The sequence below is a fragment of the Hypanus sabinus genome, unplaced genomic scaffold (assembly GCF_030144855.1).
Source record: "Hypanus sabinus isolate sHypSab1 unplaced genomic scaffold, sHypSab1.hap1 scaffold_406, whole genome shotgun sequence".
NCBI classification, from domain to species: Eukaryota; Metazoa; Chordata; class Chondrichthyes; order Myliobatiformes; family Dasyatidae; genus Hypanus; species Hypanus sabinus.
The window spans coordinates 204,781-348,959 of NW_026781288.1; the positions used below are offsets into that span (position 1 = coordinate 204,781).

Below are 144,179 nucleotides of genomic sequence, written 5' to 3' on the forward strand. Positions count from 1 at the left end.
TTTCGTAGCTTTGCAATCAGTACATAGTGCACTGTGGGGCTGCAGTGGCAGGTTCCAATCTGCGAATTAAATTTGCTGACTACACTACACTGACTGGCCTAATCTCAGATAATAACGAGGCAACCGACAGAGAAGAAGTCATCACCCCGACACAGTGGTGTCAAGAAAACAACCTCGCCCTCATTGTGACAAAAACACAGGAGCTGGTTGTGGATTACAGGAGGAATGCAGACAGGGACCAAATTCAACATTTCCAAGACTGTTATTGACACAAAATGCACATTTTAATATTGATAATGACACAATGTATTTTATATATCGATAATGACATAAAACATATCTATAGATTGTTATTGATAGAGAATTGTATAATTTGTGTTCAGTGTGTTATCTGAACGTACTTGCCTGTGATGCTGCCACAAGTCAGTGTTTCTCTGACCCTGTACCTTCCCGTACTTGTGCACTTGGCAATAAATTCAACAGGACCTGAGAAATCTCAGTGAGATTTGATTAGTGATGATCATCTTGGCAGCTCGGTAGGTCGAATGTATGAAACATTACACTGTTAAGTGCAAAACCGTGAACAGTGTTGATGATCAGAGGGATCTTAGATTCCAAGTTCATCGCTCCCTGAAAGAGACTGCACAGATTGACCGGGAGGTTAAGATGGCAAATGACGTGGTTGTCTTTATTAGTTGAAGCACTGAGTTCAAAAGTCGGGAAGTTGTGTTGCGCCTGTTCCGAGCCTGCGGTCGTACTGTGACTGTTTCTTTAAGAGCGCCGGCGTGAGGAGGCGGGACTATGACGTCAGTCACAGGCTGACAGCGCTGACTGAACCATAAGAGAGAGAGAGAGAGAGAGATCTGCAGACAGGCAGTCGACCAGTCTAAAGAGAGAGAGAGAGAGAGACTGGAAAAGCTGATCGCTTCAGTTAGTCGCAGCAGATGCTTGGAACTCTCCTATGCCCACAAGAGTGGGTTGATCATCGGTACACGGAACCACAACGAATGTGTGTGGCTGTCACTTCGTATAATCCATAGGAGTGGATTTTAGAATATATTGTGTTAACCCTTGCCTGGGTATGTTGTGTGGTAACCCCTGGAAGACGGTATTCCTGTGACAGGTCACGTTCGCTGATAACTCGTCTGTGGACGGATTCAGCGGATAAGAACCTCGTCGATGGTTATTTTGAAGTAACGGCCTTTTCTCTACGTTTCACCCTGGATCACAAATATCTCTCTCCCATCATTTATTCCGTAGATTACTGAACTCTCCTACTTTACCATCTCAAGATTCTAAGCTTTGTTCCCTCAGGCTCGATAGTCTGGGAGTTATATTTACACATATTATTTACATAACTTTATTTCGTTAAGTTACTATATTATGAGTAGATGCTAATAAACAGAGTGCTATTAACATCAAAACCAGACTCCAGTGTGAACTCTATTGCTGTTGGTTCGTTTCTAAAACGTTACAGTTCGTAACACAGTTTTATAAAACTAGTTAGACCACATCTGGAGTGTTCCATACAGTTCTGGTCGCCCCCATTCTCGGAAGGATGTCGGGGCTTTGGTTAATTACGTGATATTTATCTTATATTAAATCACAATCGTTAAAATCTATTGTTATGAATTAGGTTCTACTGCTACCGCAGAGACAACGAATTTCATGACATATGCCGGTGCTATTAAACCTGATTCTGATATTGATATGGGAGACCCACCACCGGTCACCTGATCCCAGTTACCGCAGATCATAATGTGAGATTGAAGCCTTTTCCATATATTTCCATTCCACAGAAATGACAACAGTTTTCTGGATGGAATCCACTTACTTTTTCTTTAATAGGTCGTATTCATGCTGTGAAAATGAGGATTTACCTAGATTTTTATATATTTTCCAAAATATACCTATCTTTTTAACTAAAAGAAAATTCGATCAAATTGACTCACTTATTTCTTCCTTTATTTGGAACAATAAGAGTCCAAGAATTAATAAGTATCATTTACAAAAATCTGAAAAAGATGGTGGACTTGCACTTCCTAATGTAAGAGTATTATTGGGCTGTGAATATTAGACAATTATGTTTTTGGTTATATTGTCTTGATAAGAACCAAAATCCATTGTGGGTTTATTTGGAATTAAAAACAGTTAAACAATTTCATTTAATTTCAATATTAGGAACTCCATTACTTTTACAGCTCTCTAAAATTCGAAATTTAAATCTTTGCCCGGTTATTAAACAATCCCTACGGATTTGGGTTCAGTTTCGTTTTTTAAAAAAATTAAAACAATTTAAGATGACTAGTTTTTTACATCGAAACTTCTCATTTATACCTTGAACAACTGACCCCATTTTTCTCCTATGGAAAAATAAAGGGATCCATTCTTTTACAGATTTATTTTGTGATGGTCCATTATGATCTTTGAAGAGTTAATTAACAAATTTTCTCTCGCTCATACACATTTTTTGCAATATGTTCAGTTTAGACATTTTTACAACAATATTTACCTAAGATTCCTTGTTTCCAAGAATCTGATATGTTGGATACCATTTTGAAATTGAATCCCTTTGTGAAAGGTTCAATTGGCAGAATTTATAATTTATTTTTCTTACGAAACGAGAACCTATCACTCAAGATTAAACAAGATTGGGAGAGAGAACGTAATATGACCTTTGTTAATGAAGATTGGCTTCGAGTTTTGAAAAAATGTAAATTCCTCTTCTGAATGTGCCAACTATTGTTTAATTGAATTTAAAACTGTTCACCGTTATTATTTAACAAAGGGGAGACGATCTAAAATATTTCCTAGTGTAGACAAATGCTGAGATAGATGTAAAACTGAAGTAGCTACTTTGTCACATATGTCCTGGTCATGTTCTTCATTAAAATCGTTTTGGAAATCTTTTTTTTCTACAAGTTCTAAAGCTCTGAAAATTAATTTACAACCAAATAGATTGACTGTTCTATTTGGAATAGTTCCGCATCATATTCAGGGTATTTCATCTTCAGATCAACATGTAATTGCATTTGTTACACTACTGACAAGAAGGGCTGTTTTATTAAAATGGAAAGATATTTCTTCCCCTACATTAATTGAATCGTTTTCTCAAGGAATGTTATGTCTTAGTTAGGAAAAAATAGTAGAACATTTGATCCTCGATTCGGTTTAGAGAGAAGATGGGGCTCTTTTGCCAAATATTGTCATTTAATTTGAATTATGCTATATGGTTTCCGTCCGATTTTATTTTTTATATAAATGTGATATGACGGTTGATGATTCTTTTTAAAAAAAAATTAGATGATGGTCAAACGTATTGCTCCGGTGGGTTCATTCCTAATGGATTTTCCCCCTTTTTTTGCGGTTACTGGGTTTTTCCCGAGTTAGATGGGATACTTTTTTCCTTTATTTTTCTATATATATATATTTCCACTCTTATATTTTACGATCAGTTTTTTTCAGCTTTGTTAATTGTATGCATATTAATCTATTGACGTTTTATATCATTTTATAGCTGTAGAAGATTATGTATCAATAAAAAAGATTCTAAAAATGAAAAATGAAATCGACAAAACAATCACTAGACATATGGTGCAGAGTCACGTCGAGTTACATTGTGAGTTCGAGTCCATTTTATCATTCATTTGGCTTGTAACTGTAGACAGGAAACCGTCCTTGAGCCGGGTGTTACCCGCTTTAAGGCTTTTGTATCTCTTCCCCGATGTGGGAGCTGGTTTGCAGCAAGAATGTCCAGGTAATGAGGTTCTTTGACTACATGGCCTGCTTTTCCGAGGCAGGGGAAGTGTAGGAAGAGTCCATGGAGGGGAGGCTTGTTTCTCTGATGTTCTCTGCAGTTCCTTGCAGTCATGGGCAGAGCAGTAGCCATACGAAGGCGTGAAGTATCGACAAGAAGCTCAGAGACCTTGGCCTTCACCCTGCCTTGTGTAGCTGGATCCTGGACTTCCTGTCAGATCGCCGGCAGGTGGTAAGAGTGGGCTCCCTCACCTCTGTCTCTCTGACCCTCAGCACACTTACCCCACACGGGTGCCTCTTTGCCCCCTCGTTTACTCTCTGTATTCTCCTGACGTGTCGCCACCCACAGCTCCAATCTGTTAATTAAATTTGCTGACTACACTACACTGGCTGGCCTAAACTCAAATAATAACGAGGCAGCCTACAGAGAAGAAGTCATCACACCGACACAGTGTTGTCAAGAAAACAACCTCTCCCTCATTGTGACAAAAACAAAGGAGCTGGTTGTGGATTACAGGATGAATGGAGACAGGAACCAAATTCAACATTTCCATGTCTGTTATTGAGACAAAATGCACATTTTAATATTGATCATGACACAAAGTATTTTATACATTGCTAATGACATAAATCATATTTACAGATTGTTACTGACAGAGAATCGTATAATTTGTGTTCCGTGTGTTAACTGAATGTACTTGCCTATGATGCCACAAGTTAGTGTTTCTCTATCCCTGTACCTTCCCGTAATGGTCCAATTGGCAATAAATTCAACAGGACCTGAGAAATCTCAGTGAGATTTGATTAGTGATGATCATCTTGGCAGCTCGGTAGGTCGAATGTGGAGAGACAGTACACTGTTAAATGCAAATCCCTGAACAATGTCGATGATCAGAGGGTTTTTAGACTCGAAGTTCATCGCTCCCTGAAAGAGACTGCACAGATTGATCGGGTGGTTAAGAAGGCAAAAGACATGGTTGTCATTATTAGTTGGAACATTGAGTTCAAAGGTCGGACTGTGACTGTTTCTTTAAGAGCGTCGGTGTGAGGAGGCGGGACTATGACGTCAGTCACAGGCTGACAGCGCTGACTGTGGACTGAACAAGAGAGCTGAGGCTTGGAACTCTCCTATGCCCACAAGAGTGGGTTAATCATCGGTACACGGAACCACAACGAATGTGTGTGGCTGTCACTTCGTATAATCCATAGGAGTGGGTTTTGGAATATCTTGTGTTAACCCTTGCCTGGGTATGTTGTGTGGTAACCCCTGGAAGACGGTATTCCTCTGACAGGTCACTTTCGCTGATAACTCGTCTGTGGACGGATTCAACGGATAAGAACTTCGTCGACGGTTATTTTGAAGTAACGGCCTTTTCTCTACGTTTCACCCTGGATTACAAATATCTCTCTCCCATCATTTATTCCGTGTATTACTGAACTTTCCTACTTTACCATCTCAAGACTCAATGCTTTGTTCCCTCACGTTCGATAGTCTGGGAATTATATTTACACATATTTACACATTACACTGGTAACTTTCCTTTATTTCGTTGTTACTATATTATAAGTCGATACTACTAAAGACAATGGCTTTAACATCAAAACCAGACTCCAGTGTGAACTCTATTGCTGCTGGTTCGTTTCTAAAACGTTACAGCTCGTAACACAGTTTTATAGAACTAGTTAGACCACATCTGGAGTGTTTCATACAGTTCTGGTCGCTCCCATTCTCGGAAGGATGTCGGGGCTTTGGACAGGGCGCAGAAGAGGTTTACCAGGACACTGCCTGGATTAGAGGGCATGAGCTATAACGAGAGTTTGGACAGACTTGTGTTGTTTTCTCCAGAGCGGCGCAGGCTGGGGTGAGAGTGGATGGACGTTTATAAGATTACGAGAGGAATAGATAGAGTGGACAGACGATATATTTTTCCTGGGGGTTGAAATGTCTAATACATTTAAGGTGAGAGGTGATGTGAGCGGCAAGTTTGCTTCTTTCCACAGACGAATGAGTAGCTGGATGGGGGCCTGGGTGGGGGCGGTGTCACCAATCCCGACACGTGATTCCGTTTGCCCCTCCCATTTAACCGCAGATGGGCAACATCTGCGCGTCTGTTACTCAGGCCCCGCCTCCCGATGATGTAACAATCTGTTCGCGCATGTTCACAGTCTCCGGGTGGACGGTGTTATCCTCTCCGCTCAGAGCTGAAGTGGGTCGGTGGTGTGTTCGGGAAAGACTTTCGTCTCTTCCGTCGGGATCACTGTCTGCGGGCCGAAGATATCACTTTCCCATCGGTGTGTATTGAGACCGATCCCGAGCGGGGAGATCCGATGTTGGCCGTGAGCCCCGAACTGAGGGCCAGTTAATCATCTATTTTCCAGCTATCTAGGCTCGTCAGAAATGTGTCGACTCCACTTAATCTGCATTGAACGATCCAAACCAGGAGCCCAGGCTGTCTGTTTCCTCAGAATTGAAATGGAAGTCCGGCCGACAGGTCACGTGAGGCTGTGTGCCGCAGATTCGCCCCGCCCTCCGCTTTGTGATGCCAGATCACGTGGTGTGATTTTGGCCACTGAGCTCCATTAACTTCCCCGAACTCGTCTCGCTTCCTGAGGCTCCTCGCGTTTGTCCTGGAGCTTTATGGCTGTTTTGTCTTCTCCCGGACTGGGGTGGGTGAGAAAGGAGAACGTCCCAGGTTCTGGGGATCTTTGATTTCACTGCCTGCTTTACTGAGGGACTGGGAAGTCTCGGGGGGAGAATGGTTTCTGTGATGTGCTGATCTGTATCCAAAGGTCGCTGCCGTTTCTCACAGTCACAGGCGGAGCAGTTACCATGCAGAGCGTGAGGTGTCCGGATGGGAATCTTTCTATGGTGTGTTGATAAAAATTTGGTGAGGGTCAAAGTATATATGACAAAGTTCTTGTTGTTTCTTCTAACTTTGTGATTTTTGAATTTTTTATACAGTAGTATGTATCATTAATTCAGTAGCTCTGGTGTGTTCTGACGTCTCCGGAACGGCTTTTTCGTGTTTACAGTAGGATTAGACCCGTGAGTCTGGCGTTCAAACTGTCTTTGGAAATTCCCCCACCCCTCACTGTCACCAGTCTGTCATTCGGTGAAAATCAAGCAGAATCTCAAGTTGCTGGAGATCTGCACTAAAAACTAAATGTTTGAAATCATTCTGACAAAACGTCATTAACCTGAATTGTAAAGTTTGTTCCTCTCCCCGCAGCTGTTCCTTATTTGTTGAGCGTTTCTGGTAATTCCAGCTTCTATTTATTACGTTCTTTTATTCTTTTATTACATTCACCCTGGACTGGTTTATATTTCCTGAAATGGACCTGATTTAACCTGGAAATGGAAATCACTCATCTGTGATAGTAGATCAGTAAAGGAAGCACAACTTTTCCCTGTCAATTATCCTGGTACCATTTTGTCTGTTATTCCTGGAAATGTGTTCAGTACAGTTGTTGCTAACGAGGTTCACATGAATAATCTCAGGAGTGATCGGCTTTATGTATGCGGAGCATTTGATGTTTCTGGACCTGGAGTTCAGAGGGATGGTGGGGGTGGAGTTCAGAGGGACGGTGGCGATGGTGGGGGATGTATGGTTAAGTAAACCTACCGAATGCTGAAAAGTCTGGAAACAGTGGACACGGAGAGGATGTTTCCATTAGACAGAGAATCTGTGATCTGACAGCACAGTCTCAGAATAAAGATGCTTCCCGTTAAAATTCATTTGAGTAACTTTTTTTGCCAAAAGGTGTCTGAAGTGTAGAATTTGTTGCCACAGAGTTTGCCTGAGGCTGCCATTTGGGTATATTTATGACGGAGATTAATATATTCAAGATTGCTAAGTAGCTACAGGGTTACAGGAGGAAGGCAAGAATATGGTGTTGGAATAAAAATCAACCATGGTTGAGTGGTGGAGCAGATGGGATGGATCAAATCACCTAATTCTGTTCCTTATGTCTTACCATAACTGAATGATGCCTCCTTCTGATCCCATATCGTTTTGTGTCATGTGAGGGACAATAACCGATTGTTCACTGAGATCATTACTGTATTGCCTTCAATGTTTAAATTTCAGTGAGATTTGTTCTTAGTAACATTAAGCAGACATGTTTGGATCTACTTTTTATTGTTAATGTGCTTCATTCTCTCTCTGGTTAAAGTTAGACCTGCGGTGCGAGGTTTATTGGAAGAAAAACCGCAACTGGAAGCAAACCACGACTGAAGATGAGGGAACAGCAACAAATGAACCAGCCCGAGGACTGAGAGCATCAACTGGAGAGGACCCATCTGACTCAGTGATTCAGTCAGGAGAAAGTTTGGTGAGTCTCATTCACTCAAACACTGGTCCTTTAGACATCACATACCTGTACAAGGGAAGGTAGGAGATGGCGGGAGTGAAACTGAATGTGCCCAGAAGAACCAGTTATGCCTCTGTCAATTGCAATCACTGCAGGTCTGGTACAGTGCTTCCAGCAGCCCAGCCCTTTAAAACCACTCCCAATCTGTGGAAATCGAATCCGGAGAAAGTCACTTAGAGACTATATAAGTACAAACCGTTTATTCCAAGTAACCGGGGCTTACTCAGTTACTCGCTCAAACAGGAACAGTCGATGTCTGTTCCCACTCAATTCACTAACTGACCAACAATTCCCCTTACACCCCAGATATATCCATCCAGATACTCCCCACCCAAGACAGGCTGGAGCCAAAGCTACTTACTGCATGACAGCCCCTAAAGACAAATTACAAAACAGTCATAATGGCTTACACACACAAAACAAACTGACGCTGTCCTATCTCCACACATGATTGCACAAGGAGATATTCATCCTGAAGCCCTAGCTAGCTACCCTCAAGAAGAAATATGGCTCAGCATGGCTTAGTACATCTGTTGATCATCAGCAGTTTCTGTCAGAAAAACAGGCTGCTATTGTTTAACAAAGTGTTAACCCTTTTACCTTCTTTGATGTTAAAACCACTGTCTTTATTTGTATCTACTTATTATATAACAAATTAAGCACAATAACCAAAACTTAAAGGTGTTACGAGTACACATAAGTGTAAATATAACTCCCAAACCAATGAGCTCAGGGAATACCAAGCTTTAAGTCTTGAGATGGTGAAGTATGAAAGTTCAGTTCATACACAGAATTAATGACGAGAGAGAGATATTGGTAATCGAAGGTGAATGTCGGGAGAAGGCAATTACGTTGAATTCCATAAATTCCGCAGTGGTAAAACAGGAAAACAGTCGCCGTAGGTCTTATCCGTCGTCGTTCTAAATCCACATACGAATTATCACTAAAAGTAGCTTATCACAGGAGTACTGTCTGCAAAGGGAATGACCACCCAGGTAGGGGTTGACACACAGGTAGATTCTGCAAGGTACTCCCAATCCAGATCCAACACACAAAGTATTACCGACAGTGATTTCCACAGAGTATCCCTTCTCACAAGTGTTTACCACATAACACACATTGACATTACATACCTGTACAAAGGAAGGTAGGAAATAGTTGGAGTTGGAGAATGTGCCCTGAAGAACCAGTTATGCCTCTGACAGACCCAGTTACAATCACTCCAGGTCTGGTAATGTGCTTCCAGCAGGCCAGCCCTTTGAAACCACTCCCATTCCCTCACAGTGGTTACTCTTGCATCTTCTGAAGTCGCTATTGGTCAGTTCTGAGTGGGGAGAGGGAAAGAGAGGGGAGTGTTTATACTGACTGTCTTTCAAAAAAAGTAATTGTTTGAACTTGCTGCAAACTCTGTACCCATACCCTGTACTTTCTCAACTAAATTATTGACGTAGATGACCAGTAGCAATGGGTGTAACCCCAGGAATCATCACTAAGCACGGGACTCGAGTCCAAGAGACTCTCAGGGTCGGTGAGTGGCAGATTCAGCTGTGTGACTCTGTGAGGTTGGGTCCTGGGATATCAGTTTTTGATCCAAGTAAAATTGGTGGAAATCAAGCAGAATTTCAAGTTGCTGGAGATCTGCACTAAAATCTGAAAATGTTTGAAGTCATTCTGATGAAACGCTATTAACCTGAATTGTAGATCCCACAGCTGTTCCTTACCCGCTGAGTGTTTCTGGTAATTCCAGTTTCTTTTTATTACATTTACCCAGGACTGATTTGTACTTCCTGAAATGGACCTGATTTAACCTGGAAATGAAAATGACTCGTCCTGTGATAGTACATCAGTAAAGAAAGCACAGCTTTTCCCTGTCAATTATCTGGTACCATTTTGTCTGTTATTGCTGGAAATGTGTTCAGTACAGTTGTTGCTAATGAGGTTTACATGAACAATCTCAGGAATGATCAGCTTTATGTATGAGGAGCATTTGATGGGTCTGGGCCTGTGCGCAATGGAGTTCAGAGGGACGGTGGTGGTAGTGGAAGGATGTATGGTTAAGTAAACGTACCAAATGCTGAAAAGCCTGTATACACTGGAAAGGGAGGGGAGGTTTCCATTAGACAGAGTCTGTGATCTGACAGCACAGTCTCAGAATAAAGATACTTCTCTTTAAAACTGAGATAAGAAAAAAATTTTGGCTAAAAGATGTCTGATCTGTGGAATTTTTTGCCGTAGAGGTTGGTTGAGGATGCCATTTGGGTATATTTATGACAGAGATTAATATATTCATGATTGCTAAGTAGCTTCAGTGTTACTGGAGGAAGACAGGAATATGTTGGAATAAAAATCAGCCCTGGTTGAATGGTGGGCAGACCAGATGGATTGAATCACCTAATTCTGTTCCTGTGTCATATATCTTACCATGATTGAATGATGGCTCCTTCTTATCCCATATCATTCTGTAACATGTGAGGGAAAATAAAAGATGGTTCACAGAGATCATTAAATCTGCCTTCAGTGTTTAACTGTCAGTGAGTGCTGTTCAGAGTAACATTAAGCAGAAATGTTTGGTTCTCCTTTTTATTGTTAATGTGCTTCATTATCTCTGTGGTTAAAGTTAGACCTGTGGTGAGAGATTTATTGGAAGAAAAACCGCAACTGGAAGCAAACCACGACTGAGGACGTGGGAACAGCAACAAGTGAACCAGCCCGAGGACTGAGAGCATCAACTGGAGAGAACCCATTTGACTCGAAGATTCCAGTGATTCAGTCAGGAGAAAGTTTGGTGAGTCTCATTTACTCAAACACTGGTCCTTTAGACATTACATACCTGTACAAAGGAAGGTAGGAAATGGTTGGGAGTGAGACTGAATGTGCCCAGAAGAACCAGTTATACCTCTGTCAGAACCAGTTGTGAAGAAGCCCTCCCAATGTTCCCTTTAAACTTTTCGCCCTTCACCCTTAACCCCTGTCCTCTGGTTTTTTTCTCCCCTAGCCTCAGTGGATAAAGCCTGCTTGCATTCACTCTATCTATACCCATCATAATTTTATATACCTCTATGAAGTCTCCGCTCATTCTTCTATGCTCCAAGGAATAAAGTCTTAACCTGTTCAACCTTTCTCTGTAACTCAGTTCTCAAGTCCTGTCAACATCCTCATAAACCTTCTCTGCACTCTTTTAACCTTATTACTATCCTTCCTGTAATTCGGTGACTAAAACTGCATACAATACTCCAAATTCGGCCTCACCAATGCCTTATACAATCTCACCATAACATTCCAACTCCTATTCTCAATACTTTGATTCATAAAGGCCAATGTACTAAAAGCTCTCTTTACTACCCTATCTAGCTGTGACACCACTTTTAGGGAATTTTGTATCAGTATTCCTAGATCCTTCTGTTCTTGTGCACTCCTCAGTGCCCTACCATTTACCCTGTATGTTCTACTTTGTTTTTTCCTTCCAAAGTGCAATACCTCACACATGTCTGTATTAAACTGCATCTGCCATTTTTCAGCCCATTTTTCTAGCTGGTCCAGATCCCTCTGCAAGCATTGAAAACGTTCTTCACTGTCCACTACTCCTCCAATCCTTATATCATCAGCAAATTTGCTGATCAAATTTACCAAATTATCATCCAGATCATTGATATAGATGGTAAATAACAATGGACCCAGCACTGATCCCTGTGGCACACCACTAGTCACAGGCCACCACTCAGAGAAGCAATCCTCCACTACCACTCTCTGACTTCTCCCATTGAACCAATGTCTAATCAAATTTACTACCTTACCATGTATACCTAGTGACTGAATCTTCGTAACTAACCTCCAATGCGGGACTTTGTCAAAGTCCTTACTGAAGTCCATACAGACAACATCCACTGCCCTGCCTTCATCCACTTTCCTTGTAACCTCCTCAAAAACCTCTAATAGATTTGTTAAACATGACCTACCACACATAAAGCCATGTTGACTCACCCTAATAGGTTCCTGTCTATCTAAATGCTTGTAGATCCTATCTCTTGGTACTCCTTCCAATAATTTACCCACTACCAATGTGAAACTTACTGGCCAATAATTTCCTGAATTACTTTTAGAGCCTTTTTTATAAAACAGAACAACATGAGCTATCCTCAAATCCTCTGGCACCTCTCCCGTAGGTAACGAAATTTAAAATATATCTGCCAGGGCCCCTGCAATTTCAACACTGGTCTCCTTCAAAGTCCAAGAAAATACCTTGTCAGGTCCTGGAGATTTATCTACTCTGACTTGCCTCAAGATAGCAAGCTCCTCTTCTATCTGAAAAGGTTCCATGACCTCACGAATTGTTTGCCTTATTTCCATTGACTCCATGCAAGTTTCCTTTGTAAATACAGGTGCAAAAAAAAACATTTAAGATCTCCCCCATTTCTTTTGGTTCCATAAATAGCCGACAACTCTGATCTTCAATAGGACCAATTTTATCCCTTACTATCCTTTTGCACTTAACATACTTGTAGAAGCTCTTGATTATCCTTCATCCCGACTGCCAAAGCAACCTCATGTCTTCTTTTAGCCCTCCTGATTTCTTTCTTAAGTATTTTCTTACTTTTTGTATACTCCTCAAGTACCGATCCCTGTTTCTTATACATGTCATACATCTCTCTCCTTCTTCATCAGTTCCAATATCCATCGAGAACCAAGGTTCCTTATTCTTATTCACTTTGCTTTTAATCCTGAGACTTTGTTCCCAGGGTGTCCTCATGGGCCGTCCAGAAATGATTTCAGCTGGTGACAACCCTGTTTTCCCCTGTGGGGTAATTATGTTGTGGTTTTTTGTGCCTTACAAATGACCAGGAAACGCAGAAGATTCTTCAAGAAGGGTTAAACTTTAATTTGCAAATCAAAGCTGAGACAGTCATTGAGCTAGTCGCTGATTGCCCACCGATCTCTGGACACAGCATTTTTTATAGTATTTGTCCAGTTGTATTAGCATATGTAATCGATCTATAGTTGCATATTACACGTACTACACATGCATCATGTCCCTATTGTTCTTATCAATTGGCTTAATCATGTTCTAATCTACATCTCTTAGCTACCTCTCATTAACACACCATTGTCTTCTACATTCCTGAGACTTCATTCTACTAAATTGACATGCATAGCAAACTGACTAGTTACACAGCAAATGATACAAGTTTTATACTCCATAATATTTTTATACTCCAATACTCCAATATATCCCCCCTTTCTCGCACAGAGAAAGAAGACTAAGAGTCCGCGCACAAAAGCCTCAATAAACTCAAGCATTTATTCCCAAATCTCGGGTAAACTATAATTTTCTGCGCCAAGACCTCAAAGTATTCTCTCCCTGCTACCCTGGGCCGCTGAGCCAAAAACCTGTCCCCTTGTACCTGAGACAGGGAAAAAGACTCTGAAGCCCTTACAATCTACTCCCACACTGTCGTTTTGCTCTTGTTCATCCTGCAGGTGTTGCAGGCTGTAACGATACATTTTCGGTGTTTCTTTCTCCACTAAGCTTGCTTCAGTAATTGCCACGAGCATCGGAAATTGTTTGGTTGCAGCACACACTACAAGAGATTTGAGACAAGGAAGAAAACAGCACAGCACAAGCGCACAGCTCAACAATTAATACTGACAGTTATTGCAATTTTAGTCAGCCATGCTCCCCATGCTCCGAGTCTACTTTTCAACCAACCAAAGAACTGATGTTCAAATCCTGCATTCTGTTTGACCTCCAACCGCAGATACTTTAGTTTATTCATTGCCCTGGTGAAAGACCCTTCTGGGCTAGTATTGTTCGGTATGAAAGTGCAGCATTGTTCTCCAAACATTACACACACACCCCCTTTTTCTGCCAAAAGCCAATCCAGTACCTGTCTGTTTTGCCACGCCATCCTGGTAGTTGCATCTAGCTGTTGCCCTAAGGCTGCCAGTGTATCATCGGTGTAGTTGATGAATCTCTGCTGATTATAGTATATATAGTTTATCCATTCAACATTTTTGCTGACCCCTATCACAGGTATGATAGCTTCCCAGCCTGCAGCAATCTCATGCAGTATCAGGCATGTCATTCGATTAGTTTGCATGCGGTAACTCATCAATGCTAACGGTAAAGCATCAACCCAATTAAGTTTAGTGTCTGCACAAATTTTATTTAGTTTGGCTTTCAGGGTTCCATTAATTCTCTCTACCATGCCCTGTGACTGAGGGTGGTATACATATCCAAATCTTTGCTTTATCCTCAGTGCCTGTAGTACCAATTTGACCACTTTCTGGATAAAAGCTGAACCATTGTCAAAGCTAAATTCTGTAGGTATTTCAAACCTTGGGATCACTTCATTTGTCAGAAGTTTTACCCACTGTCTTTGCCCCTTGAGCTCTTGAAGGTACTGCCTCCACCCATCTGCTAAATTGATCGATTACTACCAGCATGTATCTTTTCCCTCTCGCTGTCTTTATCATATCTATGTAATCAATCACTAGATGTTTAAATGGTCCCTCAGGTACAGGAATGTGACCTATTGGGGTTGTAATTCCCTTCCGAACATTATCCTGTGCGCATACCTCGCACTGTGACAAGACAACGTCCACTGAAGCCTGTAAATGAGGTGACCAAAAACCATCCTTTATTTTCTTTATCACTTCCCCCAATGCACAATGGTCAATCCCATGCGCTTCTGAAATCAGAATCGTCAGTAGAGGGGTGGGCACTACCAACAAACCGTCTTCTGTGCTCCACAAGCCTTCTGGGTTCTGCTTGGCTCCCCTTCCGTCTCCACATTGTCTGTTCTGCCAAAGTTGCCTTACCTTGTATTTCAATTAGGTCCTCTACCTCGGGTTCTGGAGTTAGGCTTACCTGGGAGGCAATGACAGCAGATGTTCACCCAGATGCTTTTCTGGCTGCCTCGTCCACAGCTTGATTTCCCTTTGTTATTACATCATTTTCCTTTTTATGTGCCTGATGTTTTACTATAGCCAATGCTTTAGGTTTCATTATAGCTTTTATTAAGTCGAGAATTTGCTGACAATGTTGTATGGGATCTCCGCTACTTTTTTTAAAACCTCTCTGCTTCCGCACTGCCTCGAGCAAATGGCAAACGCCATGAGCATATGCAGAATCAGTATAGATGTCTACTTTCTCACCTTCCATCATTTCTCACGCAGCTGTCAGGGCTTTGATTTCCGCTAGTTGGACGGAACACGGTTGGAGACAGGACTCCATCCTAATAATCTTATACCTCCACTGATCCTGCTGTACTACCGAGAACCCTGCATGATTTCCATCATAATCCCTATAACAAGAGCCATCTACGAACAGAACCTTTTTATCTGCATCCTCTAGAGGTTCTGACCGTCAATCTGCACTCAATTTGGCAAATGCCATTGTCTTCCCTACACAATCATGGGGTTCTCCTTCATAGTCCAAAGGGCCAAAATCGACTATATTACTGGTAGTGCATCTCTGTATTGATATGTCAGGAAATGTCAATAGCATCTGATCCACTGCTATCCTGGCTGGCGTTAGCACAAATTTCCCTCTTTCCAACAATTATGCTACTTTGTGGTGTGTGGACAGAGTCACAGGATAGCCCAGGGTGACAAGTGACGCCTTTTCATATGCATAGTACAGCGCCGCCAATCCCTGATAACAGGGTGGATACCCCTGAGCCACCTCATCTAGTCTCGTACTGTAGTCTGCTATCGGCTGTTTTGCTTTTCCTGTGCCTGTCTCTTGTGTTAAAACCGCTGTGACATAACCCTCCTGTCGGTTGGATACATACAAATGAAAGACCTTCTCGTAGTCAGGCAAAGCTAATGCTGGTGCTGACTGCAATTCCTGCTTAATAGTATTGAAAGCTATCTCCGCCTCTCCATTCCACTGTAAGCCGTTCTTCAAATTTGTATGCCCTGCTTCTTTCATTATCTTTCTCAAAGGTGCCACAATCTCAGCGTATTCTCCTGTCCAATCTGAGCTGTACCCTGCCATTCCCAAAAACGTCATCATCTGCCCTACAGTCTGGGGTTTGGGGGCCTTAGTTATTGCCTCAATCTGATCTGGTGCTCTCGCCTTCACTCCCTTGGATATTACCCTGCCTAGGTACTCCACTTGCTGCGTGCAAAATTGCAGTTTCTTTTTGGATACTTTATGTCCTCCGTATGCCAGCTTCTCTAACAGAGTTATAGTGTCCTGCTCACACTGTTCCTTACTGTGGGAGCAAATCAACAGGTCATCCACATACCGTAACAATGTACTTTCCAATGGCATGCCCTCTAAGTCTGCCTTCAACACCTGATTAAAAATGTGTGGTGAATGTTTAAATCCTTGCGGCATTCTGGTATAGGTGTACTGAGCACCTCTGTAAGTAAATGCAAACAGATACTGACACTGGTCGGCCAGAGGAATGCTGAAGAAAGCCGAACACAAATCAATCACTGAAAAGTAACTTGCTTCTGGTAGGACATTAGTCAAAAGCGTGTGTGGGTTGGGGACTACCGCTGGCCAGTCCTCTACCACATCATTTACCGCTCGCAAATCATGCACCAATCTCCACTTAGATTTATCTGCTTTTAAGACCGGCAGCAACGGGGTATTACATGGACTCTTTGTTCTTTTAAGCACCCCTAATTCAAGCAATCCCTGCACTGTCGATGCTATTTCCTCTTCTGCTTCTGGTCTTAGTGGGTATTGTGGTCTCCTGTGTGGAATTGCTCCTTTTTTCAGCCTTATTTCCACCGGACGAGCTGTTCCCTACGTCCTTGTCAGGCTGTGACCACAGAATAGACGGCAACTCATCTAACCTTTTATCTTTCTGCTGGCCTCTTTCCTTTCCCAGCAAGGGCAGGTGTGGTTGGGGAGTTATTTCGACCTCTCTTACTGTCCCTACCATATCTACACTTACCATTATTTTACTGCAATTGTTGTCTTCTGATACCCACACCTCGGGCATGATTTTCCTCCACACTGTTACGGATTCATACTCTTAACTAAGGGTCCTAAGTCTTTAGACTGATATCCCTTGTTTACCAACACCGTTATGTGGGGCACAGCCTCCGGTATCCTGTACCATTTTTCTTAAAAGGTGTTCCACTTAACTTGTAAAGCTGCCCCTTGCTTTCCAATGATCACAGCTTCCCCTTCCAGGTGCTGTTGGGTACTTGCCTCCAGGTGCCATCTCTCCTCTAACTCCCTGTTCTGAGTCTCGTCAAAAATCACTGTACAATGTAGCTCAGATTTGGACGTGACAGCCCTGGGTAATATAGCCTGCACGCCCTTTTTCCATTTTTCCCAGATTTCCTGAATCTGATCTGCGATGTCTCCTATCCAAAAGACATTAGCCTTCTTGTCTTCTTGCACTATCAATTGAGCCACTGCTCTTTCCACATTCAGCCCATTTCTGGTACATTCTAATTTTAATTCCAATTTCAATAAGGCATCTCTGCCTAACAAATTAATCGGAGTTCCTTTAAATACTAGCACCGGCAAAACAATTTCTTTATTTCCTATTCTGAACTGCACTGGAGCCGTGCACTGTGTCAACTGTGTTTTCCCGGAGAATCCTACCATCTTAATAAAAACTAATTTCCTTTCCCTGCCCGTTCAGCCCTTCGTTTCGTACGAAGCGGTACCCACAGTGATTTACCAACACCACGTGGACTTTTTCTTAACGTCTTTTTAAATTATTTGTACTTACCCTCACTGCAGTGTTCTTGATCAATTCCTTGAGCCTCCTCTGTTAAATCCCAATTCTGGCAGATTCCTGCAGCAGTGGTTCCACACTTCAGAGACTCCAAGACCTCCCCAAAACCGACAGAATTCTTAGTCTAAATTGTCGCAGAAAGCGCTTACCATTTGTTTGGGTGCACCCTTAATTCTGTTAGCCTTGTGGCGTCCCGGAGGACTGGGAAGCATCCCCAATCTGCCGTTTCCTTTCCGCGGGTCTCTTTCCGGTCCTGTTCATGACGCCAATTGTGTTGTGGTTTTTCGTGCCTCACAAATGACCAAGAGACGCAGAAGATTCTTCAAGAAGAAACTTTAATTTGCAAATCAAAGCTGAGACAGTCATTGAGCTAGTCGCTGATTGCACCCAGCCACCCCCCCCCCCCCCCCCCCCGATCCTCGGACACAGCATTTTTTATAGTACTTGTCCAGTTGTATTAGCATATGTAATCGATCTATAGTTGCCTATCACACGTACTACACTTACATCTTGCCACCATTGTTTCTACCAATTGATTTAATCATGTTCTAATCTTCATCTCTCAGCTACCCCTCATTAACACACCTTTGTCTTCTACATTCCTAAGGTTTCATTCTACTAAATTGGGTCCATGCATAGCAAAATAGCAAGCTTCAAAGCTTGACCAAACTAATCTACATCTCTCAGCTACCCCTCATTAAGACACCTTTGTCTTCTACATTCCTAAGATTTCATGCATAGCAAATAGCAAGTCAAAGCTGACTGCATAGTTTTGGTCCAGCAAAATTTATACTCCAATATTTAATACTCCAATACACGTCAAGAAAGACTATTTGTGTGAGAGTGTTTCAGTTACTGGGGGGTGAAGAACCCATGCTGCTCAGCAGGAAGAGGGAATAATACCAATGGAGAGAGTAAACTGAGCCAAGGCACAGATTGGAGACGGCAGAAATGCCCCATTCTTATAGAGACAGGAAGAGCATCAGAGAATTGATGGTCATTCCAGATACCAGCACTCTGCCCAGTCAGGAAATAATTTCTCTGTCCAGCTTGGGTAGAACCTCACTGTAACAGTGTGATACCAGATCAAACCTTGACAACTCAAGTAATCTCAACTGAAATGTTGTCCTAAACCCACTGATGGATTTTGTAAATCTTTTTACAGGTTAAAAATGAGAAGGTATTAGTCTCCAGGAAGCTCAAGCACGGCACAACAGTTTTGATGTCTCTGTCTAGATGTTTAAAAAGTGGAGCAAGGGAACCAATTGACTATCCTTCCTGTTCAGACTGTGGGGAGGGATTCACTTGGGCATTAGACCAACTGGCACACCTGTAATTTACACAGGAGAAAGACCGTTCACCTGCTCAGACAGTGGGAATGGATTCACTCAGTTATCACAATTGAATGTACATCAGCAAGTTCACACTGGGCAAGGCCATTCATCTGTTCTGTGTGTGAGAAGGGGTTCAGACAGTCTTCTCACCTGTGAACATACCAATCAGTTCACACCACACCGGGCAGAGGCCGTTCACCTGCTCACTCTGTGGGAAGGGATTCACTCAGTCATCTGACCTAATGGCTCACCAGCGAGTTCACACTGGGGAGAAGCCATTCACCTGTTCAGTCTGTGGGAAGGGATTCACTCAGTCATCCAACCTACGGAGACATCAGCGAGTTCATACTGGGGAGAAGCCGTTCACCTGCTCAGTCTGTGGGAAAGGATTCACTCAGTCATCCCACCTACTGGAACATCAGCAAGTTCACACTGGGGAGAAGCCATTCACCTGCTCAGTCTGTGGGAAGAGATTCACTAATTTATCCAGCCTACAGAGACATCAGCGAGTTCACACTGGGGAGAAACTGTTAACATGCTCAGTCTGTGGGCAGAGATTCACTAATTTATTCAGCCTACAGACACATCAGCGAGTTCACACCGGGGAGAAGCCATTCACCTGCTCAGAATGTGGGAAGGGATTCACTCGGTTATCTACCCTACTGGTACATCAGCGAATTCACACTGGGGAGAAGCCATTCACCTGCTCAGTCTGTGGGAAGGGATTCACTCAGTCATCTCACCTACGGAGACATCAGCGAGATCACTCTGGAGAGAAGCCATTCAACTGCTCAGTCTGTGGGAAAGGATTCACTCAGTCATCTACCCTACTGGTACATCAGCGAGTTCACACTGGGGAGAAGCCGTTCACCTGCTCAGAATGTGGGAAGAGCTTCACTCATTTATCCAACTTATGGAACCATCAGCAAGTTCACACTGGGGAGAGGCCGTTCAACTGCTCAGTCTGTGGGCAGAGATTCACTAATTTATTCAGCCTACAGAGACATCAGCGAGTTCACACCGGGGAGAAGCCATTCACCTGCTCAGAATGTGGGAAAGGATTCACTCGGTCATCCACCCTACAGGGACACCAGCGAGTTCACACTGGGGAGAGGCCGTTCACCTGCTCAGAATGTGGGGAGAGATTCACTCGGTCATCTGACTTACGGAGTCACCAGCGAGTTCACACTGGGGAGAAGCCGTTCACCTGCTCAGTCTGTGAGAAGGGATTCAACCAGTTAGGTAACCTACAGAGACACCAGCGAGTTCACACTGGGCAGAAGCCATTCACCTGCTTAGTCTGTGGGAAGAGCTTCACTCATTTATCCAACCTATGGAATCATCAGCGAGTTCACATTGGGGAGAGGCTGTTCACCTGCTCAGTCTGTGGGAAAGGATTCACTCAGTCATCTACCCTACTGGTACATCAGCGAGTTCACACTGGGGAGAGGCCGTTCACCTGCTCAGTCTGTGGGAAGGGATTCACTCAGTCATCTACCCTACTGGCACATCAGCGAGTTCACACTGGGGAGAGGCCTTTCACCTGCTCAGTCTGTGGGAAGGGATTCACTCGTTCATTCACCCTACAGAGTCATCAGCGAGTTCACACTGGGGAGAAGCCGTTCACCTGCTCAGTCTGTGGGAAAGGATTCACTCAGTCATCTACCCTACTGGCACATCAGCGAGTTCACACTGGGGAGAGACCGTTCACCTGCTCAGTCTGTGGGAGGGGATTCACTCAGTCATCTACCCTGCTGGCACACCAGCGAGTTCACACTAGAGAGAGGCGGTTCACCTGCTGAGAATGTGGGAAAGGATTCACTCAGTCATCCCACCTACTGGCACACCTGTCAGCTCACAATGGGCAGTGGCCATTGTTATGAATCCCTAGGTTTTGTTTGCTGTGGACTGTCATTTTAAGAGAGAGAGAGAGATTAAGAAGGCAAATGTGTCTGACGCAGCTTGTTTACGTCGCTCGCAGCTTGTTTAGTTTTAACCGAGGACACAAACACAGAGTCAGACGGAGACGAAGGAGGAAAAATGGAAGAATCGAAACCAGGGAACTAGTGGCCAAGGGTCACTGTTCGGAACTTTACTTTGCCCACAAGGGTGGGCTAATTATCGATTCACCGTACTCAAATGTGTGGTTGTCACCTCATTTGATCCATGGCAGTGGATCTGATTTGTGATATCCTGTGGAGACCACTGATGTGTTAACCCTTGCCTGGCTGTGGTTTGGTAATTCATTTGAAGATGATACCCCTTATGATAAGTCACTTCGGGTGATAATTAGTATGTGGATTTGGAAAGATGACAGATAAAATCTACAGCGACTGTTGGTCTCATTTTACCACCATGGAACCTGTGGAATACGACATAATTGCCTTCTCTCAACATTTATCCTGGATTACAAATATCTCTCTCATCACCTATTCTGTGGTTGAACTGAACTTTCATACTTTCCCATCTCAAGACTCAATGCCTTGTTTCCCCCGAGCTCAATAGTTTGGGAGTTGTATTTATACACGTTTATACACATAACACTCACGAGGAAATCTGCAGATGCTGGAAATTCAAACAACGCACACAAAATGCTGGTGGAACACAGCAGGCCAGGCAGTATCTATAAGGAGAAGAAATGTCGATGTTTCAGGCTGAGACCCTTCGTCAGGACTAACTGAAAGGAAAGATACAAAGAGATTTGAAAGTAGTGGGGGGAGGGTGAAATGCGAAATGATAGGAGACCAGAGGTGGTGGGATGAAGCTAAGAGCTGGAAAGGTGATGGGCGAACGTGTTACAGAGCTGGAGATGGGAAAGGATCATCGGACAGGAGGCCTCGGGAGAAAGAAAGGTGGGGGGAAGCACCAGAGAGACATGGAAAACAGGCAAACAATTAAATATGTCAGTGATGGGGTAAGAAGGGGAAGAGGGGCATTAATGGAAGTTAGAAGTCAGTATTCATCCCATCAGGTTGGAGGCTACCCAGCCGGTATATAAAGTGTTGTTCCTCCAACCTGAGTTTGGATTAATTTTGACAGTAGAGGAGGCCATGGATAGACATATCAGAATGGGAATGGGACATGGAATTAATATGTGTGGCCACTGGGAGTAGTCTGTTGCTGCTAGTTCGTTTCTAAAGTGTTACGGTTTGTAACAAAATGGGGCCTGCATCTGGGATATGAACAAATTTAAGGATTAATTTAATATGGATTTCATTGGGGAAATCCCTTTTGATTAATTTGTGTGTGGAAAATCAGCAGCAATGGATGTTCATAGATATCTGGAAGTGTGAACCTCTCAGGCATTAGAGAACACCAGAAGGATTGAGTTGTTGAGTATTGCTAAAACGTTAATGCTTGCTAAGGTGAAATTCACAATCAGGAGGGCACAGATGCAGAGGATAATAGCTGAACATGATGTATCTGAGGGTGTGTTTAAAGTGGAGGAGTTGGAGGTGTTTCCTGAAAGTAAACCGAGTGAGCTTGAGCTCCAGTACAAGTGAGAAAAATTAAAAGTGGAGGCTCTGGAAAGGCGGAAGCAGTTTCAGGCTGGAGAGGCAGAAAATCAGAAAGAAAATTCTCTTACAATGTGTAATTAAGAGGAAGGCTTAGCAAGCCTATTCTGCTTTGACAGTTGCTGAAGCAGCTTATTATTTATTTATTTATGCTGCCCCAATCATCGCCACTGGGCTATAAATGTGCAGGAGCTGTGTGTGGTTCAGTGCTTTGCTCAAGGACACACAAACTGCCTCAGCTGAGGCTCGAACTCATGACTTTCAGATCGCTAGTTCAACACCTTAACCACATGGTCACGCAGCACACATTATGACCTAGTGAAACAGGCTGTGCTCAAACCTTACAAGTTGGTCCCAGAAGCAGACAGGCAAAAGTTTAGAAATTTGAAGAAATCTATGAACCAGACATACGGAATTTGCTTATGAGAAATTTGTGTGTTTTGACCGCTGGTGCACATCTGAACATGTAAATGATGATTTTAACAGCTTCAAAGAGTTGGTTTTAATTGAAGAATTCAGAAGGTGCGTCTATGATGACATAAAGACGTATTTCGATGGAAATGATGAAACATTTTCATATGAGTTGAATTGTCTTTTCCTAAATCTTACTTATATTATCCTTAATTATTTGGATGGAGGTTCGGAGTTATTCGCACTACTGTATATGTACTTAACATTATTCAACGGCCCATGTTGGTTAGTGTTTTTTTTCTCTTTTTTTTTCTGGGGTCTTTTTTTTTTCTTTTTATTTCTTTGTTCATCAACGTTATGAGTTTGGGAGGTTATCTATTTTTATTATTATATATCTGAATGTCTATTTAAACTATTAATTATGTACTCTCAAACACTTTGTATTCATCTTTCATTTATGTTTGTTTAAAATTAATAAAAAGATTTTAAAAGAGAGCAAGAGAGAAGAATTGGTCAAAATTGATTTGAAAAGAACACAGGCAGAGATGAAAACAGAACAGCAATGGCTGGAATTTCTGGAAGCAATTCGGGAGGCACAGGGTATATACACATCACAAAGAGCAAGTAGTATTCTAAAGGTAAAGTGTCAAAACCGTGGCTGATAAAGAGAACGTAAAAACCAAGGAGAGGGCTCACAGCAAAAATTATTAGGAAGTTAGAGAATTGGGAAGCTTTTAAAAACAAACAGAATGCAACTAAAATAATTAAGAAGGAAAAGATGGAATACATAGATGTGCTAGCCTGCAATATTAAAGAGGATACCAAATTTTTCTTCAGGCACATATATTGTAAAAGAGAGGCTGAAGTGGATATCGGACCACTGTAAAATGATGCTGTAGAGGTAGAAATGGGGTGGGGCTGCAAGGTGATGGCAGATGAACTGAATAAGTCTTGTACGTCACTCTTATCTCTCGAAGACACTGGCAGGAATATGGAAGTCCCAGATGTCAGTGGTCAGCATGTGTAAAGTTACGTTACACGGGAGAAGGTTCTTTGGGAAACAGAGATGGTCTGAAGGTAAATAGGTCACCTGGACCAGATGGTGTACACCCCTGAGATCCGAAAGAGGTGGCTGAAGTGATGTGGAGGCATTAGCAATGATCTTTCGAGAATCGTTAAGGAAATAAAATCCAAAGAAGATTTTTCCTTCACTGCTCCCCGTCTCCCAGTTTCACCCATCACCTACCACATCTTCCACCCCTCCAACCCCCACACTGCTTCCTCTGACGTCTCATCTTTTTTGTTCCCAGTCCTGATGAAGGGTCTCGGCCCGAAACGTCGACTGTTTACTATTTCCCATATGTGCTGCCTGGCCTCCCAGGTTCCTCCAGCATTTTGTGTATGTGTTGCTTGGATTTCCAGCATCCACAGATTTTCTCCTGTTTTTGATAAAAACAAAAGCAGGGTTATGTAATATAGCAAGAAAACAGTGGGAAGTGAGAGGATTGGAAATCTTTTACATAACCAACAGGAGACAACAAAAAAAAAACACACACACACACTCACACACACAGGAGATACATGATGAAAAATTACGGTAAGTGATCCAATAATATCAGGTATCAAAAGTTGTTCAGATATATAAAGAGTAAAAGAGAGGGAAGAGTTGATATTGTACCACTGGAAGATGATGCTGGCGTGTTAGTAATAGAGCAAAGAAATCGCGGCCGAATGTAACAAGTATTTTGTGTCAATCTTCACTGTGTAAGACACATGCAGAATAATACTATAAGACATAGGAGCAAAATTAGGCCATTCAGCCCTATTGAGTCTGCTCCGCCGTTCTATCATGGCTGATCCCGGTTCTCACTCAACCCCATGCACTTGTCTCCTCGGCATATCCTGAAATGCCTCGACTGATACATAAACTATTAGCTTTTGCCTGAAATGTACACACAGAGTTGGCCCCCACCGCCAACTGTGTCAGAGAATTCCACAGATTCACTGCTCTCTGACTAAATAAAATCCTCCTTAACTGCTCTAAAGGGTTGCTCCACCGCTTTCAGGCTGTGCCCTCTGTTATGGCTACCCCCACCATAGGAAAAGTCCTCTCCTCATCCACCCTATCTGGACCTTTCCACATTCGGTGGGTTTCAGTGAGATTCAAGATTCAGGATGAGGTTTATTATCACCGGCATTTGGCGTGAAATTTATTGACAGCAGCAGCAGCAGTTCAATGCAATGCATATTCTGACATAGATAATAATAATAATAAATTAATTAAAACAATAATCAACAAGTAAATCAATTATGTGTGATGAATAGATTATTAAAATGTGTAAAAACAGAAATACTGTATATTGAAGAGTGTCCAAAGCTTTCAAAGTCCATTCAGGAATCAGATGGCAGAGGGGAAGAAGCTTTTCCTGAATCACTGAGTGTGCGCCTTCAGGCTTCTGTATCTCCTACCTGATGGTAACAGTGAGGAAAGGGCCTGTCCTGGGTGCTGAAGGTCCTTTATAATGGACGCTGCCTTTCTGTGATACCGCTTCCTGAAGATGTCCTGGATACTTTGTAGTCTCGTACCCAAGATGGAGGTGACGAGATTTACAGCCTTCTGCAGCTTCTGAACACCCTCCACCCACATTTACTAAACATAAGTCAGTGCAGGAATACAGGCCCAAAGCTGGCAAACGCTTCTCATGCTTAACACCTTCATTCCCGGAATCGTCTTCGTGAAGATCCTCTGGACTCTCTCCAATAACAACGCACATTTTCTAAGATAGAAGTCCCGCATACTCTAACTAACGGAATGTTAGCCTTCATTGGTAGAGGGATTGAATTCAAGAGCAGGGAGGTAATGCTGCCACTATACGGGGTACAGGTGAGGCCACACCTGGAGTACTGTGTCCAGTTCTGGTCTCCGTACTCGAGGAAGGATATACAGTACTGGCTTTGGAGGCAATGCAGAGAAGGTGAACCAATTTGATTCCAGGGATGAGGGGGTTAACCTATGAGGAGAGATTGAGTCGCCTGAGGCTTTTCTCTCTGGGGTTCAGAAGAATGAGAGGGTATCTTATAGAAATACCCAGAATTTTGAAAGGGATAGATAAGATAGAAGTAGGAAAGTTGTTTCCATTGGTAGATGAGACTAGAACTCGGGGACATTGCCTCAAGAATCAGGAGAGAAGAGTTAGGACGGAGATGAGGAGAAACTATTTTTCCCAGAGAGTGGTGAATCTGTGGAATTCTCTGTCCAGGGATGCAGTTGAGGCTTCCTCACGAAGTATATTTAAGATACAGTTAGATAGGTTTTTGCAGAGTAAGGGAATTAAAGGCCATAGGGAAAAGGCAGGTAGATGGAGCTGAGTTCAGCCATGATTTTATTGAATGGCGGGGCAGGCTCAATGGGCCAATGGCCGACTCCTGCTCCCATTTCTTATGTTCTGACGTGTGGCCTGAGTAGTGTCTTATAAAGCAACAGCGTTATCTCCTTGCTAATATATTCCACTTCCCTTTAAATAAATGCCAGCATTGCAGTTGTCTTCTTTACCACAGACTCAACCCGTAAATTAATCTTCTGGGAGTCTTGCCCAAGGTCCTGGTGGCGTAGTGACGTCAGCGCCGGACTCCGTAACGGAGGTCCCCGGGTTCGAATACAGTCGGGCCTCTCCCGAGTACGCTTTCCATCCGTGCCGGATTGAGTGTTGAGCTCGCAATTCGACCTCACAAAATAAAGAAAGATACTATGAAATGTCTGTGTGAGCAGCAGCGCCCCACACAACCTTCCGATCCGCGCCTTGTAAGGCATGGAAATGCCCGACGCTGCCCTGAGTCAGTCCTGAGTCGACGACCTCATCATCATCATCAGGTTTCCTTCTGTACATCTGTGGCTTGAACCTTCTCCCCAATCAGATAACAGTTCACTATTGTTCCTTTTGCCGAAATGCACTATCGTACTTTTCCCAATATTGTATTCCATCTGCCACTTTCTTGCTCATTCTTCAAATTTCTCTGAGTCCTGCTGCAATCGTATTGCTTCCTCAGCACTACCATCACCTCCACCTATCTTTGTATCATCCGCAAACCTTGTCACAAAGCCATCAGTTCCATTATCCAAGTCACTGACAAACTATGTGAAAAGTAGCGGTCCGAATACTGACCCCTGAAGACCACAAGTCACTGCTGGCCAACCAGAAAAGGCCCCTTTTATTCCCACTCGCTGCCCCTTGGCTGTCAGCCAGTCCTCTATCCTTTCCTGTATTACTTCTGACTTTTATCCTGTTAAGCAGTTTCATGTGTGACACCTTATCAGATGCTTTCTGAAAATCCAAGTAAGTGATATCCACTGCCTCTCGTTTGTCCATCCTGCTTATGACTTCCTCGAAGATCTGTAACAGACTTGTCAGGCAAGATTTCCCTGTATAGAACCTATGCTGGGTTTGACATTATATCATTAGTCTCCTAGTACCCCAAAACCTCATCTGTTATCATGACTCCACACTTTCTCAGCCACTGAGGTTAGGCTAATTGGACTATAATTTACTTTAATTCGCCTTACTCCCTTCTCAAAGAGTGGATTGGCATTTGCAATCTTCCTGTCCTCTGGGACCATGCCAGAATCAAGTGATTCTTGACGGGTCATGACCAATGCATCTGTTATCTCTCCAGCAACCTCTCTCAGGACTCTGGGATGTAGTCCATCTGGTCCAGGTGACTTATCCACTTTAAGAACCACTTTAAGTTGGCCGAGCACGTTTTCCTTTGTAATAGCAATGGCACTCACTCCTGTTCCCTGACACTCTTGGATCTCTGGCACACTGGTGGTGTCTTCCACGGACAAGACGGATGCAAAGTACCTATCAAGTTCATCTACCATCTCTTCCCCATTTGTACCCCATGAGCATCATTTTCCAGTGGTCCAATATCAACTCTCGCCTCCCTTTCGTATATTTTATAACTGGTTTATATTATTGTCTTATTTCACCTTTCCCCTTATAGCTTTTATTTTAAATTTGCCTGTTGTTGGATATTAAAAGCTACCCAGTTATCCAACCAACTACTCACTTTTGCTACCTTATATGCTTTTATACTGTCCTCAACTTCCTTTGTCAGCCACGATAGCCTAGTCCCGCTGTTTGAGAACTACGTCTGTGGGACATATCTATCCTGCACATTATGAACTATTCCCAGAAACGTCAGCCATTTCTGCTCTGGCGTCATCTCCACCAGCATCCTCCAATCCACCTGGGGAATCACCTCTCTCATGCCTCTGTAATTCACTTTCATTCCATTGCGATACTACACATGTGACCTGTGCTTCTGCCTCACAAATTGCAGTAGGACTTCAATCATATTATGATCACTGCCTTCTAATGGTTCCTTTACATTAACCTGCCTAATAAGATCTGGGTTATTACACAACACCCAATGTAAGATAGCAGTTCCCCAAGTAGGCTCAACCATCAGCTGCTCTAAAAAGCCATTTCGTTAGCATTCAATACATCCCCTCTTTTGCGATCTCACGCCAATCTGACTTTCCCGATCCTCCTGCAGATTGAAGTCACCCACTACAGTTGTGTCATTAAATTTATTACATAAAAGCCAAACATTCAGCAGTACCTGGGGCAGAAGTGAGGATACATGCTTTTACCAAGGAGAGGAGGTGTTTTTGAAGCTGAAAGGCCTGAAGGTAGATAAGACACCGCAGAGTTCAGAAAGAGGTAGCTGAAGAGATTGTGAAGGCATTAGAGTCATAAAACACTACAACACAGGAAAATGCCATTCGGCCAGTCTAGTCCGTGCTAAAGCATTAATCTTCCGAGTTCCAATAACTTCCACCTGGACCATCGCCCTCCATATGCTTCTCATCCAGTGACCTAAGCAAACTTCTCTTAAAGATTACAATCGTCCCTGCACTTGCTCAGCAGCTCGGTGCACACTCTCCCCGCCTCTGAATGAAGAAGTTCCCCCTTAGTTTTCTCTTCAAGTGATGAGTAATGATCTATCACAAATCACTAGATTTTGGAACGGTTCTGGTGGACCAGAAATTTGCAAATGTCACTACACAATTTAAGAGGAAAATTATTGGACAGTTATTATTGTTGGACAGTTATTATTATTGGACAGTCTGACCTTAGTGGTCAGGAAGATGTTAGAGTGTGCTAAGAGTGTGTTTTTTGGGTACTGTAATTGGGGAAACATGATGAAGTAGGCCAAAGTCAGCCGGATTCATTCGAGGAAATCTTGACTGACAAATCTCTTGGAATACTTTGCGGAAATAACAGGCAAGGTAGATAAAGCAGAGGCAGTGTATGTTGTTTGCTTGGATTTTCAGATGATCTTCAACAAGGTACCCCATGCAAGGCTTATTGAGAAAGTAAGGAGGCATGGGATCCAAGGGCACATTGCTTTGTGCATCCAGAACTGGCTTGCTCACAGAAGACAAAGAGTGGTTGTATACTGGTCATATTCTGCATGGAGGTCGGTGACCAGTGGTCTGCCTCAGGGATCGGTTCTGGGACCCCTACCCTTCGTGACTTTAATAAATGACCTGGATGAGGAAGTGGAGGTACGGGTTAGTAAATTTGCTGATGACACAAAGGTTGGGTTAGGTTGCAGGGGGATATTGATAGTCTGCAAACCTGGGCTGAGAAGCGGCAAATGGAGTTCAACCCAAAGAAGTGTGATGTGTTTCATTTGCTTCGGTCAAATATGATAGCATATAGTATTAATGGTAAGCCTCTTGGCAGTGTGGAGGAACAGAGGGATCTTGGGGACGGAGTCCACAGGACACTCAAAGCTACTATGTAGGTTGACTCTGTGGTTAAGAAGCCATACTGTGCGTTGGCCTTAATCATCCGCAGGCTTGAGTTTAAAAGCCGAGATGTAATGTTGCAGCTATATAGGACTTTGGTCAGACCCCACTTGGAGTACTGTGCTCAGTCCTGGTCGCCAAACTACAGGAAGGATGTGGAAGCCATAGAAAGGGTGCTGAGGAGATTTACGAGGATGTTGTTTGGATAGGGATAGGTTGAGTGAACTCAGTCTTTTCTCCTTGGAGTGATGGAGGATAAGAGATGTCCTGATAAAGGTGTCCATGAAAATGAGAGACATTGATCGTGTGGACAGTTAGAGGCTTTTTCCCAGGGCTGAAAGTGCTAGCACGAGAGGGCATAGTTTGAAGATGCTTGGAAGTAGGTACGGAGGAGATGTCAGGGGTATGTTTTTTTTACATAGAGAGTGGTGAGTGGTTGGAATGGTGGTGGAGGCGGACACGATAGGGTCTTTTAAGAGACTCCTGGATAGGTACACAGAGCTTAGAAAAATAGAGAACTGTAGGTAACCCTTGGCATTTCTAGAGCAAGGACATGTTCGGCATCGCTTTGTGAGCCAAAGGGCCTGTAACGTGCCGCAGGTTTTCTATGTTTCTAAGGTGCTGCACGTGAGGCTGCTTAACAGGATCACAGCTCATGGAATTACAGGGAAGAACCTTGTACTGACAAGGGAGAAAGAGTCAGAATAATGTGGGCAATTCTGTTTTGCTGTCGGTAACAAATGCTGTTCTGTAGGGGTCAGTATTGAGACCGCATCGTTTCATGTTAAATCTGAATGATATGGATGACGGCATTGATACCTTGGCGACGAACATTGCAGTTGATACAAAGATAGGTACGGGACAGGTAGTTTAGAGCAAAGCGGGAGTCTGCAGAAGGACTTCGATAGGTCTGGAGAATGCCAGCAAAGTAGCAGTTGAAATACAGTGTATGCAAGTCATGTACATTTGGTAGAAGTAATTGGGCGTAGAAAAAAAATAAATGGGAGAAGCTTGAAAAAATTAGAGGTGCATAAGTGCTTGTAAGTCCTTGAGCAAGAGGCCCTAAAGATTTGCTTGTAGATTGAGTTGATTAAGGATGACAACTGCAATGTTAGCAATATAAGAGCAAGGATGCGATACTATAGCTTTATAATGCATTGGGCAGATCACTGTTGGTGTATTGTGAGCAGATTCCGACCTGTACTTCCGACTTATTATCTGAGCAAAAGATGTGTTCGTATTGGAGTGGGTCTGGAGAAGTGTCAAAGAATGATTCCAGGAAGACCAAGAGTGGATGACCTGGATGAGGAAGTACGTGGGAAGGGATTCACTCAGTCATCCAACCTACAGAAATTTATCAATATTCACTGCTGCTGATTTCCACACACAAATAAATCAAAAGGGATATGCCCAATCAAATAGATAATTAATCGATCAATAGCCCCCAAAACAACACGTCCCAGCCGGACACATAACAGGTGACTTTATATCTCACAACAGTGGATTCAGTAATGAAACCCGTGATTAATGTTGTTGTCCCTCTGAAATCATAAGAAACGCACTAAGGTGCATTTAAATGAGAGCGCATCCCCACAGGTGATGTCGCACAGACCCCCCTCGCGCCTGACGTCACGCATGGGCTTCCCACACCGGGATCTGCCCTTACGTGCACAGCGTCTTACGTCATCCATGCGCTGGAGTGCTCAGTCTTTATCAGTTTAATAGCTTGGCTAATAATCACGTGACCATCCCTCCCCTCCCCCGCCCCACCGCTGTCAACATAGGATTCAGGGGCTGCGCTATTCCCATTGGTGCAAAGCGATGTCAATCCCTTGTTACCACCAGTCGCAGAGGTGGACAAGTCGATGGGGCGTTACCCCCGCTAAGTTCGCCGCCCGCTCCGGCCACATCACAGCGGAGTAAATGTCCGTTTTTTGATTTATTTCCATTTCCCTCCAAGGGAAGTTGGGGCGTTTGTGAAGCGCCTCCTGCGGCCGGAGTCTGATGTGTCGCCGAGAGGTGGAGACCGCTCGGCCCGTCGGTCTGATGCCAGCTCCCTGGGGAGGGAGAGGAGGGATTTTATTGAAAGGAAAAAGATGGTGTGACAGGGAGCGGACAGAATGTTTGTCCCGGTGGATGTCTGTGGAAATGTTTGAGCCCACGGTGGTGGTGAGCAGAGGGATTCACATGGTGGGTGGGGGGGGAACACCGACAGACGGTTCACCTGCAAGTGGGGCCAAAGACAGGGGTAGGAGGTGAGTGGTTGGGGCAACACGGGGCTGCGGAAGATGGACATTTTTTGTACAGAGGATTAAAAAAGTGATTGGAGTGTATTTGTATTAGAGAGTGCAATGAAGTTTCAACAGACTGATCCCTGAAATGGTTGTGTAATCATATAAAGAAAGATCAAATGTGATAACCCTTTCATTTAGAGAATCGAGGACTGAGAGGTGAACACATTGCAATGCACATCATTACTGGTTGAAACAGGGATCTCAGTCTCCGAGAAAGGGGGTGGATGCCTATATTTTATAATAAAACCCCTAATGGTTTACCTTTACCTCCTTTCCCAGTTTTATGCTTGCCCTGGTCCGTCACACCCCCTTACCTGCTTAAGATTCAGCCCATTAGCAACAGTCAGCAATTCATTCTTTTTGGCTTTTCCTAATGCCTTAGGGGTTGGCACTTCCAGAAATTTATAAATGTCCATTGTTGCTGATTCCCACACACAAATAAATCAAGAGGGATTTACCCAATTCAATCGATAATTCATCGATGAATAGCCCCCAAATTTGTTCATAACCCAGACGCAGGCCCCAAATTTGTTACGAACCATAATGCTTTAGAAACAAGCCAGCAGCAATAGACTACACCTCGAGTATGGTTTTGATGTTAAATCTGTCTTTATTAGAATCTACTTGTAAAATTGCAACTTAAACAAGATAAACAGAAGTTAACAGTGTTAAGTTTATAAATGTGTGTAAATATAACTCCCAAACTATTGAGCTCGGGGGAAACAAGGCTTACAGTATTGAGATGGTAAAGTATTAAAGTTCAGTTCAACTACAGAATAGACGATGAGAGAGAGAGACTTATAATCCAGGGTAAATGGTGAGAGAAGGCAAATATGTAGAATTGCACAGGTTCCACGGTGGTAAAACGAGAGAACAGTTGCTGGAGATTTTATCCGTCATCGTTCCAAATCCACATACAAATAATCATCGAAAGTGACTTGTCACAAGCGGTATCATCTTCGTGAACTACCACACCACAGCCAGGCAAGGGTTAACACATAAGTGGTCTCCACAGGATGCGCCAAATCCGATCCACTCTTAAGGATCAAACGAGATGACAACCACACATTTGATGTACAGTGAATCGATAATTAACCCGTCCTTGTGGGCATAGGAAAGTTCCAAACAGTGACCCTTGGCCACTAGTTCCCTGGTTTCGATCCTTCCATTTTTCCTCCTTTGTCTCCGTCTGACTCTGAGTGTCTGTGTCCTCGGTTAAAATGAAACAAGCTGCGAGCAATGAAAACAAGCTGCAAGTCAGACTGAGTCAGCATCCTAATCTCTGTCTCTCTCTCTTAAAATGACAGTCCACAGCAAACGAAACCCAGGGATTCATAACAACGACCAGTCCCCACTGTGAACTGACTGGTGTGCCAGTTGATGTGATGACCGAGTGATTCCTATCCCACAGTCTGAGCAGGTGAATGCCTTTTCCCCAGTGTGAACTCGTTGATGACTCTGTAGGTGGGATGACTGAGTGAATCCTATCCCACAGACTGAGCAGGTGAATGGCATCTCCCCAGCGTGAACTCGCTGGTGACTCAGTAGGGTGGATGACTGAGTGAATCCCTTCCCACAGACTGAGCAGATGAATGGCTTCTCCCCAGTGTGAACTCGCTGATGATTCTGTAGATTGGATGACTGAGTGAATCCCTTCCCACAGTCTGAGCAGGTGAATGGCTTCTCCCCAGTATGAACTCGCTGATGACTCAGTAATCTGGATGACTCAGAGAATCACTTCCCACAGACTGAGCAGGTGTATGGCTTCTCCCCAGTATGAACTGACTGGTGTGCCAGTAGTTGGGATGACCGAGTGCAACTCTTCCCACAGTCTGAGCAGGTGAATGGCCTCTCCCCAGTGTGAACTCGCTGATGACGCTGTAGGATGGATGACTGAGTGAATCCCTTCCCACAGACTGAGCAGGTGAATGGTCACTCCCCAGTGTGAACTCGCTGGTGTCTCTGTAGGATGGATGAGTGAGAGAATCCCTTCCCACAGACTGAGCAAGTGAATGGCCTCTCCCCGGTGTGAACACGCTGATGACTCAATAGGGTGGATGACCGAGTGAATCTTTTCCCACATTCTGAGCAGGTGAACGGCCACCCCCCAGTGTGAACTCGCTGATGATTCTGTAGTTGGGATGACTGAATGAATCCCTTCCCACAGACTGAGCAGGTGAACGGCTTCTCCCCTGTGTGAACTCGCTGATGACTCTGTAGGTGGGATGACTGAGTGAATCCCTTCCCACAGACTGAGCAGGTGAATGGCCACTCCCCATTATGAACTGACTGATGTGCCAGTAGTTGGGATGACTGAGTGAATCCTATCCCACATTCTGAACAGGTGAACGGCTTCTCCCCAGTGTGAACTCGCTGATGATTCTGTAGGTTGGATGACTGAGAGAATCCCTTCCCACATTCTGAGCAGGTGAACGGCTTCTCCCCAGTATGAACTCGCTGATGATTCTGTAGGTGGGATGACCGAGTGAATCCCTTCCCACAGACTGAGCAGGTGAACGGCTTCTCCCCAGTGTGAACTCGCTGATGTCTCTGTAGGTTGGATGATGCAGTGAATCCCTTCCCACAGACTGTGCAGGTGAATGCCTGCCCCCTGGTGTGAACACGCTGGTGTGCCATTAGGTCAGATGACTGAAAGAATCCCTTCCCCGAAATTGAGCAGATGACCAGCCTCTGCCCAGTGTCATCTGACTCGTGTGTCCACAGGTGGGATGCCCGACAGAATCCTTTCTCACACACAGAACAGGTGAATGGCCTTGCCCAGTGTGAACTTGCTGATGTACCTTCAGTTGAAATGACCGAGCGAATCCATTCCCACTGTCTGTGCAGGTAAATGGCCTCTCTCCTGTGTAAAATGCCGGGCTTGCTAGTTGGTCAGATGACCGAGTGAATCCCTTCCCACAGTCTGAGCAGGCAGGATGGTCGATTGAATCCCTCGCTCCACTTCTTAAATATCTAGACCAGGGGTCAGCAACCTTTAACACTGAAAGAGCCACTTGGACCCGTTTCCCACAGAAAAGAAAAAACTGGGAGCCGCAAAACCCGTTTGACATTTAAAATGAAATAACACTGCATACAACGTTTTGTTTTGCCTTTATGCTATGTATAAACAAACTATAATGTGTTGCATTTATGAAATTGATGAACTCCTGCAGAGAAAACGAAATTACATTTCTGCATGCAACAAAAACATTTTGACCTCCGAAAAAAAGACGTTGGGTTGAAGGTTACTTTTAAGTAAAATACTCAACGTCTATTTGAGTCCTTCTTGTATTTATGAAAAACGCCGAACTTAAATTTGCCGCCAGCAGCAAACCAAAAATAACGTCAGCCAGCTGTCAACCTGAAAAATAAAAGGACTATTTCACTGAACAATGAAAACATATGAATATACGTAAAATAATAGGCAATTAAAATATTTATCATCCTTGTTCAGGTTGACTCACACCTGACAATGCAGTCGTATTCAGTAGGGATGGATCGATGCTCAGGGGAGTGACCGGGAAGGATAATGTGTTTTTTTCCTCTCTGAACTCACAGAAGCGTTTCCCAAACGATGTTTGCATTGCGATGATTGCAGAATGTAAATACTCCGAATTTATCATGTCGTGACCTTGTTTGAACTCTCTCAAATTGGGGAAGTGAGACAATGTGCCTTTCTGTAAATCTCTGGCAAGCAACGTCAACTTGCGCTCAAATGCCAAAACATCCTCCAACATGTGCAGGGCGGTACGTCCTTACCCCGTTGAAGAGCTGTGTTCAGCGTGTTCAGGTGTGCTGTCATGTCTACCATGAAGTGTAGCTTTTCCAGCCACTCTGGCTGTTCCAGCTCAGGAAAGGTGAGCCCTTTGCTGCCCAGGAAAGTTTTCACTTCTTCCAGACACGCGACAAAGCGTTTCAGAACCTCCCCTCTGGACAGCCAGCGATAAAAACACGTTGTAGCGATGTGCTACACGCAGTCAGTAAACTGCAGTCAAAGATAGCTTTATTCGAACTAAACAGCCTTGCTTTTAAGCCTCCCTCAACCCGCCCCCCATGGGCGCGGATGCTGCAAAAGACACGTACTCACAAACCCCCGTAGGCTATCTCCCTTAGCCTGAACGCTGGCTAATTGTGAGCCGGTTCGGATGTGTCAGGAAATGGGTCGCCACAACGTCTTATTTAGATTGTACAAGATCACCAGAATATTCAAATTTAGATTTACATTTCAAAAACTAACAAACTAACATAAAATACATTTTAATTAAATACTGACCATGTAGTGGTGTGCTACACGCAGCGCTAAAATTACAACACGGAGTCGGTAACTGCAGTCGAAGGAAAAAACTTTATTCGAAATCTTCAGCCTCACTTTTAAGCCTCCCTCAACCTGCCCCCCATGGCGCAGAGGCTCCAAAGCTCTGTGCTCGCAAACCCCCGTAGGCTATCTAATTGTGAGTCGGTTCGGATGTGCCAGGAAAAGGGTCGCCACAACCAATTATTTCCCAAAGCAACAGGGAGCCGCAGCACAGACGTAAAAGAGCCACATGTGGCTCCGGAGCCGCGGGTTGCTGACCCCCGATCTAGACAGAGACAAAAAAACTGTTGTGCCGTGTTTGAGATTCCTGGAGACATATTCCTTCCCATTTTTAACCTGTAAAAGATTTACAAAATCCATCAATGAGCGTAGGACAACAGTTTAGATGAGATTACTTGAGTTGCCAAGATTTGATTTGGTATCACACTGTTACAGTGAGGTTAAACCCAAGTTGGAAGATAAATCATCTCCTGACTGGGCAGAGTGCTAGTATCGGAATGACCATCAATTCCCATATGCTTTTCAAGTTCCAGCTCCTTAAAGTGCAGGGTTACAAGCTGCAGCTGGATGCACTTCTTGTAAGTGAGGGCATCAGGGACACTACAGGTCTCCCCATCTTCCCTCCAATACCCCCTCTAATTTGTAATAACCAGTGTGTACATAAATCTTGCACTGTGCATTTTTTTTACCCAGTGACAAGATGTGCACGGTGAATTTTATATAGAGAGGTATTCATTTTCACAGCTAGAAAATCACAGTCAATAGGAACTTTGATCTCCTCTGGGTTCAATCCAGTTCATCTACACTCTCACACAACCTATGTAGCAGGCCTGTAATGGGTAATGAAGGATTTTCTCACCAAAGTTTTTGCATGTTGTCCCTATGTTGTTTGCTTGCTAAGTTATGCTTTAACAAGTCAGATATCCAAATATCATTCCACTTCTTCCCACTTGCAAATTCTCCAGCAACTTTTGCAACACCAGAATACACACAAGTATCACCAGTTTCTGTATTCTACATAAATAGTTCCCCTGAACCCTCCCGTCACCCCACCCCCCAATGAATGACAGTGGTGAACTCAGTTTTTATATTCCCCTGAAGCCTCCCCCAATTCTCCCGCAACATTTGCATCACCACAATACACACATCAGACAAAGACTGACAGTGGTGAACTCAGTGATTGCAATGCCAATGAATACGAAGGGAAGGGCAGTAGTCTTTCTGTCTCACTGGAGTCTGGCACATTTGTGATGTGAAAACTACTTGCTGCCCAGGGCAAAGGAGCTTGATATCATTATGTACCCAGAGAGAATGGGACAAAACATGTTCTCACCAGTAGAAAAGTCCAGAACAATAGGAGGTAGAACAAGCAACAGACACAAAATGCTGGAGGAACTCAGCAGGCCAGGCAGCATCTATGGAAAAGAGTACTAATGCTGAATTCCTCCAGCATTTTGTGCATGTTGCTTGGATTTCCAGCATCTTCAGATTTTCTCTTATTAGTGATTGGAGGTAGAACAAAGGTGATTTTCTCAACTGGTGATGTAAAAGATTTTGTTCCCTTTCTCTGAGTTCCTATTCCTTGCCTTTATTATAGCTGGAGCTCAGCTCTGACTGAAAGATCCATCGGTTCCCATTCACTCAGCAGCCGGAAGCTCCCCGGGGCCCGTGTACGGATCGTGGAGCTGAGAGCCAGGGACAAGAGCAGGACTGTCCCGGGATTGTTGGCCATGGTGTCCAGATTTCACAGGAATTGTCACAAAGTCGGTGTTTAAGATAAAAACACGGAGAATCGCTATTACCTGCACCCAACATTTTTAAACCCTTCTGTGTACTGCGCATTTCATCAGCGCTTCAGTACCGGCGAAATTCTTAACGCATGGCCCTATGGGTAATCACGGTGCCATTAAACATTTCTGCCAGCACCGGTTCAATGCCCATGCCTCATTTTTTTTTATATAGTGTGTATAGAAAAATCTGCAGCTGTCTTAATGCAGAAAGCGGCTCCCATAAACAATATACTCAATATCAACGTGTATCTAACGCCAAAGTAAAATGCAGTTATAAAACACAGGAGATTCTGCAGTTGCTGGAAATACAGAGACGCACACACACAAAACGCTGGAGGAACTCTGCAATTTAGAGAACAACGAAACAGCGGAGTACACAGGCTAGGCATGCGGAAGGGGCTCTGCCTAAACATTGTCTTTTTAGTTCTTCTCCACATTTGCTGCCCGAAATTAACCACCTTTTTTTCCGGTCAACCAGTTTCCAAATGTTTCTGACCTTTCTTTTGTAGCCATATCCTGCTGGTCTGATTCCTCCTCCTCCTCCTGGTAAACTCTAGACCCCATCTCTCTCTGGAACCCCAAAGCCCTGACTCAGGCTGGCAACTTTTTAGTTTTTGACTCTGCACCATCGAAGATTCACTTGCTAGTCTGCTGTCAGACTTTAGAGGTGCATTGTGTTATGAGACCGCAGGTTCGCTTACTGTGAGTGTCACTTTAGGTGCCTGAGGGAGGCGGGACTGTGACATTAGACACAAGGAGAGAGAGAGAGAGAGAGAGAGAGAGAGAGAGAACGTCAAAACCACAGTGAGCTCATCCTCTTATTCAGCCCGGAGAAAATCATGCAAGAAATTCATGCAGGTGTATAAGATGATGAGAGGCATTGGTCGTGTGGAAAGCCAGAGGCTTTTTCCCCAGGGCTGAAACAGCTAACACGAGGGGGAATAGGTTTAAGCTGAAAAACTTAAAACGTGTTGTAGTTCATCCATGCAATCTTTAAATGCTTGCCATTGCATATGAATGTTGTGGAACCAACTAGAGAGCAGGCCATTCTACATTGGGTATTGAGCAAAAAGGAAGGGTTAGTTAGCAATCTTGTCGTGCGAGGCCCCTTGGGTAAGAGTGACCATTATGTGGTGGAATTCGTCATTAAGATGGAGAGTGACATAGTTAATTCAGAAACAAAGGTTCTGAACTTAAAGAAAGGCAACTTTGAAGGTATAAGATGTGAATTAGCTCAGATAGACTGGCAAATGATACTTAAAGGGTTGACGGTGAATATGCAATGGCAAGCATTTAAAGATCGCATTGATGAACTACAACAATTGTTCATCCCAGTTTGGCAAAAGAGTAAACCAGGGAAGGTAGTGCACTGGTGGCTGACAAGGGAAATTAAGAATAGTATCAAGTCCAAAGAAGAAACATATAAATTAGCAACAAAAAGCGGCACACCTGAGGACCGGGAGAAATTCAGACACCAGCAGAGGAGGACAAAGTGCTTAATTAGGAAAGGGAAAAAAGATTATGCGAGAAAACTGGCAGGGAACATAAAAACTGACTACAACAGCTTTTACAGATATGTGAAAAGAAAAAGATTGGTCAAGACAAATGTAAGGACCTTTCCAGTCAGAAACAGGTGAATTGATCATAGGGAACAAGGACATGGCAGACCAATTGAATAACTACTTTGGTTCTGTCTTCACTAAGGAGGACATAAATAACCCTCTGGAAATAGTAAGGGACCGAGGGTCTAGTGAGATGGAGAAACTGAGGGCAATACATGTTAGTAGGGAAGTGGTGTTAAGTAAATTGAAGGGATTAAAGGCAGATAAATCCCCAGGGCCAGATGGTCTGCATCCCAGAGTAGCCCAAGAAATAGTGGATGCATTAGTGATAATTTTTCAAAACTCCTTAGATTCTGGATTAGTTCCTGAGGATTGGAGGGTGGCTAATGTAACCCCACTTTTTAAAAAAGGAGGGAGAGAAAAACCGGGGAATTATAGACCGGTTAGTCTGATGTCGGTGGTGGGAAGAATGCTAGAGTCGGTTATCAAAGATGTGATAATGTGGCGGCTCTTTTCCTAGCGTATGCGAACCGACTCACAATTAGATAGCCTACGGGGGTTTGCGAGCACAGAGCTTTGGAGCCTCTTCGCCATGGGGGGCCGGTTGACAGAGGCTTAAAAGTGAGGCTGAAGTTTTCGAATAAAGTTTTTCCTTCGACTGCAGTTACCGACTCCGTGTCGTAATTTTAGCGCTGTTTGTAGCACACCGCTACAATTGGTGACCCCGACGGTCCAAACGATTTTTGGACCAGAAATGACCGACGCCGCCTCTGTTCATGCGGTTTCGTTGAAACTGCCGGGTTTCTGGACACAGCGCCCGGACCTATGGTTCCAGCAAGCCGAAGCCCAATTCCACGTTCGCCGGATCACCTCAGAAGACACCCGCTACTACTACGTGGTGGGCTCCCTCGACCAGGACACAGCTGCCCAGGTCGCGGAGTTCGTACAGTCGCCCCCGACAGACGGCAAGTACACGGAATTCAAAGCCCTGCTCCTCAGGATTTTCGGACTCTCACGGCGCGAGCGGGCTGCCCGTTTACTGCACCTGGATGGCTTGGGCGACAGACCTCCATCGGCTTTAATGAATGAGATGTTGTCTCTGGCCGAGGGACACACAGGCCTCATGTTTGAGCAGGCATTCCTGGAGCAGCTGCCCGAGGACATACGCCTGCTGCTGTCCGACGCGGATTTCAGTGACCCCCGGAAGGTGGCAGCCCGGGCGGACTTGCTGTGGAACGCCAAAAAGGTGAGCGGGGCGTCCATCGCACAGATCACCCAGCCACGCTCCCGGCAGCAAACTAGTCCAGGCCCGGCCGCAGAGCCCACTAACCCCCGGCCCAATGACCACTGGTGCTTCTACCACCAGCGGTGGGGCGCAGAAGCCCGCCGTTGCCGCCCGCCCTGCAAGTTCCCGGGAAACGCCAGGGCCAGCCGCCGCTGATGGCTACGGCGGCTGGCCATCGGGATAGCCTCCTGTATGTGTGGGATAGCAGGTCGGGACGCCGCTTTTTGGTCGATACTGGGGCTGAGGTCAGCGTTTTACCTCCGACAAGTTACGACACTCGCAGCAGGGCACCGGGTCCCCCCCTGAGGGCCGTGAATGGCAGCACAGTAAGGACCTATGGCACCCGTCAGGTGCAGCTACAGTTCGGCCCCAGCCAGTTCACGTGGGACTTCACACTGGCCGCCGTAGCCCGACCGCTTCTGGGTGCGGATTTTTTGCGAGCTCACAGCCTGCTGGTTGACCTGCCCAGGAAGAGACTGGTACACGCCGAGACCTTTCAGACGTTCTCCCTGGGCGCGGCCCAGTTGCCAGCCCCTCACCTCGGCTCCATCACGCTGTCCGACAACGACTTCACCAGGGTCCTGGCGGAGTTCCCATCGGTTCTGGCACCGCAGTTCACAGCAGCCATGCCCAGGCACGGCGTACAGCACCACATCCCGACACAGGGACCACCCCTCCATGCCCGTGCTCGGCGGCTTCCCCCGGACAAGCTCCGACTGGCGAAGGAGGAGTTCCAGAGAATGGAGGAATTGGGGATCATCCGGCGGTCCGACAGCCCCTGGGCTTCCCCCCTGCACATGGTGCCCAAAGCGACGGGGGGCTGGAGACCGTGCGGCGACTACCGCAGGCTGAACGAGGCTACCACACCGGACCGCTACCCTGTGCCGCACATTCAGGACTTTGCGGCAAACCTGCACGGCGCCCGGATCTTCTCCAAGGTCGACCTTGTCCGAGGGTACCATCAAATCCCGATGCATCCTGACGACGTCCCCAAGACGGCTCTCATCACCCCGTTTGGCCTCTTCGAGTTCCTCCGCATGCCGTTCGGCCTGAAGAATGCCGCACAGACGTTCCAGCGGTTAATGGACGCGGTGGGACGGGACCTGGACTTCGCGTTCATCTATTTGGATGGCATCCTCATAGCCAGCAGCAGTCGTCAGGAGCATCTGTCCCACCTCCGTCAACTCTGCGCCCGACTGAGTGAGTACGGTCTTACAATCAACCCTGCCAAATGCCAGTTCGGACTTGATACCATTGACTTCCTGGGCCACAGGATTACTAAAGACGGGGCAACCCCTCTGCCCGCTAAGGTAGACGCGGTCCGCCACTTCCCCCGACCCACCACGGTCAAAGGCCTTCAGGAATTCGTAGGTATGGTCAATTTCTACCGCCGCTTCCTCCCTTCAGCTGCCCGGATCATGCGCCCCCTGTTCGCCCTGATGTCGGGTCCGAGCAAGGACATTACCTGGGACGAGGAGTCCGCCGCCGCTTTCGTTCAAACGAAGGAAGCTTTGGCTGACGCCGCAATGCTAGTACATCCCAGAATGGACACCCCTACCGCCCTCACAGTGGACGCATCAAACACGGCAGTCGGTGGGGTGCTGGAGCAGCTCATCGCAGGTCGCTGGCAACCCCTGGCATTTTTCAGCAAACACCTGCGGCCACCCGAGCTCAAGTACAGTGCTTTTGACCGGGAACTGTTGGCGCTCTACCTGGCAATCCGGCATTTCAGGTACTTCCTAGAAGGTCGGCCCTTCACCGCGTTCACGGACCACAAACCGCTTACCTTTGCGTTTACGAAGGCATCCGACCCCTGGTCATCCCGCCAGCAACGCCACCTGTCCTACATCTCTGAATACACAACGGATGTCCGGCACGTCTCGGGTAAGGACAATGTCGTGGCGGATGCGCTCTCTCGCCCTACCGTTCATGCCCTTTCCCAAGGGGTAGACTTTGAGGCACTGGCAGAGGCACAGCAGGTAGATGAGGAGATTCCGAGTTACAGGACTGCAGTCTCTGGTTTGCAGCTCCAGGACTTCCCCGTGGGCCCAGGTGAGAGGACCCTACTCTGTGACGTCGCCACCAACCAGCCCCGTCCGGTCGTCCCCGCAGCCTGGCGGCGACGTGTTTTCGACTCCATTCATAACTTGGCGCATCCCTCCATCCGGACAACTGTCCGGATGGTTTCCAGCAGGTTCGTTTGGCACGGACTCCGCAAACAGGTCAGTGAATGGGCCAGGACGTGCATGCACTGCCAGACGGCCAAGGTTCAGCGGCACACCAAAGCCCCACCGCAGCAGTTCCATCCCGCCCACCGGCGTTTCGACCACATTCATGTGGATATCGTGGGCCCCCTGCCAGTGTCGCGCGGAGCGCGTTACCTCCTGACTATCGTGGACCGGTTCACAAGATGGCCAGAGGCGGTCCCGCTCACCGACACCACCTCCGAATCTTGCGCCCGAGCCCTGATCGCCACCTGGATATCCCGCTTTGGTGTACCAGCCCACATTACCTCCGACAGAGGCGCCCAGTTCACCTCCAGCCTGTGGTCAGCTATGGCCAGCCTTTTGGGGACTCAGCTGCACCACACCACTGCCTACCACCCACAGTCGAACGGGCTAGTGGAGCGTTTCCACCGTCACCTGAAGTCGGCCCTCATGGCCCGCCTGCGAGGAGCCAACTGGGCGGACGAGCTTCCCTGGGTCCTTCTCGGCATCCGCACAGCGCCCAAGGACGACCTGCACGCCTCGTCGGCCGAGTTGGTATACGGCGTGCCCCTGGCCGTCCCCGGGGAGTTCCTACCAGCCCCGAGGGGGCAAGAGGAAGAACCCGCTGCAGTCCTGGGCAGACTTCGCGAGAAGCTCGGTAACCTGGCCCCCATACCCACTTCACAGCATGGGCGGCACCCGACCTGCGTACCCAAAGACCTACGGAACTGTAAGTTTGTGTTTGTACGAAGGGGCGGGCATCGGCCACCGCTGCAGCGGCCATACGAGGGGCCGTTTACGGTGCTCCGGAACAACGGGTCCACGTTCGTGCTGGACGTTGGGGGGAAGGAGGAGGTTTTCACGGTGGACCGCCTCAAGCCGGCCCATGTGGACCTGGCGCAACCGGCCGAGTTTCCGGCGCCTCGGCGCAGAGGCCGACCTCCCAAGCAGGTTCTGGCCCTGGCTGTGGACATTGGGGGGTGTATCGCCGGTTCTGGGGGGGGGTTATGTGGCGGCTCTTTTCCTAGCGTATGCGAACCGACTCACAATTAGATAGCCTACGGGGGTTTGCGAGCACAGAGCTTTGGAGCCTCTTCGCCATGGGGGGCCGGTTGACAGAGGCTTAAAAGTGAGGCTGAAGTTTTCGAATAAAGTTTTTCCTTCGACTGCAGTTACCGACTCCGTGTCGTAATTTTAGCGCTGTTTGTAGCACACCGCTACAATAACAACACATTTGGAAAGAGGTGAAATCATCGGACAAATTCAGCATGGATTTGTGAAAGGAAAGTCATGTCTGACGAACTTTATAGAATTTTTTGAAGATGTAACTAATAAGAGTCGATAGGGGAAAGCCAGTAGATGTGGTATATTTAGATTTTCAAAAGGCTTTTTACAAGGTCCCACACAGGAGATTAGTGTGTACACTTAAAGCACACGGTATTGGGGGTATGGTATTGATGTGGATAGAGAATTGTCTGGCAGACAGGAAGCAAAGAGTGGGAGTAAACTGGACCTTTTCAGAATGGCAGGCAGTGACTAGTGGCGTGCCGCAAGGCTCAGTGCTGGGACTCCAGTTGTTTACAATATATATTAATTATTTAGATGAGGGAATTAAATGCAGCATCTCCAAGTTTGCGGATGACACGAAGCTGGGCGGCGGTGTTAGCTGTGAGGAGGATGCTAAGAGGATGCAGGGTGACTTTAATAAGTTAGGTGAGTGGGCAAATTCTTGGCAGATGCAATTTAATGTGGATAAATATGAGGTAATCCATTTTGGTTGCAAGAACAGGAAAACAGATTATTATCTGAACGGTGGCCGTTTAGGAAAAGGGGAGGTGCAACGAGACCTGGGTGTCATTGTACACCAGCCATTGAAGGGAGGCATGCAGGTACAGCAGGCGGTGAAAAAGGCGAAAGGTATGCTGGCATTCATTGCAAAAGGATTTGAGTACAGGAGCAGGGAGGTTCTACTGCAGTTGTACAAGGCCTTGGTGAGACCGCACCTAGAGTATTGTGTGCAGTTTTAGTCCCCTAATCAAAAGGTTCACCAGATTGATTCCTGGGATGACAGGACTTTCATATGAAGGAAGACTGGTTCAAACTAGGCTTATATTCACTGGAATTTAGAAGATTGATGGGGAATCTTATTGAAACATATAAAATTCTAAAGGGATTGGACAGGCTAGATGCAGGAAGATTGTTTCCGATGTTGGGGGAGTCCAGAACGAGGGGTCACAGTTTAAGGATAAAGGGGAAGACTTTTAGGACCCAGATGAGGAAAAACGTCTTCACACAAAGAGTGGAGAATCTGTGGAATTCTCTGCCACAGGAAACAGTTGAGGCCAGTTCATTGGCTATATTTAAGAGGGAGTTAGATATGGCTCTTGTGACTAAAGGGATCGAGGTTATGGAGAGAAAGCAGGTACAGGGTTCTGAGTTGGATGATCAGCCATGATCATACTGAATGGCGGTGCAGGCTCGAACAGCTGAATGGCCTACTCCTGCACCTATTTTCTATGTTTCTATCCACCGTGAACCCTTTAAATATCATTTGCCAGTCTGTCTTAGCTACCTCAAGTCTCACATCTTCAAAGTTGCCCGTCGTTAATTTCAGAACATTTGGTTCTGAGTTAACTATGTCACTCTCCATCTTAATGAAGAATTCCACCATATTATGGTCACTCTTACACAAGGAGCATCGCATGACAAGATTGCTAATTAACCCTTCCTCATTGCTCAATACCCAGTCTAGAATGACCTGCTCCCTAGTTGGTTCCTCGACGTGTTGGTTCAGAAAACCATCCGGCACACATTCTAAGAAATCCTCTTCCTCAGCACCCTTACCAATTTGGTTCACCCAATCTATATGTAGATTGAAGTCACCCATTATAACTGCTGTTCCTTTTTTGCACGCATTTCTAATTTCCTGTTTAATGCCATCCCCAACTTCACTAGTACTGTTAGGTGGCCTGTACACAAATCCCACCAGCGTTTTATGCCCCTTAGTGTTACGCAGCTCTACCCATATCGATTCCACATCCTCCAGGCTAATTTCCTTCTTTTCTATTGTGTTAATCTCTTCTCTAACCAGCAACGCTACCCCACCTCCTTTTCTTTCCTGTCTATCCCTCCTGAATATTGAATATCCCTGGATGTTGAGCTCCTATCCTTGGTCACCCTGGAGCCATGTCTCTGTGATTCCAACTATATCATATTCATTAATAACTATCTGCACATTCAATTCATTCACCTTATTACAAATGCTCCTTGCATTGACACACAAAGCCTTCAGGCTTGTTTCTACCACACTCTTAGCCCTTATACAATTATGTTGAAAAGTGGCCCTTTTTGATTTTTGCCCTGGATTTGACTGCCTGCCACGTTTACTTTTCACCTTCCTACTTTTTGCTTCTACTGTCATTCTTCACCCCTCTGTCTCTCTGCACTTGTTCCCATCCCTCTGCCACATTAGTTTAAATCCTCCTGAACAGCAGTAGTAAACGCTCCCCCTCGGAATAGGAAGATGGACAGCCCTCTGTGATTCCTGTGTATGCTCCCTGGAAGCCTCAAGAAAAGATAATGATCATGAATCAGGCCACAGATAGAAAAGAAAAAAACAGCGCAGTTTGCTCAGTGTGTCCACGGTACCATACAAATGTTTAATGCGACTCCTCAAGATTTAACTGCTGCATGATTCTCTCAGCTGATGAGAGGCAAAAAGGGAAGGCAGAATTGAGAGACAGGAGTTACAGCTATCAGGAGTTCCAGGTGAAAACCATAATGAGAATGAACAGACTGACCAGATTTTTCAAGCCTTTGAAAGGGCTCTCCAACAACCTGTAAACATCACTAAAGTACTTGAATGCAATCCTAAGCCTGGGGAATCGGGACCAGACTATTGGAAGTGACTTGTGTCCTGCTACGGCACCTTTGCAGGAGACCAAGCCTTTAATGATGGGAATCTTTCCCCCGAGTTCAATGCCCTACTGCTCCAATGCTTACCAACTAAGTTAGCCAACATGATTAAAACAAATAATATGGATTGGCCTGACAATGACCAAAATCGAATGCCATGAGCTTTGACATATCATTAGGACCCAAATTTTGAATCCCGATCAACCCCGAAGGGAACTAATATTACAGGTGAATATGCTCAGCGGGAAGAAGGATGCGAGCAGACTATATCTGAGGAACAGAAATGGGAACAAAAATCTACCAAGTGACAGGTGGGGACAACAACCCGTTTAGAAATTGACAAGAAGATCCTTCCAACCATGACTGCCAACCCTCAGGAAGAGCCCAATGTAATATTGCAAGTTGCTGGAAATCCAGTTCCATTTATGATTGATATGAGGGCAACCACAACCACTCTCGATCAGAAAATAGTATCGGAAAAGGGATTCCAGCTATCAGACGCTACAATCACTCTGTCTGGGTTCGAAGGCATGGAACGTATGTTTTCACGTACCCAGCCACTGCAGGTGGAATTCCAGGGGAACCAGTGTGAGGTTTCATTTACTGTCACCACCAGACGGGGGTGTAATCTCGTAGGGAGAACTCTGTCCATTGGAAGTCGAGATTCTCTGCATGGACAAGGATATCATGCTGGAACTGCAAACAACTGATAGCTTCCTCTGACCACCCAGTGGTGGGCACTTTATCTGGACTCCAGTACATTTGAACCCCTTCTGCCAGCAGCCGACTCTCATGTGACTCTGTGCTATGACCCTACGTGGTGCTCAACTGAGGAAAACCAATATTATGCACCCCGAGGGACAGAAATTCCCAGTCACGGTGATTGGAGAGACAGGACTGGAGGTTCCCAATACCACCTTCAGGGTTTGACCGGGGTTCAAGCCAATGAGCCGAGGGCTCCTTGCCCACACCCTGACGAAACAGGCCTCCAGCACTGAGGGAGACTGGCAAGACTTGGCCGTGGGCCAACTCTGATACTAGAAGGAGTCTGAGGTGAAGACGGGACATCTGGTAAGGCATTCTTTTAATAGTGACTGAACCCAAGATGTTGTACCCCATCTCTGGGCAATTTCAGTCCATGAAGTCAGCCCTCCTGTCCGGATCATAGTGAAAGAAGGACAGACTCTCCCATCCATTCTGCAATACCCCCTCTAGCCCGTCCGGATCACTGGGAAAGAAGGACAGACTCTCCCATCCATTCTGCAATACCCCCTCTAGCCTGTCCAGATCACTGTGAAAGAAGGACAGACTCTCCCATCCATTCTACAATACCCCCTCTCGTCCGTCCGGATCACAGTGAAAGAAGGACAGACTCTCCCTTCCATTCTGCAATACCCCCTCTAGCCTGAGGCAACGTTTTATGAGGATGGAAACTCTTTTGTGGATGCAGCAGGAAAACGATATTCTGACTATGTGATAGTGACGGGCAGTGAAGTAACTGAACAGGCCTCTTTTGAAGCAGCTGTCTCCGCCCAGAAGGCTGAGCTGTTTGCTCTGACTCGTGCCTGTATCCCAGCAACAGACAGAAGTGGGAACGTTCACACAGACTCCCATTATGCATTTGGAATTGTACATGACTACGGGGCTCTCTAGGAACATGGAGATTCCTGACTTCCTCTGGCCACCCCATGAGTAATGACAACTTACTCACTGCTCTGCAGCTACCTCGTGTTTTGTCCTTCTCAGGGGGATGCCTCTGAGGAGGAGTGAAAACTGTGGTCCCATATGGGGTGCAAGAAAGTCCCCGACCTAAGTTTTTGGATCACCTAGTGGGACAGGTTTGTGTTCCAACACAATTTTTACCAATACAATTTTTGACACACCTGGGAAAGGAGGGAATGGTTGGTAACCTGTACCCTGCACATCGGGTACGACTCCCTTGACAGGTGGATCTTTTTCATGTCTACAAGTTGATTTTATTGAATTGCCTAGAGTACATTGCTATAGATACTGCTTAGTTATTATAGATGTGTTTAATAGATGGATTGAAGCTATTCCAACTACCATTAATACTGCTGTGACTGTTGTGAAGGTATTATTATGGGAAATAATTCCCAGGTACAAGCCAGAGATGCTGAGTTCAACAATGGCCCACACTTTATGGTGTAAGCAAACGAAGGAGTATGTAACAAACTAGCTATCAAGCAACAATTCCACTGTGTACACCACCCACGGGCTGCTGGCAGAGTGGAGAGAGCCAATGACACTCTGAAGAGTAAACTGGCCAGACTAACAGCGGAGACTGGACTCACTTGGTTGAAGGTCCGACCATTAGCCCGATTCCACATGAGAGTTATCCCACTGGGGAAAACAGGGTTGTCACCAGCTGAAATCATTTCCGGACGGCCCATGAGGACACCCTGGGAACAAAGTCTCAGGATTAAAGGCAGTGAATAAGAATAAGGAACCTTGGTTCTTCAGGGATATTGGAACTCTGATAAAGAAGAGAGAGATGTATGACATGTGTAAGAATCAGGGAGCAAAGAAGGTACTTGAGGGGTATAAAAAGTGCAAAAAAATACTTAAGGAAGAAATCAGGAGGGCTGAAAGAAGACATGAGGTAGCGTTGGCAGTCAAGGTGAAGGATAGTAAGAGCTTCCACAGGTATATTAATAGCAAAAGGATAGTGAAGGGATAAAATTGGTCCTCTTGAAGATCAGAGTGGTTGGCTATGCATGGAACCAAAAGAAATTGGGGAGATGTTAAATGTTTTTTTTGTGTCTGAATTTACTAAGGAAACTGGCATGGAGTCAATGGAAATAAGGCAAACAAGTATTGAGGTCCTGGAACCTATACAGATAGAAGAGGAGGAGGTGCTTGCTACCTTGAGTCAGGTAGATAAATCTCCAGGACCTGACAGGGCATTCCCTCGGACCTTGAAGGAGACTAGTGTTGAAATTGCAGGGGCCCTGGCAGATATATTTAAATGTCGTTATCTACGGGTGAGGTGCCAGAGATTTGGAGGATAGCTCATGTTGTTCCGTTGTTTAAAGCAGGCTCTAAAAGTAATCCAGGAAATCATAGGCTTGAAAGTTTGATGTAGGTCATGGGTAAGTTATTGGAAGGAGTACGAAGAGATAGGATCGACAATTATTTAGATAGACAGGGACTTATTAGGGAGAGTCAACATGGCTTTGTGCACGGTAGGTCATGTTTAACAAATATATTAGAGATTTTCGAGGCGGTTACAAGGAAAGTGGATGAAGGCAAGGCAGTGGATGTTGTCTGTATGGACTTCAGTAAGGCCTTTGACAAGGTCCCGCATGGGAGGTTAGTTAGGAACATTCAGTCACTAGGTATACATGGTGAGGTAGTAAATTTGAATGGGAATTGAGAAAGGGAGAAGTCAGAGAGTGGTAGTGGAGGATTGCTACTCTTGAGTGGAGGCCTGTGACTGTTGGTGTGCCACAGGGATCAGTGCTGGGTCCATTGTTATTTGTCATCTATATCAATGATCTGGATAATTATTTGGTAAATTGGATCAGCAAATTTGTTGTTGATACAAAGATTGGAGGTGTAGTGGACAGTGAGGAAGGTTTTCAAAGCTTGCGGAGGGATCTGGACCAGATGGAAAAATGGCAGATGGAGTTTAATACAGACAAGTGTGAGGTATTGCACTTTGGAAGGTCAAACCAATGTAGAACATACAAGATAAATGGTAGGGCACTGAGGAGTGCACTAGAACAGAGGAATCTAGGAATACTGATACAAAATTCCCTAAAAGTGGCATCACATGTAGATAGGGTAGTAAAGGGATGGTACATTGGCCTTTATAAATCAAAGTACTGAGTATAAGAGTTGGAATGTAATGGTGTGGTTGTATATTGCATTAGTGAGGGGGAATTTGGAGTATTGTGTGCAGTTCTGGTCACCGAATTACAGGAAGGATATTAATAAGGTTGAAAGAGTGCAGAGAAGGTTTACAAGGATGTTGCCAGGACTTGAGAAACTGAGTTACAGAGAAAGGTTGAATAGGGTAGGACTTTATTCCCTGGAGTGTAGGAGAATGAGGGGTGATTTGATAGAGGTGTATAAAATTATGATGGGTACAGATAGAGTGAATGTAAGCAGGCTTTTTCCACTGAGGCTAAGGGAGAAAAAAAGCCAGAGGACATGGGTTAAGGGAGAAGGGCGAAAAGTTCAAAGGGAATATTGGGGGGGCTTCTTCACAACTGTGTCTGACTGGTACTGGCATAACTGGTGCTTCTGGGCACATTCTGTCTCACTCCCAACTATTTTGTACCTTCCTTTGCACAGGTATGTAATGTCTAAAGGACCAGTGTTTGAGTAAATGAGACTCACCAATCTTTCTCCGGACTGAATCAATGGAATCTCCGAGTCAGATGGGTTCTCTCCAGTCGGTGCTCTCAACCCTCGGGCTGGTTCACTTGTTGCTGTTCCCTCGTCTTCAGTCGTGGTTTTTCTTCCAATAAATCTCTCACCGCAGGTCTAACTTTAATGTGAAAGATAATGAAGCACATTAACAATACAAAGGAGGACCAAACATTTCTGCTTAATGTTACCAGGAACAAAACTCACTGAAATTTCAACGTTGAAGGCAAATATAATGATCTCAGTGAACAATCTTTTATTGTCCCTCACATTACACAGATGATATGGGATAAGAAGGAGCCATAATCCAGTCATGGTAAGACATACGACACAGGAACAGAATTAGGTGATTCAATCCATCTGGTCTGCCCACCATTCAACCATGGCTGATTTTTATTCCAACAACGTATTCCTGCCTTCCTCCTGTAACACTGAAGCTACTCAGCAATCATCAGTATATTAATCTTCACAAATATACCCAAATGGCAGCCTCAAACAAATTCTGCTGCAACAATTTCCAGATATCAGACATCTCTTGGCCAAAAATTTTTTCTCATCTCAGTTTTAAAGGGAAGCAAGTTTATTCTGAGACTGTGCTGTCAGATCACAGACACCCTGTCTAATGGAAACATCCTCTTCATGTCCTGGCTTTTCAGCATTTGGTAGGCTTATTTAACCATACATCCCTCCACCACCCCCACCGTCCCGCTGAACTCCATCGAGCACAGGTCCAGAACCATCAAATGCTCCTCACACATAAAGCCGATCATTCCTGAGATTGTTCATGTGAACCTCATTAGCAACAACTGTACTGAACACATTTCCAGCAATAACAGACAAAATGGTACCAGATAATTGACAGGGAAAAGTTGTGCTTTCTTTACTGTTATACTATCACTCCATTTCCAGGTTAAAACTGGTCCATTTCAGGAAATTTGTATCACAGATCCTAGGATACAGATCTTGTCTTGCCAATACTGGAGTGACCGCCGGCGCTGGGCTATAAACGTGCAGGAGTAATGTGTGGCTCAGTGCCTTGCTCAGGGATACACCACGCTGCGTGGTGCTGAAGCTCGAACCATTCTTCCCCTTGACATCCCAGTCCATCGCCAAAGCAGGCAATGAAATCAAAGATCCCCACAACCTGGGACGTTCACTTTTCACACCCACCCCAGTCCGGGAGAAGACACAACAGCCAAAAAGCCAGGACAAAAGCGAGGAGCCTCAGGAAGCGAGGCGAGTTCAGGGAAGTTAATACCTGAACACAGTCAGTGGCCAAAATCAACCACGTGATCTGGCGTCACAAAGCGGAGGAGGGGCGAATCTGCGGCACAAGACACAAGTGACCTGTCTGCAAGTCTTCCATTTCAATTCTGCGGAAACAGACAGCCTGGGCTCCTGGTTTGGATCGTTCAATGCAGATTAAGTGAAGTCGACACATTTCTGACGAGCCCAGATAGCTGGAAAATAGATGATTAACTGGCCCTCAGTTCGGGGCTCACGGCCAACATCAGATCTCCCCACTCGGTATCGGTCTCAATACTCACCGATGGGAAAGTTATACCTTCGGCCCGCAGACAGTGATCCCGACGGAAGAGACGAAAGTCTTTCCCGATAATACAGCCGACCCACTTCAGCTCTGAGCGGAGAGGATGACACCGTCCACCCGGAGACGGTGAACATGCGCGGAGAGATTGTTACATCATCGAGAGGCGGGGCCAGCGCAGATGCTGCGGTTAAATGGGAGGGGCAAATGGAATTACTCGTCAGGATTGGTGACACCTCCCCCACCTCTCCCCCCCCCCCCCCCCACCAAGGCAGAGACTCCAGCTACTCATTAGTCAGTGGAAAGAAGCAAACTTGCCGCTCACAACTCCTCTCACCTTAAATGTATTGGACATTTCAACCCCCAGGAAAAATATATCGTCTGTCCACTCTATCTATTCCTCTCGTAATCTTATAAACGTCCATCCAGTCTCACCCCAGCCTGCGCCGCTCTGGAGAAAACAACACAAGTTTGTCCACCCTCTCGTTATAGCTCATGCCCTCTAATCCAGGCAGTGTCCTGGTAAACCTCTTCTGTGCCCTGTCCAAAGCCCCGACATCCTTTCGAGAATGGGGGCGACCAGAACTGTATGAAACACTCCAGATGTGGTCTAACTAGTTTTATAAAACTGTGTTACGAACTGTAAAGTTTTAGAAACGAACCAGCAGCAATAGAGTTCACACTGGAGTCTGGTTTTGATGTTAAAATCACTCTCTTTATTAGTATCTATTTATAATATAGTAACAACGAAATAAAGGAAAGTTAACAGTGTTAAGTGTATATATGTGTAAATGTATTTCCCAGACTATCGAGTCTGAGGGAACAAAGCTTAGAGTCTTTAAATGGTAAAGTAGGAAAATTCAGTAATCTACGGAATAAATAATGGGAGAGAGATGCTTGTAATCCATGGTGAAACGTAAAGAAAAGGCCGTTACTTCAAAATAACCGTCGACGAAGTTCTTATCCGTTGAATCCGTCCACGTACGAGTTATCAGCGAAAGTGACCTGACAGAGGAATATCGTCTTCCCGGGGTTACCACACAACATACTCAGGCAAGGGTTAACACAAGATATTCCAAAACCCACTCCTATGGATTATACGAAGTGACAGCCACACACATTCGTTGTGCTTCCGTGTACCGATGATCATCCCACTCTTGTGGGCCGAGGAGACTTTCAACCCTCAGCTGCGACTAACTGAAGCGATCAGCTTTTCCAGTCTCTCTCTCTCTCTGTTTAGACTGGCCGACTGCCTGTCTGCAGATCTCTCTCTCTCTCTCTCTCTCTTATGGTTCAGTCCACAGTCAGCACTGTCAGCCTGTGACTGACGTCATAGTCCCGCCTCCTCACACCGGCGCTCTTAAAGAAACAGTCACAGTACGACCGCAGGCTCGGAACAGCCGCAACACAACTTCCCGACTTTTGAACTCAATGCTTCAACTAATAAAGACAACCACGCCATTTGCCTTCTTAACCGCCCGATCAATCTGTGCAGTCTCTTTCAGGGAGCAATGAACTTGGAGTCTAAGATCCCTCTGATCATCGACACTGTTCAGGGTTTTGCATTTAACGGTGTACTGTCTCATACATTCGACCTACCGAGCTGCCAAGATGATCATCACTAATCAAATCTCACTGAGATTTCTCAGGTCCTGTTGAATTTATTGCCAAGTGCACAAGTACGGGAAGGTACAGGTACAGAGGAACACTGACTTGTGGCAGCATCACAGGCAAGTACATTCACATAACACACAGAACACAAATTATACGATGCTCTGTCAGTAACAATCTCTAAATATGTTTTATATCATTAACAATATATAAAATACATTGTATCATGATCAATAGTAAAATGTGCATTTTGTGTCAATAACAGTCTGGAAATGTTGAATATGGTCCCTGTCTCCATTCCTCCTGTAATCCACAACCAGCTCCTCTTTTTTTGTCACAATAAGGGAGAGGTTGTTTTCTTGACACCACTGTGTCGGGGTGATGACGTCTTCTCTGTAGGCTGCTTCGTTATTATTTGGGATTCGGCCAGTCAGTGTAGTGTATTCAGCAAATTTAATTAACAGATTGGAGCTGTGGGTGGCGACACGTCATGGGAGTACAGAGAGTAAAGTAGGGGGCAAAGAGACACCCCTGTGGGGTATGTGTGCTGAGGGTCAGAGAGACAGAGGTGAGGGAGCCCACTCTTACCACCTGCCGACGATCTGACAGGAAGTCCAGGATCTAGCTACACAAGGCAGGGAGAAGGCCGAGGTCTCTGAGCTTCTTGTCGATACTTCACGCCTTCGTATGGCTACTGCTCTGCCCATGACCGCAAGGAACTGCAGAGAACTTTGGAGAGCAGAGAACATCAGGGAAACAAGCCTCCCCTCCATGGACTCTTCCTACTCTTCCCCTGCCTCGGAAAAGCAGGCCATGTACTCAAAGACCCTCACATTACCTGGACATTCTTGCTGCAAACCCGCTCTCCCATCGGGGAAGAGATACAAAGCCTTAAAGCGCCACACGCCCGGCTCAAGGACGGTTTCCTGTCTACAGTTACAAGCTAAATGAATGATAAAATGGACTCGACCTCACAATGTAACTCGACGTGACTCTGCACCATATGTCTAGTGATTGTTTTGCCAGTTTCATTTTTCATTTTTAGAATCTTTTTTATTGATGTATAATCTTCTACAGCTATATAATGATGCAAAACGTTAATAGATTAGTATGTACACAGTTAATAAAGCTGAAAAAAAAACTGATCGTAAAATATAAAAATGGAAAAAAATATATATATATATAGAAAAATAAGGGAAAAAAGTGTCCCATCTAACGCGGAAAAAAACCCAGTAACCAGAAAAAAAGGGGAAAAGTCCATTAGGAATGAACCCTCCGGAGCAATACGTTTGACCATTACCTAATTTTTTTAAAAAAGAATCATCAACCGTCATTCCACACTTATAAAAAAAATAAAATTGGACGGAAACCATACAGCATAATTCAAATTAAATGATAATATTTGGCAAAAGAACCCCATCTTCTCTCAAAATTGAATCGAGGACCAAAAGTTCTACTTGTATTTCTTCCAAACTAAGACATAATATTCCTTGAGAAAACGATGCAATTAATGTAGGGGAAGAAATATCTTTCCATAATAAAATAGCTCTTCTTGTCAGTAGAGTAACAAATGCAATTACATGTTGATCTGAAGATGAAATACCCTGAATATGATGTGGAGCTATTCCAAATAGAACAGTCAATCTATTAGGTTGTAAATTAATTTTCAGAGCTTTAGAACTTGTAGAAATAAAAGATTTCCAAAACTATTTTAATGAAGAACTTGACCAGAACATACGTGACAAAGTAGCTACTTCAGTTTTACATCTATCTCAGCATTTGTCTGTACTAGGAAATATTTTAGATCGTCTCTCCTTTGTTAAATAATAACGGTGAACAATTTTAAATGGAATTAAACAATGGTTGGCACATTCAGAAGAGGAATTTACATTTTTAAAAACTCGAAGCCAATCTTCATTAACAAAGGTCATATTAAGTTTTCTCTCCCAATCTTGTTTATTCTTTAGTGATAGGTTCTCGTTTGGTAACAAAAATAAATGATACATTCTGCCAATGGAACCTTTCACAAAGGGATTCAATTTCAAAATGGTATCCAACAAATCAGATTCTTGTAAACATGGAATCTTAGGTAAATAATGTTGTAAAAAATGTCAAAACTGAACATATTGAAAAACATGTGTATGAGCGAGAGAAAATTTGTTAATTAACTCTTCAAAGATCATCAATCGGCCATCACAAAATAAATCTGTAAAAGAAAGGATCCCTTTATTTTTCCATAGGAGAAAAATGGGGTCAGTTGTTGAAGGTATAAATGAGAAGTTTCGATGTAAAAAACTAGTCATCTTAAATTGTTTAAATTTTTTTAAAACACGAAACTGAACCCAAATCCGTAGGGATTGTTTAATAACCGGGTAAAGATTTAAATTTGGAATTTTAGAGAGCTGTAAAAGTAATGGAGCTCCTAATATTGAAGTTAAATGAAATTGTTTAACTGCTTTTAATTCCAAATCAACCCACAATTGATTTTAGTTCTTATCAAGACAATATAACCAAAAACAGGATTCTCTAATGTTCACAGCCCAATAATACTCTTACATTAGGAAGTGCAAGTCCACCATCTTTTACAGATTTTTGTAAATGATACTTATTAATTTATTGTTCCAAATAAGGGAAGAAATAAGTGAGTCAATTTGATCGTATTTTTTTTAGTTAAAAAGATAGATATATTTTGGAAAACATATAAAAATCTAGGTAAAATCATTTTCACAGCATGAATACGACTGATTAAAGAAAAAGTAAGTGGATTCCATCAGGAAAATTGTTGTTTCCTGGAGACCATTAAAGGAAATGTATTCGCTTTGTAGAGATCTTTATTTTTTTTTACTAATTATAATACCTAAATGTATAACGTTATATAAAATACATTGTGTCATGATCAATATTAAAATGTGTATTTTGTGTCAATAACAGACTGGGAAATGTTGGATTTGATCCCTGTCTCCATTCCTCCTGTAATCCACAACCAGCTCCTTTGTTTTTGTCACAGTGAGGGAGAGGTTGTTTTCTTGACCCCACTGTGTCGGGGTGATGACTTCTTCTCTGTAGGCTGCCTCGTTATTTGGGATTCGGCCGATCAATGCAGTGTAGTCAACAAATTTAATTAGCAGATTGGAACCCGCCACTGCAGATCAAGGAGGAACAATATACGAATTGTGGGTCTTCCTGAGTTGGTCGAAGGCAATCGACCTTCAGAATGTTTTCCAAAGCTGTTCGCTCGTTTGTTTTCTGACGTTTTGGAGACTCCGCCTGGAATAGACCGGGTACACCGAGCCCCGGTGTTTAACTCCTCTTCTCAACAGAAACCTCGACCTGTGACCATTGCTTTTCATGGCTTCCAAACAAAGGTTACCATAATTCGCCAATATCGTCGGTTAGGTATGATGAAGAAGATAAGATAAGGCTGGTCGAAGATTATTTGCCCGGGGCATTAAGTGAACGTTTTAAGTATGAAAGAAAAGTCGTGGCTGAGTTATATAACAGAGACTATAAACCTTCACTAAATTACCCCGCTCGCCTCAGGATCATTTTGAAAAATGAAATGTTGTCTTTCATCCACTGACATTCTTTGTAAACTTTTAACAGTGTAAAGAATTCAAAGGATTTGTCGATAGGAATATCAAACACAACATCACGTTAGTTCCGCTGTATCTATCAGGTCACCAGCGCTTGAATGCCGCCGATCCTTGAAAGTGGAGACGGAGATGCTGGAGAAGACAGCGCCCCACCAGCTGCAAGGAGAGCGCGAGCACGTGTCCATCTCCGTGATCTGATTGGATACATCGCCATGACGTTGTATCAGTGTGACGTCATTCACTGGCTTTCATTTTGGAAGGGATTCACTGGGACAGCGCAGATACACCAACAGCTTCGCTCTGGGAAGCGAACGTTCACCTGCTCCGTGTGTGTGAAGAGACTCATTCAGTTAACCCACCTTGTGATGCTCCGGTGAGTTCTCAATAAATGGAGGCCACATTTCTGTCCGGAGTGAGCAAAGAGTTTCACTCAATCATCCCAGCTGCTGTAACAGCAGCAACTTCACATCAGGGAGAAAGTTCAAATCAGCTCCGTGTTAAATGTTTAACCATCACGGTGACTGATGGTTCATGAGGTTCATGACGGATTGTTACTGTCAGATTCTGCAGTTCTTGCGGCTGCTCATCGCACCCAGGACTGAACCCTGGTCACTGAGCATTGGAGGAGTCTGTTCTGCTGATGTTAGTGTTAAACTATACTGGTGTTTAATATTGTGGATCTGTGAAAGATCAATCAGTTCTGTATCAAATCCCGTGTGTCAGGTACTTACAGTCTCCACTACACTCACTATGTACACTAGAAAGGGCACTCGGCCCATCTGGTTTCAGCCCATGTTTCTGTTCCGTATCAGTTTATGAAAATCTATCCCTGCCGTTCCCCTCTCGCTCTCCCTGAGATGACAACTAGTCGCCACTCCGTGGGATAGGAAATTCCCCTTGAATTCCATAGAATCACAGAAATCTACAACACATTACAGTCCTTTTGGCCCACAATGTTGTGCCGACCATGTAAATTAGTCTCTAAACTGCTTAGAATTGCCCTACCGCATAGCCCTCTATTTTTCTAAGCTCCATGTACCTATTTAAGAGTCTCTTAAAAGATCCTATTTTATCCGACTCTACCACCGTCGCTGGCAGTGCATTTCATGCACAATCACCACTGTTGTTTAAAAATCTTAGCTCTGACATCTCCCCTGTACCTACTTCCAAGCAGCTTAAACCTATTCCCCCTCGTGTTAGCCGTTTCTGCCCTGGGAAAAAGCCTCTGACTATCCACACGACCAATGCCTCTCATCATCTTATACACCTGCATGAATTTCCTGCATGATTTTCTCCGGGCTGAACAAGACGATGAGCTCACTGTGGTTGTGACGTTGTTCAGGGCTCCGGACGAAGTTGGTTAAACTCCTTCTTCCCCGCTCTTTTCAATGTTTTCAGTCATTCTCACAATTTTCAAAGGTCTTTGCTTCGAACTGCTGGGTTGTTACAATGGACCTCTGAAGTCTGACAGCAGACTAGCGAGTGAATGGAGCAGAGTCAGAAACCAAGTTGCCAGTCAGGGATTTGGGGCTCCAGAAAGAGATGGGGCCTGGAGTTTACAAGGAGGAGGAAGAAGACAAACCGAACCTGCAGGATGTGGCTACAAATGAAAGATCAGACACATTTGGAAACTGATTGATTGAAAAAAAAAACTGGTTAATTTCTGCAAAATACTGGAGGAAATCAACAGATCCGGCAGCAAATGTAGAGAGGAATAAATAGAAAACGTTTAGTCCGAGCCCCTTCAGCATGCCTAGACTGTGTACTTCTCTGCTTAGTTGCTACCTGAACTGCACAGTTCCTCCAGCATTTTGTGTGTGTGTGTGTGTGTGTGTGTGTGTGTGTGTGTGTGTGTGTGTGTGTGTGTGTGTTTCTAGCAACTGCAGAATCTCTTGTGTTTTATATCTGCCTTTGAAAGAGGGTTGTCCGAGAGGCTTTAGGTAAATGGAATGCCTGTTGATATTGAGTATATTGTTTTTGGGAGCTGCTTTCTCCGTTAAAACAGTTACTGAGTTTTCTACACAGAAAAAACCCTGCGGTGTGGACATGAAACCGGTACTAGCAGGAATGTTTAATGGCACCGCGATTACCCATACAACCCTGGGTTTAAAATTTCGCTGCCTCTGAAGCAACGATCAAATGCTCAGGCATCAAGATTGATGACGTCACCGAATAGCACGCATGCGCGCCGTACACAAAGGCGCTCCGGATCGGTAAAGGTAAGAATGATTTTCCGGGCTGCTATCTTAAACACCGACTGAGGGACATTTGCTGTGAACTCCGGACATCATAGTCCGCAATCCTGGGACAGTCCTGCTCTCTTCCCTCTCTCTCAGCCCCACGATCCGTACACGGGCCCCGGGGAGCTTCCGGCCGCTGAGGGAATGGGAACCGATGGATCTCTCAGACAGAGCTGAGCTCCAGCTATCTAAATGCAAGGATTGGGAACTCGGAGAAAGGGAACAAAATCTTTTACATCTCCAGTTGAGAAAATCACCTTTGTTCTATCTCCGATTACAAACAAGAGAAAATCTGCAGATGCTGGAAATCCAAGCAACACACACAAAATGCCGGAGGAACTCAGCATTAGTACTCTTTTCCATAGATGCTGCCTGGCCTGCTGAGCTCCTCCAGCATTTTGTGTGTGTTGCTTGAGCTACCTCCTCTCGTTCTGCCCTTTCCTACCGGTGAGAACATGTTTTGTCCCATTCTCCCTGCGTACGTAATGATATCAAACAACTTTGTCCTGGGGAAAAAGCGGATTTCACATCACAAATGTGCCAGACTCCAATAAGGCAGACTACTGCCCTTCCCTTCATATTCATTGGCATTGCCATCACTGAGTTCACCACCATCTGTCACTTGCGGGAGGGTTCAGGGGAAATACTTATGTACAATACGGAAACTGGTGTTGCAGTATTGTGGCGATGCAAAATTTGCTGGAGAATTTGCAAGTGGGGAGTGATATTTGGAAATCTGACCTTTGAAAGTATCATTTAGCAAGCAAATCACATGTGGACGGTTTGCAAAAGTTCTAGTGAGAAAATCCTTCATAACCCACAACAGGCCTGTTACATAGTTTGTGTGAGAGTGCAGATGAACTCGATCAAACCCAGAGGAGATCAAAGTTTTTATCGACAGTGATTTGTTAGCTGTTAAATGAAATACCACCCTATTTAAAATTCAGTGTGCACGTCTTGTTTTCAGTGGGTAAAAATTGCACAGCACAAGGTGTTTCAGCACACCGGTCATTACAAATTAGACGGGACATTGGTGGGAAGGCGTGGAGACCTACAGTGTCCCTGATACCCTCACCTACAAGACGTGCATCCAGCTGCAGCTTGTAACCCTGCACTTTAAGGAGCTGGAGCTGGAAATGGATGAATTCTGGATCATCTAGGAGTTGGAGGGGGTGATAGTTATAACATCAAGAGAGGTGAGTTACACCCAAGGTGCAGGACACAGTAAACTGGGTGAGAGTACTCTTGGGGTCATCTCATACAACAACAGGTAGACCACTTTGTAAACTGTTGGGGGGATTACCTGGCAGAGGAAAGTCAAATGTCCATATGTTCTCAACCCCAGATCCATTGATATCAATAGGGGTTAGCCTGTCTCCATTCCTTTTGTAGTCCACAACCAGTTCCCTTGCTTTTGTGACATTGAGGGAGAGGTTGCTTTCTTGACACCCAGACAGACGTTGTTCAGAACTCAGATAGAGTCAGCAGACAAATGGTTGAGCATGGTGCGATGAATGTGCTGAGCTGTGTATATCACAATGCAAGAAGCATCGTAGGAACGCCCGATGAGCTCAGGACAGGGAATTGTGATATTGTAGCCATTATTGGGACTTGGTTGCACCAAATACTCTGAGAGATTTAGAGGAGCAAACTTTGCAGAGATTGCAGTCTATGCTAAAAAACAAAGGTTGATATAGTAAGCGATTTTAACTTTTTATATATTTAAGGACCAAATGGGGTAGAGTTTGTCAAATGTGCCCTTAATCAGGATGTAGAATTCCCGATGTAGAAGTGTGCAATAAGCTGTTAGGAAATGATCCATTGTTAGTGACTGAAATTAGTGTATGTAAACACTTCATATCTAGCGATCGTAACAACATAAGAGTCCAAGTAAATATGGAAAAAAAAAAGCGGGCTGGATGATGAGTTGATATTCTAAATTGGAGGAAGGTCAATTCTGATGGTATCAGAAAGATCTAACAAGTGTGGATTGGGACTGTTTTTTTTTCACGAAAAGCAGTACTTGCAAGTGGGAGTTCTTCAGAAGTGACGGTATAGAGTTTGTATATGCCTGCCAAAATAAAAGTTGTAAGGTAACTGGTGCAGGGAACCGTGGTTTTCAAGAGATATTGAGGTCCCGGGTATTTTGTTCCTCTAAATGTCTCAGACTGCTGGGTGCTACCAAGAATCATTAATGGCTACAGTATCATAATGCCACGCCCTGAGCTCATCTGACTTTTTGTTTTAGAAACTTTGTTTCTAAAGCTTCCTAATAGTTTTTGCTCTTTTGTTTGCCCTCTCTTAGGTGTTTCTGTTGGCTTTGTCTTCTTATTCCAGCCACGGTTGTGTCCTCCTGCCGTTTCAATGCTTCCACTTCTTTGGGATGTATCGATCACTCAGTTCCCGAATTGCTCCCGGAAACTCCAGCCATTGCTGCTCCATTGTCAATCCTACCTTTTCCCTTCCAAACAAGTTTGGCCAGCTTCTCTGTTATAGAAATGTGGAGAAGTTCAGTACAGGAACAGGCTATTTAGCCCATTTTGTCAATGCCAAAAGAACATTAAAGCTTTCTAATGCAACTACCTGCACTGGAACCATCGGCCTCCATACCCCTACCATCCAGGCTCCCATCCAAACTTTTCTTAAGTGGTAAAATTGAGCTCATGTTCACCACTCGTGCTGGCTTCTTTTCCACACTCTCACGGCCAATTCAATGAAGAGGTTTTACACATATTCCCCATAAATTTCACCTCCCCACTTAACCCATCACTTCTGGTTGTCATCACACTTAACATCAGTTGAAAAAGCCTGCTTGAATTTACTTGTTCTATGCCCTTATATTTTTTCTACACAGGAACATAGAAAACCTACAGCACAATACAGGCCTTTTGGCCCACAAAGCTGTCCCAAACATATCCTTACCTTCGCCAAGGCCCTCTAATTTTCTAAGCTCCAGGTATCCATCCAGGAGTCCCTTAAAAGACCCTTTCGCTTCTGCGTCCACCAGGGCTGCTCACCAATCTCTGTGTAAAAAAAAACTAACTTCGATACTTTGAACAATTCCTCAATGCAATGTATAATTTCCTTGTCTCTGTTTAGTGCATTTTTTAGGTGTATAAGATGATGAGGGGCATTGATCGTGTGGATAGCCAGAGGTTTATTCTCAGGGTTGAAATGGCTAACATGAGGGGGCATAGTTTTAAGGTACTTGAAAATAGATACCGAAGGGATGTCAGGGTTATTTTTTTTTGCACAGAAAGTGGTGGGTCTGTGTAATGCACTGCCAGCAGCGGTGGTCAATGCAGATACAATAGGGTCTTTTAACAGCCTCTTAGATAGGAATATGGTGCTTGGAAAAATAGAAGTCTATGCACTTCGGAAATTCTTCGCAGTTTCTAGAGTAAGTTACATGGTTGGCACAACATTGTGGGCTGAATGGCCTGGAACAATAGACAATAGATAGTAGGTGCAGGAGTAGGCCTTTCAGACCTGCTAGCCAGCACTGCCATTCACTGTGATCATGGCTGATCATACACTTTCAGTAACCCATTCCTGCCCTCTCTCCATATCCCTTCACCCCACTATAAGATGTCTATCTAACTCTCTCTTAAATGCATTCAGAGACTTGGCCTCCACTGCCTTCTGGGGCAGAGCATTCCACATATCCACCACTCTCTGGGTGAAAAAGTTTAGGCATCTCTGTTCTAAATGGCCTACCCCTTATTCTTAAACTGTGGCCTCAAGTTCTGGACTCACCCATCAGCGGGAACTTTCTTACTGCCTCCAGTGTGTCCAATCCCTTAATAATCTTATAAGTTTCAATCAGATCCACTCTCATCCTTCAAAATTCAAGTGTATACAAGCCCAGTGGCTCCAATCTGTCAACATATGACAGTCCCACCATTCCAGGGATTAATCTTGTGAACCTGCGCTGCACTCCCTCAATAGCAAGAATATCCTTCCGCAAATTTGGAGACCAAAACTGCACACAATACTCCAGAACATGCTGTAGATTTCTATGTTCTAGGTTGAACAGCGAAATCACTTTTTTTCTTTAATCTGTGCAGGGTCCATGATTTTAATGCCAGTTTTCCACACTCCCATAGAGCCTTTCTCCATCTCCTGAGTAAACATAGATGAAAAATTATTTAAGATCTCCCCCATTTGCTTTCGTTCCACAAGTGGATCACCATTCCGGTCTTCCAGAGGACCAGCTTTGTGCCTTACAATCCTTTTGCTCTTGATCTATCTGGAGAATCCCTGTGGATTATCATTCATCATTTCTGCAGGACAATCTCATGCCATCTGGATTTATTTCTTATGTGTTCTCTTGCATTTCTTATCCTGCCTATCCCTGTTATACAACTTCATTTTATGCTTCACCAGGGTCTCAATATCCCTTGAAATCCAAGGTTCCCTACAGTTTTTTATCTTCACTTTTTATTCTGAGAAGCAAATTCCCCCTTTGTACTTTAAAAATTTGGCTTTGAAGGACTCCCATTTACCAAACACACCTTTGCCATAAAGCAGCCTGTCCCAGTCCACAGTTGCCAGATCCTAGTATCTTAATTCAAGCCCTGAACACATCCACCTTTCCTACGCTGCTCCTTGTATTGAAATATACAGGGCTCAGCATATTCACTGCACCATGCTCAACTTTTTCATTCCTGACTTTGTCGGAGGACTGAACACCAACTGTCTCCATCACCCCTCCACTATCTGTTCTATTATTCAGGCTCCCATTCCCCCTGCAAGTTTAGTTTAGCCCCCCTTACCCCCACCTCCCTCCATGCAGATCTATCACCCCTTTGGCTTTCCTCTCCCAGATCAATAAAAAGGAGGTGCATACCAGGTACAGGCAGATAGGAACAAATGGGGTACTTATGAAATACAGGAAATTCAAGTGAACACATATGAAAAAAAAAATAAAAGGAGGCATGAGCTTGCCTGGGCAGCGAAGGTGAAGGAGAATCCTCAGGGATTCTGCAGATATGTTTAGAGCAAATAGATTGCAAGGGAAAAAATTAATCCTCTGCATCAGAATGGTAATCCATATGAGGAGACAAAGTAGATGGGGGAGATTATTTTTGCATCCGTATTTACACTGGAGATGGACACAGAGTCTATAGAAGTGAGGCAAAGCAGCAACAACTTCTTAAGGCAAATTAGTGTGGATAAATCTGGGACTCTGGGACTCTGCGGAGGACAAGTGCAGAAACTGTCAGGGCACAAGCAAAGATATTTAAATAATCCTCAGTGGCAGGTGAGGTATTGGAGGATTGGAGGACACTGTTTGAGAAAGGCTCTAAAAATAAACTAGGAAATTGTACATTGATGAGCTTGACATCAGTAGTGACGTTATGTGCTGGACCCGGACAAGTATTTGGATAGATGTGGACTGATTAAGGATAGACAGCATGGCTATGTGCATGGCAGGTCATTTCTAACTAATCTTATAGAGTCTCTCGAGGAAGTTATCAGGGAAGTGGATGAAGGCAAGGCAGTGGATGTTGTCTACATGGACTTTAGCAAGACACTTGACAAAGTCTCATATGGGAGGTTGGTCAAGAAGGTTCAGTCAATCAGCATTCAAGATGAGATAGTAAATTGGATGAGACACTGACTTTGGCAGAAGCCAGAGTGTGGTAGCAGATGGTTGCCTCTCTGACTGGAGGCCTCTGATTAGTGGTGTGCCACAGGGATCAGTGCTGGATCTGTTGCTGTTTGTCATCTATATCAGTATTCTAGAGGATAGTGTGTTTAACTGTATTAGCAGATCTGTAGATGAAATGAAGATTGGTGGTGTAGTGGTCAGCGAGGAGGACTATCATGGCTTGCAGTGTTATCTGGACCCACTGGGAAAATGGATTGAGAAATGGAAAATGGAATTTAATGCAGACAAGTGTGAGTTGTTGAACTTTGGTCTGACCTACCAAGGGAGGTCTTTCAGAGTGACTGGTCGGGCACAGAGGAGTGTTGTAGAAGAAAGGGACCTGGGAATACAAGTCCTTAATTCACTGAAAGTGTTATCACGGTTAGATAGAGACGGAAAAAAAGATTTCAGCCCATTGGCTTTGATGAACCAAATACTGACAATAGATGGATGTTATGTTGACTTGTAGAAGACATTGGTGAGGCCTAATTTGGATTATTGTGTGCAGTTTTGGTCACCTACCTACAGGAAAGATGTAAAAGAGTTTCAGAGAGTTCAGAGAAATTTCACAAGGATGTTGCCAGGTCTGGAGGGCTTGGATTATAAGGAAAGATTGAACAGGTCAGGACTTTATTCTCTGGAATGTAGAAGATTGAGGGGAGATTTGATTGTGGTAGAGGGGCATAGATAGCGTAAATGCAAGCTGGCTTTCTCCACTGAGACAACAAGAGGCCATGGGTTAAGGGTGAAACATGAAACGTTAAGGGAAGCATGAGGGGAATTTCTTCACACAGACGGTCTTCCGGATGTGGAATGAGCAGCTAGCACAAGTGGTGCATGCGAGCTTGATTTTAACATTTAAGAGGTTCGTGTAGGTACCTGGATTGGGAGTGGGCAGTTTAAATAGTTCAGCACAAACTAGATGGCCCAAAGGGCCTGTTTCTGTGTTGAAATTTGCTATGACTGTGACAACAACCTGAAATAATACAAAAATTCACCCTAAGTCCTTTTAACAGCTGTGCGGACCAACCAGTCATTTCAGCAGGAATTTTTATATGGCGTTAAAACTGTGGCACATTAAGTTAATAATACATAAAAGAAAATCCCAGCTGCACGTCAAGAGACTATTTGTGTGAGACTGTTTCAGTTACTGTGGGGCCAGGCACCCATGCAGCTCAGCAGAAACGGGGAGTAATACCAATGGAGAGAGTCAAACTGAGCCAGGGTATAAACTGGAGATGGCAAAAATGCCCCATTCTTATAGAGACAGGAAGAACATCAGAGAATTGATGGTCATTCCAGATACCAGCACTCTGCCCAGTCAGAAGAAGATTTCAGACAGACAGACATACTTTATTGATCCCGAGGGAATTTGGATTTTGTTACAGTTGCACCAACCAAGAATAGAGTAGAAATATAGCAAAATAAAACCAAAAATAATTAAATGATAATAAGTTATGCAAAGTGGAAATAAGTCCAGGACCAGCCTATTGGCTCAGAGTGTCTGACATTCTGAAGGAGGAGTTGTAAAGTATGACGGCCACAGGCTGGAATGACTTCCTGTGACACTCAGTGTTGCATCTCAGTGGAATGAGTCTCTGTCTGAATGTACTCCTGTGCCTAACCAGTACATTATAGAATGGATGGGAGACATTTTCCAAGATGGCATGCAACTTGGACAGCATCATCTTTTCAGACACCACCGTCAGAGAGTCGAGTTCCACCCCCACAACATCACTGGCCTTACGAGTGAGTTTGTTGATTCTGTTGCTGTCTGCTTCCCTCAGTCTACTGCCCCAGCACACAACAGCAAACATGATAGCACTGGCCACCGTAGACTCGTAGAACATCCTCAGCATCATCTGGCAGATGTTAAAGGACCTCAGTCTCCTCAGGAAATAGAGACGGCTTTGACCATTCTTGTAGACAGCCTCAGAGTTCTTTGACCAGTCCAGTTTATTGTCAATTCGTATCCCCAGGTACTTGTAATCCTCCACCATGTTCACAGTGACCCTTTGGATGGAAACAGGGGTATCTGGTGCCTTAACCCCCCTCAGGTCCACCACCAGCTCCTTAGTCTTTTTCACATTAAGCTGCAGATGATTCTGCTCACACCATGTGACAGTTTTCCCACTGTAGCCCTGTACTCAGCCTCATCTCCCTTGCTGATGCATCCAACGATGGTAGAGTCATCAGAAAACTTCTGAAGATGGCAAGACTCTGTGGTGTAGTTGAAGTCTGAGGTATAGTTGATGAAGACAAAGGGAGACAGGACAGTCCCCTGTGGAGCCCCAGTGTTGCTGACCACTCTGTCTGACGCACAGTATTGCAAGCGCACATACTGTGGTCTGCCAGTATTTATCTGTCTAACTTGGGATTAACCTCACTGTAACAGTGTGATACCAGATCAAAGCTTGGCAACTCAAGTAATCTCATCTGTAATGTTGTCCTAAACCCATTGATGGATTCTGTATATCTTTTTACAGGTTAAAAATGAGAAGAAATTTGTCTCCAGGAAGCTCAAACATGGCACACCAGTTTTGTTGACTCTGTCTAGATATTTAATAAGTGGAGCAAGGGATTCAATCGACCATCCTTCCTACTCACACTGTGGGGAGGGATTAACTTGGTCATTTGACCAACTGGCAAGCCCGTCATTTTACACAGGAAAAAGGCCATTCACTTGCTCAGAAAGTGGGAATGGATTCACTCAGTTATCTCAATTGGAAGGTACAAGTTCACACTGGGCAAGGCCATTCATCTGTTCTGTGTGTGAGAAAGGATTCAGTTGGTCTTCCCATCTGTGGACACACCAGTCAGTTCACACCACACTGGGCAGAGGCTGGTCATCTGCTGAATTTCTGGGAAAGGATTCACTCAGTCATTTGACCTAATGGCTCACCAGCGAGTTCACACCAGGGAGCGGCCGTTCACCTGCTCAGTCTGTGATAAGAGATTCACTCACTCTTCCACCCTATGGAAACACCAGCGAGTTCATACTGGGGAGAAGCCATACATCTGCTCAGTCTGTGGGAAGAGATTCACTGAGTCATCCACCCTACTGGTACATCAGCGAGTTCACACTGGGGAGAAGCCGTTCACCTGCTCTGTCTGTGGGAAGGGATTTACTCGGTTATCCCACCTACAGAGTCACGAGCGAGTTCACACTGGGGAGAGGCCTTTCACCTGCTCAGTCTGTGGGAAGAGATTCACTGATCCATCCAACCTACAGAGACATCATCGAGTTCACACTGGGGAGAAGCCGTTCACCTGCTCAGAATGTGGGAAAGAATTCACTGAGTTATCCAACCTGCAGAGTCACCAGCGAGTTCACACTGGGGAGAAGCCGTTCACCTGCTCAGAATGTGGGAAAGGATTTACTGCTTCATCCACCCTGCATAGTCACCAGCGCGTTCACACTGGGCAGAAGCCTTTCACCTGCTCAGTCTGTGGGAAAGGATTCACTCGGTCATCCAACCTACAGAGTCATCAGCAAGTTCACACTGGGGAGAGGCCGTTCACCTGCTCAGTCTGTGGGAAGAGATTCTCTCATTCATCCACCCTACAGAATCATCAGCGAGTTCACACTGGGGAGAAGCCATTCACCTGCTCAGTCTGTGGGAAGAGATTCACTCAGTCATCCCAAGTACAGAGTCATCTGCGAGTTCACACTGGGGAGAAGCCGTTCACCTGTTCAGAATGTGGGAAGGGATTTACTCAGTTATCCCAACTACTGAGTCATCAGCGAGTTCACACTAGGGAGAAGCCGTTCACCTGCTCAGTCTGTGGGAAGGGATTCACTGATCCATCCAACCTACAGAGTCATCAGCTAGTTCACACTGGGGAGAAGCCGTTCACCTGTTCAGAATGTGGGAAGGGATTTGCACAGTCATCCCAACTACTGAGTCATCAGCGAGTTCATACTGATGAGAGACCATTCCCCTGCTCAGTCTGTGGAAAGAGATTCACACATTCATCCACCCTACAGAGACACCAGCGAGTTCACACTGGGGAGAAGCCATTCACCTGCTCAGTCTGTGGGAAGAGATTCACTCGGTCATCTGACCTACAGAGTCATCATCAAATTCACACTGGGAAGAAGCCGTTCACTTGCTCAGAATGTGGGAAGAGATTCACTCATTCATCCACCCTACAGAATCACCAGCGAGTTCACACTGGGGAGAGGCCATTCCCCTGCTCAGTATGTGGGAAGAGATTCACTCGCTCTTCCACCCTGCAGAGACATCAGCAAGTTCACAATGGGGAGTGGCCATTGTTATGAATCCCTAGGTTTCATTTGCTGTGGACTGTCATTTGAAGAGAGAGACAGAGATTAAGAAGGTGAATCAGTCTGACTTACAGCTTATTTACATCGCTCGCAGCTTGTTTAGTTTTAACCGATGACACAGACACTCTGAGTCAGAAGGAGGAAAAACGGAAGGATCAAAATCCAGGAACCAGCGGCCAAGGGTCTGATGCGCCATCAATAACTCTCGGAGACCTGAGGCGAGATATGGGCTTTTATTAGCTGAAAAATTGAACACTCTCAGCAGCAGAACAGCAAGAGATCAAGGAGCCGTGCCTCCAATCTCCTTTATACAGGGGTCTGTGGGAGGACATAGGAGCAGTCAGCAAGGGGGGGGAACGGGACGTGTCCTGTCAGGTATATGTAGTTCACCACAGGATCGCTCTTTAGAACTTTCCTATGCCCACAATGGTAGGTTAATTATCAATTCACCATACTTCGAATGTGTGGTTGTGACCCTGTTTGATCCATATCAGTGGATCTGTTTTGAGGTATCCTGTGAAGACCACTGACGTCTTAACCCTTGCCTAGATGTGGTGTGGTAATTCATTTGAAGACAATACCCCTTGTGACAAGTCACTTTCGGTAATAATTCATATGTGGATTTGGAATGATGACAGATAAAGTATACAGCAACTGTCCTCTCATTTTACCACCATGGAACCTGTGGAATTTGACATAATTGCCTTCTCTTGATATTTACCCTGGATTACAAATATCTCTTATCATCTATTCTGTGGATGAACTGAACTTTCGCACTTTACCATCTCAAGACTCCAAGCTTTGTTTCCCCTGAGCTCAATAGTTTGGGAGTTATATTTACACACGTCTATACACATAACACTGTTAACTTCTGTTTATCTTGTTTAATTTGCATTTTTTTTAAGTAGATTCTATTAAAGATAGTGGTTTTAACATCAAAACCAGACTCCAGGTGTAATCTATTGCTGCTGGCTCGTTTCTAAAGCATTAAGGTTCATAACAAATTTGGGGCCTGCGTCTGGGATAGGACCAAATTTGGGGTCTATTGATCGATTTATTATCGATTTGATTGGGGAAATCCCTTTTGATTTATTTGTGTGTGGAAATCAGCAGCAATGGATACTGATAAATTTCTGGAAACGCCAACCCCTGAGGCATTAGTAAAAGCCAAAATGAATGAATTGCTGACTGTTGCTACTGGGCTGAATCTTAAGGTGTAAGGGTGTGTGAAGGACCAGGGTAAGTGTAAAACTGGGAGAGCAGGTAACGTTAAAAAAAAATACATGAGTTTTTTTTTAATATAATCTAGGCATCCACTCCCTTTTGCAGAGACTGGGATCCCTGGTTCAATCGGTAATGATGTTGTGCATTTCAATGTTCACCTCTCAGTCCTCAATTCTCTAAATGAAAGGGTTATCACATTTGATCTTTCTTCATATGATGACCCCACCACTCCAGGGATCAGTCTGGTGAATCTTCATTGCACTCTCTATAACAAACATTCTCTAACCTCTTTGTTAATCCTCTGTGGAATTAATTTCCATTTTCTTCTGCCCCGTGTTGCCTCAACCACTCACCCTGCACCCCGTCACTATTTCCACCTTCCCACCTCCTCCGTCGCATATATCCAACTCTCACTCCACATCTCTTGCCCAATCCGTACCCCTCACCTCTTTTTTCTGACTATTTCTGTCCACTCTCAGTCCAGAAGGAAGGTCTCAGCCTGAAATGTTAACGGTTCATTTCTCTCCACAGATGCTGCCCGACCCACTGAGTTCCTCCGACAGTTCGTTCTTTGGTGTATATAACCCTGTTAGTATGGGGAGTGGGATTCCAAGTACAATCTCAACAAAACACGCATAATTGTCACGTTTCCCGAATCATTGGCCCCACTTGCATGTCAAAAGTTTGCCGGTGTTTGCCCCCATGTGTGAATCCCTCTGCTCGCCACCACCGTGTGCTCAGACGGTTCCACAGATTTCCACCGGGACAAACATCCTGTCCGCCCCTCTCACACCATCTTTTTCCTATCAATAAAATCCCTCCTCTCCCTCCCCGCGGAACCGGCATCAAACCGACGGGCCGAACGGTCTCCTCTTACTTCGAGGCGATACATCAGACTCCGGCCGCAGGAGACGCTTCACAAACGCCCCAACTTCCCTCGGAGGGAAATTAAAATAAATCAGAAAGCGGACATTTACTCTGCTGTGATGGGGAGTTCGAGGTTGGAGTGGGGGTAACACCCTCTCAGCTTGTCCGCCTCTGCGACGGGTGGACGACACCGCGCACGTGAGGGCAGATCACGGTGTCAGGAGCGGGGGGGGGGGGGGGGGGGGTCGTCGTGACGTCACCTGTGGTGGTGCGCTCACATTTAAAAGCACCTTATTGGGCGTTCCTTATGATTTCGGAGGGACAACAACATTAATCACGGGTTTCATCACTCAATCCAGTGTTGTGAGATGTAAAGTCCCCTGTTATGTGTCCGGCTGTGCCGTGTTGTTGGTGGAGTGGGCAGCGTGGTGTTTGTCTCGATTCGGGTCACAACACCAGAATTGCCAGCGGGGTCCACACACAGTGTATTAGCCAACAGAAAACCTTTCGTCCCTGCAGTCTTTGTCTCCCGGTAAACAACACCCTGACAGTGTGGACCATAGGTATCCTTCTTCACCCACCCCGTTTTTGTTCACTTTATGAACATACAATCAATCCGTGCACGGTATATAATCTGTTGTTACTGTTGTGTTGTTGTGTTGCTCTGGAGCCGGAGTAATAATTATTTCGACCTCATTTACACGTGTCTGCTGAAAATGGAATTAAGCAACCCTGAATCTTGAATAAACATTTCAGCAGCTGAGCGTCACATTTCTGTCTCTCAGCGTTATTGCGGCAGAGCGCCACCTGGTGACAATGGAGTCCACAAATCAGTGTGTCCTGTTATTGCGGCAAATTACCACCAAGTGACAGTGTTGTCCACAAAAGGGGGAGGTTTACAGCGATAAGGAGGGGTGTCGGGGCTGGAAGCCAACTGCAAGTGGATGAAGTGCCAGACCTGCCGATAACCTCTCTCCTCATCACGAGTCAGGGTCCCAAACTGTCCTTCTATATGAGGCAACTTCTCAACATCGGGACTGTTGTGGTCATCTACTGTTTCCAGTTTTCCAGTTGTGGCCTCCTCGACATTAGTGAGACCCGATGTAGTCTCTGCTTTCTGCACTCTGTCCCGATGAGATTCTGCAGATGTTGGAGATGCAGAGTAACAGACACAAAATGTTGTAGGAAGTTAGGAGGTCCGGTAGCTTCTATAGAGGGGGATAAAGCAAAACAGAGATTTCCTGCCGAGACCCTTCATCGGGACTGGAAGTGCGGAGAAGCCGGAATAAGATGGTGCGGGGAGTGGAAAGTGTCCAAGCTGGTAGGTGATAGGTGAAGCCTGATAAAAGTGAAGGTGAGTGGGTGGGGGAGGAGGGAGATGAAGTGAGACGCTGTGAGCTGGCAGGTGGAAAATGCAAAGGGTTGAACAAAAAGGAATCTGATAGGATAGGAGAGTGGATAATGGGGGGAAAAAGTAAAAGCGGAACGAGAGAGAGACAATCCGCAGTGGGGAAGAGTGGAGACAGGATGGAGGAGACGGGCGTGTGGGTTGATGAAAAAAAAAGGTAGAGGTAGAAGTTAAAGATATCGATGTTCATGTCATTGAGGAGTAAACTACCCGGATGTAATATGAGGTGTTGCTCCTCCAACCTGAGAGTGCGCTCATCGTGTTAGTTAAACAATGAACCGGAAGGGAGAGTGGATTAATAATTTCCCTCTGGGATCCGTATTAAATCAATCCTCTCTCAACTTAAACCAGTGCTCTCTGATTGTTGATTCCACAAAGGTGGGGAAAAGGACTGCGCATATACCCCATTTCTGTACCCTCATGGTTTGGAACGCCTGCATAAGGTCACCTCAATCTCCTGCACTTCAAGGTGTGAAATCCCAACCTGTCCAACCTCTCTCCAGAACTCAGTCCCTCGAGTACCGGCACCATTCTCGTAAACCTCCCCTGCACTCATTCCAGCATGACGTCCTCTCTCCTGTAGCAGAATGACCAAACAGGAGGAAATCTGCAGCTGCTGGAAATTCAAACAACACACACAAAATGCTGGTGGCACTGTCAGAAGCACTGTCAGTGACGAAGGGTCTCGGCCCGAAAAGTCGACAGTGCTTCTCCCATTACATGTTGCCTGGCCTGCTGTGTTCCACCAGCATTTTGTGCAGAATGACCAAAACTGAATACAATAATCCAGGCGCGAATACCCTAATCCTAATGAAACCTCATTGGCCTCTTCTTCAGACCATGAGCCATGAGATATCAGACAGAGGCTGCTCAGCCAATCGACTCTGCTCCGCCATTCCTTCGTGTCCAATTGATTATCTCTCAACCCCATTCTCCTGCCTTCTCCCCATAATCTTTGAACATCCATTTAAAATACACTCAATGACTTGACCGCTACTCCGTTCATGGGAATGAATTCTAAAGATTAAAATTCCTCCTCATCTCTGCTGTCAGTGGATGCCCTATACATTGAGGGCTGTCCTCTGGTCCCAGATTCACACAGTACAGGGTGCATCTTCTTCACAGCCACTCTGTCTATGCCTTTCAATATTTAATAGTCTTCATTGAGATCCCCTCTCTCTCTTCCAGACCAGCGAGTACAGGGTCAAAGCCGTCTAATGCTCCTCATACTTAACCATTGCATTCCTGGAATCACCCTCGTGAAACTTCTCCGGACCAGCTCCAATACGAGAGTAGCATTTTCTCAGATAACAGGTCGGAAACAACTCACAATACACCGAGCGATCTGACCAATGCGTTTTAAAGCTAGTGTCACATCCTTGCTATTATATGCTAACATTACTGTTGCCATCCTTAATCAACACAATCTGCAAGCAAAACAACAGGGACTCCTGCTCAAGGACTCCCAAGTACCTATGCTCTTCTGATTTTTGAATTTTCTCCCATTTTTTTTCTACGCCCCTATTCCTTCTACAAATTGTACATGACCGTTCCCTTGCATACACCGTGTTACATCCGCCACTTCGTTGCCTGTTCTCCAAACCTATCGAAGTCTTTCTGCAGACTCCCACTTCTCTCGAAACTACCTGCCCCGTACGTATCCTTGTATCAACTGCAAAGTTCGTCACCAAGGTATCAATGCCGTCATCCATATCATTCAGATTTAACATGAAACGATGCGGTCTCAATACTGACCCCTACAGAACACCATGAGATACGACAGCAAAACAGAAATGCCCATATTATTCTGACGCTTTCTCCCTTGTCAGTCAGCCAATCTTCGATCCAAACACGTCTCTTTCCTGTAATTCCATGAGCTGTCATCTTGTTAGGCAGCCTCACATGCAGCAACTTGGAAACATAGAAACATGAAAATCTTGCAGCACAGTATAGGCCCTTCGTCCCACAAAGCTGTGCCAAACCTTTGAAATACCTAGGCTTACTCATAGCCCTCTATTTTTCTGAGCTCCATATACCTATCCAGGAGTCTTTTAAAAGACCCTCTCATTTCGGCCTCCACCACCACCACCGGCAGACCATTCCACACACTCACCACTCTCTGCGTAAAAATCTTACCCCTGACATCTCCTCTGTACCTACCTCCAAGCACATTTAAACTGTGCCCTCTCGTGTAGTCATTTCAGCCCTGGGGAAAAGCCTCTGACAAACCCCATGATCGATGCCTCTCATCATCTTGTACACCTCTATCAGGTCATCTCTCATCCACCGTCACTCCAAGGAGAAAGGGCCGAGTTCATTCAACTTCTTCTCATAAGGAATTCTCCTCAATCCAGGCAACATCGTTGTAAATCGCCTCAGCAACATTTCTATGGCTTCCACGTCCTTCCTGTAGTGAGGCGACCAGGACTGCGCACTATATTCCAAAATGCGTCTGATCAGGGTCCTATATAGCTGCAACAGTAAGTCACGACTTTTAAACTCAGTCCAATGGTGGATGAAGGCCAATGCGCCGTACGACTTCTTAACCACGGAGTCAACTTGTGTTGCAGCTTTGAGTGTCCTATGGACTGGAACCCCAAGATCCCTTTGATTCTGCACACTGTCAAGAGTCTTACCATTAATGCTGTATTCTGCCAAAATGAACAACCTCACACTTATCTAGGTTGAACTCCATCTGCCACTTCTCAGCCCAGTTTTGCATCCTGTCAATGTCCCACTGTAACCTCTATCATCCTTTTAAAACGATCCACAGCACCCACAACATTTGTGGCATTAGCAAAATTAATAAACCATCCCTCCACTTCCTCATTCAGGTCAATTATAAAAATCACAAAGAGTAGGGGTCCCAGAACCGATCCCTGAGGCACCCCACTGGTCACCGACCTCCATGCAGAATATGACCCGTCTACAACCACTCTTTGCATTCTGTGGCAAGCCAGTTCTGGATCCACAAAGCAACGTCCTCTTGGATCCCATGTCTCCTTGCTCTCTGAACCAGCCTTGCATGGGGTACCTTGTTAAAGATCATCTGAAAATCCAAGCAAACAACATCCACTGCCTCTGCTTTATCTATCTTGCCTGTTATTTCCTCAAAATATTCCAAGAGATTTGTCAGACACTATTTCCTGTAAAGGAATCCTGCTGACTTTGTCCAACTTCATCATCCTCCCCAATTACAGTACCCAAAACACTCACCCTTAATACACCCGGACATATTCCTGACCACTGAGCTCAGACTAACTGTCCTGTCATCTCACTGGACAACATTTTTTTAAAGTGTTGCTTCCTCAGAATTGTTTTGTTTATGATAGACTGCTTGACGATTAACACAAATATAATTTCAGACTACTTGTATCAGGTAGGAATTTGGAAAAACGACAAATTAACTTTTACTGAATATATTATATTTAATTGCATAATGGTGCTGATGCTTTGCAATAGTGCAACTAAGTTAAAAATATTTTGTTAATGGTTTTCATTTGTACTCAGTATCCGAGGCTTTTCGCTTAAGTGACCAACAATAATTCGCAGCGTTGCTGGATTCAGTGGAAACTGCGTGAATAGATGAAGAGTCGGTCATCTTTGGTCCAAATTCCGTTTGGACCGTCGGGGTCACCAATGTAGCGATGTACTACATACAGAGCGAGAGACACCGACACGCATTCAGTAAGTCATTTTGAGACTAGTTTATTCAAACCTCGCGGCGCTGGCATTTAATCCTTAGCGCCCGCCCTCTCCGGGCGGAAATGACGTCAGAGCTGCATTACTAAAGTCTCTCCAGAATGATATCACAAAAAGCACACGACAAAACAGACTACACCAGAAAATCTACATAATATTTGGTAATCCCCAATTCCAGAGTCCAGAGAGGCGGCTGCGTATTAATATCGCACTACCTTCTTAGCGCGTTTCCCGGAAAGGAGAACCAAACCCACCAGACAAAACAAGACGACCCAGACACACCAAGAGACCAACTCTACCACCCAACAAACCAAAAACTAAAGCTACAAGACCTACACAAAACCACATAGTTACACATAGTTATATCTAATGTATAGTTACAACAGTGCAGACAACATCAAATTGATTAAAAAAAAACAGACCATGGGTACAGTAAAAATAGTCCAAAGATGTTAACAGACTATAAGTTGAAAAGAAACCACCACACAGTTTCCGCAAGTCCTCAGGGTCCCGATAGACTCGTCATCCTACGCAGTCGGCAGAAGGCATTCCCGTGAACTGGAAGGCCCGGCATTCCCGTGAACGTTCTCCGGACCCGCTCCAATACGAGCACATCTGTTTTCGCAGGTTGTAAACAGTTCACAATTCACCAACAGCGATCTGACCAATGCGTTTTAAAGCTACAGTGTCACGCCCTTGTTATTATATGCTAACATTACAGTTGTCATCCTTCATCGATTCAATCTGCAAGCAAACCTTTAAGGACTCCTGCTCAAGGATTCCCAAGTATTTATGCACTTCTGATTTTTGAAATTTCTCCCATTTATTTATTTTTTCTCTACGTCCTTATTCCTTCCACAATTGTACATGACCGTACATTTGCATACACTGTACAATTCCGTACATTTCATCCACGACTTCGTTGTCCGTTCTCCAAACCTATCGAAGACCTTTTACAGACTGCAGCTTTGCTCCAAACTATCTGTCTCTTATCTGTATCAACTGCAACGTTCTGTGGATGCTGGGAATCCAAGCAACACATACACAAAATGCTGGAGGACCCTAGGAGGCCAGGCAGCATATATGGGAAATAGTAAACAGTCGACGTTTCGGGCCGACACCCTTCATCAGGACTGGGGGGAAAACATGAGACGTCAGAGGAAGAACTGCGGGGGTGAAAAGGGTAGAGTAAGTGGTCGGTGATAGGTGAAACTGCGAGAGGGGGAGTAGTGAAGGTGGAAAAAAAAACTTCTTAGGATTTTATTTCCTTAACGATCCTCGAAAAATCATTGCTAATGCCTCCACATCTCTTCAGCCACCTCCTTCAGATCTCTGGGGTGTATACCATATGGTATAGGTGACCTGTTTACCTTCAGACCATCTCTGTTTCCAAGAACCTTCTCCCGAGTAACGTAACTTTACACATTCTGACCACTGACATCTGGTCCTTCCGTATTCCTGCCGGTGTCTTCGAGAGGAGTGATGTACAAGACTTATTCAGTTCATCTGGCATGACCTTGCACTCCGAGCCCATTACTACCTCTCCATCATAATTTTTCAGTGGTTCGACATCCGCTTCCGCCTTTCTTTTACACTATAATTACCTGAAGAAACATTTGGTATCCTCTTTAATATTACCGGCTAGCTCACTGAAGTGTTCCATCTTTTCCTTCTTAATTATTTTAGTTGCATTCTGTTGGTTTTTAAAATCTTCTCAATCCTTCAACATATTAGTGATTTTTGCTCTATGCCCTCTGTTTGGTTTTTCTTAATAGCCACGGTTTTGTCAACTTAGCTTTAGAATACTACTTCCTCTTTGTGATGCATAGAGATTTGAGGGGCGAGGAACATCTCAGACAGAACTGCAGTCAGCTCGACTTCTTCAGACTGCAGGATATTCAAGCGGAACCTTTCACCCACAGAGTGGTGACTGTTTGGACCTCATTCACAGGGACAGTGAGAGGTGAACAACAGGGGAGGATTTGAAAGATCTGCTGTGGAACAGAATCACTGGCAAGGTCCAGCCGGCCTGAGTTGACTCTCTGCTGTACACTAGGTGTGTTATAAATTCACTAAGTACCGGAGACAGTGTTTAATATAGAGTTGATTTATTTGTCACAGGTCTAGTCCCATTAAAGGTGACTATGCAGCAGAAGAAACGCCTCCCATGCCTGGTGAGCAGCAGCAATAATTGCAGAGTTCAGCACCGACACTCACTCTCGAATTTGCATTCAGCAACGCTGATGAATAAATATTCAGCATGCAGCTGATTGAAACGTTCTCCCAGTGTGAACCGGTAGTGTGTGGTAAGTGTAACACGCAGTAAGGTTTCACTTCTAAAGTAACGGCCTCTCTGTAATGTTTCGCTGCTGAGGTAATGGTTTCTCTGTAGCAGCAATGTTTAGGGTAAGACTAGAGGAAATAGGGTTTTCGAGTGTGGGACTATGCAATGACAGAAATATTCTTTCTTGTGAGCCTGGAAGAGAGATTTTCACGGTTTTTTGCTGGCGAGAGATGAGAAGACGTGAATGGAGAGAGCGGGCCCTTTTTCCTTTTTTTTCAGTTTCTTTACTAACCCTATAGTCAAAATAAGTATTATAGAGCTCAATCGTTTAATTGCATATTGTGCATCGTTTGTTACTTCGGGGTACTGATCTGCAACATGGGACACATCACACAGCATTCACCCAAATGAGAGTTCCTAAGTTTGCTCGGGCTGGGGTGGGGGAGGGGGCTATCACCCCGTATATTAAACTGCCAGCTGAAGCGATCGTTACGTAAGGTTAGATGAATGAGTGAATAGCTTCCCTCATTCACAGCTGATAAACAACCTCTCCACAGTGTGTACTGAATGATGCACTTTTGGTTGATTTGGCTGTGAAAATCTCCTGATAAAGTCTGCACAGGTGATTAGTCTCTACCCAGTGTGAACTCGCTGGTGTCTCTGTAGTTGAAATGACCAAGTGAATCCCTTCCCACACATTGAAGCCAGAATCATTCTTCTCCGTCGAGTCTACGCCGTAGGCTCTACTTGGCCGCGTACCCGACGCTGCACCCTCGGCTGTACTGTATGCCGTAGCCTAATGCGCACATTCCTAAAAATGCAACTACGCATCACAGCGACGCAGACGACAAGAACTGTGATTGGTCCACTTAGTAGCAGCCAGTTTCCTTTTCTTTTTCAATCTTTTTATTAAGTTTCAAATTTAATAAGCATAGCAATTATATAACGATACAAAGAGATCGGGATTACATTAATAACGGTTGACACGTAAAAGCACAGATTTCAAATGACAAATTTAGTTTAACCTCCTAATCGCATAGCAACTAACCATGAAAGAGATATTATATAAGGAGAAAAAAATCGTAAACTAGAAAAAACACTAAACTTAAAAAAAAAGACAGAATTGGGCTGTCATATTACAACGGCTGAAATTATTTGGCGTTAACTCCGCTCGTCTATACAAGAACAAAAACTTATTACACAAGATTCGGGAAGGGTCAACTTACATCATATGAAAATATTGAACAAATGGCCTCAAAGTCTCTTCAGATTCAACCGAAGGATCCACAGTACCACTCCTAATTTTTTCCAAGTTTAGACATGTTATGGTTTGGGAAAACCATTCAAATGTAGTAGGGAGATTGGAATCTTTCCATTTAAGTAAAGTAGATCTGCTGGCCGTTAATGTAACAAATGCAATTAGACGACAAGCTGACGAGGATAAATGACTAGAGTCCATCACCGGTCGTCCAAAAATTGCGGTAGTAGGATGTGGTTGTAAATCAATACGCAGAACTACTGAGATAATATCTCAAAATATCCTTCCAATATTTTTTTAGAAGAGGACAAGACCAGAACATATGTGTCAAGGAATCTACCTCGGAATTACATCCATCATAAACAGGATTTAATGGCAGTAAAAATGTGCTAACTTATCCTTGGACATATGAGCCGATGAACGACCTTAAATTGCATGAAGGCATGTCTGACACACACTGAAGAGGTATTTTCTAGTTCAAGAATTTTCTCTCATTTCTGTATAGGTAAAGGTATCCGAAGTTCTCTTTTCCACTCATTCTTAATTTTATCAGAAGTATCCAAGTGTATTTTCATAATTAAATCATAAATAAATGATAATAAGCTCTTCTGATGTGGATTTGAACTTTTTTTCCCCGTAATTTCAATTTGATGTGATATCGGAACAGAAGGTAAAATAACATTCAAAAAGTTTCTAATCTGTAAATATCTGAAAAAGTGTGATCTAGGCGAATTATATATTTTAGAAAACTGTTCAAAAGAAATAAAACAATCATCCATAAATAAGTCACGAAAACATAATTTCCCCTTTGTTTTCCATAAAAGAAAAGCTTGATCAATTTAAATGTTTGAAAAAAAAATAGATATAATAGAACTCGACAGTATATATTTATTTGGTCCAAAAAATTACCAAAAATGAAACCATATTCCTATTGTATGCTTAATTATTGTAATTTCCATTTGCTTATTAAATTTGGTAAGTGCAAAGGGAACCACAGCCCCTAAAATAGAAGCCAATGAAAACTCCTGTCGAGACTCACGCTCAAGGTTCATCCAACTCTTGTGTCCAAAACATTAAATATCGAATATTAATTGCCCAATAATAAAATCTAGGATCCGGCAAAACCAAGCCGCCTTCCTTTTTTTGATTTCTGTAAATATGTCTAATTTAACCCGGGATTTCTATTCTGCCATCCATATGCAGAAATTTTAGAATCAATAATATAAAAAATGTTAGAGATAAAAATTGATACCACCTGAAATAGGTACTGAAATTTAGGTAAAATAATCACCTTAATAGCATTAATGGAACCAATCAAGGATAAGGACAATGGGGACCATTTAGTAAACAATTGTTTAGCCTGATCAATTAAGGGTTAACATTAACTTTAAATAAATCGTTGTGTTTCTTAGTAATTTTAACACCCAAATAAATAAAATAATCAGCAAGCAATCTAAATGGTAACTGTCTGTAAATTGAGACTTGCATATTTAATGGGGAAAGCACACTTTTATTAAGATTCAGTTTATAAGCAGAAGAACTACTAAACTGAGCAAGTTGTGTTATTACTGCAGGAATGGATTTCTCTGGATTAGAAATATATAGCGACAGGTCATCTGCATATAGTGATACTTTACGCGTCCCATTTCCATGAGTAACACCAAATATATTGGGTGAATCACGAATAGCAATTGCCAAGGGCTCCAGGCCAATATCTGACAGTAAGGGGCTCAAAGGACAGCCTTGTCTAGTACCTTGGAGAAGCCTAAAGAAAGGGGATCTCTGATTATTAGTGAAACAGAAGCCAAAGGTATATGTTATATCAATTGTATCCAAGATATAAATTTTGGGCTGAAAGTAAATTTCTCAAGTATTTTAAACAAATATTCCCATTCAAATGTATCAAACGCCTTCTCAGCATCGACCGAGATAACACATTCTGGTGTCTTAGATAAAGTAGTGTAGACAATGTTCATTAACCTCCAAACATTAAAATGTGTATAATGATTTTAATAAATCCTGTCTGATGCTTGGATACAATTTGTGGCAATATCTTCACCAATCTAATTGCTAATATTTGAGAAAGGATTTTAGATTCAACATTCACAAAGATATAGGTCTGTCTGATGCACATTCAGTGAGATCATTATCATTTTTGGGAATTAAATAAATAGATTTTTCATAAAATGTTTGTGGAAATTTATGTACAAATAAAGCACTTTAAAAATTCAGCTGTATACTCATCCGGACCAGGTGCTTTACCAGAATTCATTGAATAAATTGCTTTCTTTATTTCCTCTTCAGTAACGGGTGTGTCTAATACTAAATGTTCATCAACTGATAATTTCAGAATATTTAATTTCCATAAAAATTCTTGCAATATGGTAGAATCATCAGGAAATTCTGATTGGTATAAATTGGTATAAAATTCTTGAAAAAAATTGTTAATTTCATCATGGTCAATCGTCAAAGTACTATCCTGTTGAAGAACCCTATTCATCTGAAGTTTTGCCAAAGCAGCTTTTAATTGGTTAGCCAATAATTTACCCAATTTATCACCAAATATATAAAGTATCTGATTTTCAATCGGCGATGTTAATAACAAATGATGTTGCATCTGAAGTTCAACTCTCTCTTTATAAAGATTCAATTCGGGAGCAATGGAATATTTTCTATCAATTTCTTTAATCTTATCAACCAACGTACTTATTTCATTATTAATTTGAAATTATTTTTTTCAATCCAGCAGAGTGTGAAATAATTTACCCTCGGATATATGTTTTAAAGGCATCGCATGATATCCCATTGAAAATTTCTTCCGTTGAGTTAGTTGAAAAGAAAAAGGCAATTTGTCCTTTAATGAAATTAATAAAATTTAAGCCCTGAAGTAAAATAGAGTTGAAACGCCATTGTTTAGTACCAAAGGTTACATCAGTTAACTGATCATTTCAAAGGTGCGTGATCTGAAATGGCAATTGTATCATATTCACAGGCAGTGACAAATGAAACTAACCGAGAATCAATAAAGGTGTAAAGGAATCTAGAGTAATTATGATATACATGAGAAAAAAGAGAGCTCTTTTTCATTAGGATGTAAAAACCTCCTAATTTCTAAAATTCCAGAGTCAACTAAGAAGGAATTAATAAAAATATCAGATTTGTTTGTAAGTACCTGATTAGGCACAGACTTATCCATCATACGTTTCAGACAACAATTAAAAGATCCACCCATTATTACCATATATTCATATAAATTGGGAAGAATTGCAAAAAAGTGCTTAAAGAATTCAGGATAGTCAGTATTTTGTGCATAAATATTAACCAAAACTAATTTATTGTCATAAAATTAACCGATGTTTAATAGAAGTCTATCATATTGGTCTGAAATTGTATCATAGTGAACAAATCAAATCTAGGAGTCTATAAAAAAAAGAAACACCTTTCACCTTAGTCGATGAGTTAGAGTGAAACTTTCCGAAACCTAAAGAAGCGCTGATTATCCTCCTTACTCACATGAGTCTCCTGCGCAAAAGTAATCTGAGTATTCAGTCTATGAAAAACTAAAAATCTTCTTCCATTTAATTGGATGATTCAAACCGATCCATGAAACAAAATTAATAATGACAAAATTAATTAAGAATATCCATTTTCCTTAAATAAACAATGTAGTATGTAAAGGGTTAACCATATTGCATAGGAAACTCACGAATTAGGAAGAGGGAAAATAGTTTAAAGAGGAAACGGAAGTTACGACAATACAGACATTTTTGTAGTTTCAGTTCAGCCCAAAAGAAAAAAAATACTAGTCTAAAAATAGCCCTACCCCCCCCCCAACCCACAAAGACCAAAAACCTGGCCAATAGACAGCCAGACAACTATCTAAGAACCTCCCTACCCCCGTCTCCCTTGAGGGCAAATCTCCAAATTAAAAAAAATAAAAAAACAAACCACCCATTGTCAAAACATTACGAGAGGAATGTCAAGCAGATGTTAGAGAAAAACAGCCAATTGCAGACCATTTTAAAAGAAAAGGTCTTAAAAAATGACACAAAATCAATCTTAATAATATTTCAAGAAAAACAAAATAATCAGCAAGTCAAAGTCTTAATGATTTTCAAAAGCAAACAATTAAAAATAAAAAAAGTAAAACAATGAAGGAAAAATAAAGGAACTTTAACATGGAAACATAATAAACATCCGAACGTCAAAACACAGTGCGACTGTAATCAACCCAAGGGCAAAGTTCTAAAGTGTCCAAATCTATAAGCTGGTTATCAACTAATAAACCAGATACACAGACATAAAGGAACGGTAAATTTCATAGTCATCCATGCTCAAATATTGATCTTCAAAACATTAGACATTTGCGTTCAAGCTTAGATCTTCAAGACATTGTTTTGCTTCATTCACGGATTTAAAGCATTTGAATGATTTGTCAGGCAGAACAACCCTTAGGTGAAAGGGATATAACAAAGCCGGAGGAAGATTCCTCTGATATAATTCTGACATCACCATTTTAAAATGCGATCTTTCTTGCATAACCTGAGGACAACAATCTTCAACAAAATGAAACTTAAGATGCTCATGCTCAGTAACTCCTTTCTGACGAGCAATCCGAATGAAGAGCTCCTTAGTATTCACATTGTGACATCGAAGAATTACATGACGCGGTTTTAACCCTTTCGATCGTTTTGGTTTCAGCGCCCGTTGTGCACGGTCGAGCGCATGAAGAGAAGAAAAACCTCCGAGCCAAAGACCTCCATTGAGAATTGAGAAAAAAACTGAGTAAGATCCCAGCTCTCAATGTCCTCACTGTGTCTATTATTCGCAAATTCAGTCTGTGGCTTCGACTCTCCAAATCAATAATCTTGACTTTATTCTGCTCCAATGTATGAGTGATCGAAGTTTGTTTCTTTTCCAAAGAATTCAATTTGTGATCTCTCTGTTTTCCAGCTTATAAGGCACTGAAATTTGTCACTGCTGTTTTTCATTCTTCTTTTCAAGTGTTGCCAATCCACCTTAGCTCTCCTTGAACCATACTTCCAAGGTACTAAACCTTTTATCAAGTTTTTCATCCAAAAGATTCGAGATAGCCTGTAAAGTAAGTTGACACTCCTTAGGCTGTTCAAAGACATCTTCTTTCTTCCCATTTCCATTGCCAGTTTCCTCGCCTTCAGCTAATACCTTTCTTCCTCTATAAGCCATTTCAGTCGATTAAAATTCAAATTCAAACATATAAAATTGTTATAAACACTTTGGTAAGGATATTAAAGGGGTGGTAAGTAAATATAAAATCAGTGGAGCAAGGCCCGAAAGCTACCCACTCCATGTAGCGCCTCCAAGAAAGTCTTTTACCTGATGAGGCCTAACGTGCACATTCCCAAAAATGTAGCTATGCGTCGTGGTGACACAGACCGCAAGAACTGTGAATGGTTCACTTGGCAGCAGCCAGTTTCCTCCTATGAATTTCCAGTTGCTTCGAAGTTGGGAAGTGGACCAAGTCGAGGAAAGGTTAAGTGATGTAGTCAGAAAATATGTACATTTGCATGACTCTTCAACGGCAGAGAATAAACACTTGAAAATGGCATCAAATTCGTGCAAAGAAATTTCCACAAACATCGGTTTGGACATTGTGGACTGCACAAAGTAATGGGAAAACTTCTCTTTCCTGCGCTGCAGTAATTTCAATAAAAGTAACTCTTGTTCAACATCGATTAGTTCCAACTCCAACAAGATGTAGTCAGCAGTCGCCATCGTTCCCAACTCAGCACGAGTCACTGCAACATAGTACCACAGAACCCCAATGCCAACTAGCGTTTTGGCAGAGTGACACAGGCACAAGAACACACAAGTAGCGTCTATGCAGAGGTAAAATTCAGGCTTCAGACGGTGAATGGCTTCTCCCCAGTGTGAACTCGCAGGTGTACCTTCAGATTAGATGACTGACTGAATCTCTTCCCGCAGACTGAGCAGGTGAATGGCTTCTCCCCAGTGTGAACTGACTGGTGTGCTTGTAGTTGGGATGACCCAGTGAATCCCTTCCCACAGTCTGAGCAGGTGAATGGCCTCTCTCTGGTGTGAACTAGCTGATGTGCCTTTAGATGACATGACTGAGTGAATCCCTTCCCACATTCTGAGCAGATGAATGGCCGTTCCCCAGTGTGAACTCTTCGATGTACCTTCAGTTGAGATGATGTGATGAATCCCTTCCCACAGTCTAAGCAGGTGAATGGCCTCTCTCCAGTGTGAACTCTCTCATGTAGCTTCAGTTTAGATGAGCAAGTGAATCCCTTCCCACAGTCCGAACAGGTGAACGGCCGCTCCCCGGTGTGAACTCGCTGGTGAGCCATTAGGTTGTATGACTGAATGAATCCCTTCCCACAGTCTGAGCAGGTGAATGACCTCTCCCCACTATGAACTGACTGGTGTCTCAGTAGCTGAGTTGACAAAATGAATCCCTCCCCACAGTACAAATAGGTAAACAGCCTCTCCCCAGTGTGAACTGACCTGTGTGCTCGTAGGTGGGCAGACTGAGTGAATCCCTTCCCACACTCTAAGCAGGTGAATGGCCGCTCCCCAGTGTGAACTCGCTGATGTACTTTCAGCTTAAATGACTGAGTGAATCCCTTCCCACAGTCTGAGCAGGTGAATGGCCTCTCTCCAGTGTGAACTCGCTGATGCACCTTCAGTTCAGATGAGCAAGTGAATCCCTTCCCACAGTCCGAGCAGGTGAATGGCCGCTGCCCGTTGTGAACTCGTTGGTGTACCATTAGGGTGGATGACCGAGTGAATCCCTTCCCACAGTCTGAGCAGGTGAATGGCCTCTCTCCAGTGTGAATTCTCTCATGTACCTTCAGTTCAGATGAGCAAGTGAATCCCTTCCCACAGTCCGAGCAGGTGAACGGGCTCTCTCCAGTGTGAACTCTCTGATGTACCTTCAGTTGGTATGACCAAGTGAATCCCTTCCCACAGTCCGAGCAGGTGAACCGCCACTGCCCGGTGTGAACTTGTTGGTGAGCCATTAGGGTGGATGACCAAGTGAATCCCTTCCGACAGTCTGAGCAGGTGAACGGCCGCTCCCCGGAGTGAATTTGCTAGTGAACCATTAGGTCAGATGACCGAGTGAGTCCTTCCACAAATTCAGCAAAGGACCAGCCTCTGCCCAGTGTGATCTGACTGGTGTGTCCACAGGTGGGATGACCGACTGAATCCCTTCTCACACACAGAATAGGTGAATGGCCTTGTCCCAGTGTCAACTTGGTGATGTCCCTTCAGATAAAATGACCAACTGTATCCATTCCCACTGTCTGAGCAGATGAGCAGATTTTAACAGGGTTCCTCACCTGTTTAAAATGACCGGTGTGCCAGTCGTTCAGATGACCGAGTGAATCCCTCCCCACAGTCTGAGCAGGAAGGATGATCGACTGAATCCCTTGCTCCACTTCTTATGTATCTGGACAGAGACAGCAAAACTGGTGTTTTGTGTTCGAGATTCCCGTAGACAAATTCCTTGCCATTTTTAACCTGTAAAAAGATTTACAAAATCCATCAGTGTTTAAGACAACATTTCAGATGAGATCACTTGAGTTGCCAAGGTGTGATCTGACATCACACTGCTACAGTGAGGTTTAACCTAAACAGGAGAGAGAAATCATTTTCTGACTGGGCAGAGTGCTGGTATCTGGAATGACCATCAAACTCTCTGTTGTTCTTCCTGTCTCTGTAAGAATGGGGCATTTCTGCCATCTCCAATCTGCGACCTGGCTGTTTGACTCTCCATTGGTATTATTCCCTGTTCCCTCTGAGCTGCATGGGTGCTGGCCCCACAGTAACTAAAACAATCTCACGCAAATATCTGGCAGTGCATTCCATGCACCTACAACTCTGTGTAAAAAACTTACCCCTGACATCCCCTCGGGATCTATTTCCAAGCACCTTAAAACTCAGCTCCCTCGTGTTAGACATTTCAGCCCTGGGAAAACAAACCTCTGGCTGTGCACACGATCAATGCCCCTCATCATCCTATACACCTAGAAAAGGCTCTAAACACAAACAAGGAAATTACACATTGCTTTGAGGATTTGTTAGAAGTATAGAATATCAAGAGAGTATAGATAGGGTAAATGCCAGCAGCTTTTTCCACTGAGGTTGGGTGGGATGACAACCAGAGGTCATGGGTCAGTGGGGAGGGTGAAAATTTAATGGAATCATTTGGAAAAGCTGTTTACTGAAATGATCGTGAGAGTGTGGAATGAGATGCCAGCACAAGTGGTGAATATGAGCACAGTTTCACCATTTAAAAGAAGTTTGGATGGGAGCCTGGATAGTAGGGGTATGGAGGTGTGTAAAAAGAGCCCAAAGAATATCGGGGACCAAATTCACCACAACCACAAACTGTTCCTGCTGCTGCTACCATCCAGGAAATGGTAAACCAGCAAAAGGAACAACAAGCTCTGGGACATCATCTTCCACCATGCCATCAGACAGATTAATTGATTTCTATGTTTTCTTGACTGTCCTATATATAAACTAATTATTATAAATCAATTTAAATTACACATTGCATATTTAGATGGTAACATAACGTAAATATTTCTACACATCTATATGAAGGATGCACATAATAAAGTCAATTCAATTCACCATCTCCACTATCTGTTCTGTCATTTTAGCTCCCATTCCCCCTACAACTTACTTTAACCATATCAGCACCCCCCACTACCTCTAGTAAGCCTTACCACTAAGATATTAGTCGCCACTTGTTCTGCTCCCCTAACTAACAAATCCACTTATCAGCCCTTTGACTTTCCTCCCCCCAGCAGTTTCTAAAGTGTTCCACCCGTTGTTGTAGGGCATGGTCACTAGAGTACTCTCGATGGCTATTTAACCTCATTCCCCTTCTTGACACTCAACCAGTTTCCTATGTCCTGCACCTTGGGTGTAACTCACCTCTCTTCATGTCATAACTATCACCCCCTCCAACTGCTGGATGATCTGGAATTCACCCATTTCAAGATCCAACACCTTAAAGAGCAGGGTTACAAGCTACAGCTGGATGCACATCTAGTAGGTGAGGGCATCAGGGACACTGGAGGTCTCCCCTCCTTCCCTCCAATATCCCCTATAATTTGTAATAACCAGTGTGCAGTTAAATCTTGTACTGTGCACTTTTTACCCAGTGACAAGATGTGCACAGTGAATTTTATACAGAGAGGTATTCATTTTCACGGCTAGCAAATCACTGTCAATAGGAACTCTGATCTCCTCTGGGTTTGATCCAGTTCATCTGCACTCTCACACAACCTATGTAGCAGGCCTGTAATGGATAATGAAGGATTTTCCAAAGCTTTTGCATATTGTCCATATGTGGTTTGCTTGCTAAATTACACTTTAAAAAGTCAGATTTCCAAATATCACTCCACTTCTTCCCACTTGTAAATTCTCCAGCAACTTTAGCACCACCACATGCACACAGGTATCCCCAGTTTCTGTATTCTACATAAATATTTCCCCTGAACCCTCCCCCAGGTGACTGACGGTGGTGAACTCAGTGATGGCAATGCCAATGTAAATGAAGGGAAGGGCAGTAGTCTGTCTCACTGGAGTCTGGCACATTTGTGATCTGAAAGTTACTTGTTGCCCAGGCCAAAAGTGTTTGATATCATTATGTACCCAGAGAGAATGGGACAAAACATGCTCTCACCGGTAGAAAAGTCCAGAACAAGAGGAGGTAGAGAAAGCAACACACACAAAATGCTGGAGGAACTCAGCAGGCCAGGCAGCATCTATGGAAAAGAGTACTAATGCTGAATTCCGCCGACATTGCGTGTGTGTTGCTTGGATTTCCAGCATCTGCAGTATTTCCTCTTGTGATTGGAGGCAGAACAAAGGTGATTTTTTCAACTGCGGATGTAAAAGATTTTGTTCCCTTTCTCCGAGTTCCTAATCCTTGCATTTAGATGGCTGGAGCTGAGCTCTGTCTGAGAGATCCATCGGTTCCCATTCCCTCATCAGCCGGAAGCTCCCCGGGACCCGTGTACGGATCGTGGGGCTGAGAGAGATGGAAGAGGGCAGGACTGTCCCAGGATTGCGGGTCATGGTGTTGGGATTTCTCAGGAATTACCCGAAATCGGTGTTTAAGACAAAAAGTCAGAGGATCGCTCTGACCTGCTCTGATATTTCCAAGGCCTTCTGTGTACTGCGTGCATGCGTGAAACTTGGAGACGTCACAGCGCTGACGCCTGCGCATTTCATCAGTGTTTCAACGCTGGTCAATTTTTTTTCGCGCAGGCTCTTATGGGTAGTGAGGGTGCCATTAAAAATTTCTGCAAGCAGCGGTTCAATGTCCACACCTCATTTTTTTTTCTTGTATGTATACAAAAATCTGCAGCTATTTTAACGCAGAAAGTGGTTTCCAGAAACAATATACTCAATATCAACGTGTATCCCATAACAGCGACGGTGGTAGATTCGGATATAATAGGGGCTTTTAAGAGACTCTTAGATAGGTACATGGAGCTTAGGAAAATAGCTGGCTATGCGGTAGGGTAATTCTAAGCAGTTTCTACAGTAAGATACATGGCTGGCACAACAGCGTCTGTAAAGTGTTGTGGATTTATATATTTCCATGAAATTCAAGAGAAATCTCCTATCCCACAGAGTGGTGATTAGTTACAACCTGTAATCTCCGGGAAAGCGAGAGGGGAACGGCAGGGGTAGATGTACTGAAATGGAACAGAAAAATGGGCAGCGACCAGATCGGCCGAGTTGCCTCTCTAGTACCTGAGACACGGGATCTGATACAGAACTGATTTATCTTTCACAGCTCCACAATATTAAACATCAGTCTAGTTTAAGGCTAACATCAGCAGGACAGACTCCTCCAATGCTCAGTTACCAGGATTCAGTCCTGGGTGCGATGATCAACCGCAAGAACTGCAGAATATGACAGTATCAGTCCCTCATGAACCCGCAGATGCCTTCAGTCACCGTGATGTTGAAACATTTAACATAGAGCTGATTTGAACTTCCTCCCTGATGTGAAGTTGCTGGTGTTGCAGCATCTGGGATGATTGAGTAAAACTCTTTGCTCACTCCGGACAGAAATGTGGCCTCTATTTAGTGTGAACTCACCGGAGCATCACAAGGTGGGTTAACTGAATGAGTCTCTTCGCACACACGGAGCAGGTGAACGGCCGCTTCCCAGAGCGAAGCTGTTGGTGTATCTGCGATGCCCGACTGAATCCCTTCCAAAATGAGAGCCAGTGAATGACGTCACACTGCTATTAACGTCATGGCGATGTATCCAATCAGATCACGGACATGGGCACGTGTTCGGGCTCTCCTTGTCGCGAGTGGGGCGCTGTCTTCTCCCGCATCTCCGCCTCCACATTCAAGAATCGGCGGCATTCAAGCGCTGGTGAACTGACAGATACAGCGGAACTAACGAGCTGTTGTGTTTGTGATTCCAATACACAAATCCTTTGACTTTCCTACACTGCTAAAAGTTTACAAAGCATATCAGTGAGCGAAGGACAAAATTTCAACTCAGATAATTTTAGTCTCCATGGTGCCTTCTTATATAAAAAAAAGCACTGTCACAACTCTAAACAATTTGGACGAACAAGATTTCACCTTCTAACTGGCCACAGTTCCGGCATCAGGCAGAACATCAAACTCTCTGCTTCCCTCTCTGTATCAAAATGGATCATTCCTCCCCTTCATCAGTCTGTGACTGGGCTCAGTTTGTCTGTCTCCTTCGCGTTCTGAGCATGCGCCACACACCCACTGAGATCACATTTTATTTACACGGCTGTGACCAGAGACTTTCTGATTATTATGTCCCTCCCGGCATTTGACGGTGGTAAACTCAGAGTCAGCAAGGGTATTGAACCTCAGGAGTAGGTGATTAGGCTGTTTCGCTGGAGATCGATAAACTGCCGGTAGTGTGTGGCTGGATGAGTGGGTCGTTTTCAGACTGGAAGGAGGTAGCGTTTGGAGTACCCCAGAGATCAGTCCCCGGCCACAGTTGTTCACAGTTTAATGTCCTGGCGGAGGCAGCGAGATGTGAGATGTCCCAGTCTGCTGGTGACGCAGAAAGAGTGGAGTTGGTGGAGGGGAGGCTATTCACATGCAAATTCGTAGATTTGCAGTCAGTACATAGTGCACTGTGGGGCTGCAGTGGTGGGTTCCATTGTTGGAATCACTGTATATCATTGTGGGCAATGAGGATTTTTTGAATAAAGCGGCATTCTCCAATTTGGAATCTCAAGTCAAGGAGCAGGCCTATCAATTCTATATCTAATTTGTATTTATGGCATTGTGATAACCAAATACTATAGCCCTCCACGACCTCTCTATCCAGTCCTTTCAATATTCGACTTCATTCGTAAATTTGGCCACAGTACCATCAATACTGTCATTCGATGCATTGACATAGAGCATAAAAAGAAACTTTGCCAACACAGCCCCTGTGGACCTCTGGGGTAGTAATCTCGGGATTGCTGTCTGCGCCACGTGCTATTGATGAAAGAATAGCATGATCAGGCGTATTCATATGTGGGTGAGAGACTTGAGTAGGGGGTAGGGCTTCAGGTTTGGGGAATGGGAAAAGAAGTGGCAAATGAAATACAAAGTTGTAAAGTGTATGGTCTTACACTTTGGGGGAAGAAAGAAGAGGGCAGACTATTGTTTAGATGGAGAGATAATTCAAAATGCAGAGATGCAATTGGACTTGGGAGTCCTTGTGCGGGATACCCTAAAGGTTAACTTCCAGGATGGGTCTGTGGTGAAGAAGGCAAATGCAATGTTGGCTTTAATTTCTAGAGGTATAGAATAAAAAGAGCAGGGATGCCATGGTGACGCTCGATATGGCACTCCTGAGGTCACATAGACTATTGTGTTCAGTTTTGTGATAATTATTTTAGAAATGATATACTGACGTTGGAGAGGGTTCAGAGAAGATTCACGAGAATGATTCCAGGAATGAAAGGGTTACCATAAGAGGAACGTCTGGCCGCTCTTGGGCTGTATTCCCTGGAGTTCAGGAGAATAATGGGGATCTCATAGAAACATTCTGAATGTTAAAAGGCCTGAACAGATTAGATATGTTAAAGTTAATTTCCCATGATAGGGGATACTAGGACAAGAGGGCATGACTTCAGAATTGAAGGACGTCCATTTCGAACAGAGATGGGAGAAATTACTTTAGTCAGTGGGTGGTAAATCGGTGGAACTTGTTGCTATGAGCGGCTGTGGAGGCCAAGTCACTGGGTGCATTTAAGGCAGGGATAGGTAGGTTCTTGATTAGCCAGCGCATCAAAGGGTATGGGGTGAAGGCAGGGAAGTGGGGATGACTGGAAGAATTGGATCAGCCCATGACTGAATGGCGGAGCAGACTCGATGGGCCGAATGGTCTACTTCTGCATCAATATTTTATGGTCTTATGGTCTATTCCACTGTTTCGACCTGCCAAAGTGCAGCCAATATTTCTGGGTATATGACCCATTCATATGAGAATTTAGCCTTTTCTATTTCTCTCAGCTTCTCATAAATGTGTAAAGTTTAGTTAAGCTTCACTCCACAATTTCCAAAGCAACAACCAGGTCAGTCAAATTGTTTCACACAATTAAAATAGTTCATTACACTTTTAAAAAATATATATTTTTGCACTATTTATATAATTTAACTATTTAATATGTATACTCTTATTTTAAACCACAATTGTTAAAATCTATGGTTATGAATTAGGTTCTACTGCTGCCGCAGGGACAATGAATTTCATGACATATGCCGGTGCTGTTAAACCTGATTCTGATATGGGAGACCCACCACCGGTCACCTGATCCCAGTTACCGCAGATCGTAATGTGAGATTGAGGCCCTTTCCATTTATTTGCATTCCACAGAAATGACAACAGTTCAGTTTCCTTCTGAGGTTCCAGAGCAGACGCACAGTCCGTGCAATATTTCCTCACAATTAAAATGGGGAATTTGTTTATTCTTATCATGTCCCGAGATACAGTGAATATCTTGCCTGACGTACCACCCACACAGATCGATACATTACAACAGTACATTGAGCTGATATACGACAGAACAATCACTGTAACAAAGCATTCCGTCTGCAGAGAAAGTGCCGTGCAGATAGACATATGGTGCAGGGTCACGTCGAGTTACATTGTGAGGCCGAGTCCATTTTATCATTCATTTGGCTAATTGACACAGACAGGAAGCCGACCTTGAGCCGGGTGGTTCGCGCTTTAAGGCTTTTGTATCTCTTCCCCGATGGGGGAGCGGGTTTGCAGCGAGGATGTCCAGGTTGTGAGGATCTTTGAGTATGTGGCCTGTTTTTCCCAGGCAGGGGAAGTGTAGGAAGAGTCCATGGAGGGGAGGCATGTTTCTCTGATGTTCTCTGCAGTTCCTTGCAGTCATGGGCAGAGCAGTAGCCATACGAAGGCGTGAAATATCGACAAGAAACTCAGAGACCTCGGCCTTTAGCCTGCCTTGTGCAGCTGGATCCTGGACTTCCTGTCAGATCGCCTGCAGGTGGTAAGAGTGGGCTCCCCCACCTCTGTCTCTCTGAACCTCAGCACACATACCCCACAGGGTTATCTCTTTGCCCCATCCTTTACTCTCTGTATTCCCATGACGTGTTGCCACCCACAGTTCCAATCTGCTAATTAAATTCGCTGACGACACCAGATTGATTGCCCTAATTTCAAACAATAACGAGGCAGCCTACAAAAAAGAAATCATCACCGGGACACAGTGGTGTCAAGAAAACAACCTCTCCCTAATTGTGACAAAAACAAAGGAGCTGGTTGTGGATTACAGGAGGAATGGAGACAGGGACCAAATTCAACATTTCCAAGTCTGGTATTGACACAAAATGCACATTTTAATGTTGATCATGACACAATGTATATTATGTATCGTTAATGACAGAAAACATGTTTATAGATTGTTACTGACAGAGAATCCGATAATTTATGCTCCGTGTGTTATCTGAATGTACTTGCCTGTGATGCTGCCACAAGTCAGTGTTTCTCTGTACCTGTACCTTCCCGTACTTGTGCACTTGGCAATAAATTCAACAGGACCTGAGAAATCTCAGTGAGATTTGATTCGTGATGATCATCTTGGCAGCTCGGTAGGTCGAATGTATCCGACAGTCCACTGTTAAATGCAAAACCCTGAACAGTGTTGATGATCAGAGGGATCTTATACTCCAAGTTCATCGCTCCCTGAAAGAGACTGCACAGATTGATCGGGTCGTTAACAAGGCAAATGGCATGGTTGTCCTTATTAGCTGAAGCACTGAGTTCAAAAGTCGGGAAGTTGTGTTGTGGCTGTTACGAGCCTGCGGTCGTACTGTGACTGTTTCTTTCAGAGCGCCGGCGTGAGGAGGCGGGACTATGACGTCAGTCACAGGCTGACAGCGCTGACCGTGGACTGAACCATAAGAAAGAGAGAGAGATCTGCAGACAGGCAGTCGGCCAGTCTAAAGAGAGAGAGAGACTGGAAAAGCTGATCGCTTCAGTTCGTCGCAGCTGAGGCTTGGAACTCTCCTATGCCCACAAGAGTGGGTTGATCACAACGGAACCACAACGAATGTGTGTGGCTGTCACTTCGTATAATCCATAGGAGTGGGTTTTGGAATATCTTGTGTTAACCCTTGCCTGGGTATGTTGTGTGATAACCCCTGGAAGAAGGTGTTTCTCACTTTCTCGTGGAACTAGACAGGGATGTCCATTAAGCACTTTTTTAGTTATTCCTGTATTGGAGCCTTTAGCTATAACACTACGTGAAGCTAAAAATATTCGTGGTATCTCTATGAATGGAACCATACATAAGATCTCTCTTTATGTAGATGATCTTTTGGTTTTTATTTCAAGTCTTGAGGAATCAATTCCTAATCTTTTGGAAGCACTTAAAGATTTTGGTACATTTTCAGGATATAAACTTTACTTGAATAAAAGCGAATTGTTTTCATTAAATGTCCATGTTAGTAGATATGATGATATTCCTTTTAGAATTGTTAATACATTTAGATATCTCGCTATTATAATTACTAAAAAATATAAAGATCTTTATAAAACGAATGTAGTTCCTTTAATGGACTCCATGAAGCAACTATTTTCTAGATGGAATCCACTTACTTTTTCTTTAATAGGTCGTATTCATGCTGTGAAGGTGATGATTTTACCTAGATTTTTATATATTTTCGAAAATATAAATATCTTTTTAACTAAAAATATTCGATCAAATTGACTCTCCTATTTCTTCCTTTATTTGGAACAATTAGAGACCAGGAATTAATAAGTATCATTTACACAAAGCTAAAAAAGATGGTGGACTTGCACTTCCTATTTTAAGACTATGAATTTAATTGGTCTGTGAATATTAGACAATTATGTTTTTGGTTCTATTGGTTTGGTAAGAACCAAAAATCATTATGGGTTGATTTGGAATTAAAAGCTGTTAAACAATTTTATTTAACTTCAATTTTCCGAGCTCCATTACATATACAGCTCTCTAAAATTCCAGATTTAAATCTTTACCCGGTTATTAAACAATCCCTACGGATTTGTGTTCAATTTTGTGTTTTTAAAATTTTGAACAATTTAAGTTGTCTAGTTTTGTATATCGAAACTTTTCATTTAAACCTTCAACAACTGACGCCATTTATAAAAATAAAGGGATCCATTCTTTTACAGATTTATTTTGTAATTGTCGATTGATATCCTTTGAAGAGCTTTTTAACAAATTTTCTCTCGCTCATAAACATTTTCAGCAATATGTTCAGTTTGGGCATTTTTAGCAGCAATATTTATCTAAGTTTCCATATTTACAAGAATCTGATTTGTTGGATACCATGTTGAAATTGAATCCCTTAGGGAAAGGTTCCATGAGCAGAATTTATAATTTATTTTTGTTACATAAAGAGAACCTATCACTAAAGATTAAACAAGATTGGGAGAGAGAACTTAATATGGCCTTTGATAATGAAGATTGGCTTCGAGTTTTGAAAAACGTAAATTCTTCTTCTGTATGTGCCCACCATCGTTTAATTCAATTTAAAATTGTTCACGGTTATTATTTAACAAAGGAGAGACTATCTAAATTATTTCCTTGTATAGACAAATGCTGTGATAGATGTAAAATGAAGTAACTGCTTTGTCACATATGTTCTTGTCATGTTCTTCATTAAAATCGTTTTGGAAATCTTTATTTTCTACATTTTCTAAAGCTCTGAAAATTAATTTACAACCTAATAGATTGACTGTTCTATTTGGAATAGTTCCACATCATATTCAGGGTATTTCATCTTCAGATCAACATGTTATTGCATTTGTTACACTACTGACAAGAAGGGCTATTTTATTAAAATACAAAGATATTTCTTCCCCTACATTAATTGAATGGTTTTCTCAAGGAATGTTTTGTCTTAGTTTGGAAAAACATAGAAGTAGAATTATTGATCCTCGATTCGATTTTGAAAGAAGATGGGGTTCTTTTGTAAAATATTATCGTTTAATTTGAATTACTCTATATGGTTTCCTTCCATTTTTTAAATAAATACGAAATGACGGTTGATGTTTCTTATTTTCATACTTAGATGATGGCCAAATGTGTGTTTCTTATGTAGTTAGTGTTTTTTTTTTCCTAGTTAGATGAGGTTCCTTTTGTTCCACGTACATATATAATTTCCCATTTTATATTTTACGATCAGTTTTTTTCAGCTTTATTAATTGTATACATATTAATCTATTGAAGTTTTGTATCATTTTATAGCTGTAGAAGATTCTATACCAATAAAAAAAATTCTAAAAATTTGAAAAAAATGAAAACGGCGAAACAATAACTGTAACAAAACATTAGGCTGCAGAGAAAGTGTAGTGCAGATAGCCATATGGCGCAGGGTCACGTCGAGTTACATTGTGAGGCCGAGTCCATTTCATCGTTCATTTGGCTTATAACCACAGACAGGAAGCCGTCCTTGAGCCGGGTGGTTCGCGCTTTAAGGCTTTTGTATCTCTTCCCCGTTGGGAGAGCGGGTTTGCAGCAAGAATATCCAGGTTGTGAGGGTCTTTGAATACATGGTCTGCTTTTCCGAGGGAGGGGAATGTAGGAAGAGTCCACGGAGTGGAGGCTTGTTTCTCAGATGTTCTCTGCAGTTCCTTGCAGTCATGGGCAGAGCAGTAGCCAGACGAAGGAGTGAAGTATCGACAAGAAGCTCAGAGACCTCGGCCTTCACCCTGCCTTGTGTAGCTGGATCCTGGACTTCCTGTCAGATCGCCGGCAGGTGGTAAGAATGGGCTCCATCTCCTCTGTCTCTCTGACCCTCAGCACACATACCCCACAGGGTTGTCTCTTTGACCCCCTCCTTTACTTTCTGTGTACCCATGACTTGTGTTGCCACCCACAGCTCCAATCTGATAATTAAATTTGCTGACAACAGTACATTGATTGGCCTAATCTCAAATAATAACTTTAAATCAAATGCCTTTTGACAAGGCTCGGTCCAAACAAACTTTTCACCCATCTTCAGGAGATTAGTCAGAGGAAGAGCGATAGCAGCAAAGTTCTTACAGAACTTACGGTAATATCCATCCATTCCCAGAAACCTTCTCAGAGCCTTCTTAGCAGTCAGAATAGGAACCTGAGAAATTGCCTGAACTTTTGCCCGAACAGGAGCCAACTTGCTTTGACCTACAACATAGCCAAGACAGGTCACAGTGTCATGGCCAAATTCACTCTTAGCCAAGTTAACTGTAAAGTTGTCCTAGGAAAGCCTGTCAAACAGCTTTTCTACTGCAGAGATATGCTCTTCCCAAGTGTCACTCCCTGTGACTAAGTCATCAATATAGGTATCTGTGTGTTCTAACCCTCGAATTACAAAATCAATCATTCTCTGGAATGTTTCTGGAATATTTTTGTATTAAAATATTGTATTCACACAAACCAGATGGTGTCACAAATGCAGAAATTTCTCTACCTCTGTCCGTCAATGGAACACACCAATACCCTTTTAACAGATCAATCTTTGTAAGAAATTAGCTATTCCCACCTTATCGTTGTTTTTGTTACTGCATTTACCTTCCTATCATCAGTGCAAACTCTAACACTACCATTAGGTTTGGGCACAATAAAGCAGGGTGACTCGAATCTGATGCTGAAGGATTAATAATACCATTTTCCAACATATATACAATTTCTTACTCCGCCAATTTACACTTTTCTACGTTCATGCGATATATGTGTTGTTTAATAGGTTTGGCTTGACCAATATCTACATCATGTACTGCGACCGTGGCTTGCTTGGGAACAACCGGAAATAAATCTTTAAACATCGGAATTAATTCCTTCAGCTGTTGTTGTTGCTTTGGCTGCAGATGAGACAACTTGTTAACAATTTTTTCTGGAACAACCGAGTTCATTAACCTAACTGGGACCATGTTTGGCTTGTGAAAAGTCTCAGACGAGTCAAATGCTTCATTCTCAGGGTTGCCAGATTCATATGTTTTAACAACAACACTCACAGATGGTGCCTGCGTGTCAAATTAAGGCTCTGTTATATTTATGTGTACCACCTGTGTTAGGTTACGTTGGTCGGGGGTTTTAATAACATAATTCACATCATTAATTTGAGAGACTATTTCATACGGTCTATTGAATTTCACCTGAAGTGGATTCGTCAACATACGGCAAGCACGTTATCTCCCACCTGGTTTTGAGAAATCTTTAAGTTTTCTCTACAGGATTGGTGTAATATATTTTTGAACTTCAAAACATAGCCTAACAAGTTAATATGTATATCTCCATCAATCCGCTGTTCCTTTAACAAGTTCAAAGGTCCCCTCACTCTATGACCAAATACCAGTTCAAATGGGCTGAAGTCCAGTGAATCCTTCGTCACAGTATTAGCTTTAATATTTCTGAGAAATATTGCCTCTAGGAATCTGGATGCAATACACATAATAGTTAGCAAATACTGATGGCCAGCTTTAGCCTTTGGCAATGGGCCAACACAATCCACTATAAATTTTGAAAAGGGTTCATCAAATGCAGGTACAGACCGCAGTGGGGCCACTGGCGTGACCTGAATCGGTTTACCCAGAACTTGACAAGTGCGACAGGTTCTGCAAAAGGTCACAACATCTTTCCTCAGATTAGGCCAGTAAAATTTTTATATAATCCTGTTTACAGTTTTATTCACTCCAAAGTGTGCCAAAGTTAAAATTTCAGTCCTATAAACTTTAGGAACTACAACTTGCTGAACAATTGCCAATTCCTCACTCAGTTCTATAGCTGGTGGCTTCCACTTCCTCATTAACACTCCATCCTTGAGACAATACCCTCCCGGCACTTTCTTAGTCTCATCATCTGAGAGAGCTCTTTCTTTTAAAGCTTCAATCTCAGGGTCGCGGTTCCCTTCTGCTATAAACTCCTTCTTAGACAGGGATAAATCTTTCTCATCAGACTTACTACCGGAATCCTGTTGAAACAATGAAGGCAGTAAAGATCCTGATAAGTCATCGTAACCGGAATCCCGATGTTGGCTATCATGGGTATCAGAATCACGCTGCACAGACCGTCTGCGTCGGCAGACTTTTTAGCCATACTTCGTGTTGCTGCGCAGGAAGGATAAATGTTAAAATCCATCTGTGGGTCTTCAGTGGTTGGTTAGTTGTCAACAGCACTGCAGGAACAACTTTACTATCTGCCAGGTCATTCCCTAACAGCAAAGTAACATCTTCCACCGGTAAACTGGAGCACAATCCGATCTTAACAGGTCCCGAAACCAATCCTGACTGTAAAGTGACCTTGTACAACGGCACAGAAACCATGCCGCCCCCAATGCCTTTAATAAGATTTATCTCTCCAGTGTTAGTCTCATCACCAAACTTAGGAACGCTGTCTGATATAAGTGACTGAGAAGCCCCAGTAACTCTAAGAATTTTCACTGGTACCGGGGTTGACTCCTCCTTTACTAATACAAACCCATCTGACATAAAATGATCGGATCTATTCTTAACTCGGTTAGACCTCTTAGACCTTATCTGAGCCTCAACAGAATGTGCCAAACACTGTGGGTTTATAGGTGCTTCAACATATTGAACACCGGCATTTGGGACTGCCTCCTTTTCGTTTATCCTCTTCAGGATGGAACAAATAGCCATCTGATGACCATCTTTCTGGCAATAGTAACAAGTAAGATCAGAATATTTCTCCTTCAACTGTTTCCCTTCATCCTTACTCTTGAATCTAGTCCCAGCTTTAATTTCTGGTTTACCCTGGTGATCCCTGCTACTCTTTTGGAAGCTCTTATTCGGGGTGTTAGGGGTAACCTTGCTTTGTAACGGGGTCCAAAATAGACCCCATGAACTCTGCTGCTATTAAGGGAGAGGGGGGAGCCGTCCACAGCGGGAAGGGAGAGAGAGGGAGAGAGAGGGAGAGCGAGAGATCAAACAGTGACAGCCAGTCAAACCTTAGTTTACGATCTTGATCCGTCGATGTGTTGTTGTGGCCATTCAGGTATGACCCCTCTCGCCTTTAGCTAGACCGTTCTTCTATGGTGGACTCGTCAGCCAGGCAAGGGTGGACACACACACAAGCCCCCACCGGCCTCGCTATAAACACTGTGAGTTAAAATTCACCGACCCTTCGTTCGGTCTCCGAAGCCCCACACTTTCTCGTGGGTTCCAACACTCACGCAGTGCTCACTAGTGTGTCTCTTGGTGTGTCTGAGGGGTGTCTCCCCAGACCTCACTTTATCCCTACTCACGGGGTCTCAGGTGTCAATCCGTTTTGAATGGCTTAGCCCATCAAACCAGCCCACTCCGGCTGTCCACTGAGGAATTTTAATGAACAGAATAGTACCAAGTAAACAGCCCTCTCCGGAGCCATAAGTCTTACAGGAGTCATAATATAGTGGAACAACAAGTCTCTTCCTCCCTGTGTTATCTCTCCCTTATCTGAAGCAAATGTTCCAGTCCCAGTATGTTTTTGTTCCATCTCTTTCTCTCTCATTAGCAGCCTGGCAACAGTAACGGTTTGGAATTCTCCCAAGGGAGGGGGACATGGGCAACCCTGCACCCTTCGGCCCATCAGAGCTGTTCATCCTTCGTAACACCCCCATCCTTGTAGGAATTTTCACCAAAGGGGAACATTAACTAGTACAGCGTTTTACAGGATTACAGAGTTTAGCAAAAAAAAAAAATACAGAAGTGTTCTTAACTATAAAGCAATACAGATATACCTTCACTTAGCATCTGGATAAACAGTCAGCGATTACATTGTCGCTTCCTTTAATATGTTGTATCTGAATATCAAACTCTTGTAGCATCAGACTCCAATTTAATAATCTCCTGTTTTTACTTTTCATGTTAGCCAGCAATACCAAAGGGTTGTGATCTGTATAAACAATTAAGGGTCTTTGTGGTGAACAAATGTACACTTCAAAATGTTGTATTGCCAAAACAAGTGCCAACAATTCTTTTTCTACGGTAGAGTAATTACTCTGGTGCACATTGAACGTCCGAGAGAGATACGCTACCGGGTGTTCTACCCCATCCCCTGCTTTCTGCAATAGGACTGCCCCTGCAGCCTCATCACTTGCATCAGTCGCCAGGGAGAAAGGTTCTAACGAGTCAGGTGCCTTTAACATAGGGTGATGGCACAGTATGGTTTTTAACTTGTCAAAAGCATCCTGACAAGAATTGTTCCACTCAATTTTTTCTTCCTTCTGTAGGAGTTTTGTAAGCGGGAGGGCGATATCAGCAGAGTTCTTACAAAATTTTCGATAGTACCCCAGCATGTCCAAAAATCTTCTTAAGGCTCTCTTATTTGTTGGTACAGGAACCTCAGAAATAGCCTGTACCTTTGCCTGCAAAGGAGCCAACTGCCACTGCCCTACCACATACCCAAGTAGGTGATTGTGGAATGCCCAAATTCACTCTTTGCAAAGTTCACTGTACGTTGGGCTGCAGACATTCTTTTGAACAGGTTTTCTACAGCCTCAATGTGCTCATTCCAGGTGTCATTCCAAACTACCACATCGTCAATATCAGCCTTGGTGTTTGTTAACCCTTTTATCACCATTCCAAACTACCACATCGTCAATATCAGCCTTGGTGTTTGTTAACCCTTTTATCACCATTCCAAACTACCACATCGTCAAAATCAGCCTTGGTGTTTGTTAACCCTTTTATCACCATGTCAATCATCCTCTGGATGTCCCTGGTGCATTTTTCATTCCGAACGGCAAGACGTTGTACTCGTAAAACCCGGATGGGGTGACAAAGGCTGAAATTTCTCAAGCCCCGTCCGTTAAAGGAAAGCACCACTATCCCTTTAACAAGTCAATCTTAGTGATGTACCTCGCTTTCCCCATTTTATCAATGCAATCGTCCACCCTAGGGATAGGGTAAGCATCTGTCTGTGTGACAGCATTCACCTTTCTGTAATCGGTACAGAATCTTATGGTACCGTCCGATTTCGGTACTACCACGCGGAGAGGCCCACGCAGAAAAGGATTCACGAATTATACCAGCAGCTAGCATATGCTCAATTTCTTTTTCTACTAGCTTGTTCTTTTCCAAATCCATCCGCTAAGGGGATTGTTTAATCGGCTGGGTCGAGGTAACAATGACATCATGCTCTGTTCCTTTACACCTCCTTGGAACATCTGGACATAAATCTGTATGCCGTTTAATGAGCTGTGTTAACTGCTCTCTTTGTTCAGGCTCTAAGTGATTGACTTTATCAGCAAGGTTGGCTGGAATAACTGAGTTCTCTAGTCTGGTGGGTATTATACTTATCTTTTCAAAACGCTCTGGGTCCTCCTCAACACTCCTCTCTACCTCATCAGTTTTCGTGACTGCACCGACCTCCGCGGGGGTCGTTTCATGATAACCTTTCAGCATGTTTACATGAACCAACTGGTTCGGCTTGCGTCTATCAGGGGTTTCAATCACATAGTTCAGCGAGTCTATTTTCTTAACTACTTTGTATGGTCCTTGAAACCTTGCCGGTAGGGGGTGGTAACTACAGGGAATAGGACCAAGACCTTATCGCCCACGTGAAATTCCTGCTCTCGGGTACATTTGTCATACCATTGTTTCATTCTGGTCTGGGAGTCTTTTAAATTTTCCTTTGCCAAGGCGCATACTTTATGGAGTCTTTCCCGGAATTTTAAAACATAGTGAATCGCACTGACTTGAACGTTCGGGCTAGACCACTTCTCTTTAAGTAGGGTCAAAGGTCCTCTGGGCCTGTGACGAAAAACGAGCTCAAACGGACTGAACCCCTGAGATTCCTGAATCGTGTCCCTCACTGCAAATAACAGAAGTGGTAATGCATCATCCCAGTCTCGAACATCTTTAGTGTAGCGTGGAATATTTGCAACGGTCCTTGAGATTCCGGATGGTATGCAGAAGCTAAAATGTGTTTAACTCCCATCTGTGTCATCATTTGCTGAAATGTTCTGGATGTAAATGTACTCTCCTGATCCGATTGTATTTCCTTAGGTAGCCCCACTGTGGTAAAGAATTTAATGAGGGCCTTCATCACCGCAGGGGTCCTAACATTCCTCAGAGGCACAGCCTCTGGAAATCGTGAAGCGGCAATCATCATGGTCATGACGTACTACCGCCCACTCGCTGTTCTAGGCAAAGGTCCCACAAAATCCACAATGACTCGGGAGAAAGGCTCCTCAAAAGCGGGTATCGGTCTGAGAGGTGCCTTAGGGATAACCTGGTTTGGGTTTCCTGCCACCTGACACGTATGGCACCTTTTGCAATAATCAGCTATATCTTTCCTCATTTCTGGCCAATAGAATTCTTTCATAACCCTATCTACTGTCTTCCTTACTCCCAAATGTCCACCTAGAGGTCACGTGAGCTAATTTCAAAATTTCATCCCGATACCACCTGGTTCTACGGCCCAGTCATCATTGACTGGCCCGTGGTCGGCCTCCTCTTCCTTATCAACACTCCGTCCTTCAGGTAGTAGCCCTCTGGTTCTTTATCCAGTTCTGTCTCAGAAAGAACTGACTCTCTCAATGCCACAAGCTCCTCGTCACGTCCTTGCTCTTTTATAAGTTATTTTCTTGCTAAGGGTAGGTCTACCTCCTCTCCTTTATTCTCTTTCACCACCCTATTCTCCGCTTTATTATCCCCTAACCCCTCTTGTTACAGGGTCGGTTAAAATGTCTCAGCCAAATCAACATTGGACTCATTTAAACTGTCCTCTTTCTCAGCCGCCTTTCTCGACATGCTGCGAGTGATTGCGCATGCGGGATAGATCTTAGAATCCAGGGCCGGGTCCTCAGCACTCACAGGCTTGCTTGTCAGCTTCACTGCTGAACACACGTCACTACCTGCTAAATCATTACCAAGAAGGACGTCCACGCCGTCTCTCGGTAATTCTGACCGCATCCCTACTTCGACTGGTCCAGATACCAAGTCACATTTTAAAATGATCCCATGCAAAGGCACAGCTTCTGTCCCTTTTCCTATACCTCTTAAAACTACCTCTGCAGTCTCAGGACCAAAATCTAGCACTTTACTTAGGATCAATGACTGATCAGCCCCACTATCTCTCCAGATTCTCATTGGAATTGGGGTCTCTCTTCTGAAATAAATTTCTCACGCCCCTCTCGTACTCTATCTACCTTTGCTGATCGACACACCCTGTAGGAACTACCGTTTTCCCTTTTCCTGCCTCCTTCTTCGGAGCAAAGCACTTAGATGCAATATGACCAACCTTTCCACAATTATAACATTCAAGCCAGGAACTTTCCTGCCAGGCTGCTTGTCCTCCTCCTTAACTTTACCACGAGCTCCCCGCTTATTCTCTACCTTAGCCAGTGGACTTTCTTTACCGTCCCTACTGCCTTTCTGGTAACTCTTATTTGAGGAAAACTTTGTCTTGTGGGTTAGGGCATATTCATCTGCAAAACTGGCAAATTCTGATATAGAATTATTCGGCTTCTCGTTCAGATACATCCTGATATTATGCGAAACACAACCTTTAAATTCCTCAATCAGAATTAACCCACTGAAACGATGGAAATCCTCCTCCACCTTTTCTGCAGCACACCAACGATCCAAGAGCACACCCTTTTCATAGGCAAACTCTGCATACGTCTGATTCCACAGTTTATTTAAATCTCTGAACTTTTGCCTATACGCTTCACGTGCCAACTCATAGGCCCGACGGATAGCCTCCGTTACTTCCTCATAATCCTCAGACTCGTCCATGGACAATGCCGCATATGCCCGTTGAGCCTTACTTTTTAATGCACTTTGTAACAACGCCACCCACTGATCCCTGGGCCACTTCTGATTCACTGCCACCTTTTCAAAATGCAAGATGTACCTATCAACATCTGTCTCCTCGAACGGAAGTACTAACCTAAACTCTCTACTAACATTAAACTTCTCCTCTCTTGAGCCTTCCCCTCGGTCTTTTCCCTGTTGCTTTAACCTCTCCATGTCCAGCGCATGCTGCCTGTCTCTCTCCTTTTCCCTTTCCTCCATCTCCCTTTCAGCCTTTTCCTTCTCCCTTTGTGCTGCCTAGGCAGCTCTTTCCCGCTCCCTTTGCACCTCTAACTCCTTTAGCTGGAGCTCATTCTCTTTTCTTCTGTTCCGCGTCCAACCTTAATTTTTCCAACTCTAACAGAACCACCCCAACAACTGGTTTCTTTTCAGGGATAAGTTCCAATACCCCCAGCGTGAACACATCCTCGGATATATAATACTGGGCTATGGCCCTCTATATCTCCCACTTTTTCATTGACGGCTTCAACTCTGATAGATTTAAACCTTTTGCAATATTCACCAAGTCTGTCTTTTTGGCAATCTCTAGCGCCTTCAGAGTGGGGTTTTCTATAAATTCATCTATATCCATCTTTGCTGGTTTCCCGTCTGGTTACCCACCCCTGTTTGCTGGTTTCCCGTCTGGTTACTTACAGCCCGATTCACTGCCCCCCCCCCCCCAAATTGGTATCAAATCTCGAGACGAGGCCCCAATTTGTTATGTACCCCATAACTGGGTGTCTTATCAGCAAAGATAGAAGTATCCATTGCAGTCTGGTACTATTATCAAAACAGTGTTTATTAGTAAAATATACTGATATTACACGTTAGCAATACTAAACCTAAAAGTGTGGGTATAATAATAATCAATAATAAACAAGCTCTCTTGATGTCTAGGGGATAATGAATTGTCATATGTGAATATAAAGTTCAGTTCAGTTCATACAAGCTGAGGTAGTTGTTGGTCGATGTGTTGTAATTGTTGGGGAGAGAGAGAGAGAGAGCGAGCGAACAGTGACAGCCAGTCAAACCTTCCTTTACGATCTTGATCCATTGATGTGTTGGCCATTCAGGTATCTGCCCTTTAGCTAGACCGTTCTTCTATGGTGGACTCATCACCCAGATAAGGGTGGACACACACACAAGCCCCCACCGGCCTCGCTATAAACACTGTGTTAAAATTGACCGATCCTTTGTTAGGTCTCCGATGCCCCACACTTTCTCGTGGGTTCCAACACTTAAGCAGTGCTCACTAGTGTGTCCCTTGGTGCGTCTCCTGGTGTGTCTGAGGGCTGTCTCCCCAGACCTCAGTTTTATCCCTACTCATGGGGTCTCAGGTGTCAATCAGTTTTGAATGGCTCAGCCTATCAAACCAGCCCACTCTGGCTGTCCACTGAGGAATTTTAATGAACAGAATAGTACCAAGTAAACAGCCCTCTCCGGAGCCATAAGTCTTACAGGAGTCATAATATAGTGGAACAACAAGTCTCTTCCTCCCTGTGTTATCTCTCCCTTATCCAGTCCCAGTAAGTTTTTGTTCCATCTCTTTCTCTGTCATTAGCTGCCTGGCAACAGTAACGGTTTGTAATTCTCCCAGGGGAGGGGGACATGGGCAACCCTGCACCCTTCTGCCCATCAGAGCTGTTCATCCTTCGTAACAATAGTAACTTAAACAAGATAAACAGAAGTTAATAGTATTATGTATATATATATATGTGTGTAAATAAAACTCCCAAACTATTGAGCTCGGGAGAAACAAGGCTTGGAGTCTTGAGATGGTAAATTATGAAAGTTCAGTTCATCCACAGAATAGGTGATGAGAGAGATATTTGTAATCCAGGGTAAATGTTGAGAGAAGGCAATTATGTCGAATTCCACAGGTTCAATGGTGGTAAAACGAGAGAACAGTCACTGTAGATTTTATCTGTCATCCTTCCAAATCCACAGACTAATTATCACCCAACGTGACTTGTCACAAGGGGTATCGTCTTCAAATGAATTACCTCACCATGCCCAGGCAAGGGTTAACACATCAGTGGTCTTCACAGGATATCCCAAATCAGATCCACTCCTATAGCTCAAACAAGGTAACAACCACACATTTGATGTAAGCTGAATCGATAATTAACCCACCCTTCTGGGCATAGGAAAATTCCAAACAGTGACCCTTGGCCACTAGTTCGCTTGTTTCGATCCTTCCATTTTTCCTCCTTCGTCTACGTCTGACTCTGAGAGTCTGCGTCCAGAGTTAAAGCTCAACAAGCTGCGAGTGATGTAAACAAGCTGCAAGTCAGACTTATTCACCTTCTTAATCTCTCTCTCTCTCTCAAAATAACAGTCCACAGCAAATGAAACAAAGGGATTCATAACAACGGCCACTCCCCATTGTGAATTGACTGGTGTGCCAGTAGTTGGGATGAGTGAGTGAATCCCTTCCCACATTCTCAACAGGTAAACTGCATCTACCCAGTGTGAACTCGTGGATGTCTCTGTAGGGTGGAAGAGCGAATGTATCTCTTCCCACATTCTGAGCAGAGGAACGGCTTCTCAGTGGTGTGAACACGCTGGTGTCTCAGCATGGTGGAAGATTGAGTGAATCTCTTCCCACATTCTGAGCATCCGAACGGCTACTCCCCAGTGTGAACTCGCTGGTGCCTCTGCAGTGTGGATGAATGAGTGAATCTCTTCCCACAGACTGAGCAGGTGAAAGGCTTCTCCCCAGTGTGAACTCGCTGATGACTCTGTAGTTAGGATGACTGAGTAAATCCCTTCCCACATTCTGAACAGGTGAACGGCTTCTCCCCAGTGTGAACTCGCTGATGACTCTGTAGGTTGGATGAGTGAGTGAATCCCTTCCCACAGACTGAGCAGGTGAATAGCTTCTCCCCAGTGTGAACTCGCTGATGTCTCTGTAGGTTGCATGACAGAGTGAATCTCTTCCCACAGACTGAGCAGCTGAACGGCCTCTCCCCAGTGTGAACACGCTGATGTCTCTGTAGTTGGGATGACTGAGTAAATCTCTTCCCACAGACTGAGCAGGTGAATGGCTTCTCCCCAGTGTGTACTCGCTGATGACTCTGTAGTTGGGATGACTGTGTGAATCCCTTCCCACATTCTGAACAGATGAACGGCTTCTCCCCGGTGTGAACTCGATGTTGTCTCTGTAGGCTGGATAACTGAGTGAATCTGCTCCCACAGTCTGAGCAGGTGAATGGCCTCTCCCCAGTGTGAACTCGCAGATGACTCTGTACTTGGGATAACTCAGAGAATCTCTTCCCACAGACTGAGCAGGTGAACGGCTTCTGCCCGGTGTGAACTCGCTGGTGACTCTGTAGGTTGGATGACTGAGTGAATCTCTTCCCACAGACTGAGCAGGTGAACGGCCTCTCCCCAGTGTGAACTCGCTGATGACTCTGTAGTTGGGATGACTGAGTAAATCTCTTCCCACATTCTGAACAGCTGAACGGCTTCTCCCCAGTGTGAACTCGCTGATGATTCTGTAGGTTCGATGGATCAGTGAATCCCTTCCCACAGACTGAGCAGGTGAAAGGCTTCTCCCCAGTGTGAACACGCTGATGACTGTGTAGTTGGGATGACTGAGTGAATCCCTTCCCGCATTCTGTGCAGATGAACGGCTTCTCCCCAGTGTGAACTCGCTGATGTCTCTGTAGGCTGGATAACTGAGTGAATCTCTTCCCACAGACTGAGCAGATGATCGGCTGCTCCATTGTGCGAACTTGCTGGTGAGCCATTAGGTCAGATGACTGAGTGAATCCTTTCCCAGAAATTCAACAGATGACCAGCCTCCGCCCGGTGTGGTGTGAACTGACTGGTGTGTCCACAGGTGGGAAGACCAACTGAATCCTTTCTCACACACAGAACAGGTGAATGGCCTTGCCCAGTGTGAACTTGCTGATGTACCTTCAATTGTAATAACCGAGTGAATCCATTCCCACTGTCTGAGCAGGAAGGATGGTCGACAGGATCCCATGTTCCAATTCTTAACTATCCAGACAGAGACAACAAAATAGTCGTGCCATGTTTGAGCTTCCTGGAGACGAATTCCTTCCTGTTTTTAATCTGTAAAAAGATTTACAAAATCCATCAATGGGTTTAGGACAACATTTCAGATGAGATTACTTGAGTTGCCAAGGTTTGATCTGGTATCACACTGTTACAGTGAGGTTCAACGAAAGTTGGACGGAGAAATCATCTCCTGACTGGGCAGAGTGCTGGTATCTAGAATGACCATCAATTCCCTGATGCTCTTCCTGTCTCTATAAGAATGGGGCATTTCTACCGTCTCCAATTTGAGCTTTGGCTCAGTTTGACTCTCTCCATTGGTATTATTCCCTGTTCCTGCCGAGCAGCATGGGTGCCTGGCCCCAAAGTAACTGAAACAGTCTCACGTAAATAGTTGTTCTGGATTTGCATCTAGGATTTTCTTTTATGTATTATTAACTTCAAGTGCCACAGTTTTAATGCCATATAAAAAAATTCCTGCTGATATGAATGGTTGGTCCGCACAGCTGTTAGAAGGACGTAGACTGAATTTTTGTATTATTGTCACAGTAATAGAAAATTGCAACACAGAAACAGGCACTTTGGGCCATCTAGTCTGTGTTGAACTATTTAATCTGCCCTCTCCCATACCCCTACCATCCAGGTACCTATACAAACCTCTTAAATGTTGAAATCGAGCTCGCATGCACCACTTGTGCTGGCTGCTCATTCTGCACCCAGATGACTATCTGTGTGAAAAAGTTTCCCCTCATGTTACCCTTAACATTTTAACTTTCACCCTTAACCCAAGGCCTCTGGTTGTAGTCCCACCCAATCTCAGTGGAGAAAGCCAACTTGCATTTACACTATCTCTGCCCCTCTATCACAATCAAATCTCCCCTCAATCTTCTACATTCCAAGGTATAAAGTTCATACCAAAGTGCAACAACTCACACTTGTCTGCATTAAATTCCATTTTCCATTTCTCAAACCATTTTGCCAGCTGGTCCAGATCGCACTGCAAGTTTAAATGCTTTTTTGGCATTGACTAGCTGGGCCTAAGAGCCTGTTTCTTCACTGAACTTCTCTGTGTTTCTATGGCAGAGAAGCTGGCCAAACTTGCTTGGAAGGTAAAGGGTAGGAGTGACAATTGAGCAGCAGTGGCTGGAGTTTCTGGAGCAATTCGGGACCTGAGTGATTCCACAGAATTGGAAGCAATAGAAAGACAGGAGGACACAACTGTGGCTAAAATGAGAAGCCAAAGCCAACAGAAATGTCTAAAAGAGCAGGCAAACAAAAGAACAAAAACTATTCGGAAGCTTTGAGAAACCAAAAGAAGACAACAAAAAAGGTCAGATGAGCTCAGTGTGTGGAATCATGATTTGTTGTCATTAATAGGTCTCGGTAGCACCTAAAAATCTGAGGCATTTAGAGGAACAAAATATACGAGGCTTCAATTTCTCTTCAAAAGCATGGTTCCCTGGTCCAGTTACCTTTCAACTTTCATTTTGGCAGGCACATACAAACTCTACATCCTCAAAAATTCACATCTGAAGGCCTCTCACTTAGAGGTACTCCTTTGCCAGGAAACAACCTGTCCCAAACCACACTTGTCAGATCCTTTCTGATACCATCAAAATTGACCTTTCTCCAATTTAGAATCTCAACCCGTGGTCCAGACCTCTCTTTTTCCATATTTACTTTGAATGTCATGGCATTATGATCACAAATTTTGTCAACACCCTGGATCATTTCCTAACAGCTTATTGCACACTTCTACATCAGGAATTCTATGTACTGATTAAGGGCACATTTGTCAAACTTTACCCCATCTAATCCTTTTACAGTATGGGAGTCCCAGTCAATATATGGAAAGTTAAAATCACTTACTGGAACAACCTTTTTTCTTGGCATGGTCTGCAATCTCTCTGCAAATATCTCTAAATCTCTCAGACTGTTGTTTGTAAACAAGCCCCAATAACGGCCACAATATCACAATTCCCTGTCCTGAGCTCATCTGGCTTTCCTCCGATGCTTCTTGCATTGTGATATACACAGCTCAGCACATTCATCGCACCATGCTCAACCATTTGATTGCTGACTCTGTCTGAGGTCTGAACAACATCTGACTGGTGTCAAGAAAAGGAGCCGGTTGTGGATGACAGGAGGAATGGAGACACTCTAACCCCTCGACATCAATGGATATGGGGTTGAGAGGGTGAACAGCTTTAAGTTCCTCAGCATAAACATCACCAGGCATCTCAGATTGTCTGTACAAACCGGCTGTGTTGTGAAAAGAGCACAGCAGCACCTCTTTCACCTCAGATAGTTGAAGAAGTTGGGGATGGGGCCCGGAATCCTAAGGACTTTCTACAGAGCATCCTGACTGGCTGCATCACTGCCTGGTATGGGAACTGTACTTCCCTTAATCTCAGGAACCTGCAGAGAGTGGTGCAGACAGCCCAGTTCATCTGTAGATCTGAACTTCCCACTATTCAGGACATTTACAGAGACAGGTGTGGAAAAAGGGCCCAAAAGATATTGGGGACCCAATTCACCACAACCACTAACTGTTCCTGCTGCTACCATCCAGGAAACGGTACCACAGCAAAAAGAGCAACAGGCTCCGGGACATCATCTTCTACCAGGCTATCAGACTGATTAATTCATGCTAATACAATTGCATATCTATGTTATACTGACTGTTCTATGCACAAACTATTTATTATAAATTACTATAAATTACACCGCACATTTAGATGGAGATGTAACATAAAGACTTCTACTCCTCATGTACATGAAGGATGTATGTAAGAAAGTCAATTCAATTCACCCTCTCCACTATCTGTCCTGTCATTCTGGCTCCCATTCCCCCTACAATTCATTTTAACCACATCAGCACCCCACTCCACCAAACTTGCTCTCGCAGCCGTACCGCTAGGATATTAGTCCCCTTCCTGTTCTGTTCCCCTAACTAATGAATCCCCTAACACTCCTTTGACTTTCCTCTGCCAGGTAATCCCCCCTAATACTTTCTAAAGTATTCCACCTGTTGTTGTGGGGGATGGCCACTAGAGTACTTTGTGATGCTATTTACCCTCATTCCCCTTCCTGATTCTCATCCAGTTTCCTGTGTCCTGCACCTTGGGAGTAACTCACCTCTCTTCCTGTCATATCTATCACCCCCTCCAACCCCTGGATGATCTGGAATTCATCCATTTCCAGTCCCAACTCCTTAACGTGCAGGGTTACAAGCTGCAGCTGGAGGCACATCTTGCAGGTGAGGGCATCAGGGACTCTGGAGGTCTCACCACCTTTCCACCAATGTCCCCTCTAATTTGTAATGACAAGTGTGCACATAAATCATGTACTGTGCATTCTATTACCCAGTGACAACATGTGCACAGTGAATTTTATATAGAAAGGTATTCATTTTCACAGCTAGCAAATCACTGTCGATAAAAACGTTGATCTCCTCTGGGTTTGATCGAGTTCACCCACACTCTCACACAACCTATGTAGCAGGCCTATAGTGGGTTATGAAGGATTTTCTCGCCAGAGCTTTTGCACACTGTCCATATCTGACTTGCTTGCTAAATGACGCTTTAAAAAGTCAGATTTCCAGATTTCACTCCACTTCTCCCCATTTGCAAATTCTCCAGCAACGTTTGCATCACCACAATACACACAGGTAACACCAGTTTCTGTGTTGTACATAAATATTTCCCCTGAGCCCTCTCCAGATGACTGACGGTGGTGAACTCAGTGATGGCAATGACAATGAATATGAAGGGAAGGGCAGTAGTCTGTCTCACTGGAGTCTGGCACATTTCTGATGTGAAAGTTACTTGTTGCCCAGGGCAAAGGTTTTTGATATCATTATCTTCCCAGAGAGAATGGTACAAAACATGTCGTCACGGGTAGAAAAGTCCAGAACAAAATGAGGTGGAACAAGCAACACATACAAAATGCTGGAGAAACTCACCAGGCCAGGCAGCATCTATGGAAAGGAGTACTAATGCTGAGTTTTGCCGGCATTTTGCGTGTGTTGCTTGGATTTCCAGCATCTGCAGATTTCCTCTTCTTTGTGATTAGAGGCAGAACAAAGGTGATTTTCTCTACTGCTGATGCAAAAGATTTTGTTCCCTTTCTACGAGTTCCTAATCCTTGCGTTTAGATAGCTGGAGCTCAGCTCTGAGAGATCCATCGGTTCCCATTCCCTCATCAGCCGGAAGCTCCCCGGCGCCCGTGTACGGATCGTGGGGCTGAGAGAGAGGAAAGAGGGCAGGACTGTCCCGGGATTGCGGGTAACGGTGTCCGGATTTCACCGGAAATGTCCCGGTCGGTTTTTAAGACAAAAACACGGAGAATCACTCTTACCTGCAGCCGACATTTTCAAGGCCTTCAGGGTCCTGTGCGCATGCGTGATACTCGGGGACGTCATCAGCCTGACGCCTGCGCATTTCATCTGTGCTTCAGGACCGGCCAAATTTTTAACGCACTGCATTATGGGTAATTACGGTGCCATTAAACATTTCTGCAAGCACCGGTTCATTGTCCATACCTCTTTTTTTTTTTTTCCTGTGTGTATTAAAATCAGCAGCTGTTTTAACGCAGAAAGCGGCTCCCATAAACACCATACTCATTATCAACATGTATCTAATGCCAAAGTAAAATGCAGTTATAAAACACAGGAGATTCTGCAGTTGTTGGAAATACAGAGACGCACACACACAAAATGCTGGAGGAACTCTGCAGTTCAGGCAGCAGCTAAGCAGAGGAGTACACAGTCCACACATGCTGAAGGGGCTCGGCCTAAACCTTGTCTATTTATTCCTCTTCACATTTTCTGCCTCATCTGTTGATTTCCACTAGTATTTTGCAGAAATTAACCCCCTTTTTTCCGGACAACCAGTTTCCAAATGTTTCTGATCTTTCTTTTGTAGCCATATCCTGTTGGTCTGATTCCTCCTCCTCCTCGTAAACTCGGGACCCAACTCTCTCTGGAGCCCCAAAGCCCTGACTCAGGCTGGCAACTCTTTGGTTTCTGACTCTGCTCCATCGAAGATTCACTCGCTAGTCTGCTGTCAGACTTTAGAGGTGCATTGTGTTGCGAGACCGCAGGTTCGCTTACTGTGAGTGTCGATTTAAGTGCGAAAGAGGGGTAGAGGGAGGGGGAGAGAGAGAGAGAAGGAGACTGCTGTCAGACTTTAGAGGCGCATTGTTTTGCGAGACCGCAGATTTGCTTACTGTGGGAGTCGCTTGAAGTGCCTGAATGAGGCGGGACTGAGACACAGACTGCTTCAGACTGAGAAAGAGTGAGAGAGAGAGAGAGAGAGAGAGGGACAAACTGTTGGAGCTCTTCCATGCACAAAAGATTGGGTTGATCATCAGCACGCAGTGCACAACAGATGTTTGAGTGTCACTTCGTATAATCTATATGTGTGGTTTTGCTGGAGTATCCTGGGGTATCACTTTTGTTGGTCCTTACCTGGAATCGGGGTGTTCTGAGCTAACCACTTGAAGACGATATTCCTGTGACTGTCACCTGGTGATATTTCTAAGTGGATTTCGGAACTAATCGACGGATAAGATCTTCGGCGACTGTTATTTCGTTTACCCAGCCTGCAATGTCTGTGGAATTCTTCGTAATTGCCTTCTCTCCACATTTTCGTGTGGATTTACAACTCTCTTCTCCCACTCACTTATTCCGTGGATTACTGAACTGTTCTACTTTAACATCTGAAGACTTTAAACATTGTTTCCCGAGCTTCGTCCGGAGCCCTGAACAACGTCACAACCACAGTGAGCTCATCGTCTTGTTCAGCCCGGAGAAAATCATGCAGGAAATTCATGCAGGTGTATAAGATGATGAGAGGCATTGGTCGTGTGGATAGTCAGAGGCTTTTTCCCAGGGCTGAAACGGCTAACACGAGGGGGAATAGGTTTAAGCTGCTTGGAAGTAGGTACAGAGGAGATGTCAGAGCTAAGGTTTTAAAGCAAAGAGTGGTGTGTGTGTGTGGAATGCATTGCCAGCGATGGTGGTAGAAGCGGATACAATAGAGTCTTTTAAGAGACTCTTAGATAGGTACACGGAGCTTAGGAAAATAGGTGGCTATGCAGTAGGGTAATTCTAAGATTTTCTAGAGTAGGTTACATGGTTGGCAACCTGTCATCTCAGGGAGATGAGAGGGGAACGGCCCGGGTAGATTTTGATGTACTCATATGGAACAGAAATATGGGCAGGGACCAGATCGGCCGAGTGGCCTCCCTAGTTTGCATCGTGAGTACCTGAGACACGGGAGTTGATACAAATTGATTTATCTGTCACAGATCCACAATATTAAACACCAGTCTAGTTTAAGGCTAACATCAGCAGAACAGACTCCTCCAATGCTCAGTGACCAGGGTTCAGTCCTGGGTGCGATGAGCAGCCGCAAGAACTGCAGAATCTGACAGTAACAGTCCCTCATGAACCTGCAGCTGCCTTCAATCACCGTGATGCTTAAACATTTAACACAGGACTCCGCCTCCCGCTCACTGACATGTTAGACACAGTCGATTTCTGTCCGCCATTAGTCTCTCCCTTTTCCGACTTAAACTTTGAAATTTCAACTTTATTCAGTGGGATCTGTAGAGCAACAGTTATAATTATGGCCCCGAGAGGAACAGAGGATTCAGGCGCTGTGTTATCTCCATTGGTGCGAAGCGATGTCAATTACTCGTTACACCCAATAGTACAGGCGGGACAGCCGAGAGATCGTCTCCCCCGCTTCCTCGGCGGGATAAACCTCAAAGTAAATGTCCCGCTTTTTGATTTCTTTCCACTTCCCTCCGAGGGAAGTTGGGGGCGCTTCTGAAGCGTCCCCTGCGGCCGGAGTCTGATGTATCGCCGAGAGGTAGGAGGAGAACACTTGGCGAATCGGCTTGTTGCTGACTCCCCGGGGACGGAGGGAAGGAACCCAGTAGGGGAAGGAAGTGGATGCATTTTATTGGAAAGATGGAATGGTGGCGAGCAGAGGGATTCACCACATTGGGGATCAAACCGACAGTCTATTGACCTACAAGTGGGGCCAATGGTCCGAGCAAAGTGGGGGGCGAATGGACCAGTCCAAGGACATTGAATGACAGGACGGTTTGGAGGGGCCGAGTGGCTTTCGTGTGTTCCGGTAGTCGGTCTGTTTAAAGACCCTTCCTGGGTCTGTAAGATGTCCCAGTGGGTGTTGTAGCAACCAATACTTGGAACCGAGTTGTTCACAAACTGTGTCCACTATTTGGCTAAGAGACCAAATACAACATTTCCAAATGAGTTATTGACACAAAATGCATCTTCATAGAAACCGGACAGCACAATTCAGGCACTTCAGCCCACAATGCTGTGCCGAACATGCCCTTAACTTAGAAATTACCTAGGGTTACCCATAGCCCTCTAGTTTTCTAAGCTCCATGTACCTGTCCAGGAGTCTCTTAAAACACGCTATCGGTTCCGCCTCCAACACCGCCCCCGGCTGCCCATTCCACACACTCACCACTCTCTGTGTAAAAAAAAAACTTTCTCTCTCATGTTACCCATTTCAGCACTGGGAAAAAGACTCTGACTATCCACACGATCAATGCCTCTCATCACCTTATAGACCTCTATCAGGTCACCTCTCGTCCTGCATCGCTCCAAAGAGAAAAGACCGAATTCACTCAACCTATTCTCATAAGGCACGTTCCCCAATCCAGGCAACATCCTTGTAAATCTCCTCTGCACCCTTTCAATGGTTTCCACATCTTTCCTGTATTGAGGCAACCAGAAATGAGCACAGTACTCCAACTGGACTCTGACCAGGGTCCTATATAGCTGCAACATTACCTCTCGGTTCTTAAACTCAATCGCACGGTTGATGAAAGCCAATGCACGTTCTGCCTTTTTAACCTGCGTAACAGCTTTGAGCGTCCTATGGACTCGGACCACAAGATCCCGCGGATCCTCTATCCTGCCAAGAGTCTTACCATTAATACAATAATCTGCCATCATATTTGACCTAACAAAATGAACCACCTCACACTTATCCTGGTTGAACTCCATTTGCCACTTCTCAGTCCAGTTTTGCATCTTATCAATGTCCTGTTGTAACCCCTGACAGCCCTCCACACTATCAACTACACCCCCAACCTTTGTGTCATCAGCAGACTTACTAACAAATCCCTCCACTTCCTCATCCAGGTCATTTATAAAAATCATGAAGAGTAGAGGTCCCAGAACAGATCCCTGAGGCACACCAGACATACAGATAGATATACTTTATTGATCCAGAGGGAAATAGGGTTTTGTTACAGTCACAGCAACCAAGAATAGTGTAGCAATATAGCAATATAAAACCATAATTAAATAATAATAAGTAAATTATGCCAAGTGGAAATAAGTCCAGGACCAGCCTATTGGCTCAGAGTATCTGACACACCGAGAGAGGAGTTGTTAAGCGTGAAGGCCACAGGCAGGAATGACTTCCTATGACGCTCTGTGTTGCATCTCGGTGGAATGAGTCTCTGGCTGAATGTACTCCTGTGCCTAACCAGTACATTATGGAGTGGATGGAGTCATCCACTAGTACAATAGTAATAGACTACAAGTCACCGACCTCCATGCAGAATATGACCGTACTGTGGCGACCCATTTCCTAGCACATCCGAACCGGCTCACAATTAGATTGCCTACGGGGGTTTGCGAGCACAGAGCTTTGGAGCCTCTGCGCCACGGGGGGCAGGTTGAGGGAGGCTTAAAAGTGAGGCTGAGGATTTCGAATAAAGTTTTTTCCTTCGACTGCAGTTACCGACTCCGTGTTGTAATTTTAGCGCTGCTTGTAGTACACCGCTACAATTTTTTGGACAAACGATTTTTGGACCAGAAATGACCGACGCCGCCTCTGTTCATGCGGTTTCGTTGAAACTGCGGGGTTTCTGGACACAGCGCCCGAACCTATGGTTCCAGCAAGCCGAAGCCCAGTTCCCCGTTCGCCAGATCACCTCAGAAGACACCCGCTGCTACTACGTGGTGAGCTCCCTCGACCAGGACACAGCGGCCCAGGTCGCGGAGTTCGTACAGTCGCCCCCGGCAGACGGCAAGTACACAGAATTCAAAGCCCTGCTCCTCAGGACTTTCGGACTCTCACGGCGCGAGCGGGCTGCCCGTTTACTGCACCTGGATGGCTTGGGAGACAGACCTCCATCGGCTTTAATGAATGAGATGTTGTCTCTCGCCGACGGACACACATCCTGCCTCATGTTTGAGCAGGCATTCCTGGAGCAGCTGCCCGAGGACATACGCCTGCTGCTGTCCGACGCGGATTTCAGTGACCCCCGGAAGGTGGCAGCCCGGGCGGACTTGCTGTGGAACGCCAAAAAGGTGAGCGGGGCGTCCATCGCACGGATCTCCCAGCCACGCTCCCAGCAGCAAACCAGTCCAGGCCCAGCCGCAGAGCCCGCCAACCCCCGGCCCAATGAACACTGGTGCTTCTACCACCAGCGGTGGGGCGCAGAAGCCCGCCGTTGTCGCCCGCCCTGCAAGTTCCCGGGAAACGCCAGGGCCAGCCGCCGCTGATGGCTACGGCGGCTGGCCATCGGGATAGCCTCCTGTATGTGTGGGATAGAAGGTCGGGACGCCGGTTTTTGGTCGATACTGGTGCCGAGATCAGCGTTTTACCTTCGACGAGTTACGACACACGCAGCAGGGCACCGGGTCCCCCCCTGAGGGCCGTGAACGGCAGCACAGTAAGGTCCTATGGCACCCGTCAGGTGCAGCTACAGTTCGGCTCCAGCCAGTTCACGTGGGACTTTACACTGGCCGCCGTAGCCCAACCGCTTCTGGGTGCGGATTTTTTGCGGGCTCACTGCCTACTAGTCGACCTGCCCAGGAAGAGACTGGTACACGCCGAGACCTTTCAGATGTTCTCCCTGGGTGCAGCCCAGTTGCCAGCCCCTCACCTCGGCTCCATCACGCTGTCCGACAACGACTTCACCAGGGTCCTGGCGGATTTCCCATCGGTTCTGGCACCGCAGTTCACAGCGGCCATGCCCCGACACGGCGTACAGCACCACATCCCGACCCAGGGACCACCCCTCCACGCCCGCGCTCGGCGGCTTCCCCCGGACAAGCTCCGACTGGCGAAGGAGGAGTTCCAGAGGATGGAGGAATTGGGGATCATCCGGCGGTCCGACAGCCCATGGGCCTCCCCCCTGCACATGGTGCCCAAAGCGACGGGCGGCTGGAGACCGTGAGGCGACTACCGCAGGCTGAACGAGGCTACCACACCGGACCGCTACCCTGTGCCGCACATTCAGGACTTTGCAGCAAACCTGCACGGCGCACGGATCTTCTCCAAGGTAGACCTCGTCCGAGGGTACCATCAAATCCCGATGCATCCTGACGACGTCCCCAAAACGGCTCTCATCACCCCGTTTGGCCTTTTCGAGTTCCTCCGCATGCCGTTCGGCCCGAAGAATGTCGCACAGACGTTCCAGCGGTTAATGGACGCGGTGGGACGGGACCTGGACTTCGCGTTCATCTATTTGGACGACATCCTCATAGCCAGCAGCAGTCGTCAGGAGTTTCTGTCCCAACTCCGTCAACTCTGCGCCCAATTGAGTGAGTACGGTCTTACAATCAACCCCGCCAAATGCCAGTTCGGACTCGATACCATTGACTTCCTGGGCCACAGTATTACTAAAGACGGGGCAACCCCTCTGCCCGCTAAGGTAGATGCGGTCCGCCACTTCCCGCGACCCACCACGATCAAAGGCCTTCAGGAATTCGTAGGTATGGTCAATTTCTACCACCGCTTCCTCCCTTCAGCTGCCCGGATCATGCGCCCCCTGTTCGCCCTGATGTCGGGGCCGAGCAAGGACATTACCTGGGACGAGGAGTCCGCCGCCGCTTTCGTTCAAACGAAGGAAGCTTTGGCGAACGCCGCAATGCTAGTACATCCCAGAATGGACGCCCCTACCGCCCTCACAGTGGACGCATCTAACACGGCAGTCGGTGGGGTGCTGGAGCAACTCATCGCAGGTCGCTGGCAACCCCTGGCGTTTTTCAGCAAACACCTGCGGCCACCCGAGCTCAAGTACAGTGCTTTAGACCAGGAACTGTTGGCGCTCTACCTGGCAATCCGGCATTTCAGGTACTTCCTAGAAGGTCGGCACTTCACCGCGTTCACGGACCACAAACCGCTTACCTTTGCTTTTAGGAAAGCGTCCGACCCCTGGTCGTCCCGCCAGCAACGCCACCTGTCCTACATCTCTGAATACACGACGGATGTCCGGCACGTCTCGGGTAAGGACAATGTCGTGGCGGATGCGCTCTCTCGCCCTACCGTTCATGCCCTTTCCCAAGGGCTAGACTTTGGGGCGCTGGCAGAGGCACAGCAGGCAGACGAGGAGATTCCGAGTTACAGAACCGCAGTCTCCGGTTTGCAGCTCCAGGACCTCCCCGTGGGCCCGGGTGAGAGGACCCTACTCTGTGACATCGCCACCGGCCAGCCCCGTCCCGTCGTCCCGACGGCCTGGCGGCGCCGTGTTTTCGACTCCATTCATAACTTGGCGCATCCCTCCATCCGGACAACTGTCCGGATGTTTTCCAACAGGTTCGTTTGGCACTGACTCCGCAAGCAAGCAGGTCAGTGAATGGGCCAGAACGTGCATGCACTGCCAGACGGCCAAGGTGCAGCGGCACACCAAAGCCCCACCGCAGCAGTTCCATCCCGCCCACCAGCGTTTCGACCACATTCATGTGGATATCGTGGGCCCCCTGCCAGTGTCGCGCGGAGCGCGGCACCTCCTGACTATCGTGGACCGGTTCACAAGATGGCCAGAGGCGGTCCCGCTCACCGACACCACCTCCGAATCTTGCGCCCGAGCCCTGATCACCACCTGGATATCTCGCTTTGGTGTACCGGCCCACATTACCTCTGACAGAGGCGCCCAGTTCACCTCCAGCCTGTGGTCAGCTATGGCCAGCCTTTTGGGGACTCAGCTGCACCACACCACTGCCTACCACCACAGTCGAACGGGCTAGAGGAGCGTTTCCACCGTCACCTGAAGTCGGCCCTCATGGCCCGCCTGCAAGTAGCCAACTGGGCGGACGAGCTTCCCTGGGTCCTACTCGGCATCCGCACAGCGCCCAAGGACGACCTGCACGCCTCGTCGGCCGAGTTGGTATATGGCGCGCCCCTGATCGTCCCCGGGGAGTTCCTACCAGCCCCACGGGGGCAAGAGGAAGATCCCGCAGCAGTCCTGGGCAGACTACGCGAGAAGCTCGGTAACCTGGCCCCCATACCCACTTCACAGCACGGGCGGAACCCGACCTGCGTACCCAAAGACCTACAGAACTGTAAGTTTGTGTTTGTACGAAGGGGCGGGCATCGGCCACCGCTGCAGCGGCCAAACGAGGGGCCGTTTATGGTGCTCCGGAACAACGGGTCCACGTTCGTGCTGGACGTTGGGGGGAAAGAGGAGGTTTTAACGGTGGACCGCCTCAAACCGGCCCATATGGACCTGGCGCAACCGGCCGAGTTTCCGGCACCTCGGCGCAGAGGCCGACCTCCCAAGCAGTTCTGGCCCAGACTGTGGACATTGGGGGGTGTATCGCCGTTTCTGGGGGGGGGGGAGCGTTATGTGGCGACCCATTTCCTGGCACATCCCAACCGGCTCACAATTAGATAGCCTACGGGGATTTGCGAGCACAGAGCTTTGGAGCCTCTGCGCCACGGGGGGCAGGTTGAGGGAGGCTTAAAAGTGAGGATTTCAAATAAAGTTTTATCCTTCGACTGCAGTTACCGACTCCGTGTCGTAATTTTAGCGCTGCGTGTAGCACACCGCTACAGAGCCATCATTCACTCACGGTAAGACATACGACACAGGAACAGAATTAGGTGATTCAATCCATCTGGTCTGTCCCACCATTCAACCAGGGCTGATTTTTATTCCATCACCATATTCCTGCCTTCCTCCTGTAACCCTGAAGCTACTCAGCAATCATCAATATATTAATCTGTCACAAATATACCCAAATGGCAGGTTCAAACAAATTCACAAATTCCAAATATCAGACATCTTTTGGTCAAAAAAATTTTCTCATCTCAGTTTTAAAGGGAAGCATCTTTATTCTGAGACTGTGCTGTCAGATCACAGACTTTCTGTCTAATGGAAACATCCTCTCCATGTCCACTGTATCCAGGCTTTTCAGCATTCGGTAGGTTTATTAACCATACATCCCTCCACCACCCCCACCGTCCCTCTGAACTCCATTGAGCACAGGTCCAGAACCATCAAATGCTCCTCATACATAATGCCGATCATTCCTGAGATTATTCACGTGAACCTCATTAGCAAAAACTGCACCGGACACATTTCCAGGAATAACAGACAAATCAGTTCCAGGATAATTTACAAGGAAAAGTTGTGCTTCCTTTACTGTTATACTATCACTCCATTTCCAGGTTAAAACAGGACCATTTCAGGAAATATGTATTACAGATCCTAGGATACAGATCTTGTCTTGTCTATACTGGACCGACCGCCGTCGCTGGACTATAAACTTGTAGGAGTAATGTGTGGCTCAGCTCTACTGCGTGCTAAGGCTGAAACCATTCTCCCCCTTGACTTTCCAGTCCCTCGGTAAAGCAGGCAGTGAAATCAAAGATCCCCACAACCTGGGACGTTCTCCTTTCTCACCCACCCCAGTCCGGGAGAAGACACAACAGCCATAAAGCTCCAGGACAAACGCGAGGAGCCTCTGGAAACGAGGCGAGTTCGGGGAAGTTAATGGGACTCAGTGGGCAAAATCACACCACGTGATCTGGCGTCACAAAGCGGAGGGCGGGGCGAATCTGCGGCGCACAGCCTCACGTGATCTATCGGCGGGACTTCCATTTCAATTCTGCGGAAACAGACAGCCTGGGCTCTTGGTTTGGATCGTTCAATGCAGATTAAGTGAAGTCGACACATTTCTGACGAGCCCAGATAGTTGGGAAACAAAAGAATTCCTGGCCCTCAGTTCGGGGCTCACGGCCAACATCGGATCTCCCCGCTCGGGATCGGTCTCAGTACTCACCGATGGGAAAGTGATATCTTCGGCCCGCAGACAGTGATCCCGACGGAAGAGACGAAAGTCTTTCCCGAACACACAGCCGACCCACTTCAGCTCTGAGCGGAGAGGATAACACCGTCCACCCGGAGACTGTGAACATGAGCAAAGAGATTGTTACATCATCGGGAAGCGGGGCCTCGGAAACAGACGCGCAGATGCTGGCCACCTGCGGTTAAATGGGAGGGGCAAACGGGATCACGAGTCGGTATTGAAGGGGACCCCCCCCCCCCCCGCAGGCAGAGACTCCAGCGACTGTGGAAAGAAGCAAACTTGCCGCTCACATCTCCTCTCACCTTAAATGTATTAGACATTTCAACCCCCATGAAAAATATATCGTCTGTCCACTCTATCTAATCCTCTCGTAATCTTATAAATGTCCATCCAGTCTCACCCCAGCCTGCGCCGCTCTGGAGAAAACAACACAAGTTTGTCCAGCCTCTCGTTATAGCTCATGTCCTCTAATCCAGGCAGTGTCCTGGTAAACCTCTTCTGCGCCCAGTCCAAAGCCCCGACATCCTTCCGAGAATGGGGGCGACCAGAACTGTATGAAACACTCCAGATGTGGTCTAACTAGTTTTATAAAACTGTGTTACGAACGGTAACGTTTTAGAAACGAACCAGCAGCAATAGAGTTCACACTGGAGTCTGGTTTTGATGGTTCAAACACTCTATTTATTAGTATCTACTTATAATATAGTAACTTAACGAAATAAAGGGAAGTTAACAGTGTTATGTGTATATATGTGTAAATGTAATTCCCAGACTATCGAGCCTGAGGGAACAAAGCTCAGAGTCTTGAGATGGTAAAGTAGGAAAGTCCAGTAATCCACGGAATAAGTGATGGGACAGAGATATTTGTGATCCAGGCTGAAACGTAGAGAAACGGCCGTTACTTCAAAATAACCGTCGACGATGTTCTTATCCGCTGAATCCGTCCACATACGAGTTATCAGCGGAAGTGACCTCTCACAGGAATACCGTCTTCCAGGGGTTACCACACAACATACCCCGGCAAAGGTTAACACAAGATATTCCAAACCGCACTCCTATGGATTATACGAAGTGACAGCCACACACAATCGTTGTGTTTCCGTGTACCGATGATCAACCCACTCTTGTGGGCACAGGAGAGTTCCAAGCCTCAGCTGCGACTAACTGAAGCGATCAGCTTTTCCAGTCTCTCTCTCTCTCTCTTTAGACTGGCCGACTGCCTGTCTGCAGATCGCTCTCTCTCTCTCTTCTGGTTCAGTCCACAGTCAGCGCTGTCAGCCTGTGACTGACGTCATCGCCCCGCCTCCTTGGAGTCTGAGATCCCTCTGATCATCACCACTGTTCAGGGTTTTACATTTAACAGTGTAGTGTCTCATACATTCGACCTACCGAGCTGCCAAGATGATCATCACTAATCAAATCTCACTGAGATTTCTCAGGTCCTGTTGAATTTATTGCCAAGTGCACAATTACGGGAAGGTACAGGTACAGAGAAACATTGACTTACGGCAGCATCACAGGCAAGTACATTCAGATAACACACGGAACACAAGTTATACGATTCTCTGTCAGTAACAATCTGTAAGTATCTTTTATGCCATTAACAATAATATATAAAATACATTGTGTCATGATCAATATTAAAATGTGCATTTTGTCTCAATAACAGACATGGAAATGTTGAATTTGGTCCCTGTCTCCATTCCTCTGTAATCCACAACCAGCTCCTGTGTTTTTGTTTTTGTCACAATGAGGGAGAGGTTGTTTTCTTGACACCACTGTGTCGGGGTGATGACTTCTTCTCTGTCGGCTGCCTCGTTATTATTTGAGATTAGGCCAGTCAGTGTCATGTCGTCAGTAAATTTAATTAGCAGTTTGGAACTGTGGGTTGCGACACGTCATGGGAATACAGACAGTAAAGGAGGGGTCTAAAGAGACAACCCTGTGGGGTATGTGTCCTCAGGGTCAGCCAGACAGAGGTGAGGGAGCCCACTCTTACCACCTGCCACCGATCTGACAGGAAGTCCAGGATCCAGCTACACAAGGCAGGGTGAAGGCCGAGGTCTCTGAGCTTCTTGTCGATACCACGCCTTCGTATGGCTACTGCTCTGCCCATGACTGCAAGGAACTTCAAAGAACATCAGAGAAACAAGCCTCCCCTCCATGGACTCTTCCTTCACTTCCCCTGCCTCGGAAAAGCAGGCCATGTACTCAAAGATCCTCACAACTTGGACATTCTCGCTGCAAACACGCTCTCCCATCGGGGAAGAGTTAGAAAAGCCTTAAAGCGCGTAACACCCGGCTCAAGGACGGTTTCCTGTCTGTGGCTAGAGGCCAAATGAATGATAAAATGGACTCGGCCTCACAATGTAACTCGACGTGACCCTGCACTGCACTGCACTTTCTCTACAGCCATAATGCTTTGTTACAGTTATTGTTTTATCATTTTCATTTTTCATTTTTAGAATCGTTCTTATTTGTACATAATCTTCTATTGCTATAAAATGATACAAAACCAATAGATTAATATGTATACAATTAATAAAGCTGAAAAATCTGATCGTAAAATGTAAAAATGGAAAAAAAAGGAAAAGAAGAACCCCATCTAATTAGGAAAAAAAAACACTAACTACAACAAAAGGGGAAAAGACCATTAGGAATCAACCATATAGCATAATACAAATTAAATGATAATATTTGGCAAAAGAACCCCATCTTCACTCTAAATCGAATCGAGGATCAAAAGTTCTACTTCTAATTTTTTTTCCAAACTGAGACATCACATTCCTTGAGAAAACCATTCAATTAATGTAGGGGAAGAAATATCTTTCCATTTTAATAAAATAGCACTTCTTGTCAGTTGTGTAACAAATGCAATTACATGTTGATCTGAAGATGAAATACCCTGAATATCATGTGGAGCCATTCCAAGTAGAACAGTCAATCTATTAGGTTGTAAGTTAATTTTCAGAACTTTAGAAATTGCAGAAAATAAAGATTTCCAAAACAATTTTAATGAAAAACATGAACTGAACATATGTGACTAAGTAGCTACTTCAGTTTTACATCTATCACAGCATTTGGCTGTACTAGGAAATATTTTAGATAGTCTCTCCTTTATTAAATAATAACGGTGAACAATTTTAAATTGAAATAAACAATGGTTGGCACATAAGAAGAATTTACGTTTTTTTCGAAACTCGAAGCCAAACTCTCATTAACAAAGGTCATATTAAGTTCTCTCTCCCAATCTTGTTTAATCTTTTGTGTTAGGTTCTCTTTTTGTAACAAAAGTAAATTATAAATTCTGCTACTGGAAACTTACACTAGGGGAATCTATTTCAAAATGGTTTCCAACAAATCAGATACTTGTAAATATGGAAACTTAGGTATATATTGTTGTAAAAAATGTTTCACCTGAACATATTGCAAAAAATGTGTATGAGCGAGAGAAAATTTGTTAATTAACTCTTCAAAGGTCATCAATCGACCATTACAAAATAAATCTGTAAAAGAGTAGATCCCTTTATTTTTCCATAGGAGAAAGATAGAGTCAGTTGTTGAAGGTTTAAATGAAAAGTTTTGATGAAAAAAACTAGACAACTTAAGTTGTTTAAAATTTTAAAAATTTACGGATCTGAACCCAAATCCGTAGGGATTGTTTATTAAACGGGTAAAGATGGATTTTAGAGCGCTGTAAAGGTAATGGAGCTCCTACAATTGAAGTTAAATAAAATTGTTTAACAGCTTTTAATTCCAAATCAACCCATAATGATTTTTGTTTCTTATCAAGCCAATATAACCAAAAACATAATTGTCTAATTTTCACAGCCCAATAATACAGTCTTAAATTAGGAAGTGCAAGTTCACCATTTTTTAAAGATTTTTCTAAGTGATACTTATTAAATCTTGGTCTCTTATTGTTCCAAATAAAGGAAGAAATAAGAGAGTCAATTTGATCGAAAAATGTTTTATTTAAAATGATAGGTATATTTTGGAAAATATATAAAAATCTAGGTAAAATCATCATTTTCACAGCACGAACATGACCTATTAAAGAAAAAGTAAGTGGATAGCATCTAGAAAATAGTTATTTCCTGGCGTCCATTAAATGAACTATATTTGCTTTATAGAGATCTTTACATTTTTTTTGTAATTATGATACCTAAGTATATAAATGTATTAACAATTCTAAAAGGAATATCATTATATATACTAACAGGGACATTTAATGGAAACAATTCTCTTTTATTCAAGTTAAGTTTATATCCTGAAAATTTAGCGATATCTTTAAGTGTTTTCAAAAGATTAGGAATTGATTCCTCAAGATCTGAAATAAAAAAAAACAAAAAGATCATCTGCATAGAGAGAAATCTTATGTATTGTTCCATTCATAGAGATATGGAGAATATTTTTAACTTCACGTAGTGTTATAGCTAAAGACTCCAATACAAGTTTAACAAATAAAGGGCTTAATGGACATCCCTGTCTAGTGCCACGAGAAAGTGAGCAAAAAAGAAGACCTGCAGTTATTAGTAATGATAAGCTCAAGGGCGACTTCCTGTCTGTGTCTATAAGCCAAATGAATGATAAAATGGTCTCACAATGGCCTCACAATGTAATTCGACATGACCCTGCACCATATGTCTATCTGCACTGCACTTTCTCTGCAGCCATAATGCTTTGTTACAGTTATTGTTCTGTCGTATGTCAGCTCAATGTACTGTTGAAATGTATCAATCTGTGTGGATGGTACGTCAGGCAAGATTTTCAATGTAGCTCAGAACGTTATGAAAATAAACAAATTTCCCATTTTAATTACGTGGAAATATTAGACAGACAGAGCTTCTGCTCTGGAACCTCAGAAGGAAACTGAACTGTTGTCATTTCTGAGGAAAGCAAATATATGGAAAAGGCTTCAATTTCTTATTACGATCTGCGGTAACTGGGATCAGGTGACCGGTGGTGGGTCTCCCATATCAATATCAGAATCAGGTTTAATAGCACCGGCATGTGTCATGAAATTCGTTGTCCCTGCGGCAGCAGTAGAACCTAATTCATAACAATAGATTTTAACAATTGTGACTTAAAATAAGAGTGTACATTTTAAGTAGTTAAATTATATAAATAGTACAAAAATATTTTTAAAATTTTATAAACTATTTTACTTATGTCGACTATTTGACTGACCGGGTTGTTGCTTTGGAAGTAGTGGAGTCAAGCTCAACTGAACCGTACACATTTATAAGAATCTCAGAGAAATAGAAAAGGCTAAATTCTCACATAAACGGGTCGGACACCCAGAAACATCGGCTGCACTTCAGCAGATGGAAACAATGAAATGAAACATGCTGAAAATATTGCAAAAAATATATATTGTCCACCACAACGAGAGGACGTGACAGATCCGGATCTCACTGCCTTGTCTGAATGGGGAAAGATGAAGCTCCACGTACACGGAGAGCAGTGACCCGCAGGTGCTGCAGATCTGCAGAAAAACGTGAACAGGAAATGGGATCACGTGACCGGTTTGGTCTCCCATCCCCAGACAGTGAACCAGCTAACCACTACTCTGTGGAAAGAAGCAAAATTGCTGCTCACAACTGCTTCCAACTTAAATGTATTAGACATTTCAACCCCCAGGAAAAATATATCGTCTGTCCACTCTATCTATTCCTCTCGTAATCTTATAAACGTCCATCCAGTCTCACCCCAGCCTGCGCCGCTCCGGAGAAAACAGCACAAGTTTGTCCAGCCTCTCGTTATAGCTCATGACCTCTAATCCGGGCAGTGTCCTGGTAAACCTCTTCTGCGCCCTGTCCAAAGCCCCGACATCCTTCCGAGAATGGGGGCGACCAGAACTGTATGAAACACTCCAGATGTGGTCTAACAAGTTTTATAAAACTGTGTTACGAACTGTAACGTTTTAGAAACGAACCAGCAGCAATAGAGTTCACACTGGAGTCTGGTTTTGATGTTAAAACCACTCTAATTATTAGTATCTACATATAACACAGTAAGTTAACGAAATAAAGGAAAGTGTTATGTGTATATATGTGTAAATATAACTCCCAGACTATCGAGCCTGAGAGAGCAAAGCTCAGAGTCTTGAGATGGTGAAGGAGTAACGTTCAGTAATCCACGGAATAAATGATGGGAGAGAGATATTTATGATCCAGGGTGAAACGTAGAGAAAAGGCCGTTACATCAAAATAACCGTCGAGAATTTCCTATCCGTTGAATCCGTCCACATACGAGTTATCAGCGAAAGTGACCTGTCACAGGAATACCGTCTTCCAGGGGTTACCACACAACATACCCAGGCAAGGGTTAACCCAATATATTCCAAACTCCACTCCTATGGATTATACGAAGTGACAGCCACAGACATTCGTTGTGGTTCCGTGTACCGATGATCAACCCACTCTTGTGGGCATAGGAGAGTTCCAAGCCTCAGATGCGACTAACTGAAGCGATCAGCTTTTCCAGTCTCTCTCTCACTTTAGACTGGCCGACTGCCTGTCTGCAGATCGCTCTCTCTCTCTCTTATGGTTCAGTCCACAGTTAGCGCTGTCAGCCTGTGACTGACGTCATAGTCCCGCCTCCTCACGCCGGCGCTCTTAAAGAAACAGTCACAGTACGACCGCAGGCTCGTAACAGCCGCAACACAACTTCCCGACTTTTGAACTCAATGATTCAACTAATAAAGACAACCATGCCATTTGCCTTCTTAACCACCCGATCAATCTGCGCAGTCTCTTTCAGGGAGCGATGAACTTGGAGTCTAAGATCCCTCTGATCATCAACACTGTTCAGGGTTTTGCACTTAACAGTGTAATGTCGCATACATTCGAACTACCGAGCTGCCAAGATGATCATCACTAATCAAATCTCACTGAGATTTCTCAGGTCCTGTTGAATTTATTGCCAAGTGCACAAGTACGGGAAGGTACAGGTAGAGAGAAACACTGACTTGTGGCAACATCACAGGAAAGTATTTTCAGATAACACACGGAACACAAATTATACGATTCTCTGTCAGTAACAATCTATAAATATGTTTTATGTCATTAACAATATATAAAATACATTGCGTCATGATCACTATTAAAATGTGCATTTGTGTCAATAACAGACTTGGAAATGTTGAATTTGGTCCCTGTCTCCATTCTTCCTGTAATCCACAACTAGCTCCTTTGTTTTTGTCACAATGAGGGAGAGGTTGTTTTCTTGACAGCACTGTTTCGGGGTGATGACTTCTTCTATGTCGGCTGCCTCGTTATTATTTGGGATTCGGCCGATCAATGTAGTGCCGTCAGCAAATGTAATTAGCAGATTGGAAACCGCCACTGCAGCCCCACAGTGCACTATGTACTGATTGCAAAGCTACGAATTTGCATGTGAATAGCCTCCCCTCCCCCAACTCCACTCTTTCTGCGTCACCAGCAGACTGGGAGATCTCACATCTCGCTGCCTCCGCCAGGACATTAAACTGTGAACAACTGTGGTCAGGGACTGATCTCTGGGGTACTTCAAACGCTACCTCCTTCCAGTCTGAAAACGACCCACTCATCCAGCCACGTACTACCGGCAGTTTATCGATCCCCAACGAAAAAGCCTAATCACCTACTCCTGAGGGTCAATACCATTGCTGACTCTGAGTTTACCACCGCCAAATGCCGGGAGGGACATAATAATCAGAAAGTCTCCAGTCACAGCCGTGTAAATAAAATGTGATCTCAGTAGGGGTGTGGCGCATGCTCAGAATGCGAAGGAGACAGACAGACTGAGCCAAGTCACAGACTGATGAAGGGGAGGAATGATCCATTTTGACACAGAGAGGGAAGCGGAGTTTGATGTTGTGCCTGATGCAGGAACTGCAGCCAGTTCGAAGATAAATTTTTGTTCCTCCAATTTGTTTTGAACTGTGAAAGTGTTTTTATCAGAAGGCACCATGGAGACTGAAATAATTTCAGTTGAAGTGTTGTCCTTCGCCCATTGACGTGCTTTGTAAACCTTTAACAGTGTACAAAAGTCAAAGGATTTGTGTATGGGAATCACAAACACAACAGCACGTTAGTTCCGCTCTATCTGTCAGTTCACCAGAGCTTGAACACAAAGTACACTGCAGATGCTGTGGGCAAAGCAACAGGTACAAAATGCTGAAGGAACTCAGCAGGCTGGGCAGCATCCGTGGAAACGAACAGTGAACATTTCGGGCCGAGACCGAAGACCGTGACCTACAGCTTCGCACTGGGAAACGGCCGTTCACCTGTTCCGTGTGTGCGAAGAGACTCATTCAGTTAACCCACCTTGTGATGCTCCGGTGAGTTCACAATAAATAGAGGCCACATTTCTGTCCGGAGTGAGCAAAGAGTTTTACTCAATCATCCCAGCTGCTGCAACACCAGCAACTTCACATCAGGGAGGAAGTTCAAATCAGCTCCGTGTGAAATGTTTAACCATCACGGTGAATGAAGGCAGCTGCGGGTTCATGAGGGACTGTTACTGTCAGATTCTGCAGTTCTTGCGGCTGCTCATCGCACCCAGGACTGAATCCTGGTCACTGAGCATTGGAGGAGTCTGTTCTGCTGATGTTAGCCTTCAACTAGACTGGTGTTTAATACTGTGGATCTGTGAAAGATAAATCACTTCTGTATCAAATTCCGTGTCGCAGGTACTTACTGTCACTGCCAAACTCACAATATACACTAGAGAGGCCACTCGGTCCATCTGCTCCCTGCCCAGGTTTCTGTTCCATATCAGTATTTTAATATTTATCTCTCACTCTCCCTGTTGCAACTTGTCACCGCTCCGTGGGAGAAGAGATTTCGCTTCAATTTCTTAGAATCAGAGAAATCTGCAGCAAATTACAGGCCCTTCGGCAAACAATGTTGTTCCGACCACGTAACCTACTCTAGAAAATTCCTGGAATTACCCTACCACAGAATCCTCTATTTTGCTAAGCTCCGTGTATCTCTCTGAGATTCTCTGAATAGACTCTATTGTACCCGTCTCTACCACAGTCGCTGGTAGTGCAGTCCACACACCCACCACTATCTGTATAAAAAAATATATCTCTGACACCTCCCTTGAACTACTTCCAAGCACCTTAAACTATGCCCCCCACGTGTTCGCCATCTCAGCCCCGGGGAAAAAGCCTCTGACTTTCCACACGATCGATGCCTCTCATCATCTGACACACCTGCATGAATTTCCTGCATGATTTTCCACAGGCTAATTAACAGGATGAGCTCGCTGAGTATTTCCCCAGGGCTCTGGACTAAGGTGGGTAAATTCCTTTTTTCCCTGCTTTTTTTCAAATTTTGTGTCATTTTCACTAATTTCAAAGGACTGTGCCTCAGACAGCCGGGTTGTTGCAATGCGCCTCTAAAGCCTGACAGCGGACTGGCGAGTGAATCTTCGATGGAGCAGAGTCAGAAACCAAAGAGTTGCCAGCCTGAGTCAGGGCTTTGGGGCTCTGGAAAGAGATGGGGTCTGGAGGTTCCGAGCAGGAGGAGGAAGAGGAACCAGACCAGCAGGATGTGGCTATGAATGAAAGATGAGAAACATTTGGGAACTGGTTAATTGAAAAACAAAATGGTTAATTTCTACAAAACATTGCAGGTAATCATCAGATCAGGCAGCAAATGTGGAGAGGAATAAATGGGCAGCATTTAATCCGAGTCCCTTCAGCATGTCTAGACTGTGTTCCTCTGCTTAGTTGCTGCCTGAACTGCAGAGCTCCTTCAGCATTTTGTGTGTGTGCGTCTCTGTATTTCCAGCAACTGCAGAATCTCTTTTGTTTCACATCTGCATTTGTAAGAGTATTGTACTTTGGCATTAGGTACACGAAGTGCCTGTTGATCTTGAGTATGTCGTTTATGGGAGACGCTTTCTGCGTTAAGAAAGCTGCTGAGTTTTCCACACACAAAAACTGAGATATGGACGTGGAACCGAAGCTTGCATAAATTTTGAATGGCACCATGATTACCCATAAAGCCGCGCGTTTAAAATTTCGCTGTCGTTTGCAGCACCGATCAAATGCGCAGGCGCAGGGTTGCTGCCGTCTCCGATAACTACGCATGCGCAGGGTTGCTGCCGTCTCCGATAACTACGCATGCGCAGGGTTGCTGCCGTCTCCGATAACTACGCATGCGCACAGTATACAAAATGTCGGGAGGAGCGGAAAGGTAAGGACTTTTTCGACTTTAATTGAGTGACAAATGCTGTGAGAACCGGAGACTGAGTCCCGCAAACTCGGCACAGGCCAGGTCTTTTTCCTCTCTCTCAGCCCCACGATCCGTACACGGGCCCCGGGGAGCTTCCGGCTAATCAGGGAATGGGAGCAGATAGATCTCACAGACAGAGCTGAGCTCCAGCTATCTGAATGCAAGGATTAGGAATTCGGAAAAAAAGAACAAAATCTTTCTATCAGCTGTTGAGAAAATCACCTTTGTTCTGCCTCCAACCGCAACAAGAGAAAACCTGCAGCTGCTGTAAATCCGGAGGAATTTCACACAAAATGCCGGAGGAACTCAGCATTAGTACTCTTTCCCATAGATGCTGCCCGGCCTGCTGAGTTCCTCCAGCATTTTGTGTGTGTTGCTTGTTCTGGAGTTTTCTACACGTGAGGATATGTTTTAACCTATTCTGTCTGGGTACACAATGATATCAAACAACTTTTACTTTGCCCTTGTCAACAAGTAGCTTTCACATCACAAATGTGCCAGACTCTAATGAGACAGACGACTGCCCTTCACTTCATATTCCATTGGCATTTTCATCACCAAGTTCATCACTTGAGGGAGGGTTCAGTGGTAATATTTATGTACAATACAGAAGGCTGTGTGTATTGTGGTGATGCAAAAGTTGTTGGATAATTTGCAAGTGGGTGGAAGGGGAGTGATATTTGGAAGTCCAACTTTTTAGAGCATCATTTAGCAAGAGACTTGCATACAGTGACATGCAAAAATTTGGGCAGCTTTCTATTCCTGTGAATAGCTAAGCGAGTAAAACAATGACCTGATTTCCAAAAGGCAGAATGTTAAAGATGACACATTCTTTAATTAAGCAAGATTACTCTTTTGTATCCATCATTTACAGTTTCAAAATAATAAAACAGGAAAAGGGCCTGAAGCAAAAGTTTGGGTTCCCTGCATGGTCAGTACTTAGTAGCAACCCCTTTGGCAAGTATCACAGTTTCTTAATGCTTTCTGTAGCAAGCTAAGAGTCTTTCAATTCTTGTTTGGGGATTTTTGCCCATTCTTCCTTGCAAAATACTTCTAGTTCTATGAGATCCTTGGGCCGTCTTGCAGGCACTGCTCTTTTGAGGTCTATCCACAGATTTTTATGTTGTATAGCTCAGGGGACTGTGAGGTCCATGGCAAAACGTTCAGCTTGCGCTTCCTGAGGTAGTCCATTGTGGATTTTGAGGTGCATTTAGGATCTTTATCCTGTTGTAGAAGCCATCCTCTTTTAATCTTCAGCTTTTTTACAGATGGTGTGATGTTTGCTTCCAGAATTTGCTGGTATTGAATGGAATTCATTCTCCCCTCTACCAATAGAATGTTCCCCATGCCACTGGCTGCAACACAAGCCCAAAGCATGATCAATCCACTCCCGTGCTTAACAGTTGGAGAGGTGTTCTTTTCATGAAATTCTGCACCATTTTTTCTCCAAACATACCGTTGCTCATTGCAGCCAAACAGTTCTTTTTAAACTTCATCAGTCCAGAGGACTTGTTTCCAAAATGCATAAGGCTTGTTTAGATGTTCCTTTGCAAATATCTGCTGCTGAATTTTGTTGTGATGGCACCGGAAAGGTTTTCTTCTGATGTTTCTTCCATGAAAGTCATATTTGTGTAGGTGTCTCTGCACAGTAGAACAGTGCAGCACCACTCCAGAGTCTGCTAAATATTCCTGAAGATCTTTTTCAGTCAAACAGGGGTTTTGATTTCCCTATCTAGTAATCCTACGAGCATTTCTCTTTGAAGGATTTCTTGGTCTTCTAGACCTCAATTTGACCTCCACCGTTCCTGTTAACTGCCATTTCTTAATTACATTACAAACCAAGGAAAGGGCTACCTGAAAACTCTTTGCTGTCTTCTTAAAGCCTTCTACTGCTTCGTGGGCATCATGAATTTTAATTTTCAGAGTGCTAGGCAGGAGCTTAGAGGAGCCATGGCTCTAATTGTTGGGATGAGGTTTGTGGAGTCAGGGTATTTATAGAGCTTTGAAATTTGCAACATCTGGCTTTTCCTAATGAAGACTGTGAACAAGCCATAGCTCTAACAAGCTAATTAAGGTCTGAGACCTTGGTAAAAGTTATCTGAGAGCTCAAATCTCTTGGGGTTCCCTACCTTTTGCATGGTGCTCCTTTCCTTTTTTTCCCACTCTGAAATTGTAAAAACAATAATAATACAATAATAATCTTGCTTAAAATGTTGAAAAGAATGTTTCATCTTTAACTTTATGTCTTTTGGAGATCAGTTTATCTTCTCAGGACTTTATTCCTTGGAATGTCGAAGATTGAGGGAAGGTTTGATTGTGAAAGAGGGGCATAGATGTTGTAAATTCATTTTTCAATTTTTTTTATTGATTTCCAAATAAAGAATATACAAATCAGAAGAGGAGTTTAACAAGTAGATAATGTAAGAGACATATAAACAGCAATAGTAAAAACAAAAAGTATATAATATCAAAATCAAATAAGTAAAATATTTCGCTGTTATATATACAATGGTCAGAAAAAAACTACAACTCCTCATAATAATCATAAAAAAAGATTGGAGATTTTATTGATAAGGGAAAAAACCCACAAACTAAAATGAAACAAAAAAAAATAAAGAAGAGAAAAAAAAGGAAAGAAAATGAAAGATTGGGCAGTCCAATTGAGGATAAAATTAAAGAAAACAGAGAGAGAGAACAAAAACACATCCTTCCAGTCATCTCCGAACCTTCAGGGATAAGGAATTCCCCCAAATAGATAGATAGATAGACAGACAGACAAATATAAATTAAATCATGTGAAAATATGGAATAAAAGGTCGCCAGACTTGTTCAAAATTAAATGATGTATCAAGTGTCTGGCTTCGAATTTTTCCAAGCTTAGACATGACATAAGGGAGGAGAGCCAATAGAAAACAGTAGGTGGGTTAGATTCTTTCCAATGCAGCAAAATAGCTCTCCTAGCCAGTAAAGTTGAAAAAGCTATCACATGTTGGGTGGAGGCAGACTCTTTGCTTGCTTCCTCTGGAATAATCCCAAAAATTGCTGTAAGTGGATTAGGTTGAACATCCATATCTATAACTTTAGATAATATTCCAAACACATCCCTCCAAAAATTATTTAAACTTACACATGACCAAAACATATGAGTTAAAGTAGCCATTTCTCTGTTACATCTGTTTCAAATAGGGCTTATATTCGGAAATATATGCACCAATTTATCTTTGGACATATGTACTATCTTAAACTGAATTAAGATATGGCGTGAGCAGATAGATGAACTATTGACTAAATAATAAATCTTACTCCATTGATTATCTGAAAGTGAATGCTGAAGTTCTACTTCTCAGGTACGTTGAACCCTGTCATTAGGCGACATGCGAGCCTTCATTAACTGTTTATAAATGATAGCTATTAATCATTTTTGAAAAGGTTTAAACTGAAAAATAACATAAGCCAAATTTGAAGAGCAGGCCAACGGGTAATTCGGTAAAAAAATCGTGTAAGAAATTCCTAACCTGTAAATACCTGAAAAAATTTGTATTAGAGATATCATATTTATCCATTTACTGTGAGAAGGACACTAAGCAGTCTTGTAAAAACAAATCTAAAAAAGTTTTAATTCCCTTAATTTTCCATGTTAAAAAAGCCTTATCGAAAGTTGATGGTTTAAAAAAGAAACTAGATTAAATATTACTAGGAAGTAAAGAATCATTTAATTAAAAAAATCTACAAAACTGAAATCAAATTTTTAAAGTATGTTTAACAATACGGTTTCGAGCTTTTCTACCTATTCTGGAGAATGAAAACTGAAGAGGAGCTCCTAATAGCGAAGCTGATGAAAACCCCTTACTGAATTCTCCTCCAAATGTAACCATGAAGGGCGATCTTGGTCATCGGTATCATAAATCCAAAAAGTAATATAACAAATATTAATTGCCCATTTATTCGACCTATCAATGACATCGACATAGATGACCATTTAGATAGCGCCTGTTTGAGTATTTTCAACTAAAGTGAAGGTGTAAATTCAAGCTGTCTTTTACCGCTGATTGGTATGAGACTACAACCAGTGGCCATGGGTTAAGTGTGAAAGGTGAAATGTTAAGCGGAACATGAGGGGAAGCTTCTTCACACAGATGGTCATCTGGGTGTGGAATGAACAGCCATCATGAGTGGGGCATGTGAGCTCAATTTCAATATTTAGGAGGTTTGTATAGGAACTTGGATGGTAGGGGTATGAGACTGGGCAATTTAAATAGTTTAGCACAAACTAGATGGCCCAAAGGGCCTGTTTCTGTGTTGTATTTTTCTACAATTACCTGAAATATTACAAAAATTCACTCTAAGATCTTTTAACAGCTGTGTGAACCAACCATTCATTTCGGCAGGAATTTTTTATATGGCTTTAAAATTGTGGCACTTTAAGTTAAGAATACATAAAAGAAGATCCCAGCTCAGCTGCACGTCAAGAAAGACTGTTTGTGTGAGACTGTTTCAGTTACTGTGGGGCCAGGCACCCATGCAGCTCAGCAGGAACAGGGAATAATACCAACGGAGAGAGTCAGACTGAGCCAAGGCACAAATTCGAGATGGCAGAAATGCCCCATTTTTATAGAGACAGGAAGAGCATCGGAGAGATTGATGGTCATTCCAGATACCAGCACTCTGCGCAGTCAGGAGATGATTTCTCTGTCCAACTTGAGTAGAACCTCACTGTAACAGTGTGATACAAATCAAACAAGTAATCTCATCTGTAATGTTGTCCTAAACCCATTGATGGATTTTGTAAATCTTTTTACAGGTAAAAAATGAGAAGGAATTTGTCTGCAGGCAGCTCAAACACGACACGCCAGTTTTGCTGTCTCTGTCCTGATATTTAAGAAGTGGAGCAAGGGATTCAATTGACCATTCCTCATTTGACCAACCGTCATTTTACACAGGAGAAAGGCCGTTCACCTGTTCAGACAGTGGGAGTGGATTCACTCAGTTATCACAATTGAAGGTACAACAACAAGTTCACATTGGCCAAGGCCATTCATCTGTTCTGCGTGTGTGAGAAAGGATTCATTTGGTCTTCCCACCTGTGGACACACCTGTCTGTTCACACCACACTGGGCAGAGGCTGGTCATCTGTTGAACTTCTGGGAAAGGATTCACTCAGTTATCTGACCTAATGGCTCACCAGCCAGTTCACACTGGGGAGAAGCCATTCACCTGCTCAGTCTGTGAGAAGAGATTCACTCACTCTTCCACCCTATGGAAACATCAGCGAGTTCACACTGGGGAGAAGCCATTCACCTGCTCAGAATGTGGGAAGGGATTCACTGAGTCGTCCACTCTACTGGTACATCAGCGAGTTCACACTGGGGAGAGGCCATTCACCTGCTCAGTCTGTGAGAAGAGATTCACTCGGTTATCCCACCTCCAGAGTCATCAGCGAGTTCACACTGGGGAGAGGCCGTTCTCCTGCTCAGAATGTGGGAAGAGATTCACTGAGTTATCCAACCTACAGAGTCATCAGCGAGTTCACACTGGGGAGAAGCCATTCACCTGCTCAGAATGTGGGAAGAGATTCACTGAGTTATCCAACCTACAAAGTCATCAGCGAGTTCACACTGGGGAGAGGCCGTTCTCCTGCTCTGAATGTGGGAAAGGATTCTCTGAGTTATCCACCCTACAGAGACATCAGCAAGTTCACACTGGGGAGAAGCCATTCACCTGCTCAGTATGTGGGAAGAGATTCACTCAGTTATCCACCCTACAGAGTCACCAGCGAGTTCACACTGGGGAGAAACCGTTCCCCTGTTCAGAGTGTGGGAAGAGATTCACTCAGTCATCCACCCTACAGAGACACCAGCGAGTTCACACTGGGGAGAAGCCATTCACCTGCTCAGTCTGTGGGAAGAGATTCACTGATTCATCCACCCTACAGAGACACCAGCAAATTCACACTGGGGAGAAGCCGTTCACCTGCTCAGTCTGTGGGAAGGGATTCACTCAGTCATCCACCCTACAGAATCACCAGCGAGTTCACACTGGGGAGAGGCCGTTCACCTGCTCAGTCTGTAGGAAGAGATTCACTCATTTATCCAGCCTACAGAGACATCTGCAAATTCACACTGGGGAGAAGCCGTTCAGCTGCTCAGTCTGTGGGAAGGGATTCACTCAGTCATCCACCCTACAGAGTCACCAGCGAGTTCACACTGGGGAGAAGCCGTTCACCTGCTCAGACTGTGGGAAGGGGTTCATTTATTTATCAAGCCTACAGAGACATCAGCGCGTTCACACCGAGGAGAAGCCGTTTACCTGCTCAGAATGTGGGATAGCATTCACTCAGTCATCCCAACTACTGGCTCACCAGTCAGTTCACAATGGGGAGTGGCCATTGTTATGAATCCCTAGGTTTCGTTTGCTGTAGGCTGTCATTTTAAGAGAAAGAGATTAAGGTGATTCAGTCTGATTTGCAGCTTGTTTAGTTTTAACTGAGGACACAGACACTCAGAGTCAGACAGAGATGAAAGAGGTAAAATGGAAGAATTGAAACCAGGGAACTAGTGGCCAAGGGTCACCATTTGGAACTTTCCTATGCCCACAAGGGTGGATTAATCATCAATTCACCGTACATCGAATGTGTAGTTGTCACCTCATTTGATCCAGAGGAGTGGATCTGATTTGGGGATCCTGTGAAGACTGCTGATGTGTTAACCCTTGCCTGGATGTGGTGTGGTAATTCACTTGAAGATGATACCCCTTGTGACAAGTCACTTTGGGTGATAATTAGTATGTGAGATTTTGGAATGACGACAGATAAAATCTACAGCGACTGTTCTCTCATTTTCCCACCGTGGAACCTGAGGAATTCGAGATAATTGCCTTCTCTTGACATTTACCCCAGATTACAAATATCTCTCTCATCACCTATTCTGTGGATGAACCGAACTTTCATAATTTACCATCTCAAGACTCTAAGCCTTGATTCCCCCGAGCTCAATAGTTTGGGCAACACACAAAATGCCAGTGGAACACAGCAGGCTAGGCAGCATCTATAGAGAGAAGCACTGTCGATGTTTCAGGCCGAGTCCCTTCGTCAGGACTACCTGAAAGGAAAGATAGTAAGAGATTTGAAAGTTGGAGGATGAGGGGGAAATGTGAAAGATAGAAGACCAGAGGGGGTGGGGTGAAGCTGAGAGCTGGAAAGGTGATTGGCAAAAGGGATACAAAACTGGAGAAGGGACAGCATCATGGGACGGGAGGCTTCGGGAGAAAGAAAGGGGGAGGGGAGCACCAGAGGGAGTTGGAGAACAGGCAGAGTGATGGTTAGAGAAAGAGGGAACAAAAAATCTAAATATATCACGGATGGGGTGAGAAGGTGAGGAGTGGTGTTAACGGAAGTTAGAAAAGTCAATGTTCATGCCATCAGGTTGGAGGCTACCCAGCCGGTAGATAGGGTGTTGTTCCTCCAAACTGAGTGTGGCTTCATCTTGACAGTAGAGGAGGCCATGGCCTATTCTACTTTGATAGTTGATGAAGCAGCTGATTATGTCCTAGTGAAACAGTCTGTGCTCAAAGCTTACGATTTGGTCCCAGAATCATACAGGCAAAAATTTGGAAATTGAAGGAAATTTGTGAATCAGACTTATCTGGCATTTGCTTCTCAGAAGTCTGTGTGTTTTGACCACTGATGCACGTATAAAAATATAAATGATGATTTTACCGATAGAAGGAGTTGGTTTTAATTGAAGAATTCGAAAGGTGCGTCCCTGATGACATAAAGAGATATTTAGATGACAAGGATGCTGCCACTTTGCAGGAGTCTGCTGGATTAGCAGATGAGTTTGCTTTAACTCATAAGGTTAAGTTTACCCCGAATAAGAGCTTCCAAAAGAATAGCAGGAATCACCAGGGCAAACCAGAAATTAAAGTTTGGACTAGTGATAAGAGTAAGGATGAAGGGAAGCAGTTGAAGGAGAAATATTCTGGTCCTACTTGTTACTGTTGTAGGAAAGCTGGTTATGTGATGGATAATTGTTCTGTCCTGAAGAATAAAAAGGTAAAGGAGGCAGTCCCAAATGCCTGTGTTGAAGCTTCTATAAACCCAGAGGGTTCTGAACATTCTGTTGAGGCTCAGTTAAGGTCTGAGAGGTCTGACTGAGTTAAG

General features: G+C 44.4%; 2 protein-coding genes, 1 long non-coding RNA gene and 2 pseudogenes across 3 annotated transcripts in view; 3 read left to right on the forward strand and 2 right to left on the reverse strand.

The window, feature by feature from the left end:
* The first annotated feature begins 5,611 nt into the window (after window positions 1–5,611).
* Window positions 5,612–19,354, forward strand: LOC132388771 (uncharacterized). Its single transcript, XR_009510335.1, has 4 exons — window positions 5,612–6,048; window positions 7,930–8,088; window positions 10,745–10,912; window positions 19,000–19,354. It is a non-coding gene; the product is annotated as an uncharacterized LOC132388771 (long non-coding RNA).
* A 13,417-nt stretch (window positions 19,355–32,771) lies between these two features.
* Window positions 32,772–105,989, reverse strand: LOC132388777 (gastrula zinc finger protein XlCGF26.1-like; annotated as a pseudogene).
* On the forward strand, window positions 60,589–70,972 carry LOC132388770 (gastrula zinc finger protein XlCGF26.1-like). The gene is made up of 2 exons (XM_059961185.1): window positions 60,589–60,640; window positions 68,801–70,972. Exon 2 carries the CDS (start codon window positions 69,208–69,210, stop codon window positions 70,594–70,596), a length of 1,389 nt encoding a protein of 462 aa, XP_059817168.1. The 5' UTR covers window positions 60,589–60,640; window positions 68,801–69,207; the 3' UTR covers window positions 70,597–70,972.
* A 3,895-nt stretch (window positions 105,990–109,884) lies between the features above and the next one.
* LOC132388778 (zinc finger protein 235-like) lies at window positions 109,885–111,228 on the reverse strand (annotated as a pseudogene).
* A 29,487-nt stretch (window positions 111,229–140,715) lies between these two features.
* The window catches only part of LOC132388773 (gastrula zinc finger protein XlCGF26.1-like), a 4,123-nt gene continuing 659 nt past the window's right edge, over window positions 140,716–144,179 (forward strand). Inside the window, exon 1 of the mRNA XM_059961188.1 lies at window positions 140,716–144,179. This exon is cut by the window's right edge and continues 659 nt beyond it. Coding sequence (XP_059817171.1) covers window positions 141,195–142,415 — 1,221 coding nt within the window. The 5' untranslated portion in view covers window positions 140,716–141,194 and the 3' untranslated portion in view covers window positions 142,416–144,179.

Coding starts and splice junctions, on each gene's coding strand:
- LOC132388770 (XM_059961185.1), top strand. CDS start 69,208: ATGGCTCACCAGCGAGTTCACACCAGGGAGCGGCCGTTCACCTGCTCA.